The 135727-nt window shown below is 47.7% G+C and overlaps 1 protein-coding gene, 1 long non-coding RNA gene and 1 pseudogene across 3 annotated transcripts; 2 read left to right on the forward strand and 1 right to left on the reverse strand.

The window, feature by feature from the left end:
- Nucleotides 1–2060: 2060 nt before the first annotated feature.
- Nucleotides 2061–95970, forward strand: SLCO2A1 (solute carrier organic anion transporter family member 2A1). 2 transcript variants are annotated; one of them, NM_001038021.1, is given in 18 exon segments: nt 2061–2156; nt 47653–47790; nt 54509–54671; nt 71967–72194; nt 73217–73315; nt 75150–75286; nt 77443–77518; nt 78030–78194; nt 79930–80119; nt 81735–81900; nt 84400–84528; nt 84531–84543; nt 84545–84563; nt 90499–90509; nt 90511–90517; nt 90520–90563; nt 92974–93097; nt 93997–94749. In NM_001038021.1, coding segments are annotated over 18 exon segments (1926 nt in total). In that variant the 3' UTR covers nt 94118–94749.
- Nucleotides 4812–18900, forward strand: LOC114110271 (KAT8 regulatory NSL complex subunit 2-like; annotated as a pseudogene).
- LOC121817363 (uncharacterized) lies at nt 28739–33828 on the reverse strand. The gene is made up of 3 exons (XR_006057219.2): nt 32485–33828; nt 30724–30928; nt 28739–28985 (listed from the first exon to the last, which is right to left on the reverse strand). It is a non-coding gene; the product is annotated as an uncharacterized LOC121817363 (long non-coding RNA).
- Nucleotides 95971–135727: the final 39757 nt, after the last annotated feature.

Below are 135727 nucleotides of genomic sequence, written 5' to 3' on the forward strand. Positions count from 1 at the left end.
AATGGAGGAGGACAAGGTGGGGTTGGAGAGGCTGACCCTGCCTGGGATTCTATCAGAGGACCACAGCAAGGCCTCACTCAATGTGTGAGGAAGCTGCTCTAGTGATGCGGCCCTAACATGACCATAACCTTGACCTGGGCCTTCTCTGCTAACTGCTTGGTCTCACTTGTGAAATGAGGCTGTTAGAATAGATAACTTTTCAAAGGTATAGTGCTATAAGTCTGGGCTTTGGAGTCAGGAAAGCTAGGTCCATCTTCATGGCTTACTAGCTATATGACTTCCAGGCACTCTTTTTGGTTGACCTCATCATCATCTGTAAAATCCAGATTATAACAGTGCTAATAACTGTTGGGCTAATGCTGGGGTTCTGTGGCATCGCATCTGGGAGTGCTAGCAGAATGCCATGTGGAGTCCACCATGGCTGCTAAAGCCCAGTGCCCAGCACATGGTGAGTGCTCTGTAGGGGGCCATTTTTGTGTTTCAAATTCTCCAAGCTGGCTTACTAACCAACGTGGTTTCATGCTTCCTCTGGATCTGGGCCTGCTGCAGGGCTCCCGAAAGCCTCTCTAGTTTACCCTTGATCTGTGGGTGAGCCAACTGTCCCAAAGCCGCCTACAGTCCAGTGGCTTTTCCTCCAGCACTATGTGCTGCTGTGTCCAGGGTCCTGGGGCCGCAGGTGGAAAGGAGAAGCCCCTGGACACAGACAGCCCAGACCAGGCCCAGGAAGGCATCAATCAAGCCTTGGGTAGAAATAGGAGACCTACGTGGTCCATCTGTCCTGTGGCTCCTGTCTTAGCCAAATCTTCCTGGTAATTGAGGAGCATCTTTTCCTGGGAATAGTTGGGAGCGGGGATGTGTGTGTGTGGAGGGGGTGGTGGCTTGAGAACGTTGGCTCTTCAAGAATGACGGGAATTAGGGAACTGGAAAAACACCTCCAGAATTAGATTTCTTAGTGCAGCTGCTTTGGGCAGAACCTTCTTATCCTTCCCTTGGAAGTCTCCCCTTCTTTCTCTTTCCAGCACTATGTATCTTGGTGGAAAAATCTTGGGGAAAAAAAACTAAGCGTCTGTTCTATTCCAGCCCTGAAAAGGAGATCAGTGGGGGTACCCCGTTTGTCCACGGCCCCACTCTCACCGCTCCTCCCCACTCCCACCCTCCTGGCAACACTCCAGGCCAGAGCGAGCCATGCTGACACTCGACAGCACCTCCAGTTTACCTTGGCTCGGGTCCAGCCCGGGGCGGCCCCCGCTTCTCCACCTTTGTTACCCGGCCCCTCTCTAGTGCAAAGAGCAGTTTAAATATAAATCAGTCCTCGACACAAACAGAGCCTCAGCGAGTCTCAGAGCCATCACCGGAACTGAGAGCCCAGGTTTTCGGCGAGTGCAAACAAGCAGAGACCGGCTCTGTAAATCTCCCAGATCGCATCGGGAGGGGCGCGGAAGCTCCCCCTCCCTTCACAAACGTCGGCTCCCCTCCAACCACCCTGGCTCCCGTTGGTTCCCTCAGCTCCCCTCGCCCCCGCCTCCTGTCTTGCACCTCCGTGGCCCTGCCGATCCCTTCTCTGGCCCCCTCGAGTCTGCGGGCCCGCGGCGCCCACCCTGCCACGCCAGCGCCCCGGGTGCCCCCACGCTCTGCAGCCGGCCGCTCCCCCTGCAGACCTCCGTCTCCCCGGCCCGCCACCCCCCGCCCCCACCCTCCGGCGGGCGGGCCCTTCTCCCGGGGCGGTCGAGCCTTGCGGGTCCCAGCCCAGCTGCGGACGCAGAGACAACTTCGGCCGGAAAGAGGTCAAGCGCCGCCGGCCGCCGCGCCACACCTGTCTGAGGGGGCGGCGGCGGCGGGGCGGGGGCTCGCAGCGCCTTTGACACCGAAGGGAAAGAGGGAGGAGGGAGCGCGCGTTTCATCATCGGCGGCGGCGGCCACTTATAAAACTTCTAGGCGCGCACCCTCGCGCTCACTCTCCTCCGGCCAGCGACACGGCGCCCGCCACCCGCTGGCCGCCCGCCGCAGCCCAGGCGCCCCGGCCCCGCTCGCCCGGCCTCCCGCCCCGTGCTGCCGCCTCCATGGGGCTCCTGTCCAAGCCCGGCGCGCGCCAGGGTAGCGCCGCCTCTGCGGGCCGAGCCGGCTGCAATCCCCGCTCTATCTTCAGCAACATTAAGGTGAGCGGAGAAGCGGGGCCGTCGAGCCCGAGCCGCACAGGGCGCACCGTCGGCGCGGTCCCGGCGTCGGTGCTGCAGGCGCCTGGGAGCCGCTGAGGGTGCGGGCGCCCACCCTCGCAGTCCCTCGGTCGGTGCTGCGCTCCCCAGCGCATCTCCGCGGACCCCGCACCGCGGGCAAGGGGGCGCCCTGCCAGGCAAGCCGGTGCTGGTCGTGGGTGCGTGTGCGCGTGTGTGTGCATGCGTGTGTGTGCATGTGTGTGTGCAGGCGTGCGTGTGCGTGTGTATGTGTGCGCGTGCGCTTACTCACACGCCCTCCTCGGGGTAGGAAACAGCGATGAAAGTTACCTGCTTATTGGGCCAACTCTATTCAGGTAGTCTTGGCACTAGGGAAGGGAATTGCCCAGTTCTTTGAACAAGAACATCTCCGGGACACGGTTTTGGGCTCCTGTGGGAGTTACTTTGTTAAGGGCGTGGGCTTGGAAGTGCCTGGTCTGGCGCCTTGTAGGGGACAGGCTGTGGTCCCTCTGAGATGAAGATCAGAGCCTGTCTCAGCTTGAGTGGGTGGCAGAAGAGCCATTCTCCACTATGCTTTCCTCGTCCCTGAGGGCGGCAGCCAGCGCGTGGGCTCTGCTACCTGATGGGTCTGCTGCCTGCAATGTTAAGAATTCCCCCGAGGCTGGCAACCTACACTGCAGCTCTTGGACCAGCTTTCCAGGTCCGGAACTAGCCCCCGGAAAGCAGCGGCTTTTGGTCTATGCAATAAAGTCTAGGCAGGTGCCTGGCAAGTTACCGGGAGTGGGTGAAGAAAAGCTGGGTGTAGGCAGTTGTGTGGTGAGGTTGCTTTCCTCCACTCACAGGTCCAAGAGGACTGGAAGGGTGGAATGCACACTCAGGCTTTTTTGCCTCTTCTGGGAGGGCAAAATGCACCTCCTGTGGTGAGGATGTGGGAGGTGGTGGAGCCCAGGTCAGGTTTCCTTGGAGTCAGGGCAGATGGTGCAGACAGGCTGTTTATGGCAGTCACGCAGTCAGATTTGGGGCGGTAAAGCCTCCAGTGGTACAATTAAGGGGAACCCGGAACACACGAAGGGAGGATAAAGGTCTCCCTGGGCTGGTTTTGTGTCCAAAAGAAAGGGATCTGGAGGTCACAGTGGAACCCATCTGTGTACTTACACATATTGTTAGCAATAGAGCTGGGCTCCCCACTCCTGCTTCTGTTCTTTCCCCATACCACACTAGGCTGAATTGATTCCATGGTTGGATGTAAGTAAGACAGAAATTTTGAGAGAGTTTAAAATAATCCTCCAATATCTTCACCTTTGGCCAGACCCTGATGAGAACACTGTGGTTTTGGTCCCATCATTTTAAGAAAGTTTAGAAAGGTTTCAGCAGAGAATTGTGGAAAATTTGGTGTTTATAAATTAGCAATTGGGAGGAAAGGGCCAGAGTAATCATCAGGTGGTCTGAAAAGAAAGAGGCCCAGGAGGGAGCCAGACTGAGGCTAAGTCCTCTATTTTCACCACTCTTAGTGTTGGGAGCAGGAGGGACAGCTCATAGCCAGGGTAACCCCAAATGAGATTGATCTGTTTAGACTCGCCCTGAGTCTCTAAAATAAATGAGTTTACGGCAGCAGTTTCTTTGAAGATCTATAAATATAAGATAATTTATCACATGCTGATGATTTAGTCACACGTGCCTGAGGCTTGGGCCCAGGCCAATTGGCCTCCTTAAGACTCATACCAGTTAAAAGTTTTTCTGCACTCTGAAAACCAGAATTTTTTCAATCATTTCTTCCCTTAATCCATAATAATTCTAAGGCCAGAGTTAGGAGCAACTTTCACTTAGCTTCACTTACCAGCTTGAAAACAGGTAGGAAATTTGATATCTCAAGGCAAATCTGGGGGCTGGAATTCCATAAGTTAAACTCCCTGAAGCCTTTTCTTCCAGGGGACATTGCTGACATTTGGGGGCTTTGCTATTTGATAAGAGATTTCCTCCTCCCAATAAGAAGGTTGGTGGCTGCCCTGCACCTTCCCAGGGGGTGTGGACTGCACATGTTTTGTGACATGTGTGATAAGGGAGGAACAAGGGACACCCAGCCTGAGGACCCATCGTTTTTCCAGGTTCCTCCTTGTTGGGACAGATTGACCAATAGGCTTTACAGTCGCTCAGTTATGTCCAACTCTTGCAACCACGTAGACTCTAGCCCGCCAGGCTCTTCTGTCCATGGGATTTCCAGGCAAGAATGCTGGCATGGGTTGCTATTTCCTCCTTCAGGGGAACTTCCTGACCCAGGGATCAAATCCTCCTGCACTGGCAGACAGATTCCTTACCACTGAACCACATGGGAAGCCCAATAAGCTTTATGACATTCTTGCAATACCCCACATACCATATGGTTTGGGAAAAGGCATGAAATAAGGGGACTAAGACTCAAGCCTCATGCCATCCCCTTTCTTAACTAGGTGATACAGGAAAGCATTCCTGAGCCTCAGAGTCCTTAAGTGAAAAAAACTGGGTAATATGAACAATGCCTAACCCACCCACCCACCCACCCCCCCCAGGGCTGGTGGGGGAGGGCTTCCTAAGGATTATGTGGAAAGAGGCAGAGGAAATAGCTTTGTAAATCATGCTGGGCTTTCTGGTATTGGCATCATTGTGAGGTCAGTTCTTGCCTCAGCAAACAAGACTTAGCATACAAACGTCATTTCGAATCTATTATTCCACCAATTATACCTCATTCTGTGAGACACAGTTAATAGTTAAGAGAAACTGCAGTTTATAATAATAATATCCCAAAAATAACAATAGTAGCTAACAGCAACGGATCTGTCTGAATGTACTTGAACTATGGACATAGTTTACCCATATGCAATCCTCATTACAGCTCTATCAACTTTACACTGTTACTGTTCCCATTAATGATGAGGAAAACAAGGCTTTGCGAGGCTGGTCTCTTGGGTGTGGATACATAGAAAGGGTGGTGTGTAGAGGAACCAGGAATGTGAGCCTCTGAAGTCAGAGCCCCAAACCCTAACCCCTGTGTGCCTGGCCCTGTCTATTGCACAGTGCTGGATAGCTCTGTATAAGCACGTGGAGATACCTTGGGTGTACTTATTCTGAGCAGTCAAGGGTTTCTCCAGACTCTGGTGACACACCCCAGTTGTGACCAGTGGCTGCAGCTCAGATGTGTATAGGCACTAACAAGTTCAGATCTTTTTTTCTTCCTGGTCTCATTTCAAGAGCCTGGTGACTCTCAGGCATGGGGTGACTCTCAGGCATTGGTACCTCCTTCTGCAGGAGTCAGTACAATTGTTATTTACTCTGGAGAGTCACTATTGCTTCTGACTTGTGTGCATGCCTGCATAATTACTCAGTTGTGTCCGACTCTTTTGTGACCCCGTGGACCGCAGCCCACAGTGTTGGGGAACAAAATCTTGGCTTTCTCTGCCCACTGAAGCCGGATAAAAATTACAGAGACAGAGTCTGGAGGATATAAAAAGGTGGCTTTAATCCTTAGCTGGCGGAGAGGGCAACATAGTAGGCTCATGCCTCAAGAACTGTGCCGCCCCTCCTGAGGAGGGGCTTAGGGGTTTATGTAGGATGAGCGCTTGCGGTTAAGGGTCAGTGATGAGGAGCAAAGGTGTTAGGATCTGGTCTTCTTCCTCCTGCATTGTTTCAAAAATAGCCACGGGCTGGCTTCAGGTAGCCTCTGGCAGTCTGGTGGCCCAGTAGTTGGGTCCATTGTGTATTTTTACTTGGGCCTTCTTTCTGATAAGAGAAAAACTTCTGCGGGTTGATCTGCCAAGAGAGTGCTATAAAGGTGAACACCAAATACAGGATGTAATTGGCATAGAACCAGCAGATAATAGGTGCAAAATGTAGCTTATGCAGAATTAGGGGGCAGAAAACCAAACTTATTTACAGACATGCAGAGTTAGGGGGCAAAAAAGCAAGCTTAGTTACAGAGTACAGATTCAGTTCAGTTCAGTTCAGTTCAGTCGCTCAGTCGTGTCCGACTCTTTGCGACCTCATGAATCGCAGCATGCCAGGCCTCCCTGTCCATCACCAACTCCTGGAGTTCACTCAGGCTCAACGTCCATCGAGTCAGTGATGCCATCCAGCCATCTCATCCTCGGTCGTCCCCTTCTCCTCCTGCCCCCAATCCCTCCCAGCATCAGAGTCTTTTCCAATGAGTCAATTCTTCCCATGAGGTGGCCAAAGTACTGGAGTTTCAGCTTCAGCATCATTCCTTCCAAAGAAATCCCAGGGCTGATCTCCTTCAGAATGGACTGGTTGGATCTCCTTGCAGTCCAAGGCTCTCAACAGTCTTCTCCAACACCACAGTTCAAAAGCATCAATTCTTTGGCGCTCAGCCTTCACAGTCCAACTCTCACATCCATACATGACTACTGGAAAAACCATAGCCTTGACTAGACGGACCTTAGTTGGCAAAGTAATGTCTCTGCTTTTGAATATGCTATCTAGGTTGATCATAACTTTTCTTCCAAGGAGTAAGCGTCTTTTGATTTCATGGCTGCAGTCCAGATTAGGAACAGTTAAAAGTAAAAACTAGGAAAGTTCGGGACTGTTCACTGTTCTCTTTATCTTCTTTGTTCTCAGGAAAGGGAAAGAAAAACTCATTCCTCAGTTTTCCTTTTCACTGCAATACCAGGCTCCTCTGTCCGTGGAATTTTCCAGGCAAGAATACTGGAGTGTGTTGCCTTTCCCTCCTCCAGGGGATCTTCCCAACCCAGGAATCGAACCCAGGTCTCCTGCACTGGCAGACAGATGCTTTAGCACTGAGCCACCTTGCTTACAGCATTCTTTTTTTTTTTTTTAACATGTAATGCTTTTTAGTAACATAAGGCTAATTAGAATGTTATTGAATACAAATTATAAACACACGTTCTTAGAAATAATTGCTGTGTGTATTGTATTTTTTTTAACTCCTTTTCTTATTAAATAATTTTTAAATTAAGAAATAGAGGACCTGCTCTGGAGAAGGCAATGGCACCCCACTCCAGTACTCTTGCCTGGAAAATCCCATGGATGGAGGAGCCTGGTAGGCTGCAGTCCATGGGGTGGTGAAGAGTCGGACACGACTGAGCGACTTCACTTTCACTTTTCATTTTCATGCCTTGGAGACAGAAATGGCAACCCACTCCAGGGTTCTTGCCTGGAGAATCCCAGGGACGGGGGGAGCCTGGTGGGCTGCCATCTATGGGGTCGCACAGAGTCGGACACAACTGAAGCGACAGCAGCAGCAGCAGCAGAATACTCGCTCACCAGCTGTTGTCAGGGGGAGCAGTTCAGCATTCAGAACTCCTAAGCTCCAAATTAAGAACAGGTTCATTCAATGTTTATGGGGCGCGAGTCAGAGAGGTAAGGGGGAAACCTTGGTGGCTAACATATCCTAGCAACCTCAAAGAGATCTGTTTCTTCTTAAAATGAAACTTTTGGGGTTATCTTATAGAAGGAGTGGTTGATTGGTAATTGCTGCCCACGTTTTGGGAACTTTCACACCTAGGGTCCCAGCCTAGCGAAATAATGGCTGTCCTGTCAGTGGGGGTGGAAGGTGGGGGAAGAACAGTGGGAAGAAGGAGATTTCACAGCTGGGCCTGAGTGACTCTGGTGACCCCCCAAGTGAGGGAGGGGTGCTTTGTTCTGGCCTTTGTCCACAATGTCCAGAGGCTTCTGACCCCCAGCCGTGGGGCAGCAGCTTGGGCTTAACTTCTCAGTTTTCAGAGGAAAGTGCTACATCCCCACAACCTACAATCCACGCCTCGGGAGACACTGAAGAGAATCCCCTGGGCCAGAGAATGCCCGCATCCGCCTATGAGCTGACATGCTCTTTCCTTCCTGGGCTGTTTCTCTGACACAAGGGACAGCTTATGTTATGCTCTCTAGGGTGTCTGTCCCCTGAGAGGCCCACCCTGCTCTGCTTATGGGTGTTAGGGGTCGAGGAGGGAGAATTATGGGACTGGGTGGGGTGGAGGTCAAATGTTATTCACATCCTTTCCTCCTGTGACTGTGCCTCAAGCCCTTTCCTGGTTTTCATTTTGTCTCCTGGTGATGAATTTAACAAGTGGAAAGTGAAAGTGAAAGCCACTTGGTCGTGTCCAACTCTTTGCGACCCCATAGAGTATACAGTCCATGGAATTGTCCAGGCCAGAATACTAGAGTGGACAGTCTTTCCCTTCTCCAGCGGATCTTCCCAACCCAGGTATCGAACCCAGGTCTCCCACATTGCAGGCAGATTCTTTACCAGCTGAGCCACAAGGGAAGCCCAAGAATACTGGAGTGGGTAGCCTATCCCTTCTCCAGCAGATCTTCCCGATCTAGGAATCAACCCGGGGTCTCCTGCATTGCAGGCAGATTCTTTACCAACTGAGCTATCAGGAAGGCAAGTGGAAGAAGGATTTATTTTGAAATAATTACAGATTCATAGGAAAAATGGTGCTGAGAGGACCTATGTACTTTTTACCTGGTTCCTTCCAAGGGTTTCACCTTACATAGCTGCAAATGTAAGACCAAAAACAGGGGAGTGACATTGCAGTAATGTGTGAGTATAGTTCTAGGCCATTCGATCACGTGTACAGATTCAGGGAACTGCCATCCCTCTGCTTTAAGACTATCCCATTGCCACCAAGATCTCCTTCTGACGACGCTAATATGTTCTCTAGCACTGTAACTTAGTCATTTTGAGAACATGATATAAATGAAATCATGAAAAAAGTGTGTGACCTTTTGAGATTGCTTTTTTCATTCCGCATAATGCCCTTGAGATCATTCCAAGTTGTTCCATGTATCAGTAGTTTGTTCCTCTTTATTGCTGAATACTGTTCCATGGCATGGATGTTATCATGATTTGTCCAGCCATTCACCTTCTGAAGGACGTGTGGGTTGTTCCAGTTTGGGGCTATTACAGATAAAGCTGCTATGAACAATCACGTATAGGTTTTTGTGTGGGCATAAATTCTCATTTTGCTGGGGTAAAAACCCTAATTCTGGGAAAGATTGAAGGTAGGAGGAAAAGGGGATGACAGAGGATGAGATGGTTGGATGGCATCACTGACTCGATGGACATGAGTTTGAGCCAGCTCCGGGAGTTGGAAATGGACAGGGAAACTTGGAGTGCTGCAGTCCCTGGGGCCGTGGAGTCGGACACGACTGGTCGACTGAACTGAAATGAAAAGCCCAGGAGTGCATTTTCTGGGTCGCATGGTGGTTTCTTGTTGATTTTTTTTTCTTAAAGAAACTGCCAAACTATTTTCCAGAGTGGGTATAACATTTTACATTTGCACTAGCAAGGTTTGAGAAATTCAGTTCCTCTACTGAACTGATGTTGTTACTGTTTTTTATTTTAGCTATCCTTTTTTTTTTTTGAAAGAATTCCTCTCCTACAGAAGGGCACTGCCACTGGTGAAAATAAACTGGAAGACCCCATTTTTATACAACAATAGAATGTCAAAACTGGCCAGAACCTCCTCCAAATGAAAAATGGACCCAGAGAGGGGTGGTGACCCCTGCAAGGTCTCAGGGAACTAGGAGTATTTTAGTTGTTTGGATTGGTGTGTAGTGAGATCTCAGTGTGGTCTTGATTTGCATTTCCCAATTGGCTGGCGCTATTGAACATCTCTTCATGTGCTCATTTGCCAGATGTATACCCTCTTCAGGCTTCCCTGCTGGCTCAGTTGGTAAAGAACCCGCCCGCAATGCAGGAGCCTGAGGTTTGATCCCTGGGTTAGGAAGATCCCGTGGAGAAGAAAATTGCAACCCACTCCACTGTTCATGCCTGGAGAATCCCATAGTAGACAGAGGAGCCTGGCAGGCCACACTCCACGGGGTTGCAAGGAGTCAGACACGACTGAGTGACTAACCAGCAACAGCAGCAATACTGTCTTCACTGAAATATGTGTTCATGTATTTTGTTCCTTTTCTTAATTGTATTTTTGAATTATTGTTTTGAGATTTTTTTCTTTTGCATATATGAGATACAAGTCCTTCATTGGGCATACTGTTTGCAAACATTTTCTCCCAGTCTGTAGCTTTTCATCCTCTCAGCAGAATCTTTCACAGAGAAAAAGGTTTTGGTTCCAATAAAGTCTATGGCTCAGAGGTTAAAGTGTCTGCCTGGAATGCGGGAGACCCGGGTTCGATCCCTGGGTCAGGAATATCCCCTGGAGAAGGAAATGGCAACCCACTCCAGTTCTCTTGCTTAGAGAATCCCATGGAGGGAGGAGCCTGGTAGGCTACAGTCCATGGGGTCGCAAAGAGTCGGACACGACTGAGCGACTTCACTTCACTTAACACTTAACTTAAAGTCTAATTTATCCATTTTTAAACTTATGGATCCTGCTTTTATTGTTGTCTAAAAACTCTTCACCAAATCCTAACTCATAAAAGAGAAATCCTGTGTTTCTTCTAAAAGTTTTATGTATTTTTTTTTACATTTCAATCTGTGACTCATTTTGAGTTAATTTTTTGTATAAGTGTGAGGTTTAAGTCAAGGTTTCATTGTTTTGCCTGTGGTTAGGGACAAATAAATGGTTCCTGCACCGTTTGTTGACAAGACTGTCTGTACTCTATTAGACTGCCTCTGGGTCTTTGTCGAAGATCAGTCGGCCATACTTGTGTGGGTGCATTCAGGGTTTTCTATCATGCTTCATTGATATGTGTTTATCTCTCTGCCCCCATGTGTTGATTACTGTAGCTAAACAGCAAGTCTCGCTATCAGGTAAAATTTGACTTTCATCCTGCAATGGTATGATTGCCAAATCTTATCACCCACTCAGTTTCCCTTCTCCTTTGCCTTTTAGGAAGAGTTAAGAGCAGATTTAAAGCTTGCTTTTAGTAACTGGATGGAATTTTATGTATTTACATGCTCCAGCTTTTCTTCTGGCTTGAGCTAAATGGTTGTCTTTTCCCTTGAATTTGACTTTTCAGTATACGTTTCTAAACTTTTTCTATTCATAATAACAGCCCTGCAAAGGAGGTATAAGCATTTCCATTTCATACTGGAAATCTAGGTTCATCCAAGGCCACATATCCAGTCAGTGGCAAAGCAGGAATTCCCGCAGGTGTCAGCTCACTCCCAACCCCCTCCTTCCCATGGCCACAGAATGCCTCTCAGTTCCAGATTCTCTTGTCCATGAACATTTGGGTCTGAGCTTAGTGATCTCTGAGGTCCTTTTAGGTTCTCAGATTCCCATCTCATGCTAACAAGTTGCTGATTGAGATGAGACCAGGAGTAGGGCCAGTTGGATCTGAGCTTTGCTGGGAGACCTGCTCTGAGTTCAGTTCAGTTCAGTTGCTCAGTTGTGTCCAACTCTTTGCGACCCCATGAATCGCAGCACGCCAGGCCTCCCTGTCCATCACCAACTCCTGGAGTACACTCAAACTCATGTCCATCGAGTCGGTGATGCCATCCAGCCATCTCATCCTCAGTCGTCCCATTCTCCTCCTGCCCCCAAGTCCTCCCACCATCAGAGTCTTTTCCAATGAGTCACCTCTTCGCATGAGGTGGCCAAAGTATTGGAGTTTCAGCTTTAGAATCAGTCCTTCCAAAGAACACCCAGTGCTGATCTCCTTTAGAATCGACTGGTTGGATCTCCTTGCAGTCCAAGGGACTCTCAAGAGTCTTCTCCAACACCACAGTTCAGAAGCATCAATTCTTTGGCACTCAGCTTTCTTCACAGTCCAACTCTCACATCCATACATGACCACTGGAAAACCATAGCCTTGACTAGACGGACCCTTGTTGGCAAAGTAACGTCTCTGCTTTCGAATATGCTATCTAGGTTGGTCATAACTTTCCTTCCAAGGAGTAAGCGTCTTTTAATTTCCTGGCTGCAGTCACCATCTGTGGTGATTTTGGAGCCCCCCAAAATAAAGTCTGACACTGTTTCCACTGTTTCCCCATCTATTTGCCATGAAGTGATGGGACCGGATGCCATGATATTGGTTTTCTGAATGTTGAGCTTTAAGCCAACTTTTTCACTCTCCTCTTTTACTTTCATCAAGAGGCTTTTTAGTTCCTCTTCACTTTCTGCCATAAGGGTGCTGTCATCTGCATATCTGAGGTTACTGATATTTCTCCCTGCAATCTTGATTCCAGCTTGTGCTTCTTCCAGCCCAGCGTTTCTCATGATATACTCTGCATATAAGTTAAATAAGCAGGGTGACAATATACAGCCTTGACGCACTCCTTTTCCTATTTGGAACCAGTCTGTTGTTCCATGTCCAGTTCTAACTGTTGCTTCCTGACCAGCACATAAGTTTCTCAAGAGGCAGGTCAGGTGGTCTGGTATTCCCATCTCTTTCAGAATTTTCCACAGTTTATTGTGATCCACACAGTCAAAGGCTTTGGCATAGTCAATGAAGCAGAAATAGATGTTTTTCTGGAACTCTCTTGCTTTTTCCATGATCCAGCGGATGTTGGCAATTTGATCTCTGGTTCCTCTGCCTTTTCTAAAAGCAGCTTGAACATCTGGAAGTTCATGGTTCACGTACTGCTGAAGCCAGCTTGGAGAATTTTGAGCATTACTTTACTAGCATGTGAGATGAGTGCAATTGTGCGGTAGTTTGAGCATTCTTTTGCATTGCCTTTCTTTGGGATTAGAATGAAAACTGACCTTTTCCAGTCCTGTGGCCACTGCTGAGTTTTCCAAACTTGCTGGCATATTGAGTGCAGCACTTTCACAGCATCATCTTTCAGGATTTGAAATAGCTCAACTGGAATTCCATCACCTCCACTAGCTTTGTTTGTAGTGATGCTTTCTAAGGCCCACTTGACTTCACAATCCAGGATGTCTGGCTCTAGGTGAGTGATCACACCATTGTGATTATCTTAGTCGTAAAGATCTTTTTTGTACAGTTCTTCTGTGTATTCTTGCCACCTCTTCTTAATATCTTCTGCTTCTGTTAGGCCCATACCATTTCTGTCCTTTATTGAGCCCATCTTTGCATGAAATGTTCCCTTGGTATCTCTAATTTTCTTGAAGAGATCTCTAGTCTTTCCCATTCTGTTCTTTTCCTCCATTTCTTTGCACTGATTGCTGAGGAAGCCTTTCTTATCTCTTCTTGCTATTCTCTGGAACTCTGCATTCAGATGCTTATATCTTTCCTTTTCTCCTTTGCTTTTCACTTCTCTTCTTTTCACAGCTATTTGTAAGGCCTACCCAGACAGCCATTTTGCTTTTTTGCCTTTCTTTTCCATGGGGATGGTCTTGATCCCTGTCTCCTATACAATGTCATGAACCTCATTCCATAGTTCATCAGGTACTCTTATCAGATCTAGTCCCTTAAATCTATTTCTCACTTTCACTGTATGATCATAAGGGATTTTATTTAGGTCATACCTGAATGGGCTAGTGGTTTTCCCTACTGTCTTCAATTTAAGTCTGAATTTGGCAATAAGGAGTTCATGATCTGAGCCACAGTCAGTTCTCGGTCTTGTTTTTGCTGACTGTATAAAGCTTCTCCATCTTTGGCTGCAAAGACTATAATCAATCTGATTTCGGTGTTGACCATCTGGTGATGTCCATGTGTAGAGTCTTCTCTTGTGTTGTTGGAAGAGGGTGTTTGCTATGACCAGTGCGTTCTCTTGGCAAAACTCTATTAGCCTTTGCCCTGCTTCATTCTGTATTCCAAGGCCAAATTTGCCTGTTACTGCAGGTGTTTCTTGACTTCCTACTTTTGCATTCCAGTCCCCTATAATGAAAAGGACATCTTTTTTGGGTGTTAGTTCTAAAAGATCTTGTAGGTCTTCATAGAACTGTTCAACTTCAGCTTCTTCAGCGTTACTGGTTGGGGCATAAGCTTGGATCACCGTGATAGTGAATGGTTTGCCTTGGAAATGAACAGATATCTTTCTGTCATTTTTGAGGTTGCATCCAAGTACTGCATTCTGGACTCTTTTGTTGACCATAATGGCTACTCCATTTCTTCTGAGGGATTCCTGCCCACAGTAGTAGATATAATGGTCATCTGAGTTAAATTCACCCATTCCAGTCCATTTTAGCTTGCTGATTCCTAGAATGTTGACGTTCACTCTTGCCATGTCCTGTTTGACCACTTCCAATTTGCCTTGATTCATGGACCTGACATTCCAGGTTCCTATGCAATATTGCCCTTAACAGCATCGGACCTTGCTTCTATCACCAGTCACATCCACAGCTGGATATTGTTTTTGCTTTGGCTCCATCCCTTCATTCTTTCTGGAGTTATTTCTCCACTGATCTCCAGTAGCATATTGGGCACCTAATGACCTGGGGAGTTCCTCTTTGATATCCTATCATTTTGCCTTTTCATACTGTTCATGGGGTTCTCAAGGCAAGAATACTGAAGTGGCTTGCCATTCCCTTCTCCAGTGACGACATTCTGTCAGACCTCTCTGCCATGACCCACCCGTCTTGGGTGGTCCCACATGGCATGGCTTAGTTTCATTGAGTTAGACAAGGCTGTTGTCCGTGTGATTAGATTGACTAGTTTTCTGTGAGTATGGTTTCAGTGTGTCTGCCCTCTGATGCCCTCTCGCAGCACCTACCATCTTACTTGGGTTTCTCTTGCTTTGGACGTGGGGTATTTCTTCACGGCTGCTCCCGCAAAGCACAGCCATGGCTCCTTACCTTGGATGAGGGGTATCTCCTCACCGCTGCCCCTCCTGACCTTGAACGTGGAGTAGCTCCTCTTGGCCCTCCTGCACCCGTGCAGCCACCGCTCCTTGGATGTGGGGTTGCTCTTCTCGGCCGCCACCTTGCTCTGAAACCTGGCAAAAGAGGAGGGTATGGGCTGGCTGGGTTGTCTGCAATTAATCTCAGCTCTCTTTATTTAGAGGACCTTGATTCCCTGGAATGGATTAAATTTGATCAGAAGCGATGGATGAAACCAAGGCCCAGAGACTCAGACTACACTGCAGGCTGGATGGCTGGGATGATGCTGTGCAGTGATCAGCCCTCTCAACATCTCCCCAGCCTCGTCACCTTGTTGGGTGGAAATATCACAGAGGCTGTGGGTTGAGCAGAGAGCCGCAGTTGGGGCAGTAACCCCAGGACTTGTGACCTGTGGGACACTCAGTCTGGTCAGCATCGGCACTGACCCCTACAGGGTTGACTTCTGCCTCTAGAAATGTGGGAACACTAACCCTTTCTTTAAGATTTAGTGTGTACCCATTCCAGTACTGTTGCCTGGAAAATCGCATGGACAGAGGAGCCTGGTGGGCTGCAGTCCATAGGGTTGCGAAGAGTCGAACATGACTGAGCGACTTCACTTTCACTTTTCACTTTCATGCATTGGAGAAGGAAATGGCAACCCACTCCAGTGTTCTTGCCTGGAGAATCCCGGGGACGGGGGAGCCTGGTGGGCTGCTGTCTCTGGGGTCGCACAGAGTTGGACACGACTGAAGCAACTTAGCAGCAGCAGCAGCAGCAGCAGCAAGTCCTTTAGGACCCCGAGAGTCCCAGTGATGAGTTTTGTTTACCCAAACATCAGCCTTAACTCTATATGTTCTGAAGTGTGTCCCATCCAACGCCCTTGGGAGATGTGCCCTGGAGCACAGAAGGCCTCAGTTAAAATGCAGGTGGTACCAGTAAGCTTCAGTAAGCTAGTGACTGGCCCTGAATTCTAAAGGAGTGACCAGATGTCCACACTGGAGGAGGACAAGGGGATGAAGATGGGCTCTGGAGATGTGGTTTAACTAACAGTGATTATTGCATTTCTGTGGTAGTTGACATTTTATCCTAGAATCCAGTGAATTTTATATTTTTCTCCCACGATATATCTGTGTGCTTCCAAATATGTTGTGTCTACCCCCAAATGTTGTAGTAACACTGATGCTCCAAGAAGCCACACCATGTTTGGCTCAGGTCTTCCAGGTGTGACCCCAGGTAGAGTTTGGGAAATGACACCACAGGCCTCAAGTTAGAACTAGTTTATGTGATTAACTCACCCAGCCAGCTTGTTGGGCATGGAGGGAACAATACCTAGGAAATGTCAGTGGGATAGGTATGGGATGTGGGTGCAGGCCATGCCTGGGCTGAGCCCCTGGGACACCCCAGGAGACGAGCTGGCTAGAGGATGCAGTGAGGCCCCTGTGGGCTTGGGGAGAGGGGGTGCCTGGTTGGGGGCAGACAGCAGGCGGCAAGGGCCACACTGGTCCTGCCCTACTGGCTGCCTGAGAGACTGCAGGATGGATTAAACTGGTTTTAGAAGCCCTTCCTGCCGTGTTCAGGCCCTGATGAGATTGTCCTGCTTTGCCTTTTATTCACAGTGCATTTGAGGGAAGTGGGGGGAGCTAAGCATCTTTCGCTCACAAGCCTGTACTGCATGTCTACTGTGGAGGCACTTCCCAGTCGTCACTGGTTGCACTCAGCTCCCAAAGAGGCCCCCATGTTTCCAAGAAACAAGGATCTGTAGCGCCCTGCCTCTCAGCGTGACCCACGGCCTCAGTATGTGTAGGACCGAGGGGATTCCCAGGATGTAGACTTTCAGGGTAGTTTTTTTTTTTTGATATAAATTTATTTATTTTAATTGGAGGCTAATTACTTTACAATATTGTATTGGTTTTGCCGTACATCAATATGAACCCACCATGGGTGTACACGTGTTCCCCATCCTTCAGTTTTAAAACTGAAGATGTTCTGGGCAGATGGGGATAAGTTGGTCACCCCACTGCCTCCCTTGCTGTGACATTTTATAAGAATGGACTTCCAGCCCCTGACTATAGGGTGGGAGAGGAGACTATGGCAAGTCAAGGACGGTACCCAGGATGGAAATAAACCTCACGGCAGGAAGGAATTGAAGGCTTCCAGGAGAAGACGGGTGGCAGGGCCCACTTCTCCCTCTTGTTTGTATGTGAAAGTCCTCCCATCTGGCCCTGCCTTCATTGCCCATTATGACTTGTACAACATTTTTAACCTACTGTGTAGAATCCACACAAGTAATGATAAAACTGAGCTATAGAAACAGCGCTGGAGTGGAGCGGCGCAGCGGCAGAGGTTTCAGTATGACCAGGATGTAGGTCCACATCTTGCTAACCAATCGAGTGAGGATCACCCTAGTGCCCAGGTCTCAAGAGGCCCTGTGCTGTTCACTCATTCATCGCCCATGCTCGCAACCTTGTCTGGTGGGGCAGGGTTGTGCTCAGCATATCCTCGAAGACAAGAATGTGCCTTGCAAGAGGCGAAAAATGGAAAAAGATGTCCCAGTGCTGCCCCAAAGCCTGTGGTGCCCTTCTGTGCTGGACATGCCCGTGGAAATGCCCTGGTATTTCATGCTCAAGCGAAGGAGACCAGTCCAGGGCTTTTGGGTGAAGCATTCTTGTGCCAGCTGAGCTCACATGGTGGGACAGAGCTGGGTCTTAGACTCCAAAATGTAGCCGCAGTGAAGCCAGCCAAATTTCGAACATGCTGGCATCTACATAGCTGAAGAAGTGGCCTTGATTATGCATGAGAAGCTTATTCGTTTGAAGTTTTTGTGCACTGACCAGCTTAAATGACTTCAGCATCTGCTCAAAGAGAAGCAGCAATGTTGCTTACATAATTACAAAGCGGAACATGAAGCTCTAGGTAGTAGTCTCCTGAGTGGCCCGGAGAGACTTTTGGCCAAAGAACGAGAGAAATTAAAGCATCTAAAATGTCTTCAGTGGTATCATCAGCACTATGGAGTGGAAGCCTTACTACACAGGCAAGCTGTAGGAGCGCAGAAAGCTGGCCACACACGGTACTGCCTAAGTCTCATACCACTCTTTTCACTCAGAGGTGCTTGGTCTTTGTCGATTCCAGTGACCAGACTCCTGTTTGTGAGGACACAGATCGGGCTGTCTTCAGTGCTGCCAGGGGCGTGAACAGGTGCCCTGCAACAAACCAGTTCCTGTCAACCATTCTGAAGCTCCTTTCTGCTGCCCACTGCATTTCAAGTTGCCTCAGACGTATAAGCCCGAGCTGTGGGTGATGGTATGCAGTGCCCTCCTTCACCCTTGCTTTTTGACCCTTCACTGACCCTTGAAGATCATCTGGTCAGAGAAATTGCTGAAGGTCCAGTGGACGTTTTGGACCACACGCAGATTGCTGGAGATGGGTGCTGATCACAGGGATCTCAAAATTCTGAGAAAGCCTCCACAACCATTGCCTCAGAGTGGAGTGGCTGCTGCACACGGGAAGCCAGAACCCACCCATGTCAGCTGATAGTTGTTTTGGAAACTAGTTGACCTTGGAGGATTTGTATTTCCCATTCTCTAAGGAACTATTTCTGACTGTCTCTCACTAAAGGACAACCCAGGCTACCTTGTTTTTCGTCTGGATTATTGAATGCTATATAGTCTAATCTAATGATGGGGGCAGGGACCAATAATGTCTTTAAATTGTAATGTGTTTTTTTTTTTTTTTCAATTGTGATGTTTTCCCACTCTAGGCAAAGAAGAGAGTAGGTGATTCCCATCATAGCTGCTGAGATTGGGGCTGTGCCTAAGGGGAGAGAGATTTTTGTAATGCTCTTTCCCAAGCCTTGGGATAGCGATAATCCCAGTGGCTCATTATCTCTGTCCAGCAGCCTATATTTTAGCCTTTCTCACCTCTTCCCTAATTGAGTCATCTGAAGCTCCTCTCCTCAGTGGTCTCTGACCTATAGCCTCTGAGAAAATAGCCCACAGGACTGGGCCCTTCTTAACCATCCATCTTGCTTCTGAACTATGTTAAGTTTCTGTAGTGGCTATCTTATGTAAGATCCAATAAAAAATATTATATATGGTTTTTATTAAATGTTAAATATATATAAATATATATATATAATATATATATATATATATATATATATAAAAGAAACACAATGCCCTTTACACTTTTCAGAATTACTGAATTAACTGAAATTCAGTGATGCAAAAGCTCATGTATTCAAAGAGGCTGGAATCTTCTTGGCAGTGTCCTTGCACAGCAGTGATGGGGACCTCACCACATCACCAGGCAGGCCCGACAGCTGTGGCCCCACAGGCAGTAGGCAGCTCTCTCCCATGTGGGGTCCTGTCTGCCCTTCTGTGTCTATCCCCTGGAGCCGATCCAGCAGAGCCCCTCTTCCTGGTCACTTTCCTCACTGTGTCTGATAGAAGGGCAGTCTTCCTTCTCCCACAGGTCCCTCTAACTGGGTTGACACAGAAAGCCCCAGGGGCCTGGGCTACCCTCTTTAAAAGCCTGTTTGGCCCTGAAGGTAGGTCTTGCTGAGGGGCAGATGTGGCCCCCAACTGCTCTTGTCCCGGATCACAGAGCTGTGACCAGAACCTCACTGGTTCTGGTCATCACTCACAATGGGGTCTCAGGCCCTGTGGAGGCTGGTGGGCCTGGATTTCCTGGAACCAGCAAAAATCTTCCTATGATGGGCATCCTCACCCCATCAGGCCCTGCCAGTTTGTTATGCCCTTAGGAGCCCAAGGCCTACTCAAACGCTGCCTTCTCTCCACCATCTTCTCTCATTTCTCCCTGACTTGGGAGCTCTTACTGAGAATCCTTGCCAAGCGTGGAAGAGCCCTGGATAGGTTGTTGGGTCCATTCTCCAGGCTCCAGCTGGGCAACATCTCTCTGGAGCAAGCAGACATGGGGCTTGCTGGGACCACACTCCCTGACTTTATCACCAGGGAGTGGGACGGAGATCCTTACAGAGGGCATCTGCCCTAATGCCAATGGGGACACTTCTGTGGATCCCTGCCTGTACCCTAGACCACACCCCCCACATCCCACCCACCCATGGCCAAGCCAAAGTGATGTAGAACTGGCCTTGCTAGTGGGCCATCTGCAGCCCTGGACCCTGTCACTGACTTGGACAAGTGAGCCTCGGGGCCGTGGCTGCCTCTTCACTTTCAGACTGCTGCTGCTCTTGGGACGCTGCCCTGCTGGGCTTGCTGCTGCTCCAGCCTCCCTGTCCCGGGAAAGCTTGGGTCCCGTGAATCAACTTGTAAGTTTAATACACAAACATGTGCATATAGTTCACAAGGAGTGGGGACAAGTGTTAGTCAGGCCTGATTTGGTTTACCTTAAAGTCACAAGTATTTAGAATTCCCACCCTCAGCACCAACACATTTTTAGGAGCAATTATGACTTTCTGAGCTATCACCACAAAATGCAATGCATTTTATTAGGACGCATCTGTGTGATAAAACATGGGGCATATGGGTATATAGCTGTGAATGCCAGCGCATTGGGGGGCACCTGTATGTGCCAAATTTAGGGACAAAACAAGGTCAGGTCTTTTCAGCAATGCTCTCTGTGCTGTGGGGCGCATGATGTCCACGTTGTAGAGTGGAGAAACTTGATGGGCAGTTCGAGGGAACTGCCGCATCACACAGTGATAGAGCTGGGGTTCAGGGACACTGTCTTAAGAGCCAGTTTGTGTCCCACCCCAAACCCCGACCAGCCAAGCCAGGCCTTTGCTACTTCAGTCTCCAGACCGACAGACACAGCAGGCTGCTTACTTATATTTATTGCTTTATTTTCCCAAGCCAAACTTAATACTGGTGGCCCCCAAATTCCTTGTTCCTCAGTTTTCCTCCCTTGCTGCACCTTCCCTCACCCACAGCAAATACGCATTGACAACAGGCCCTGGCATGGGGTGGGGGCAGCAATCAAGAGGCTTAGAAACCCTTCCTGAATGAATAAATGGAAACCCAGTCCACTGAACAATGCGTAATCATGTAATTCATCTGTTCAGAAACGTACAGTGAGGAAACGACTTGTGTATCTAGCATTTGGCAAGACAGTAAATAAATCCTGGGACATCCGCCTATGAAATATTTACAAGTCAGGTTTTAAAGATTTATTGTGAACAGTTTTGGCTTGGGGGAAGAGTTCTTTCCATAAATTTAAGTAGAGGTGGCAGGATGGACATCCGTGTGAAGAGATGGTCCGGATCCACAAGACTTGAAGAGGATATGCCTGAACAGAGGTCGTTCTCTGAGTGGGAAGCCTATAAACGGTTTTGTTCTTCCTCTTTGTGACATTCTGTGTTTTTCATGTTTTTATAATCAACGTGTCCCGCATTTATAATTAGAAGAAACTACCAATTAAAAGCCCTGAAGTTTGTGATGATACCCCACCCCCCCCCCACACACACACACCTTTGCCTGGTGCAGCGAGGTCTGTCATTGTGGTCTGTGAAATGAGATGTGAGGTGGGAGGAGGCTGGTCTCCAGGTCCCTGAGGATGGACCAAGGATGCGGCCAGGAGGGCAGCCAGGGGGCGGGATTGTCTGCAAGGACCATTCCTATGCCAGTCACTGTTCCTGCTGCCTTTTTTTTTTTTTTTTTGGTTGCACTGGGTCTTCGTTGTTGCATGCAGGTTTTCTCTGGTTTCGGTGCACAGGCTTCTCATTGTCGTGACTTCTCTTGTTGCAGAGCACAGGCTCTAGGCGCGCAGGCTTCAGTGGCTGTGGCTTTCAGGCTCAGTAGTTGTGGCGCATGGGCTGAGTTGCCCCCTGGCATGTGGAATCTACCCAGACCAGGGGTGGAACCTGTGTCCCCTTCATTGGCAGACAGATTCTTAACCACTAGACCACCAGGGAAGTCTTCCCACTGCATTTTTTTTTTTTTTTTAGTTTTATGGCTCCTCAGTGATGGAGATGAAGTAAGATAATAATACCTTAGTTCTTAAAGAGAGGCAAACCTATGGAACATTTTTTTTTCTGGGAAGATTGAGAAGTGTTTCTGTCCAGGAGGCCTCTCTGCTGTTCTGGTGCCCACTCCCAAAGGCTGGCTTAGAGCTTGGGAATCCAGTCCTAAGGGTTGGCCAAACATCTTAGGGAAGTGAGTGTACCTGATGGGCTCTGTGCCATTTAGGAAGAGTGGGCCTGAGTGGTGAGGACGGAGGCCAGGAAGGACAGCATCTGCTCAGGGGTGCTTGGGATCCAGTGCCGAGTCTGGAGTTTATACCTGGTAGAGTGTGGCAGCATCCCTAGGTGGGCTTTCATGCAATCGCTTTGGTCAGCCGTGAGTCATTTGGTGACCACTGTTTGCAAGTTGGCACTCTGCTAATGTCATAGACAGCAGGGGTTTCAGAACTCTGAGGCCAGGAATGGTGTCAGGATGGCTGCCTGAAATGCAGTCATTCATTCATTTATTCATTGTTGTTCAGTAATTCAGTCATGTCTGACTCTTTGAGACGCTATGGACTGCAGCATGCCAGGCTTCCTTGCCCTTCACTGTCTCCCAGAGTGTACTCAAACTCATGTCCATTGAGTCAGTGATGCCACCCAACCATCTCATCCTCTGTCGTCCCCTTCTCCTCCTGCCCTCAATCTGTCCCAGCATCAGGGGCTTTTCCAATGAATTAGCTCTTCACACCAGGTGGCCAAAGTATTGGAGCTTCAGCTTCAGCATCAGTCCTTTCAATGAATATTCAGGGTTGATTTCCTTTAGGATTGACTGTTTTGATATCCTTGCTGTCCAAGGGATTCTCAAGAGCCTTCTCCAGCATCACAGTTTGAAAGCATCAATTCTTTGGCACTCAGCCTTCTTTATGATCCAACTCTCACATCCATATGTGACTACTGGAAAAACCATAGCTTTGACTAGATGGACCTTTTTCAGCAAAGTGATGTCTCTGCTTCATGCAGTACGTAGTTATTGATCACCTAGTCTCAACCATTGGAGGTACAATGATGAACAAAACAGAGTGGACCAAGCCCTCCTGAGCGACATAAACAGCGGGCAGATGCACAGATAGATGCAAAGTTGTGTGTCAAATAAGAGGGGAAAGAATTGGGTTTTGTGAGGGTGGAGGAGGTAGAAACAGAGCTGAATTCTGCTCAATACATCTGGGGTCATGTACTCTGAACTCTCACATGCCACCTCATGCTTCTGCTATTTAACCTCTGCATGGGGAACACAACTGTGAATCAGAAGGTGCCTGTCTTCCAAAGGCGCTTTTTTTAAATTTTTTTCTGTTTACAGGTTTATTCAACATAAAACAACCCCCTTCTAAAGGCTCTTGTTAGTTGCAGTAAGATGAGAGAACTATAGTGAATTGTGGTTTTCATCAATATGACAGGTTTACATAACATGGGACCCTCCTATTACAAATACTTAGAGTTTTTGGATAAAATAGAATACCATCAAATATTTGAATACAGAGCTGAACTTGTAAGAAAGGAAGTGAAATCTTCAGGGGCAGGAAGTGATGAACAGTGTATCTGCTGACTCTGTAGCAAGGATTGAGGGGAAACTGTGTATAGAGACTCTAAAGAAACTCGTGATGGAGATTGGGTATTAGTAATCTCACAGGCACCAAATATGACATAGGGTGTTCGCACACAGACTCATGCATGAAATTGGGTCCTTGGTGAGAAAATAACCAGAAAAACTCTGCCCACCACCTGGTTAGAGGTAAGAGGCATATCTCTAACTAGACCTTTAGGTGAAATAATTCTGAGAAATCAAAACCTCATGTCTGAGCCATGTGAACTTGGAAGCAGAATGTATACTATCCACACAGTATGGGGATCTCTAATCAAATAAATTAGCATAAGAAATTGCTTCTGGACTGGTGCTAACTCTTTGCTGTCTGGTAGACACAGAGGAAAACCACTCTGGAGGGATACTTCTGCAATCCAGGCCAAAAGTATCCCAAGAGAAGGCTGTGCTCATGGAAGAGGAGCTTCCACTAAACAGTCACACAGGAAACGACCCCCCATAAGCCACAGACAGCACATATATCATTGAGGAAGACTAGCACCTCAAGATTTTGAGATAATGGTATACTTTGAAAGAGACTATAAAATTGTATTGAGGGCTTCCCTGGTAGTTCTGTGGTTAAGAATCCACCATGCAATGCAGGGGACACTGGTCTGATCCCTGGTCTGAGAAGATTCCACATGCTGAGGGGCAACGAAGCCCATGCAACATGACAACTGAGCCTGAGCTCTAAGGGCCGGGAGCCACAGTTACTGAGCAATGGGCAGCGACCGCGGAAGCCCATGTGCCCTGGAGCCCACACTCCACAAGAGAAGCCACCACGAAGAGCAGCCCGAACACCGTGCCTAGAAGTAGCCCCACTCCTGGCAGCTAGAGAAAGCCCACGCGCAGCAGCGAAGACCAGTGGAGCCAGTGAATACATATAAATATATACTGACACGTTTAAAGAAGTGTACGAAGAAATAGAAAACACCAGGGGAGAACAAAGGAACAAGCAGATTTGAGAAACACATAGAAATTCCATAGCTATAGAAAGTAAAAAGTGAATGGTTAGGTAGTAGGTTAGATGCAATGACTGGTTAATTAACAGATTAGATAAGTTCCCAATTTGAAGTCCTTAACTTAATGACATCTGCACTAAATGATAGTAAGTGGAAGATAGGGTTGAAGAGTCACCTGAATGCAGCGTAGAGGAATAAAGAAGTGGAAACTGTGACACTTCCAGAGGAGAAACCTGGCAAGCACAGCCTTGGCCACGTGACCAAGTTTAGCATCACCAGTGATAAGTTATCTTGAAAATATATACCCTTTAACTAATAGGGTGAGAAGAGCGTTTCACCTCTGTGGTCTTCCTCCCTGAAATATATAACCCCTGTCTAACCTCGAGAAAATCATCAACAAACCCAATCTGAAGAGCATTTTACAAAATATCTGATTAATACTCCTCCAAACTAGGGATGTCTGAATGTCTTGTCACAGTCAAGAGGAGCCTAAGGAGACCAGACAGCCAAATGTGGTGTGGTGTCCTGGCTGGGATTCTGGGACAGAAAAAGGACATGAGAAAACCTAGTGAGATCTGAATAAAGTATAGTTTCATGAGTTAGAAGAAAAAAGAAGTGAAAACTATAAAAGGCAGTTTAAGAGACATGGAAACAGTAAAAATAAAGTCCAATATAAGTCTGAAAAGAGTCCAAAGAAGAGAACAGAATGAATAGGTGAAATAGAACTGAAAACATGACAAAAAAATCTCCAGAATTAATAAGACATATAGTACCTCAATGGAGAAGGCAATGGCACCCCACGCCAATACTCTTGCCTGGAAAATCCCATGGATGGAGGAACCTGGTGGGCTACAGTCCATGGGGTCCCACAGAGTCGGACACGACTGAGCAACTTCACTTTCACTTTCATGCACTGGAGAAGGAAATGGCAACCCACTCCAGTGTTCTTGCCTGGAGAATCCCAGGGACGGGGGAGCCTGGTGGGCTGCTGTCTATGGGGTCGCACAAAGTCGGACACGACTGAAGTGATTTAGCAGTAGCAGCATAGTACCTCAAAATTAAAAAAAAAAAAGGCACAGTAATGTCTAACAGGAATTTACAAAAAGAAAGTATCCCTATACGTATCATGTATACTTTCCTGCACCAGCTTCCCTGGTGGCTCAGTGGTAAAGAGTCTGCCTGCAATGCAGGAGACCCTAGTGCGATCCCTTATTTGGGAAGATCCCCTGGAAAAGGGAATGGCTACCTACACCAGTATTCTTGCCTGGAGAATTCCATGGACAGAAGAACCTGGAGGGCCCTAGTCCATGAGGTCTCAAAGAGTCAGACACAACGGAGCGACTAACAGGCTGATTTGACTTGGGTCCCTTACTTCTGTCTCCTACCCAGACTCAAGAAAAGGAAAGTAGCTCACTTCTGGGCTCTTTTCTCCAGCATCATCTGTTCTCTGATCTACAGTTATAATTTCCCCCCTGGAGAAAGGAATGGCCACCCACTCCAGTATTCTTGCCTCGAGAATCCCATGGACAGAGGAGCCTGGTGGGTTACAGTCCATGGGGTTGCAAAGAGTCAGACGTGACTGAAAAACTAAGCACGGTGTCAGTATATAGGGGTTGGGGGGCCATTATTTTGCCTACTGCAGGGTTTAATCACACCAGAGCCAGTAGATACAAACACACATATGTATGTATTGATGTATGCGTTGAGATTTATTTCAAGGAATTGGCCTATACAATTGTGGGGGCTGAATAAGCAAACCCAGAATTCACAGGGCAAGCAGTCAGGAAAGGATGATCACAGGCATTGGGCCAAAGCTCCTGTTGAGGGGAGTCAATCTCTCTCTTTTTCCACTGTGCTTTTAATGTCTTCTGATTATTTAAACCAGGCCCACCCAGGTTATCTAAGATAATCTTCCTGAAAGTCAACTCATTATATATTTTAATTACAGCTGCAAACTTGCTTCACAGCCAACACCTAGATTAATGTTTGATTGAATAACTGGAGACTGTAGTGTAGCCAAATGGACACATCAAAAGTGCTGTCACAGGGTCAAAGGGCAGTGACATTCAGGACAAGTATGGAACAGAATGTGGCAGCAGGGAGGAGAGGTGAGCACCCCTGGGCAATAGGCCTGCAAAAGGAGAGATTTACAGAGGGGCTTTGCTGACATCACTGATGGGAGGAATGGGTACATAGGGGTGAGCTTCTGCAAGGGAGCCTGAAATGGGGCATGGAATATTCTCCTTCCCACAGTGAAAATCCCATCATCAGTCTGTGCTTCTCTCCCCTCCACAGAGCAGACCCCCAGTGTATCACCAACATCTACTCTGCCCACTGGTGTTCGTCTCTGACCTGCTGCTGTGGTCATAGCCCCCTGGGCTGCAGACATGAGTTGGTCATGATACTGGAAAGGGGGTGAGCTCACGTCTGCCGCCCCCAAGGCTGCAGCTTGTAGGTGTCAAGTATTCACTTAGCTAATCTTTCCCCATCTACAGACACTTATTGATGATTTCATTCAGGAGTCTTGAAACCTGCTGGGAGAGAGCACAGCCAAACAGACCAGGTGTGGATGATGAAACCACATTGCCTTGCACTTGCCATTAAGCGCTCCAGGCAAGGCAGCGAGGATGTTCCAAGGAGCTGAGAGGCCAGTGGAGGTGCACAGTCAGAGCTAGCTGTGGGGTGCTCCTGGCTGCTCCCATGACAGCGCTGATAGAGCCTTAGCATGCAAACAGACCCCACACCCAGAGGGGCAGATGGCCAAGGGGAGGGCAGAGGAATCAAGGGTGTGCCTCTCAGTTTTAGCCTCATTCCTTTAATGGGTTTACAGTGGTTAGGCCCTATCTCCAGGAAGGAAATGCTGGAAAGAAGGATTTGGGTTAGAGTTCAGGGGGCCTTACTTGAATCTGAGGCGATGGTTCCCGAAGTGTGGCCCCTGTACCAGCAGCATTGGCATCACATGGGAGCTGGTTAGAAATGCGAGTTCTTGTGCCCTATTGCAGATCTACTGAATCCAAAGCTGGTGGTGGGGCACACCACTTTAACAAACCCGCTAGGCCACTCTACTGTGCCCTGAAGTTCAAGAACTTCTGCTCCGAGGCAAAGCACACATCAGAGCACTGATTCCTAAGCAGAGGTCACTGAGGCGGCTATGATAGTCTTGTCCCCACAGTATTCGTTAAAGTGACTGATGTGAAGTAACCGTATTAAACGGAAATGTTTGCCAGGGAATGTGAGTATCTAATGTGGAGTCGTAATTGATGGGAAGAACGTTGGGAAGCATTCCAGGCAGGCCAGTGGAGGCCTCCCAGGGCACACCGTGGAGAAAGGAGGTTGGGGAGGGGAGGGGGTGGACAGAGCCTTCTTGGGCTTGACGAACATGGTGGCCACGTGTTGAAATTGGGAGAATCTCCAGGGCAGCTTGGGCACACAGGCATGCTGTGCGAGGCTGAGTTCCGTTTTAACCTCTTTTTTCCAACAGGTGGTTTGGAAATGGCAAATTTTCTCAGAAGTCAAGATCAGGGGTATTCTAACTAGTGATATTTATAGCTTAAAGTTTACTGTAGGTGAACAGGGAATTTGAGAAATTGGCTTGCTTTTCCCCTTACTCTCGCTTCTGCCCTCATTTCCTGTGTTTAGACTGGACATTTCACGTCATAGAAAAGACCTTGATACCCTGGACGACCCCTCCGGGCCACAGGGCAACAGTGGAGGTCCCTGTGGCCCACTCCCCTGGGCACTCCCTGGGGCCCTGAGTGGCAGAGGTGGGAGGAAGCGGCCAAGGATGCGGGTATCAGGGAAGGATGTTCGATTGCTTTTATCTAATGTACTTTTTGATGGGAAGGAGGCTAGCATGCCTTGCTTGGCCTCCTGCCTTGACCTTTCCCGTAAGAGTTTCCTTTCCTCTCTCAGTCCAACTTAACACCCGAGGAAATTTTCCAAGAAAGGTTTTGAGCATTTTCTGCAGTGCTGATGGTCCTCTCCTATCAGCTGAAGGCTGGATCCCACCCAGTGTCTTCTACCTTGCCCTCTCCAGACTCTGCAAGTGTTTCTGCCTTTCCCCTGCTCTTTGCTGACCTGAAGAGTGGAGTGGGGAGGAAGGCAGACAAAGCGGAGGTCAAGGGGAGGCACATAGGAGTCCAAGAGGTGAGGCTGTGGAAGGGGTGGCCCTCAGTCCAGAAAGGGCCAGAGATAAATGGAAGTGGTGGAGAGAGGGGAACTGGAATAGAGGCTCCTTTTGGGGCAGAGATATCCTGGGCCACTGTGCTGGCCAGGGGTGAGCAAAGAAGACCAAGCAGATGTGCTGACCACTGCATTTGGATGTAGCCTTCGGTGACAGAGCTGCCCACCCCTGGAGCAGGGGCCAGACGAACAGACTCTTACCCATTTAAAGACTAGACACAAGACTGGACTTGGACCAAATCATATATATTGTTAGAAATCAGGTCACCTCTGTCAGGCACCAGATCCTTTATCTTTCAAGTCAGAATTCCCATGTCCCAGAGAGCCCCATCAAAGGCCGGTTTTTCCTCCAGATTCTTCTGCAAATTTAGCTAGTGACGTTCTGTTAGGAGAGATCCCTGGGGCTCCACTGCAGGCAAACCTTCCATCCATAGATGGTGTCGTGCATCTGTGTGACGTCTAACAAGGCATGAGGTTCTGCCCTCGTGGAACAAAAGGTAACAGAGATAATCAGACAAGACATCTTCCCACAGCTGCCTTCTTGCTCAAAGATTGTCAACATAAAGCCCTAAGGGGATTGATTTCAAGACCCCAAATAGTGATTACTGAGTCACCATTTTAATTTAGTGATTAGTCCCTGGATTCTATATGGTCCTGAAGGGATCTTCTTTCTTCCTGGGTGTGGGGTTAAATAGCTGTCAGAAGTGAGGCTCTTTTTCCCTAGGGGCACCTGCCAGCTCGCCTGAAACCAGGGATGGCTCCATTAATGTCCCCTTGGGTCTTTCCCTGCCCCGCAGCCCAGTTCTGCCTCCCACCACTTACCCTGCTCCCCATTGTCTTTGGAGCCTCCTGCTTCCCTTTCCTTGGTCTTCAGATGCTCACCACCCCCACCTCTCCTTAGTCATGACCTTCTCCCTTGCTAATGTCCCCTGGTCTACTGACACACCCTGATTGGAGGCTTCTTCAGTCTTGTCCCCAAATCCTCCTTTGGCCTCCCTGCCTCTACTCTGCTACAGGTTGTTGTTTTCCAGTCGCTCAGTGATGTCTGACTTTTTGTGACTCCATGAGCTGCAGCACACCAGGCTTCCCTGTCCTTCACCATCTCCTAGAGTTTGCTCAAACTCATATCCATTGAGTCGATGTTGCCATCCAACCATCTCATCCTCTGCTGCCCCCTTCTCCTCCTGCCTTCAGTCTTTCCCAGCAAAAGGGTTTTTCCAGTGAGTCGGCTCTTTGCATCAGGTGGCCAAAGTATTGGAGCTTCAGCATCAGTACTTTCAACGAATATTCAGGGTTGATTTCCTTTAGGATTGACTGGTTTGATCTTCTTGCTGTCCAAGGGATTCTCAAGAGTCTTCTGCAACACCACAGTTTGAAAGCATCAGTTCTTCAGTGCTCAGCCTTCTATATGGTCCATCTCTCACATTTGTATATGACTACTGGAAAACCCATAGCTTTGACTATATGGACTTTTGTCAGCAGCTTTACTTCCAAGGAGGAAGCATCTTTTAATTTCATGGCTGCCATCACCATCCACAATGATGTTGGAGCCCAAGAAAATAAAATCTGTCACTGCTTCTACTTTTCCCCTATTTGCCATGAAGTGATGGGACCAGATGCCATGATCTTAGTTTTTTTTTTTCCAATGTTGAGTTTCAAGCCAGGTTTTTCACTCTCCTCTTTCACCCTCTTCAAGAGGCTCTTTAGTTCCTCCTCATTTTCTGCCATTAGAGTAATATCATCTACGCATCTCAGTTTGTTGATAGTTTTCCTGGCGATCTTGATTCCAGCTTGTGATTCATCCAGCCCAGCATTTTGCATAATGTACTCTGCATATAAGTTAAATAAGCAGGGTGACAGTATACAGCCTTGTCACACTCCTTTCCCAATTTTAAACCTGTCAGTTGTTCCATGTCTGATACTAAATTTTGCTTCTTGACATGCCTACAGATTTCTCAGGAAACATGTAAGGTGTTGTGTGTGGGGTGGTGTATGTGTGTACACATACCTCATCGTATTTACAAACTGCTCCAGAGGGGTTGAGCCCTGCTTAACCCATAATGATATTCAATAAACATTTGCTTATCACATTACTTCAAGTGTTCCTTCTAGGAGAAATTAGCAATGATGTACCCCTGTATCCCCTGCCCCCTCTATCCCCCCCTAAGATTTGTTAAAGCAAATAGACCAAGGGAATTGTAGACTGTGTCTGCACCTTTGCCAGAGGGAGGCACCATTTCAGTCTTCATAAGGAGACGCAGCATCCCGTGAAGGTTAAGTCTTGACTTGTGTGTTTTTTGAACTAAGGAAGGTCTTTCTGATCCGCTGGATAACCATGATGGCCCTGGGATCCCAATTGTGATGGTGTCAGAGAGAAAGGTCCACAGGTTCCTAAGGGGATGTGTCAGCAGGGGAGTAGCCTAAATAAAGGAAGCGATGTTCAAACAGAGCTTGACAAGGGGAATCAGGCCAGCAAGGAGGCAAGGGAAGGGGTGGGAGAATGTTCTAGGCATAGGGAAGCATACACAAGGACTCTGAACCTGGATGAAAAAGGCCACATTTAAAGAGTAGATACAAGTTCAGTGTGTTGGGGTTGCTGAGCCAGGAGACCTCTTAAAGGTTTGCAGGCTGCAGGCTTTGGTTTAGAGCAAGCCTAGAAAAGCCAATCAGGGAACTTCCCCGGGGGTCCATGCTCACAAGGCAGGGAGCCTGGGTTCAGTCCCTGGTTGGGGAACTAGAAACCACATGCTGCAACCAACTCCCAGTGCAGTCGAATAAATAAATAAATAGATAAATAAATAAAAAAAGAAAAGCCAATCAGTCTGGAGTTCAGTCTTTCATAAGGTCCAGACAGATTGGTGGGGAGACGTTTCTGGCCTGTGGAGAAATGCCTGGAGACTGACCCTGCTACCTGTGAGAATTTGCCCTCTGCTAAGATGGCAGGGCACCCTACAGGACAGCTTCGAAAGGCAGGAGGGGAGGCGGTTTCACTTTGTGGAGACAAGGAAGGCCCCTCCATTCCACATGGGCTTCCTGTAACTACTTGGCTCCCACAGAGGAGAGGTCCACACGTTTAGGGAAAATTCTCATGGAACGTGAGTCAGGTCCCTCCAGGAATGGAGAGAATGTGGGAGAGCCTGGGGATAAGAAGGAGGCACCCAGGTCAGGGGAGCCCAGAGGCAATCAAATCAAGGGTGGGAGGGGCAGAGGCATAGGAGGCCTTGGCTGTCCTGGTGTTTGTCCACAGAGGACAACCATGAGCAATAGAAGAATTAGGAAAACAGCTGGGTGGATTGGGAGGGACATGAACAGCTAAGAAAGCAACCAGCTTTCTCAGTCGCCTGAAGAGGGGGTGAGTGCAGAGTCTCTGAAGCTGGAGGAGGAAATGTAGTGGGCCCGGGAGAGGTAAAGATGGTTTCTAGCAGGGTCAGCTGAGGACGTCTGGGCCAGAGGGACAGGATTCTGTCATTGAACAGAATGAAGAGGACCAAGGGAGTTGCAGGCATGCTTCCTGTGATTGCCAGAAATCCTTGGCTTGTAGCCACATCACTCCAGTGTCTTCTGCCTCCAGTGTCCTGTGTCTCTGGATCCAAATTTGCTCTTGTACGGGCGCCTGTCATTGGATTAAGGCTCACCCTACTCCAGGATGACCTCACCATAACTTGATTATATTTGCAAAGACCCTATTTCCAATAATGTCACATTCACAAGCACCAGGGGTTAGGCCTTTGACATATCTCTTTGGAGACACAATTCAGCCCATAATATCCAGCAAGGAGGCTGGGGACAGCACAGGTCATAGAAAGTGTCCCTAGCAGAGGCAGAGGGTGGAGACAGGTAAGATCAGTCATGAGGATCATAACAAAGATGCTGGGGGACCCCCTGGGGTCTGCAGGGGAGAGGGGCTTGTGAGGAGGGGAAGGGGGCCTACGGGGCATGATGGCAACAGATATTCTGAGTTCCCTGCCAGAGTTACCTGCAGGTAGCGTGGTTCCTTTGGGTTCATATCCTTGATATTCTGACTGTCATCAATCAGTAGGGAATGGAGACCACCAGCTTCCACGTCCCTCTGGGGATCTCCAGGAGGTCAAGGGTGGGTCTCGGCATTTAGAAAGGACACGTCATCCTCCTCATGCATCTGACACAGCCTTTCCTCCTGCCGTGCTCCTGCTAGCGGTCAGGAAAGCAGAAGGAAGTCACGCCACGAAGTGTGGCAATTGTGCTGTGTTGGGGCATCTGCCCTGAATATCTTGTCCGCTGGCAGGGGCCGGCTGGAGTTTCCAGGGAGCTGCTGTCACTTTCAGATTGATGGGGTCTTGAGGAAGCAGGCATGCCTTAGGATCACTGTGGTTGGGAATGGGCAGGGGAATGCTGGAGTGAGCAGGATGGGGCGTGAAGATGCCTCTGTGCAGGAGAATGTTGCTGCTAGGGGCGGCCTGTCGCAGGGGAGCACGCCTTTCTGCTGCTTGTGCACTGCTCTGGAACACTACAGCCTCAGGAGGCACTCTGACATCAGGTCGGCCAGCGAGGTGGACAGTGACAATGAGCAGACCCAGAGTCTTGGCGTCCGTGCACGCCCATGTCCTGGCCTGTCCTGGTGGGCAGCCGGCCCACCCTTTGTCTCAGGCGTGTCTGCTGTCTTTGACTCTATTACAGGTTCTTCAAGCTTGGTTCTCAGATTTCCAGGGACTTTGATTGGGCTGGGTGTGCTGTGGTTTATCAGGAACTCGGCGGCCTCTGAGAGGGTGAGCACAGGCTTCCAGGCAGAGCTTCCCTGGGCGAGGGTTACTTCCTCATCCTGCTGGGGCACCTACCGTTCCCTATAGAACCTCAAACTCTACATGGGGCAGCCTTGGGGGGACACCCAGACCTGCCCCCCTTCACTGCTCAGTGTGACTCCAGTCTTTCTGTTAAAAAGCCTGGCAGGGCCAAGAGGTGAACATGAGTCCAGGATTTCATTTTTCCAAATGGAGATGTTTGGGAGCTCTGATGTGCACCTGGCCCTGGGTGTCACCCTGCTGACAGTGAAAGAATTAACAAGGATTTGCTATGTAATTGATTTATCTCCTTGGGAGATAAATGGGCACAATAGAAGGAAAAAAGGGAAAAACCCCTATATCTTCAAGGAATTCACAATCTGCTTTAATAATTTTACATCTTCCTACTCGTGGCTTACAGGTGCTGATGTAACCAGTGGTTACATTCCCTGAATTTCATTCTTGCCCTTTGATTTATCGTCGGATATTTGCCGAGCAGATCACCTCTTCCTCATAAAGTAGTAGCCGGCCGTTCTTTGCGGTCATCTCCCTCCTCCGCCCGCTGGCTGGCGACGGCTCTGTGCTGGATGCCAGGATTGCCGCAGGGCCCCAAACACTCAAGGTAGCTGTAATTGCAGTCTGGGCTCAGGGCCATGAAGGAACAATGGAGGATGTGTGACAGGAGGGACGTTCTTCACCATCATATAGATACGTGAGTAGAAGCTAAACAAGGGAGGGGGTGGGAATGAAGAGCCCCCCGCCCCAGACCCTGGTAGACAGAATGGGCCCCACCCCCAGAAGCTCTAAGGTAATACGTCATCTCACACAGGTGATGAGTTTTCCAGCCAGCTACGGATTTTACTGCCTGTTATCCCAGACCGTAGCTAGGGTAGTACCCAAGGAGAGGCCGTGGTGGCGGGAAGCTCAGCGAGGCCAGAGGTGGACGCGAGCTGGAACAGGGAGGCCCTGCAGGCTGGGGCGCTCTGCTCGATCTTGATCTGAGCTGGTGGAATTCCGCTGGAGGGATTTTTCATGGGTCATGAGAGGCTCTGATCTCCATCTTCAGAAGATCACGCTGACACACCATGTGATTGTATTTCTGTAAAGTCCCAAACCGGCGAACTTTGTGAGCTGCTAGAGGAGAGGAGATCACTACCTTGGAGGGGAGGGGGACTGAGAGGGTGCCCGAGGCTGCCTGGGAAGCTAGAAATGTTCGGTTTCTCGCTCTGCGTGCTGTCCCTCTGGCACTTTATCAAGCTGACTTGTGCCTTTTTGTGGCGAATGTTATCCATTCTTCAAAGATCACTCTGGCTGCTGGCTAGAGAACAGATTGGAAGGAGGAAGGAGTGGGCTCCAGGAAAGGATAGACACACCTGAGCTGCAGTGGCCAGGTGGGCCTGCCAGCCTCTGGATGGAAGGCGGCTGTGGAGGCGGAGACACAGCGTAGCTTAGAGCCCTGGTTTGGAGGTGAAAGTACAGGGAGAGAACTGGAATCTGAAGGAGGCAGTGCAGGGTCACCTGGTTGTTTGAGGTATGAATTTCAGATTCTGGTTGTTGGGAGTAAAGTCGAGCTGTGTGGGAAGAAGGGGGTGGAGGTGGGAGGGCTGCAGTCTAGCATGGACTAGAGGCTTTGGCGTGCCACGAGGGTGAGCTCTGTGGTGGACGAGCAGGATGCCCGTGGGGTGTGTGTGCGCAGAGAGACAGACAAGGGGGCTGAGGATGGAACAGAAGGAGCTCCCACAGGAATTTCTAAGGAGGAACACTTACAGAGACTGCGCAAGCTCGGGAAGCGATGGCATCAGAGATGGCGAGGGGAGCAAGAGGGTCAGGTGCTGCAGGACTTAGGGAAGCCTGCCATCGGATTTGGCACTGGGTTTGGCAGTTAGGTAACCAGCTATCTTGGTGAAGACAGCTTCAGTGGTGTCTTCTTTGCCCAAACTCTCATGCGATCAGGGTGCTGGGTGGAGCAGAATGATGGTGTCTCTTGGCGTACCTTGGGTGCTACCATTTACCAACTGTATGATAAGAGAATTTTATAAGCTTAACTGAACCTCAGTTTCCTTGTCCTTAAATCAGCAGAATCGTATTTGCCTCTCAGGGGTATGAGGATTCACTGTATGCAACAGGTATTTATTAAACATCTATTATGTGCCAGATGGAGAAGGCAATGGCACCCCACTCCAGCACTCTTGTCTGGAAAATCCCATGGACGGAGGAGCCTGGTGGGCTGCAGTCCATAGGGTCGCGAAGAGTCGGACATGACTGAGCGACTTCACTTTCACTTTTCACTTTCATGCACTGGAGAAGAAAATGGCAACCCACTCCAGTGTTCTTGCCTGGAGAATCCCTGGGACAGGGGAGCCTGGTGGGCTGCCGTCTATGGGGTCACACAGAGTTGGACATGACTGAAGCGACTTAGCAGCAGCAGCAGCAGCAGCAGCAGCATGTGCCAGATACTCAGCCAAATGCAGAAGATACAGACCAAAAAACAAGCAGACAAACTAATCATTACACAGACAAGGTGATGTGAGGAAAACTGCCCTTCAGTGCTTCCCTATGGCCATGAACCAGCCTTCTGGGGCAGAGGGGTTCCTCCTTCCTGGCCAGCTTCCCAGGATCCTGGGCTCTTCCAATACATGCTTCCACACCCTACTTTCTCTCTGAAAAACTCACTTCCCCTTCCTTGAGAGCAGGAAGGGAAGGGCTTAATCTGCACACCCTTCAGGGAGGTGAGGGAAAATATTAACGTCCCATCTTGTTTTACAAAAATAGGAAGAATATAAAATAGGCGAAGTTTCTATATTAATACAGTATGAGTGGTGTTTTCCTGCCACAAATGGAGTCAAAGTTTCCCGAATGGCGCCTTATTTCACCTAACAAATCACTCTTGTGCCAACTTCCAAAAAAAAAGACAAATGGTACTTGTTTTCCGAGAAGGAAAGCTTTTCTGACTTAAAAAATAAAAGTGACTTTGGAAATTTCTAAAGAATTTGGACACATACTTACATAAATGTCAATGATAATTTTGTTTCAAAGTTTTTATTTTTCTGGGAACCCTTGAGCACCATGCTTCTAGCTAATCTGATAAATTCATTTGGTCTGTATGCTCATGTTTCATCTCTTCCAGAATGTTTTTAAATCTGCGATTCCTAAAGCCCACGCCACATGTCCTGGTCACCTTGGGCCATCTCTCACCCTTTGCTCTTTCATCCTCCTTCAGAAATGCCACCAGGAGAGTCTAGACATCTGACTTCCTCATGGCTGGGGCTGAGCTTCAGACAGTTACCAGCAGGGAAAAGCCAAAGGGAAACAACGGCAGCCAAAAGCGTTTGAAGATTTCTGGTATCACTGCAGTGGCCCTTCCGCTGCCACGGAAATCCACATGTTTCTTTACAGATAGGGCTGATTTTTACACATCCAAGGGCCCTCAGGACTCAGTCTTAACAAAGGCCTCTCCTAGTCACAATAACAACAAAAACTACAGAATTATGTGGCTTGGGGCTTGTCGTGTCCTGTTCAATTTTCTCTCACCTAGAGGCCTTTAGGTGAGATTTTTTTTTTCGAAGCGAGTGGGAAAATCCTGGTCTGACCCAATTCCTTGGAGACCTGGATTGGAGAGGTCCTTGGCCCACCCCCCACCCCCACCAAGCAGTGTGACCCGTGGGGGAAACCGCTAAAGTGCTGTGGCCCTCTGGGCTTGCTGTGGCTTCTGCTGGACTCCCGGCCTCCACTGAGGCTCCAGTCCTCCGTGGAGCCGCTCCTGCAGACCTCCGATGACGTGCCAGACAGTAAGGTCACGGTGTGGAGAGCAAAAGCTAGTGAGAGGATGCCGGGCAGAGACACGTAGGGGCCTCCCCAGTGGGCAGAATCAGAGTCCCAGCTCTCCAGACTGGCCACTGCCCTCTTAGGGAACAAGGAAGCTGTGAGGGGAATCTGTGTTGTTCTGTTTAGATTGTTCTGATTTCCATACTTCCCAGGACACCCAGGACCGTGTCTTATCAAACGCTTTGTCTAGTTTATGATAATACAAAAGACACTACTACAGGTACCTTCTGTGACTACCACCCACTTGGACCCTGGGCTGGCTATTTTGAATCTCTGAGCTTTATCTTGTTCAGGCTTTCTTCCCATGTGGGAATGTACCTGATTTCCTGAATCACTTCTTAAAAGACATATTCCCCTTTGGGGCCACTGAACCGTGGTTTGGATCCAAAGTCACACCCTGCTGAAGGTACAGGAGGGTAAGCAGGCCGATGGGGCTGAAGGAGGCCTTCACTCCAGGACACATCTTTGCTTTGCTTCCTCTCTTGGCAGGACAGGGGCAAGATTCCCCTCTCCCCTCAAGCTCAGAGGAGCCTCAGAGGACCCAACACACAGACCTCCTTTCCTTTCAGATGCTGCCTCTTTGAGGTCATTGGGAAACAGCCAGAAATCACCTTTTCTGAGTTTCCTTCTTTGTCCCTGTTGCATTAGGACCTCTTGAGCCTGGAGTCTCACCTCCCAGATCTTACCCATTGGGTGAACTTCCAACCAGGACTGAGAATGGGCTATGAGAGTAAAGACACTTAAAAAATAGAAATATTTAAGTGGAGATGGAGAGACACCCTAAGCCAGCACCACTCTCCAGCCATGTGACTTCTGTTGGAGATAGACTGACCACTTTGGAAAATCCTAGTCAACTGAATGAGGTGTCAGGATGCATGAGTGTCCTAGGGGGTGAGGGAGGGAAGGTTGTGGAGAAGAGCCTGGGTACACTTCTTCGCTTGACTACTTAGGCCCCTGACAAGTACATACACCTTTTTTTTTTTTTTCCTTTGAAAAAGTGGGGACAGAATTATTAATTTTTTTATTGGATTTAGCATCAGGAGGTGGATTCGGTTCTCAATTCAAGATGGCAGGCTCAGCATGTGTTTGTCTCCCTTCATCTCTAATACCCTCGTTAGGGTAAGAGCAATGAATTTAAAAAAATATGAAAACTAATAACAGAATAAAGAAAAGTACAGGAATTATGAGTGGATGAAATATCCCAAGAATTTCAGCAAGATGGAGGGTGGTTGGAAAGTGTCGATAGATGAGGCAAAGTGGAGGAGAGTGGACTCTGAAGGGCATGTGTGGGGCTGACGGTAGGGGAGCCCCTGGGCTTGGAACTTGGCACAGTCATGGAGAGCTGCAGGTTCAGAGTGCGTGGGGATGGAAGAAGGCAGAGGTGACAGACAGGTGGAGCTGGACCTGAGGGGTTAATACAGCTCGGCCCTTTACCTTGGGCTTCTCTCCATGCCTTGAGGGACGTCAGCTGGTGTGGGTGGGCACCCAGGGGGTAAGCCCCACTGCTGGCTCCAGGCTTGCTTGCCACAAAGTGAAGTGATCCAATGAGGATACAAATACTGATAGAACTATTACAAGTTGGGGAGAAGAGGGAGAGAGAGGGGACCTGAATAAGTGAGCTAAATCCTCTTCTATCGTGGCACACAGTCAAAAGTGATAAATCAAGAAATTGCAAAACAAGAATATAATGTTGAGATATGTGGATGTAATCGACAGAAACACTAAAAAGAGTATGTCCCTGGACTGTAGTACTTGAGGTAGGCTACAGCTGAGCGTAGGGCTGGCCTTGTCATTCTTAGTCCTTCCATATGACAATTTTTTAAAAAAACATGTGCGTGTGATACATTGAATTCAAAATAAAAGAAAAAAGTGAAAATAAATGGAAGTGGATTTGTGGTTAAGTGGGAGGGATCCCGGCTGACCATGAAAAGGGGCTTCTGAATGGCAGTGTGGCACAAACCCAGCTGGGTTGTCACCGTGGCTGGGCAGCTCTGGTGCTGCCCAAGAGACGTGCGAACCTCTGGCTCTTCCTGCCTCCCTGCCCCAGTCCACTTCAGCCTGGTGAGGAGGAACAACAAGGATTCTGGGGCCAGATCTTGACCCACACAGGCTGGAGGGACGAAAGCAAGTGGCACCTCTGAGACTCCTCTCACTTAGAACTGCTGCTCTGCTGGGCAGGGCAAGATTAAGGTTTCCCTGAGCTCTTCTTGACTCTTCACTCTTCCTCCTTCCTTCTTTCCTTCCTTCCAGATAGCTCCATTTAGACTACTGACATCTGCTGTTTAAGGATGGGAACATTGATCTAAACTGTGAGGTCACAGCCAGTGTCCCAGTCCCGCCCCACCTCCTGCTCCTGAATGGCTTTCTTCCCACTCCTGGTTCCCATAAGTGTGTTAAACCATCTCAGAGACATCACATCCTGGTGAGCCTAAGGCATCGGCTGAATTTTCTAGAGTTTTGCCTTCATCGGGATGCGTGTGGACAAAATCAGAGTTGGTTGACAGCAGAGTCAGTGATTAGATGGGTAGTAATCCTGCGAGGACCACATTTCAGAGATTCTTCTAGCGTCCCTATAATTCTAATTAGGTGCTTCAGATCATAGTTCTCTGCTTAGTTCAGAAAGAAGGCCATGAACCTGCATAGCAGAAGAAACTATGGCTGGGCTGGACTTTGGCCCTTTCTTGTTCATCCCGAGCATAAGGGTTTCACTCTTTGTCCTAACGGTTTACCCTTATAGTCTGATGATTTACTTACGTAGAGCTCTGAAGTTTGGCTGGGGCCTGGGGTTCCACTCTGAACCTTCACTTGGTGTCTCAGCATCTTTCAGCCGTTCTTAGCTCTTTGGCAAAGGTGGTGAAAAGAGTCATCTCTATTAGAAGAAAGATCTTCATGACCACTCCAATCTCTCTGCTTCCTTCCTGTCTGAATTTCCTCTCCATGTTTGTTAAGATTGGAAAAAGAATAGAGCTGTGAACGTGAACAGTTAGATGTTTTAGAGCTTCCCGTCCACCACACCCTGCAAGAATGTTCCCTTGCATTAATTTTCCCTTCGCACTTCCTTCTGCAAGATGTGCCTGAAGACTTGTATAGTTTTAACACACACAATGCGAAAAGCTAGATGTTTACATTAACACACACACTTAAATATCTACTTGGATTTTGATGGTTTCAAAGTGAACTCTAACAGATTTATTCCAATGACACCGCCAACGTTCATAGTTTTAAAAAAAAAAAACAACTGTTTGTGGAATTCCCTTCAAAGCCTCAGAAGATTATTTTGAATACCTTGGTGGTTGCAAATCAATTTGAAGTCAAATTTTCCTTAAATCAACTTTATTGAGGTATAGTTTACGTATTATACGGCTTCCTTGGTGGCTCAGATGGTGAAGAATCTGCCTGCAGTGCAGGAGACCTGGGTTTGATCCCTGGATTGAGAAGATCCCCTGGAGAAGGGAATGGCAACCCACTCCAGTATTACTGCCTGGAGAATTCCATGGACAGAGGAACCTGGTGGGCTACAATCCATGAGGTCACAAAGAGTCACACACGACTGAGCAACTAACACTTCATTTCACTTTACGTATAATAAAGTGCACAGATTTTAAATGATTGATGAGTTGCTTGTAGACTGATTAAAAGCAATGCTGAAGGGGAAATTTATAATGATTGAGGACAGACCCTTGGAACAAACCTGCAGCTTCCCAAATGGCTCCTCTGATGGACATATGTTCTGGGAGAGAGTTCATCAGTTAGACTATTTAAAGACCTATTCATTCACTTGACAATGAATGAGCCCCAATTAAGGACTAGGCATTGTTCCAGACAAGAGGACATGGCATCTTAAAAAACATACATCATTTTTCCTCTGTGAATTCTGGATTTTGGTGGGGGTGATGACCATAAGTGATAAATGTGTGATGTAATTTTAGGAAGCAATTCAGTTCACTTCAGTTGCTCAGACATGTCTGACACTTTGTGACCTCATGGACTGCAGCACACCAGGGTTACCTGTCCATCATTAACTCCCGGAGCTTGCTCAAACTCATGTCCATTGAGTCAGTGATGCCATCCAACCATCTCTATTGTTCCATCCTCTATTGTTCCCTTTTTTTCCTGCTTTCAATATTTTCCAGCATCAGGGTCTTTTCTAATGAGCCAGTTCTTCACATCAGGTGGCCAGAAGTATTGGAACTTCAGCTTCAGCATCAGTCCTTCCAATGAACATTCAGGGTTGATTTCCTTTAGCATTGATTGGTTTGATCTCCTTGCCATCCAAGGGACTCTCAAGAGTCTTCTCCAACACCAAAGTTCAAAAGCATCAATTCTTCGGCACTCAGCCTTCTTTATGGTCCAACTCACATTTATACATCACTACTGGAAAAACCATAGCTTTGACTAGATAGATTTTTGTTGGCAAAGTAATGTCTCTGCTTTTTAATATGCTGTCAAGGTTTATCATAGCTTTTCTTCCAAGGAGCAAGTGTCTTTCAATTTCATGGCTGCAGTCACCCTCTGCATTGATTTAGGAGCCCAAGAAAATAAAGCCTGTCACTGTTTCTATTGTTTCCCCATCTATTTGCCATGAAGTGATGGGGCTAGATGGCATGACCTTAGTTTTTGAATGTTGAGTTTTAAACCAGCTTTTTCACTCTCCTAGGAAGCAATAACTGCTATGAAAAGGAAAAAAGTGGAGTGAGGAGACAGAAAATGCTGGTGGGCTATTTTTAAAAAGATAATACAGCCATGTAATATATCTTTATTTTCTTTTCCTTTTGTGAAGAAATCTCAAGACCCAGATTCTCCATAAGCTACTTTTAAAAGGGACATGGAATCCTTCCATAAACTCTATTCTGCAGAATGCTAGAGTCTATAGACGTTTCATTTATATACAGGGGGTCATATGGCTAAAGAAGCCATGGAGAAAGTTGGATAAAACAAAGCTAAAAGCCAGTCTTTACTGAAGGTTTTCTTAGAGACTTTAATATTCTAATACGAACTGTAAATATTCACAAGGAAGGATGGTAGCATGCAAAGTTTTCCAAACTTTTTTCTCCCGGGAATTCTTTCAACTCGGAGCATCTCAAACAAGTGGTGACCTGCCTAACACACTGTGGGAAATTCTGTCCTAGAGTTTTCATGCCACAGGAGATGGGAAAGCAACAGAGAGGTTCAATTATTTGGGCAGGAGGAGGAGAGGTGGGAGCCTGGGCTTATTAGCTATCTCTCCAGAATGTGGAGCACCCGCTGTGGGTCAAGCAGGTCTCTAGGGCTTTAAACACAGACCCTTTTATGCAAGCCTACCAAGGCAGCGGGAACAGGTATTGTCAAAGCTCCTGTTTGCTAGTGGGGAAACTGCTATCAGAGGGTCAAATACATAGTCAGAGGTCACACCATTCATTACAGAGTCAGGATGGGAGCTTCGGCTTGTTTGAGTCCCAAACCCCAGCTATCAAATCCCACAACACCATGTTGTCTAAATGGTGGGGAGGATGGGTTGCAACCCAATGAGCAAACCTGTCCTTTTCCCACCAGTCCATCTCCTTATGCTCATAAGCCCCACAGTCTCACAAGGGATGGATTTCCATCTGCCCTGCATGGGGTCAAGTGTTTGCTGCTCCATGTCACGCTGGCCATGGAACAGGTACTTGATAACTTCCAGTAGCCTGAGTCCCGTCCATGTAAGCTCAGTAGTGAAACCAGACGGCTGTGACCTTGAGCAGCTCTGGACAGAAATCTACTGGAATCTTCTCTCCACTTCTACCTCTTTACCCAGCATCTTCTCCTCACCTTTCCTTCCCCTGAAGCCACAGATCTCATTCCTCTTCATCTGCTGAATCCACTGGAACCTGGGGTCTCATATACACACCAGCCCTTCTGCTGGGGTGCCTGTAAGGGACCCCAACCTGATAGGGCTGCAGTGGCTGAAAGCTGGCAGTGCAGTAGGCTTTGCTGGGATGTGAGGTGAGAAAGGCGCCCCCTAGCTCTAAGTGGAGTCTTCCACGTCGTGTCTGCAGGGATTTTTGTATTTACTGGAAAGAGCAAAGACATCTTTCAGGAAAAGATCTGAGACAGATGTTTTTCCCTACCATCCTGACCTCTCTCTCCTCAGACTGCTAGGGAACCAAGTAGAGACTGTGTGAGCTTAGTCCCTCAGTCAGGTCCGGCTCTGTGACCCCATGGACTGTAGCCCACCAGGCTCCCCTGACCATGGGGGTTTGCCAGCCAAGAATACTGGAGTGGGTTGCCATGCCCTCTTCCAGGGGATCTTCCTAACCCAAAGACTGAACCCAGTTCTTCTGCATTGCAGGCAGATTCTTTACCATCTGTCTGAGCCACCAACCAGCTGCTCGAGTAGAGATCAATCACTCCTGTTGATTCATTACTGATTTGGTTAGAGGGAGACTGGTATTTTTGAACTTTATATGCAGTAACTTGGGTGTTCCAAACCTAAACTCCTGTCCTCTCTCTCCATCTGGACTCTTCCTCCTGGGCCTCCATCTGACGCACAGCCTTGACCCCTTCCTGGCCTTCAAGTTGGAAACTCTGCCCCTTTTCTTCCACCTCAAATCAAGGACAAGAGCCTTATCAACTTAACCTCTGCAGGAGCCTCTAAGCTGCCACTCCCTGCCTCCCCACTGCCTTGGACATTGGCCCAGCCCTCTGTCCCTCCCAGGCTGCTCTGACACCCCTCAGCCCTCTGCTGGATGCCACCCTGAATGCCAGTCACATGCCAAGCCATCCGGAGGCCTCTGCGCAGAAGTCAGCATCAGGTGCCAGGACTTTAGGAAGCTACTTTGAATTGGACACATAGCTGAGCCCTGTGCTGGGCAAGGGAACCATTGAAGGGTTATCCAGACAGAGATGGGAAAGATGATTTCGTGAAGACTGAGCAAAGATGCAGATAGTGAGTGTGCGCTGTGGGGTAGTGTGTGACCTTGATGAAGTTTGAAGGACAAGAGGTTCTAGCTCCTGTTCTACATAACAAAGCAGCCCTAAACGTAGTGCTTAAAACAATGGCAACATTTAGGTTGCTCATGGATCCGCCCTCTGTGGAAGGCTTGGTAGGCATAGCTCACCTTTCATTGAAGGCTGGAATCCTAAGCTGGCTACAGGCTGAAACTTTAACTGGATTTATCGGCTGGAACATCACCATGTGGATCCCCCATGAGTAGGGAAGAGGGGCTTCCTTACAATGTGATGTCTGGGGTCTAAGTTCCCATGAAAGAGCTGGGGGATTCACTATTAACTTTCAAGACTTAGCCATAGAGGTCACAGAGCACCACTTCTGCTTCCTTCTCTTTTTTAGAAGCAAATAGGTAAGACTGACCCATATTGAAAGGAAGAGAACGCAGATCCCACATCTTGATGGATGAATGTCATGTCACATTGTAAGGGGTGTATGTGGGACAGGAGACATTGGTGTAGCTGTCTTTGTAAAACATGATCCACCTAGAAGACTATGGAAAAGAGGCAGGCAGAGTCCAGGACCTGTAGCGTCAGGGATGACACTCCAAAGGGCATTGGTTTTCATCTTGTGAAAAGTGGGGAGCCAGTGAGAGTTATTAATCTGGGTGTAACTGGCTCACATTGATGTTTGATAAAGCTCTTCCTGGAGTGATGAGATGGAAGACTGGAAGGCGGCAGACAGGAGATCTGTGAGAGGCTGTTGAAGGAATCTGGCAGAGATAAGAGAGGGAGGGCCTGAAGCCAGACATAATCTGGAGGTGAAGGCAGGTCAAATGCAAGAGGCGCCAGATGAAATCACAGTGGCACCAAATGTCAGAGGTGAGGACCATGCATCCAGGAGGATTTCCGGTTTCTGGCTTAGGGCACTGAGCGAACATGATAGGGAATTAAGGAAAAACCAGAGAGGTTTGTGGGGGGAGGATACTGGGCCCTATTTAGGAAGCGATTAGTCTGGGGGAGGGGTCTGAGAATGTCTGTAATGACATGTCCAGCACAACCTGTGATGCCCTTGAGTGTAAAAACCCTGGGGGACATTCTGGAGCATAGTCTGAGATGTGGGCACCACAAACGGGGTTTCCAGTGCACATGCGCAGAAAGGGCACCGTGTCCAGGGATGGTGACTACAGACAATTTGAGTGGGGCAGGTTGGGGGGCATTAACCTTCGGGGGTGATCAGGAGAAGATAATCTGGTAAGGTGTCCAAGACTAAATTGCCTGTATCCTGGACGTAGCAGGTGCTGTGGGCTTAGCAGGTGCTGGGCTCTCCAGGTGCCTGGCATGCCCAGTTTGGGGCCTGCCTCTCGCACAATGGAGTAGCCACGGCAGGTTCTTGCCCTCGTGAGCCCTTGGTCTCCCCAGCTCTGAGGTGCTAGGATCCACCCCCTCTCTCCCTCTCTGGACTTCTGTTTCACCATCTGTAAGAGAGGCTGGATCATTTTCTAGACTACCTTTATCACAAAATGTTGAGAATTCCAGTACACGAAAAGAAGCAGAGCTGAGCCTCCCTGGGGAGGCAGGGGTGGCGAGTGAACAGGCTTCCTCCTGCCACCCATGAGGCAGATGGCTGTGACCTTGAGCAGTTCTACACAGAAATCCACTGAAACCTTCTATCTACTTCAGTCTCTTTACCCGGCATCTTCTGCCCACCTTTCCTTCTCCTGAAGCCACAGGTCTCATTCCTCTTCATCTGCTGAGTCCACTGGAACCTGGGGTCTCAGATACACACCAGCCCTTCTGCTGGGGCGCCTGTAAGGGACCCCAACCTGACAGGGCTGCAGTGGCTGAAAGCTGGCCGTGCAGTAGGCTCTGCTGGGGTATGAAGTGAGAAAGGTGCCCCCTAGCTCTAGGTGGAGTCTTCCATGTCATGTCTGCAGGGATTTTTGTATTTACTGGAAAGAGCAAAGACATCTTTCAGGAAAAGATCTGAGACAGATGTTTTTCCCTACCATCCTGACCTCTCTCTCCTCAGACTGCTAGGGAACCAAGTAGAGACTGTGTGAGCTTAGTCCCTCAGTCAGGTCTGACTCTGCGACCCCATGGACTGTAGCCCACCAGGCTCCTCTGTCCATGGGTGTTCACTAGGCAAGAATACTGGAGTGGGTTGCCATGCCCTCCTCCAGGGGATCTTCCCAACCCAGGGACTGAACCCAGTTCTTCCCGCATTGCAGGCAGATTCTTTACCAGCTGAGCCACCAACACAGCTTCTGCCCTCTCTCCCTGGCTTACAGTGTCTCCTAGCTGATCCTGGCTTCTGACCTCTCAGCCCATCCTTCTTCCCTCTAACTTTGATTTGCATCACTGAGGGACAGTGTAAATTCCACGAGGCCCACTGTTCTGGGGTGGAGGCCACAGCCTCCCCTTCCCGGGAGCCCAGGGACAGTTAGATCTTCCCTTGACTTAGTGAAATGCAGGCCGACACAGGGAGCTTCTGAGATGGGTTGAAAAGAAGGCAGGCTCAGGAGGGGGGTGGCAGTGTTTGGACAAGTGTCTGCTTTTGTGTGTGTTGGCCACCTTGATTTGGATGTATGAGCAGGCAGCTTGGGCTGCACCCTGGGCTTCCAGAGGCTTTACACTGGCAGGTTGGAGGATGTCAGTTCTGACCCCAAAGCCTAGAGCGGGGCCCCTGTGGATGGCTGGCTTGGCTTAACAAGGAAATAGAAATGAGGGTGGATCCCTGTTGCTTTCCTGAGATGCCAGCCCTTCCAGTGAGGGAAGAGCTTTGGCAGACTAGGAGACAGACTGGCACCCCGCCCTTCCCTGAAGGAGAAGTGCTGTCCTCAGAAGGGGCACTTCCAGGGGGTTTGGGGCTCCGAGCCTGCTCTCAACCCAACAGCCAAGAGCCCAGGAGCACTGAGCGTGCAGCCAACTCCAGATGCCACGACCCCTCTCCACCTGTGCCACTGTGTATCTGTCCCGGTCAACCACGGAAAGCAGATTTGCTCGTCACATTTACTCACATCCACAGGACAAGGCCTATGGGACAGGGTGGGATGCCTTTCCCAGGCCTTTATCTTCATCCAGAGGAGGAGCCAGCATCAGCACAAATACCTCGTATAAGAAGAGGTGGTAACAAGCTGGGCTGGTGTGTTCACTGAAACGGCCTGGGTGAGAGCCCATCCTGCAGCCTCATTGGGGTATGAGAAGGGAGTCTAGGGGGATGGGTGTCGATGGGGAAGGGGAATGGAGGCCCGATCAAGAGGTGTGGAGCAGTGTGACACCCCTGCTTGTTTGTGACATGAATGGGCTGGGAAGGGGACCCTCAACCTTCATGGGACCCAGGAGGGAGGGCAGAGCTATCAGAGAAAAATCTGATGAGTCAGACCTTTAAGGATGCTTCTCCAACCCTGAGGTTTTCCTGCCATGTGACAAGAATGGCTGAAATGATGGGAATGGCTGCCATGCCTTGACCAAGGTTGGGGTGAAACGGGTCTGAGGATGATGGCATTTCACCCTGGGACCACCTGATGGGGAACGTGTTCCCAACGAACAAGGGAGGCAATGGGCCAGGCTGCTGGGCCTCTGTGCCCCAGAGTGGAGGGCAGAAGTGGGCAGCAGGGCTCCCTGTCCAGCAACCTCACTGCCCAGTCTCCTCGCAGGTGTTTGTGCTGTGCCATGGCCTCCTGCAGCTCTGCCAGCTCCTGTATAGTGCCTACTTTAAGAGCAGCCTCACCACCATCGAGAAGCGGTTTGGCCTCTCCAGTTCTTCCTCAGGTTTCATCTCCAGCTTGAATGAGGTAAGCAAGATGCTCTAGTCCATTGGAACCCACCCAAGCATTACCGTGCTCACAGGGTCCAGGAGGGGGCTCTGGAGGAGCAGATCGGGGAGGGGGCACATGGGGGATGGAGACAGCCAGATACACTTCCCCTGGCACCAGGCACTGAGCTGAGAGCCTCCGGAGTTTCCTGACCTCCTCACCACTCCCCTGCAAGCGGATGCTGCACTTCCTCCAACAGGTGAGGGCACCGGGGTTCAACAAGGTCAGTGGCTTGCCCGAGGTGTGCAGGCCTGCTGACTCCAAACTCCGTGCCACTGGTTGAGTTCTGTGACCACCTACCAGTTTACGTGCCCTCCGTCCATCCCCATCCAGAGGAAGATGAGCCGCAGGCACGCAGGTAGGGAAGCAGCTCCCAGAGGCCAACTCAGTGGCCTTGACTCCCAGACAAGGTCACAGGTCTATGACTTCCTGTCTTTTCTTTCCACGAGGCCCACTGTTCTGGGGTGGAGGCCATAGCCTCCCCCTCGCGGGAGCCCAGGTGCAGTTAGATCTTCTGTTGACTTAGTGAAATTCAGGCCAACACAGGGGCTCTCACGGGCAGCTTCTGAGGTGAGAGGAAAAGAAGGCGGGAGGTCTCCCAGCGGCCCCCAACCACCACCTTCCAGCCAGCTCATCCCCCAGCCAGCTCCCCACTGGAAACGCCCCTTTACCCTTCAGTCCTGTGTCCCCTCAGGCCCACACAGGAGTGCCCCTCAGGAACCCTCCCCACCACGCCAGGGCAGATCCCCCTGCAGTCCTCCCAGGACTGTTTTCACAGTGGTCATGTCTGTTAGGCAGAAAGCCTACCTGATCCTGGTGGCCACACCAGATCAGAGCCCAGGTCTGTCTGACGGCCACCACCACAAAGCCCCTCTTCTACAACCCCCGCCCTGTTCTTTGTCCACCAGCCCTGCTCTGCCCAAAAGCTAGCCCCCGGGCACACTGCTGGAATCTCTACTGCTGCCTCTCTTGACACGCGCTCCACCTCCATGGACTTCCTCCACTGTGATGGACACACCCTTGCACACGTGCAGCCCTAGGACCCATCAGTCATGCCTGCTGGCCTCATGGGCCTCAGACCCTCCTCTGAGCTCCCAGGCCCACGTGATATTTTCAGTTTTCTGGATGTCTGCTTTCTCTTTCCCAAACTCAGATGAGTTTTTCAACAATCAGGTTTTAGACATCCCTATGGGCATGCTGCTGCTGCTGCTGCTAAGTCGCTTCAGTTGTGTCCGACTCTGTGCGACCCTATAGACGGCAGCCCACCAGGCTCCCCCATCCCTGGGATTCTCAAGGCAAGAACACTGGAGTGGGTTGTCATTTCCTTCTCCAGTGCATGAAAGTGAAAAGTGAAAGTGAAGTCACTCAGTCGTGTCCGACTCTTCGCAACCCCGTGGACTGCAGCCTACCAGGCTCCTCCATCCATGGGATTTTCCAGGCAAGAGTACTGGAGTGCGGTGCCATTGCCTTCTCCGTCCCTATGGGCATAATCTGAGGCAAATATAAGAAAGTTAATTCCTTGAATCTAACAATCCTGTGTGTGTGCTTTGTAAGAAAATGTGCATCTCTCTGGGTGTATATCTGTTTCTACCTGTGTGTGAGTCTTTGTGTGTGTCTGTGTGTATGACTGCGTGTGTCTGTGATCTGTGTGTATATTCGTGTATCTGTCTGTGTGTATCTGTGTATCTGTGTGTGTCTGGATGTGTATCTGTGTGTGTTGAAGGGAAGTGAATGGGTGAATGTGTGGAGTACAATCCCATTGATTCATTTTTTTAAAATTTTTGAAAATTTTATCATTTATTTATTTGGCTGCACCCTATCTTGGTTGTGGCATGTGGAATCTTTGATCTTCATTGCCGCATAAGGGATCTTTAGTTGTGGCATGCGGATTCTAGTTCCCTGATCAGTGATCAAACCTGGGCCCCCTGCATTGGGAGTATATGGAGTCTTAGCCACTGGACCACCAGGGAGGTCCCAATCCTATTGATTCTGACCCCAGCATTTAAAAACAGACTAGGAAAGTAGGGGTCTTACTGGGAAAGCAGAGAGCAGCCAAATAAGAGGGAGCTTCATGGTCAAGCTCGAGGCTCCCAGCTTTTAGGGTGGGCAGTAAGGAACTGGCCTGGCTTCTTGAACAGAGTCAGGGCTGGGTGTATAGTCAATGAAGATGAGCCCTCTGGAGAGGAGCCTGGGAGACACCTGAGGTAGAGGACGGTGCATCCTGAAGTCAGATGGCTAGGAGGCCTTCACTAAGCCTGGCTTGAGCAGCTGGGGGAGAAGAAGGTCCTGGTGATCCTGCAAAGGAAAGAAAGACAGGATTTGGTAGCTGCTTGAGCCAGGACCGAAGGCTAAGTGAAGCGAAAGTTGCTGAGCTGTGTCCGTCTCTTTGCAACATCATGGACTGCCCAGTCCATGGAATTCTCCAGGCCAGAACACTGGAGCGGGTAGCCTTTCCCTTCTCCAGGGGACCTTCCCAACCCAGGGATTGAACCCAGGTCTCCCACATTGCAGGCAGATTCTTTACCAGCTGAGCCACAAGGGGATTGGAGGCACCACAGACCAAAAGGCAGCTGCCTGTCAGAAGCATGAGGGGTGTGAGAAAGAACAGGCCTGGTGGAGGGGAAGGCAAACTCATCTGATCGCCTGGAGTGTGCAGCCAGCCAGAGATGGGAGCCTGCACGCTGCAGGCCAGTCTCCAAGCCAGTGGGGCCCAGCGGTGAGGGGAAGAGGAGACAAGGTTGGTCGGATCCGGCCGGCAGCAGGAGGAGGGGCTTGGCTGGCAGGGAAGATGTCAGCATCTGCCAGTGAAGCACCAGCTTCACCTACAGTAGCCCTTAATGCCCGCTGTGGTTTGCCCTGGGTCCCTTTGTTTTGAGACATTAATGGGCAGGGATGTTTACAAACGCTCTGACAGGAAGTCCACAGAGCTGTCTGGGGCCAGGTCAGGGCTGAGGGGATGTGGCCTGGGCTGCAGAGCCCCTCCTCTCCTCAGCTAGAATAGCTGCTGCTGCGATTAAGGAAAATAATTGTTTTCAAAGGAGCTCCACTGCTAAAGGAAAGATTGGGAACCAAGGGCTTAAGCCAGTCATAAGAGCCATAGGGGCCCAGTTCCCTCCAATAACCCAGCCCAGTTTGCTCCCAGTGCTTGGGGCTGGGCGTCCCCAAGTCCTTTCTGAGCCTCTCTTTGGGGCCCTCCCCCATTCCTCTCCAAAACCTTGCAAGTCAGCCTCAGTTAGCTTAGCTGATACGGTCTGACATTTACAATTACTTCCTGAAAAATGATAGGGAAACAAGAAGGGAATAAAATCTAAGAAGCATAACAAAGCTTTGTTTCCAGGTACTGGTTACAGAATGTCCTAGAACCACATCTGGCCAGGAACTGGCGCAACTTCTCAGTCAGGCTAGGCATCCTCACCCACCTTCATATTCCCTTTCTCTGTGTGTCATAAACCATTCTTTTTCTTGGCTACACAGGAGGGGTCTCCTGGGTAATCCTTCCTCTTCTTGAAAAAGCCTACCGTTTACTCCTTCACCCATTCATTTCTTCAACAAACATTTCATGAGCACCAACTGTGTGTCAAACACCATTCTAGGTGCTGGGGAGACAAGAATGAACAGAAAAAAAAAATCTCTGCTCACATATCATTCTAAAGATAAGTATGACATTTACTTATAGAGATGTGCTTTTAACCACCCATGAGGGGATTAGAAGCACATGCAGAGCAAGGAAAGCCGTGGACTGGCTGAGCTCCCAAGACAAGAGCTGAGGTGCAGAGCCTGAGCTCTGAGAGCTGAGAGATCAGGGAGACAAGAAGGAACCAGCCAAGGAGACTGAGAAGGGGCAGCCAGGGGTAGCAAACTAGGAGACGGTGGTGTCATGGAAACTCAGTGAAAGGAGGGTTTTAGAAAGAGAGCAATGGTCAACTGAATCAAAAGGTGCTGAGAGATCAAGTGAGAAGAGGATTAGCCAGTGGCCTTGGCAATGAGGAAGTCACTGATGATCATGAGAAGAGCCACATACCAAGCTTCTGGTCCCTATTTCCTGAGACAGGGGAACCTGCTTTAATAGCTGGAAGGAGACTGTGGCTTGGTCAGGGCAGGGGCTATGCGTGCTAACATCCAGGGCTCCTCTGGCTCGGGTGAACTTACTTCCTGGGGTAGATGACCATCTTGGAGTCAAGGTCAGAAGATCTGCCAGCCCCTCTTTTACCACTGAAGAGCCTGCTCCCTAAGATGGGGCCTTTGATTCCCCTCTTTGGTGGGGCTCAGAGAGCAGGCCTTCCAGGAAGCACCAGGAGCTTGAGTTACTGGTGTTTCCAGTTGGGAAGGGACTTGGGGCACTTTAATCCTCATCCCTCATCATTTCATGCAAAGATGGGCTCGATAAAGGACAGAAATGTCATGGACCTAACAGAAGCAGAAGATATTAAGAAGAGGTGGCAAGAATACACGGAAGAACTGTACAAAAAGATCTTCATGACCCAGATAATCATGATGATGTGATCACTAATCTAGAGCCAGATATCTTGGAATGTGAAGTCAAGTGGGCCTTAGAAAGCATCACTATGAACAAAGCTAGTGGAGGTGATGGAATTCCAGTTGAGCTGTTTCAAATCCTGAAAGATGATGCTGTGAAAGTGCTGCACTCAAGATGCCAGCAAATTTGGAAAACTCAGCAGTGGCTACAGGACTGGAAAAGGTCAGTTTTCATTCTAATACCAAAGAAAGGCAATGCCAAAGAATGCTCAAACTACTGCACAATTGCACTCATCTCACACGCTAGTAAAGTAATGCTCAAAATTCTCCAAGCCAGACTTCAGCAATACATGAACCGTGAACTCCCTAATGTTCAAGCTGGTTTTAGAAAAGGCAGAGGAACCAGAGATCAAATCGCCAACATCTGCTGGACGATGGAAAAAGCAAGAGAGTTCCAGAAAAACATCTATTTCTGCTTTATTGACTATGCCAAAACCTTTGACTGTGTGGATCACAATAAACTGGAAAATTCTGAAAGAGATGGGAATACCAGACCACCTAACCTGCCTCTTGAGAAATCTGTATGCAGGTCAGGAAGCAACAGTTAGAACTGGACATGGAACAACAGACTGGTTCCAAATAGGAAAAGGAGTACGTCAAGGCTATATATTGTCACCCTGCTTATTTAACTTATATGCAGAGTACATCATGAGAAACGCTGGGCTGGAAGAGGCACAAGCTGGAATCAAGATTGCCGGGAGAAATATCAATAAGCTCAGATATGCAGATGACACCACCCTTATGGCAGAAAGGGAAGAGGAGCTAAAAAGCCTCTTGATGAAAGTGAAAGAGGAGAGTGAAAGAGTTGGCTTAAAGCTCAACATTCAGAAAACGAAGATCATGGCATCCGGTCCCATCACTTCATGGGAAATAAGATGGGGAAACAGAAACAGTGTCAGACTTTATTTTGGGGGGCTCCAAAATCACTGCAGATGGTGACTGCAGCCATGAAATTAAAAGACGCTTACTCCTTGGAGGAAAAGTTATGACCAACCTAGATAGCATGTTCAAAAGCAGAGACATTACTTTGTCGACTAAGGTCTGTCTAGTCAAGGCTATGGTTTTTCCTGTGGTCATGTATGGGTGTGAGAGTTGGACTGTGAAGAAGGCTGAGTGCCAAAGAATTGATGCTTTTGAACTGTGGTGTTGGAGAAGACTCTTGAGAGTCCCTTGGACTGCAAGGAGATCCAACCAGTCGATTCTAAAGGAGATCAGCCCTGGGATTTCTTTGGAAGGAATGATGCTAAAGCTGAAACTCCAATACTTTGGCCACCTCATGCAAAGAGTTGACTCATTGGAAAAGACCCTGATGCTGGGAGGGATTGGGGACAGGAGGAGAAGGGGATGACAGAGGATGTGATGGCTGGATGGCATCACGGACTCGATGGACGTGAGTCTGAGTGAACTCCGGGAGTTGGTGATGGACAGGGAGGCCTGGCATGCTGCGATTCATGGGGTCGCAGAGTCGGACACGACTGAGCGACTGAACTGAACTGACTGAATCCTCATCCCTCATTCACAGAAGTGGAAACCAACCCAGGGAGAGCCAGGGCTGATTAGGAGCAGAGCTTCTAAGGCAGAAACCCACTTCTGCAAGGGGCAGTAGACCAGCGCACTTAAGACAGGGCACTTTAAACTCAGGTTGTCCTGGTTTGAGCCACCTCCTGACCTCATGGGCACAGCAAGTTACTTAATATACTGAGTCCCAATTGTGCCACCTGCAAAATGTCTTGCTGCGTGCTGAAATGAGGTAGTGCATGTTGCTTGGTGGTTATTCTGACTATGAAATCAGAGTCTATAGGGATTTTGGTTAGAGAAAATGCACGTTTCTAGGAGCCAGCCAGATTAGGAGGCTTTCTTGAATTTGGCCCCAAAAGGTTTGGCCCTAAGATGGTTGAACTTCCCATAGTCTCTAGATACTTCCTTTGGTCTGGCCTAGAAGGCCGAGGCTGGGAAGGGTTTCTGACAACAGGGGAAAGCTGAAACTGCATGCTTGGCCCCCTGTAAGAATCTCTGGGCAGAGTTGGCACCACAGCTCTCTGCTTGAGCCCTTAGGTCACAACAGGCAGCGTCTTGCCTCTCTTTTTTGATGGTCAGGTCCACTATGGCTGGGTGAGGACATAGCCTGTGGTCTCACTTGGCTCCTCTGCTCTCTCTGCAGATTAGCAACGCCATCCTCATCATCTTCGTCAGCTACTTTGGCAGCCGGGTGCACCGTCCAAGGCTGATTGGCATTGGGGGTCTTCTGCTAGCTTTGGGGGCCTTTGTCCTCACCCTCCCACACTTCCTCTCAGAGCCTTACCAATACACCAAGACCATCATGGGTAAGTGGCCTCCCATTACTGCTTCAAGGGAATGAGGGTCAACATAATTCTGTATGTTTTGACTGTCAGATACACTCTGGGGAGAAAAGCCAAGGAGACTTTCTGGTGGGATAGGACGGCAGAGTTCAGGTATCCAGAAGCCCCCCTGCCAACTTTGTGAGACATCCCCTCAGTCCTCCTGTGCTTCTGGTGCACATTTAAGCATTTTTTGCTACATTCCAGTCAGGAAAAACTTCTACCATGTGTTTTTATAAGTTTCATAGTTTCACATTTACATTCTGAGTTAGTTTTTTATAAGATTCTTTTTCGTCTTTTCGCATATGGATGTTAAGTCCTTTAAGCATTGTTTGTCAAAAAGACTTTCTTTATTCCATTATTTTTTGCATCATTATAAAAAATCAGTTGGAATTTTTTTTTTAATAAAATAAGTGACACATTTTAAATTTATTTTTCGCTGTGCCGGGTCTTCCTTGTTACATGGGCTTTCTCTAGTTGCAGTGAGCGGCGGGGGCACTCTCTAGTTGCGGTGTGCAGGCTTCTCATTGCCGTAGCTTTTCTTGTTGCAGAGCATGGGCTTTGGGGTGTGCAGGCTTCAGCAGCTGTGGCATGGAGGCTCAGCAGCCGTGGCTTCCAAGCTCTAGAGCGCAGGCGTAATAGTTGTGGCGCGTCGGCTTAGTTGTTCCATGGCGTGCGGGATCTTCCTGGACTAGGGTTCAGACTCTCGTCTCCTGCGCTGGGAGGCAGATTCTTTACCACTGAGCCACCAGGGAAGCCCTCAGTTGGACATATTTGTAAGGGTCTATTTCCAGACTCTGTCTTCTCTTCCGCTAGTCTGTGTGTTCCTTTGTCACTGCCACGCTCTTGATTACTGTAGTTTTACAAAGAAGTCTGAAAGTTGGGTAGTGTGATTCCCCCAACACTATTCTTTTTCAGAACTGCTTCATCTGTTCTTATTCATTTGTCATTCCATGTAAATTTTATAAGCAGCTTGCCTATATGTTTAAAAAAAGAACCTTCTGGAAGTTTGATTAGACTTGTATTAAATTTGTAGGTCACTTTGGGGATAGTTGACATTGAGTCTGCCAGTCTATGAACACAGTATGCATTGCTGTTCAATTCAGTTCAGTTCAGTTGCTCAGTCGTGTCTGACTCTTTGTGACCCCATGAACTGCAGCACGCCAAGCCTCCCTGTCCATCACCAACTCCCAGAGTTCACCCAAACTCACGTCCATTGAGTCGGTGATGCCATCCAGCCATCTCATCCTGTTGTCCCCTTCTCCTCCCGCCCCCAATCCCTCCCAGCATCAGGGTCTTTTCCAATGAGTCAGCTCTTCACATGAGGTGGCCAAAGTATTGGAGTTTCAGCTTTAGCATCAGTCCTTCCAAAGAACACCCAGGACTGATCTCCTTTAGAATGGACAGGTTGGATCTCCTTGCAGTCCAAGGGACTCTCAAAAGTCTTCTCCAACACCACAATTCAAAAGCATCAATTCTCCGGCACTCAGCTTTCTTCACATCCATACATGACTACTAGAAAAACCATAGCCTTGACTAGACAGACCTTTGTTGGCAAAGTAATGTCTCTGCTTTTGAATATGCTATCTAGGTTGGTCATAACTTTCTTTCCAAGGAGTAAGCGTCTTAATTTCCTGGCTGCAATCACCATCTGCAGTGATTTTGGAGCCCCCCAAAATAAAGTCTGACATTGTTTCCACTGTTTCCCCATCTTATTTGCCATGAAGTGATGGGACCTGATGCCATGATCTTCGTTTTCTGAATGTTGAGCTTTAAGCCAACTTTTTCACTCTCCTCTTTCACTTATCAAGAGGCTTTTTAGTTCCTCTTCACTTTCTGCCATAAGGGTGGTGTCATCTGCATATCTGAGCTTATTGGTATTTCTCCTGGCAATCTTGATTCCAGCTTGTGCTTCCTCCAGCCCAGAGTTTCTCATGATGTACTCTGCATAGAAGTTAAATAAGCAGGATGACAATATACAGCCTTGACGTACTCCTTTTCCTATTTGGAACTAATCTGTTGTTCCATGTCCAGTTCTCACTGTTGCTTCCTGACCTGCACATAGGTTTCTCAAGAGGCAGGTCAGGTGGTCTAATATTCCCATCTCTTTCAGAATTTTCCACAGTTTATTGTGATCCACACAGTCAAAGGCTTTGGCATAGTCAATGAAGCAGAAATAGATGTTTTCTGGAACTCTCTTGCTTTTTCGATGATCCAGCGGATGTTGACAATTTGATCCCTGGTTCCTCTGCCTTTTCTAAAACCAGCTTGAACATCTGGAAGTTCACGGTTCATGTATTGCTGAAGCCTGGCTTGGAGAATTTTGAGTATTACTTTACTAGCGTGTGAGATGAGTGCAGTTGGGCCATAGTTTGAGCATTCTTTGGCATTGCCTTTCTTTGCTATTGGAATGAAAACTGACCTTTTCCAGTCCTGTGGCCACTACTGAGTTTTCCAAATTTGCTGGCATATTGAGTGCATCACTGTTACCCTTACATTTAAACAATGAACCATGATTTAGCAAACTCTACAGCTGATGAATGAGCTTTCCAGGTGGCTCAGTGGTAAAGAATCTGCCTGCCAAGGCAGGAGACATGAGTTTGATTCCTGGGTCAAGAAGATCCCCTGGAGAAGGAAATGGCAACCCGCTCCAGTGTTCTTGCCTGGAAAATCCCATGCACAGAGGAACCTGATGGGCTATAGTCCATGGGGTCGCAAAGAGTCGGACATGACTTAGCAACTGAACAACAATAAAAACAGCTGATGAATATCTCTATTCTCCAACAGAACAAAATAAGGGTCCTGTAATGTTTGGATGCCTACCATCCTCTGCCATCTTCCATGTTATTGTTGACTAAGATTTTAGTTTTCCTGTCTTTAACTCCCTCCCAGTGGCCATTATTGCTATAGTTGTTGTTTATGAATAATTCAGTACTTATTTCTATTTACCCACAAGCTTTCTGGTTTATTTGCTCACCATTGCTTCTCACACTTCACCCACCCTTATGGATTTAACTTTGTTTTTCCTGAAGTACATTCTCTAGTATAACTTTCAAATAGTTTTCCAAATTACCTGCCCTGTTTTCATGGTTTCTTGATAATCCCTTATGATTTATATTTTCATTTTAGTTTCATCAGTTATTTTAAGTGTATTTATTTCTATAATCCCTTTCTGATTGTTTTATTAGCACAGATTTTTAGAATGCTAATCCTCCCACATTCTGTGTCTGCTTGTTCTTATTCATGGTGGAGTGTTTCCTTTCTGTTATATAATGTTTCATGGCGGGGTCATTGATAGTGGGAATTCTTCCCCCTGTGGACATTTTTTGTGGTCTAGGTAGGAAATTGCCCCAAGAATGGCTTTATATTTGCATTTACTTGGTATCCTGGGAATGCCACTGCTTTGGAGCTAACTGTGTGATAATGTACTGGCTTGGGATAAATTTGCACTTGTTTTAAGGGATGTGGCACATGGCAATGGTTTTGTGAGGAGCAGCCAGTGAGAGGCCCAGTCCCTAGGTGCTCATCCTTGGTCCAGATGGGCCACTGAGGGGTGCGCTGAAGGGATAACTGATTGCTGTTCGCTTAAATACCAGGCTTATTGTTAGTCATATGTGCAGATCGGGTCCAAGAGATGAATCACTCTCCATGCCAGGAGGGAATCCCTTGTAGACTGTGAGACCTACAGTAGGGAGGTCGACGGTGAGACCTGCAGTGGGGAGGTAGGCTGTGAGATCTGCAGTGGGGAGGCAGAGAGCTGGAATGGAAAAAACGTAAAACAGGAGCAGCCACGTCTAATGATGAAATGTTAGTTGAGTTCTGGCCGTGGGACTCTTTCCCCCACCTCCAGGGTAGTCACCAGTGAACTAATTGTTTCTTATACATTCATTGTGGCCTTGGATCTGTTTGGACTGTTTAAGCCTGAGTCTTGCTTCAAGTAGGCCCAAGAGGAAGACAGACCCAAGCCTAGGGGTCTAAGCTCTTTCCCCCTCCTTGATCTAGACAAAGGATCTGAGGCCAGCTCTGAAGGAGAATCAGGATTTGCTGGCCACTTCGGAAAGCCTTGTGCCATGCCCACTCCAATGCAAGGTCCCAGCCCTTCCCCATCAGCAAGAAGAGTTGGGTAATGAAATCAGCAGGGGAGCCCCAGGCGCTGGGGCCTGGCTGCGGGGACGGCATCCTGCCAGGCGCCACATGGTGGCCTGCCTAGCCTAGGGCGGGCTCCCCTGGCCTCCCCTAGCCTGGGCCACATACCAAGGGCATTGACTCTGCACAGAACAGCCACCAGCAAGGGTGGGTGGAGACAGGCGGGGCTCTGAAAGCAGCCCCTCTGCCCCTTGTTAGGGATGGTCGGGTGGCTTGGGTCCTTTCCACCACCATCCTCCCTGCTCCTAGGCAAACACTCCAGCTTTTAGCTCACCTCCAGGGAGAGAGGAAAGAACAAGACTTGCCTCTCAGCCCGCAGAAAGCAACTGCTGGCCAAGATAGTGAGGGCCTTGTGTTTTTGTTTGTGTCGGTTCTGTTTGCAACAATAGGACACAGTCCCCCTCATGCTGGCTGGGATCAGAGCAGCAGCTGGAAGTGCTCAGGGCTGGGCTACCTTCAGGGCGTCTTCATGTTGCCAGAGGCTCGGGCTAAGGAGGACTCAGGCCCAGGAGCCACACTGTGGAGCCTAGCTGAGGCTGTGGGTGCCAGTGCAGCGAGGGCATGTACTCTGCTAATATGTGCAAACAAAAATATTTATAAAGTTTCACTTCATGGGAAAAATTTGAAGTATGATTCTTCAAATGTATTCCTATGGGAACTTCAGTTTTGAACTATGCGAGTCATCAACAACAAATGAATTTCATTACATGCACCACCCTGAAGGGTGACATGCATCTGGACAATCCTGTGTCCAAAGCTGGGCTTTGAGACCCCTTAACAGCATGGCCGTGGGCCACTTCCTTCACAGCTGAGTCTCAGTACCTCCCTGTATAAAATGGAGCCTCCCTTGCCCGGCTGCAAGGACTGAAGGATGTGTGCTCTAAGTTTAGCCCAGTGCAGCAACCATTCAGTGGTGGCGTTTATAACCACCGGTGGTGGGGACAACACATGTATTATGCTGGGTAAACCAGGGTTCCAAATGAGGAAGCGCCTGCTTTCTATGGAGTGTCTGACAGCTCCTAGCCAACAGGCTGGGCATCGTTGGGATATCTGACTGCAGCTTCTCCCTGGTCCTCACCATGCCATCTGTCCTCTGCTCTAGCTGGAGCACGGCCCTGCCTGGGCATAGTCCTTGCCACACCTTCACATGTGAGGCCGTAAGATTTCTCTTTACTGAAGCTTAGGCCGTTGTTCTGATTCGTTCCTAGACCCTTAAGTTGGAGGAACCTGGTAATGGGGAGAGAGAACAGAGACTTTTAAATCCCAGCTAAGCCATGTGGGTGCTAAGTCTCCTCAAGCGAGCTGCTGTTCACCTTTCTGAGCCTCAGTTTCTTAATCTGTAAAGTGGGAACAATAATTTCTCCACTTTTCAGCATGTTCTAAGGGCAAAAGTAAAATTAAATTGTGTAGGCAAAGTGCTTGGCCCACAGTAGCTGTTTAGCACATTTCGCTTTGCCTGCCCTTGATGTGGTATTTGAAATCTCTTACTCATCAGCAGTGACCCCTGGACCTGTTATCATGTGTTGCCTGCTGATTCTTTCCCTTTGGAGCAGAGCTGCTCCAGAAATGGACATGGGAAATGAAAAGTGTTTTAGGAAAAACAAATTAGAGACGGAGCCATTGTGGGAATCACAGAGACCTTTAACAACTAATTGCTAATTCTAAAAAGGCCATGCAGACGTTTTTGAGTGTTTAGATTTTCTAAATGTCAGTGGGGTCCGGAAATATGCCTGGCGCCTTTAGAGAAAAGACTAGCCACCGAGCCAAAGCCTCTAAGACCACTTCTGGAATGCGTGGAGAAGTGGGATAGGTGGGAGACAGGCCAACAGGAGACCATTTCCCCTGGGAGACAGAAGAAGGGTCTTCGGAAACCAGTGTCTGGGAGGAGTAGGTGGAACCTGGGAGAGGTCCTGAGCCAAGGCCAGAGGGAAGTCAGCTCCTCGCAGACAATGGATGCACACGGGAGGAGCTTTCCTGTGGGAACAGTGGGGTCGGGGGAGTCCATGGTATTTTTGGAGCGGTCAAGAAAAGAAAGGGAAGAGTTGCTTTCTAATGCTCTATCTGTGAAGTTGCCAGCCCTTCACCCACGCTTGTTCATCAAAAGTGGCAGGAGGGTGGTGAGAAGGCCTGGGGACGGGAGCCTCAGGCCCCTGAGTGACTGAGCCCCTTCTTCGCTGGAGAATGCTCAGCCCCAGAGCAGATCCCGTGGCACTGAACCCCAGAGCCATGCAGGGTCCTTGCACCGAGGGAACTGCTTAGGGACCTGAGCTCAGGGCTGCTGCAGGGACAGCGTCTGCCGCGGGGTGAGAGGGACACAGTGGGTTAGGAATCTGTGTTGGGGGTGTATGGGAGTGTGTGTGAGGGAGGCCGTTCTCTGTGGTGGTGAGGTGGCTGTACGTGGAGGAGGTGGGTGCGTGAGGGAAGAAGTGCGTGTGTGTATGGGGGGCTGTGTGGGTGTGTACCAGAGGTGTGAAGAGGGTGGGGTTCTTGTGAGTGTGGAGGTGCAGACAGGGATGGACGTGAGGGAGCAGCCCAGCAGGAGTTGGGGTCCTACACTTACAGAAATGTCAGTGTGTGTGATGCAGGGGTGAGTGGTGTATGGTTGCACAGCCTGGCCAGTTGGACCTATTTACCCTGAAAAGGAAGAGAAAACAACGAGGGGAAAGGGGGGAAGTCACAAAACACATGAGTGTTATTAAGTCAACTGAGAGGAAAATATTCCTGAACAGATGAGCACAGCGAAGCTAATGAGACTTGATGTGGAACACATTTTCAATACACAGTATAGGAAGGACGAGAAATGTGTGTGGAGACACGACAGAAAACACCAGGCTGCTGTGTTGCCTGTCAGGGGATGGCCAGGAAAAGAGCTGGGGCCACAGAGAATGGGCCTCTCCGAGACATAGCCCTGGCAGCTGGCCTGAGAGTGCTCGCCTCTGCTGTGTGGCAGAGTCATAACCCTTGTTCTCTGGGTCTCCAGTGCAGGCCCCAGTAGAGACCTGAGTGTCACTCTGCCTCCCCTGGAGGTTTGTTCATCACTTTCCTTGCTTAGGAATGAGGCTGGGGGTGTAGGCCTGCTTGGGTCTGGAGGGGAGGGGAGGGGAGGCATGCCTATGAACCAGGCTGCACCCTGCGTCCTGGCTCCTCTGGGAAGAGGGCCTCTTGGGGACCCGCTGTGGACTGTCTTGGGCCCACCCAAGGCAGGGAGGTGGGTTTCCTGAGGACAGTCCACACTCAGACTGGAAAGCAAGACTGGTTACTCTTCCAGAGGCTGTGGTCACCCCAGGAAAACTGTCAGGGGGATGGCCCCACAGAAGCAGGGTGCCAGCCTCTGTCCTGCAAAGCACTATGGTTTGAAGAAACCATCGAGGCCGCCTCTGAGGACCCCCCAGGGGACACAGGGAGGAGCTCCTGCTCTTTCTCTAAGGGAACAAAAGGACTGCAGGACCCAGAGCTTGGATTGGCCTCCGCCAGGGGATGTAAGTAAGGCTCAGAGATCCAAAGGGGGAAGCAGCCAAGGGCAGTCAGGTATTTGGAAGCAGAGAGCTCATGGAGGTGGAGCCCCCTGGTGGGGTCCATGCCTCTGTGGAAGAGGCTAGAGAGCTGGCTGGCTCTTTCAGCCCTGTGAGGATGCAACAGAAAGTCAGCAGTCCAGCTCCCATCAGAACCCCAGCATGCTGGCACCCTGATTTTGGGCTTGCTGCATCTAGAACTGTGAGAAACCATTCTGCTGTTTGTAAGCTGCCCATGTGACCCTTTGGTATAGCAGCCCCCATGGACTAACTTAGATTCAGTCCCTTTGGTTGGAGGCCCTCCTCATAACCTTGGTCTTAATTTGGAATGTTCAACCTTTGGACTGTCTTATTAAACAATGATACCAGCCTCAGGCCATTCACATCGTTCACAAATATGTCAGCTGTTCTCAGCCGTGCCCAGGGCTGAGTTGCATGATGGACCCAAGAGCCACCGTCTTCCAGGTCACCCTGGCCCATCGGCGCCTGCGCAGAGCACACTTTGAGATGTTCTCCCCAGAGGATGCTCAGCCACGCGTTTGCATCTGGTCTGGATATCAGTCAGGATATCATGACTGGCTTTGTCAAAAGGCTTCCTCCAGTCAAGTAACACTGTTACGGCTTCCTGCCGGTCTGGAAGCCCCATTAACAAAGGAAATGAGGTTGGTTTGGCATGACTGGCTCTTGATGAACTCATGTTGGCTCAGCTAATCCCATTTTTTCCCCCTTCAAATTGCTCCTCATCAGCCTGTTAATAAATCTGTGAACAATAATTCAACTTCACTCCCAATTGGGAGTGTGCAAATTAAGCGTGCATTCTCTTTGAATACTAAAATTAAATGGCTCTGAGCCTCCCTCCTATTCTTTCAGGTGTGTCTTTTTTCCTTCCTATCCACTAAGAAACAGTTTTGATGACAAGATGAGCCAGGCAGTTCCTCTTTCCTTGGTCTGGTGGCAGTTCCTCAGGAGCACGTGGGGGTGCAGGGGCGGGGGTGGCAGGCTGGAGGCACGCCTTTTGTCTGCAGCATTACCCTGTACATAGTGGACTGGCCCTCTCACACCGACCTCGCTGGTCACATGACCTTCTCAGTACAAGCAGGCATTCCCCCATGGTCCCTTTAGTACTGGAAAGCTATGTGGAAAAGGGTGTCCCGCCTCCGTCTCAGCCTTGGAAACCCAGTCTTGAGAACAGAGCAAAGGAACCCTCTTCTTCCACTCCCCTAAGCTCACTCTTTTCCTGCATGGATGTGAATCCTTGCAAGCAACCCACTTGCCCTCAACTCCTTTATTATATCCATTCATTTTTAGTAACCAGCACTGATCTTACTTGTTTCTGGACCCAGTTCCCAAGTCTTAAAACCCCAGGCAACAATGCCTGTCTCAAGAGTCCTGACATCTCTCTCATCTGTCTGAATTTCTCAAAGTTTCTGGCTTGAAACTCTGAATGAAAATTGATGTTATTGTGTAATCACCGTATCCCAGGTTTTGTTAACTGTTGTTAGTTTTAATCTGAATAAGACTATTACAAAGTTGATGTTAGTATCTATATCTGTTTCAGAGATGAAGAGACTAAGGTTCTGAGAATTCCCATTTGAACCTGGTCTGTCTGATTTCAAAATGTGATTCCTTACACTGCTCAGGCATGCGACTCTGGCTGTCAACCCCAACTCTGTTTGTTTCCGCTGGTGCAGAAGAACATGTTCTCTTAGATTCCCAAAATGAAAGTCAGAAGGCAGGTGCCCATAGGAATTGTTGTCTAAAGGGGAGGCTTAGTCTAGTTGGAAAAGAACACGTGTTGTCACAGGGGCATGATGGATTGACAAGGAACCCAACCACTTCTGCCCTGCAAATAGGTCGCTTTATAGATGACTTGGAGATCTCCATCATGAGTTTGGGACAGCCTGTTCCAGGCCTCCTGGTGGGTGTTGCCAGAGTTTCAAGAAGAACTGTTGAGTAGCTGAATTTAGGAGGATGAGGAAATAGGTCCTTCAGAGTGGAACATTCTGAATGAGGTTCCAGGAGCTTGCTGATAGCCCAACGAGGCTTGGCACATTGGGTGTGCTTCCAGGAAACTCTCCGGAAGCACCACTGCCTTTCTCTGTTGTACTCTTATGGGCTGCTTCTGAGGTCTTGCTAACCTCCTCCTCCTTTGGCCCTACTCACCCACCAGCAGTGCCTCCTTCTGAATGGGGAGGTAATGGGTAGCTCTCAAGGTGCTGCCCTCCTATTTCCTGGCAAGAATTCTCTCTTTTCTCTACTAGAATGACAAGAAAGATTAGTCAAAGGAAAGCCCACTGCTGCCACGGCCTTCCTGTGTTGCTCAAACCTTCTAGCATCCTCTCATAGCCCCAGTGCTGGATTTTTGTGCAGAGATCCTTATTTAGACCCTTGATAGCCTACTGCCTCAGCCTGGCCACACTTGGACTGTGTGTCCTTGACCAGTGAAGAGGTCAGACCTTGGTCTGTCCAGATCTGCCCATCTCTGTGAGTCCTGCTCCAGGAAGGTAGCCCTTCCTGTTACTACATCCCTTCTTTCCAAACTGGAGGAGCCGTTCAGAAATTAGAGCTGAAATTCTATGTATGTAAATTGTGGGATGAGTCAGGGGGTTGACTGGCACGCAGCTGGGCTGGTACGGGGATGGCTGAAGGCGGGGAGAGGTCCCGGCCTGTTTCTAGTTAGCGTCTCTCAGCCCTGTGATAACTGGCACAGCTAGATCTCTGGTATTTTATGGGAAGAAGAATGTGCTCTGATAAGCTTGAGCCTTCCAGAAGTGGGCCTCAGGGAAGATGGGAAATAGACTGACAGTCAGCTAATGAACACACCTCCCTCCTTCCCTTTCCCAGGCCCCTCAAGGCGGAGGCAGGCAGCCCCTGAGACTGTGGCTGGAATTGGTGGGCTTTTCTCTGACCTTATCACAGGATCTGATGGTGGGCAGGTCTGAGGAGGAGGAGGGCAATGAGGTTCTGTAAGTCAGTGGAGAGGACTGGGTGCCTGGCCTTTGCTGGAATGCTCGAGAAACAGAGAGAGGCTGCTCTTTCTTCTTCACATGGGCTGAGCTCCTGAATTCGCTCCAGGGAGGAGGAGGGGATGGGCTGCAGAAAGTTGAGGCTCCCATTTCTGCCAAAGGATCCTGGTACAAGGTCTTTCACTCCATCACTGTCTTGTTTTTAAGAGAAGAGCCTAATGTTTTAACTTCTAGAAGACTGTCCTCACCAGAGTGAGCTGGCCATGGCTGCCCACTGTAGGGAGGCCCAGACATGGGTTCTTGGAAGGCCCATATTCTGTCTTTGATGCAAACACCTTCTCCACAATAAGTCAGGAAGCAGTGGTCTCACCCGTCACCACACCCTACTCTACCTGGGTCCAGGGCACCCTGCCCTCAGGACAGACAGCTGCCACTTCCCTTCCTGAGGGTGGTGCTTCCAGGTGGAGGAACTTCTCGTTCCCTTTCACCTGTGTCAGAGCCTGGTCAGGGTGGGGTGGCCCCATTTAGGGCTGGCATAAGGAAAAGAAAGTTTGTTGGGAGACCTTGAATCAATTTGGAGTGCAGAATAGTCCAAGAGGAACTCAGTAGAGTTGGATTTCACTGGGGCCAATTGATTATTTTTGAAAATGAGCATGTTTAATAAAGGCAGTTTCTGACAGATAATCTAACATTCTAAAAATTAATGTAAAACAGTTAAAAGATCCCCAGAGAATTTTGCCCCCTGGACACTTCATTAGGTGAAATTTCATGAGGATTTTTGTGGCCTTGGTGCACCGTGCAACATGCTATGTAAAGGCTTAATAAGCCAGTCAACATTTTTTTGAGCTTTGATCACTGTTAAATGGCTCACAGAAAAATAATTCTGCCAGCAACAATGTTCTAATGAATGTGACTTTAGTCAAATAATAAGAATCAGCAAAATTAAGAACAAGAACTCTCAAAAGAAACACTTTTTCTCTGGCCCTTTGTTTCTCAGGCTTCTGCTCCCATACAGCCAGCCTGGCCTTGTGTATCTGCTGCACACCCGCCCTGGGCTGAGCAATCCTGTGCTCACAGCTGTGGATTGGACCAGCAACCCCTGCCTGCCTCTCACGTAGCACACAGCCTCACCTGTTTTACCATTCAAGTAGCTCTTGGCTGGGTCGATTCCTCTATTTACATATGAGTCTTGAACATTGGTTAATCTCCCCTTCATGATCAAGACCCTCTGGGTTCTCATTAGGATGTAATCCAGGCCCCTTCATGGGACACAGCAGCCCTCCAGGGCTGGCCAGGCCTCACCGTAGTGGTGTTTGCACACTGACCCCACTAAACCTCTGCGCTCTTCCCTTCTGTCTGTTCCTATTGAGTCTTCTCAGTGCAGAACCCATGGCCTCCAGGAATCCTTCCCAAATCCTCTCCCCAGAGAGCCTGGGTTTGGCGCCTCCCCCACATGCTCGCTGGTACACTTTCCTTTCTAAGTCAGTGCGTGTGAGTGTGCACGCTAGTTGCCTCAGTTGTGTCCGACTCTTTGTGACCCCATGGACTGTAGCCCACCAGGCTCCTCTGTCCCTGGGATTCTTCAGGCAAGAATACTGGAGTGGGTTGCTGTGCCCTCCTCCAGGGAATATTCCCGACCCAGGGATCCTACCCACATCTCTTACGTCTCCTGCATTGGCAGGTGGGTTCTTTACTGCTAGTGCTACCTGGCAGCCCAACTCAGTGGATACCAGGCTGTATTTTTTTATTTTGGTTAACTATACATAACACTGGAGAAGGCAATGGACACGGCTGACGCGGACACGGCTGACGCGACTTAGCAGCAGCAGCAGCATACATAACATAAAATTTGCCATTTTAATGTGTCCAGTTCGGGGCATTAAACACTTTCATGCTGTTGTACAACCATTCTTACCATCCAACTCCAGAACGTTTGCATCTTTTCCAATGGAAACTGTGCTCCTTAAACACGAACTCCCTCTTCCTCCTCCTCCCAGCCCCTGTCTGGCAGCCACCATTCTGCTTTCTGTCTCTATGAATTTATCTATTCTAGGGCCCTCATGTAAATGGAATTATGCAATATTTGTAGTTTTGTGTCAGGCTTCTTCAAGGGTCATTCATTTTGTAATGGAGCATGTGTATAAGGCTCAGTATTATTCCATTGTATGTGTGTGTTACATAATGTTTATCCATTCATCCATTGATGGACATTTGCATTGTTTCCCCCTTTTGGCTATTGTGGATAATCTTGCTATGAACACGGGTGTGCAAATATCTGTTCAAGTCCCAGCTTTGATTTCTTTGGGGCAAATACCCAGAGTGGTATTTGGGTGAAATACTATTTACCCAAAGTGTAAATGCTGGATAATATGGTAGTTCAATTTTTAACTTTTTGAAGAACTATACTATTTGCCACAGTGACTACACTATTTTGCATTCTCACCAGCAATGCCCAGCATTTGTTTTCTGTTTTTTTGCAGGGCAGCAAGTGGTATTTCAATGGGATTTTTATTTGTCCAATATTTTGATGATATTGTGGTTGCTTCTTTGATGATGAGTGTCCGTCAGCAGTCAGAGGCTTTGGAATGGCAGCTCCTGGGCTTGTCTCAGTCACCCCAGCAGAGGGCCTGCCCCCAGTCACTCTTGACCAGGAAACTGAACAGCCAAGCATGAGGCAGGCATCGTCCACTGAGGCTGACAGGCCTGGGCGTGGTCCCTCAGTGGCTGCACTGGGGGTAGGGGCCGTGCTTCCCTAGGTGGTCATTTGCCACCTAGCGCAAAAGGGAAGCCTGGTCCTGCCACCCCATAGCTGATGAGACAACACCGAGAGGGAGCTTTTGTCACACCTAGACAGGGACAGGCAGCTTAGCCAAGCATATTTGCAAGTGACAACAGCGCATGGTTTTAGGGAACTCCAAACTTTGCTCATTTCCTCATACAAAATCTACTTGAAATTCGTTTGAATCTTCTGAGAACAAATGCCCATTTGAGAACTTGGCGGCAGCTTTTTTCATTTATCAGTCCTTTAGGCATGCGTCAGCTCAAAATTGGCAGAGGGCGGTGAGCAGGGCGTGTGTGCTGGCTGAGTGGCCACGGAGCTGCACCTGGCCAGCTGGGTTAGCAGGCGGCCCAGGTCAGGCGGCCTGCTCTGGCCTCATTCCTGAACCTGTCCAAATGGTCTTGAGAAGGGTAGTGGGGTCTTTTTTTGAAGACTAGCACAGCCCACCATGTGTAAATGCTCATCAGCTGGGGTGTCCCAGTGGCTGCCACATTGAGGACCCAGAGTGAGCTGTGAGCTCACCAGCAACCACCCACCCTCTGCAGTGCGTGGCCCCTTCCCTGGAATCCTCTGAGGTCTTTCAAAGTCAAGGTCACAGATGTAGGGAGTCAGATTCAGGACTAGGACCTAGGTCCCAGGCCCCCAATCCTGCCATTCCAACATCTATGGGTCTTGCCTGCCCATGGCCAGCTGGGTCTCCTCCTGGGGGTGGGCATGAGTCTGCCAGCACCGCACCTCTGGTTCTGAGTGCTGGACATGGGGCAGTGTTGGTGACAGGGTTCCTGAGTGCAGTGAAGGGCTTTCCTCCTTCTCAGCAGGAGCATTTCACAGTTTTGTGCTTCCAGACTAAAGTGAGAGTCAGGCCTTGTAGCACCGCTGGGTCATACCAGCCTTCTTACAAGGGGGCCACCACAGCCGTCAGCCATGCCGATTGACCAGCAGGTCTGACTTTTCATGTCTGCTCCCTTCTGGAACTATTGCCTTCTAGCCCTTTAGTGACCCACAGGAGCTGTCCCTATCTAGTCACATTATGGTCTCTGCCTAAAGGGAAATTGAAGCTCAGAGAGGGTCAGAAACTTGCTTATGATCACACAGCTACCTAGGGCTAAAATCAATTTTTCTTTCTTTAAAAAAATGCCTTTATTGAGATGTGATTGACACGTAAAATGCTGTACATATCAATATATAAAACTTAATGAGTTTAAGTATACACCCATGAAATTGTCATCACCGTCAAAGCATATCCATCATGTCCCCAAGTTTCCTTTAATAATCATAATTATTATTGTGTGTGTGTGTTAAGAACACTTAAGATCTACCCTGTAAGGAAATGTTGAGTCTGCAACGTGGTATTGTTATCTATAGGCACCATGCCACCTAGCAGATCTCTAGAACTTCTCTGACAGAACTGAAACTTCTTCTTCTTCACCATCGCCTCCCCTTTCCCCTTCCCCTGGTCCCTGGCAACCACCATTCTCCTCTCTGCTTCTATGTATTTGACTAGTTTTGATTCCATGTATAGTGAGATCATACAGTATTTGTCTTTCTGTGTTTGGCTAATTTCACCAAAACCAATTTCTTCACTCCTTATACTCTGCTTCTTTTGTCTCTTTGTCTCGGATTTCAGCAGAACTCCCAGCAGCCAGCCCTTCCCAGGATACCTCTCTCTGGGAGGAGGTTCCCAGCCACCTACAGAGATCAGAGGGCTCATGTGTTTGCATGTAACTAGGGAGGAGCAGAGGAATCACCCCAGACCTGCCTTCCCCCTCCCTGCAAAACCTGTGTTGGATCTTTTCAGAGCTGCCATTTCAGACTTGATTTCATTAAGGACTTTGAATCAGGCACACATGGGTTCAGATGCCAGCTCTGCCCCAAAGCAGCCACTTGGATGGGCCAGTAACCTCTAAGCAGGACACAAAGTACGTCACAGCCTTGGCAGTCTCTGCTTGTTCAGTAAATGAAAGTTTAAAAACTCTGGTGCTGGAATTTGGGTCTCTACAGTAGAGCATGTAAGTCAGAGAGAAGCCCAGCGCTCCACCAAGGAGAGGCCTCGGGGAAGATGGGTGTCAGAGAAACTTGGCCATGGTGTGACGCATACCTCTGCAGGCCCAGGGCAACAGCTCTGGAACCAAGAAATAAGAAGTGGGAACAATTGTTAAATTTTGGCTATATATTTTTTATGCAAAATATTTTTAATTGAAAAGTTTTTACTGTTGCTTTATTCCAAAAGCATCATGTGTTCCTTATAGAAAAATTAGAAAGTACACCGAGGCAAACACACACACATGCAAAGATGCCACAATCTCGTCACCCTGGGACAGCCATGGTCTTCCAGTTTTTTCTGTGCATATTCAATCAGATCACATACTTTTTATAAATTAGGGATCATATTCTTCTCCAAACTACTAGGTATTTCTTGAATCTACAAGATGTTATAGCTTCCTTCCCATGTTAGCAAAACTACATCCCTCTAAGAGTCTGTCTCCCACTTACCCTCGTGGTTGGACCACTCTACCCGAACCCCATACCCTGCACTGAAAGGCGGGATAATGGGTGGATGGAGGGACACTAACCAAAGGGGCTGGGCGCTGGCCTGGGTGCACAGAGCTTCCTTGCACGCAGCTACTGTTAGGCCTGGATGACCTTGACCAGACGACTTCTTGGCCCCCTTCGCTTTTACTGAGCAGGCCTCGCTGATTGATGAGGGGACCCCCAAGCCAGCAGTTTTCACACGTGTTCAACACAAACTCCAGTGAAGAGGAAGGGAGATGGGGAGGCCTGGCTGGATGAAGCATGTGTGTCTGGTGAAGAGGAGGGGAGACGAGATGAGGAGGGCAGACCCCTCCCCAGCCCCACTGCCCAGAGCAGCCCTGAGCTCAACAGCACCGGGCAGAGTCGAGGAGGATGGACAGATCTTGTCCACAGCCCTCAAGTTTCCTCTCCACGGGACTCTGAGGTCCACCCAGCTCAGAGCTCTGTCCTCTCTGAAAGGAGCAGAAATGAGAGTGAAACTGAACCCCATGGAGCAGGATCAGGGATGTTAGTGGTTTCCATTGGCCTCTTCAAGGCTGGGAAAGAAGGCATCTCATGGAAAGGAGCCCTCAAGGCCTTGGAGAGCTGGCAGTGCTGTCTGTTTAGTGTGGGCCAAATTGGAAACAGCAGCATGGGAACAGCAGGCCAGCCTGGCCAGGTCCCCAAAGCCATGGGCACTGGTGGCCGCAGGCCACACTGGGGCCTGTGGGGCCCTCACAGTAGGTGCAGCCTCATCCCCTATCTGGAACAGGAGGTTTGAACCAGTGGGTGTCAAAGTCCCTTTAGCATCCCAAATTCTTGATCCTTGGCCAGACTGGATAGCACGTTCAAGGCCTTTGGCAATAGGGCTCCCTACTGTGACCCAATGTGTAGCTTATCCAAGAGGGAGAATTCTGGGAGTCATGACCCCTGGGAACCTTCCAGGCTGGAGGTGACACTGTCTTCTGGGGGATAGAATGACTTCTGTCCTGCTAAAGAGAAAACACACCTTGGGGGCCTGAGCCTGAGGCTGCCCACAGGGGCACCGAAGGCCCACAAGCCTGGATGTTGATCTTGGCTCCCCATTTCCCCGCTGGATGGCCTTGCCTCCAGGGCAGAAGATTCGTGTTACTAACACCACCCTCCTGCCAGTACCCAGAGAGGGGAAAGAATGGTCCCCCAGAAGAGGAAGATGCCTCTCCCACCCAATGAGGGCTAGGTCCCCTTAGAGCAGGGAGCCCGCCTCTCCCCTCCTCTCACTGTTGTTTCTAGAGCCACTCCAAGAAGGCCTGGGAGAAAGGCCGGGTTTAGAGGCTGCAGCAGGACACCAGGGTGGCGGTGACGGGTGTGTGCTCTCTCATTGCAGGGAACAGCAGCCACCTCCAGACCGAGCTCTGTCAGAAAGCCTGGCAGGGCCTGCCCCCCAGCAAGTGCCACAGCAGCCCCCAAGACTCTCGGAAGGAGACCAGCAGCATGTGGGGCCTGATGGTGATCGCCCAGCTACTGGCAGGCATCGGCACGGTGCCCATCCAGCCATTTGGGATCTCCTACGTGGATGACTTCTCGGAGCCCAACAACTCGCCCCTGTACATCTGTGAGTCAGGCTTGAAGAGGGCTTGGGGTTGGGGGGGGGGGGTCCTCACATGGCACAGCCAAGGCATACAGAGGTCTGGGGACCTGATGCACCTTGTTTGAGTCCCAGCCCAGGCCCCAGCTTTTCACCAACAGGACGGGGCCCATGGTCTCTGTGCGCTGGGGCCGTGGGAGTCCCCGAGAAGATCTGCATGACCCCTTGGTCCCAGGCCAGGAACAGGGCAGCTCCTTGACCAGCAGTACGTGGTCAAGTATCTGGTCAAGGTACTGGTCAAGAGCAGTACCACTGCTTTCCAGACCAGGCACCGGCCAGCACACGTGTCTTCTGAGCCATCCACAGGACAAGTTGGCCTCATAGAAAAACATGCAAAATAGATAAAGTGAAAGTGACATCGCTCAGTCGTGTCCGACTCTGCGACCCCATGGACTGTAGCCCACCAGGCTCCTCCATCCATGGGATTTTTCAGGCAAGAGTACTGGAGCGGGCTGCCATTTCCTTCTCCAGGGGATCTTCCCAACCCAGGGATCGAACCCAGGTCTCCTACATTGCAGACAGACGCTTTACCGTCTGAGCCACCAGGGAAGTCCAAAATAGATAGCTGATGACCAAATTCTTCCCTTAGAACAAGCCACACTAAGCATCCTCAGGGCCCAGACCAGACAGGCTGCATCCAGAGGCTCTGTCGCCCACAAGCTCCCACCATGGCTGACACATCATACCTGCAAGGAGCCTTGCCCCCAGCCCACGCCTGGGTCTTCATCTGTAAATGCCCGGGAGGCCGCTTCTATCCCAGCAAGCAGATCGCTCTGGAATCTAGCCAGAGGAGAAGCAGCTTGGGTTCTGCACATTCCAGGGTCTCGAGTGGCTCTGGCATTGTCTGTGGGAAATGCTACAGGTGTGGACTTGTCAGGGCCAGAGGACAGACTGGGGAATGTCCCGGGAACCCCTCAGTGAGGGAAAGAGCCGGTGCCCCGCTCAGTCCTCTGAGCCCCCTCAGCATCCTTTCTCTTTCCCCTCTCCAGCCATCCTGTTTGCCATCGCCGTGTTTGGACCAGCTTTCGGGTACCTGCTGGGCTCGGTCATGCTGCAGATCTTTGTAGACTATGGCAGGGTGGACACAGGTGAGTGTGTGCCAGGACCACAGCCCCCAGCCAGTCAGGGCAAGGATGAAGCTGAACTTTAAATGCTTATGGCTCCCTCGCCTCCCATTCCCTCCCTCCCACCTGCAGTCATCAGCCAGCCTCAGATGGTGGAGAGCAGATAGCATGTACCTCCTCTCTCCAGGGCCAGGCTGAATGACGGAGCAGGGGTTGCCACTGAAGAAAACACACTTTCTTCCCTAAGAAAACATACTTTCTGCAGTGGAAAACCTTGAGACCTGGGCAGGGCCTCAGCTGTTGCCATCACAGCTGCCTTTTGAGGTCGTGGTGTTAAAAATAACTCTATAATTCTTTGATTCTAAGATGGTTTTGATTGTTTAAAATTTTTTGAGACTTCTTTAAGGGAAAGGAAGAAGCAGTATGTGAAATATACACATGGATTATGACTCCCACCCAGAAGAGTGTAACAGTTTAACCATGTGGACACAGATAGCAGGGACCCTGTGTCTAATCCCGGTTCCACCTCTACTAGCTGAATTCTACCACCTCTACTGATCTTGGGCACAAACCTTCATCTTCCTATGCCTCAGTTCCTCATCTGTAAAATGGGGCTAATGATAGTGAAATAAAATTGCTGTGAGCTATTAACAATGTGACATGGATTAAGCCTTTCTATCTCAGGATGAGAAAATACAATCCACAGACAAGAGCTCATATACTGAGTTAACCATTCAGGGAGCCGACCCCAGGATGAATCCTACAAGGGCATGTGGCTGTTGTAAGCCTGCCCGACACCCCCTAGCCTCCTGCAAGGCAGAGAGGGCCAGCACAGTAACAGAGGGACAGGCAAAGTGCTTTGGCAGTTCCAAGGCCAGCAAAGCGCTTCTGCGTGAGGTGATGAGGGAGGGCCTCCCAGGGAAGTGATGCATGTCAGCATCCCATGTGAGTGGAAATTCCACAGTTGGTGGTGGCTGGTGGCAGAGGCCTTCCGAGGTGGAGGAAATCACCTGGACAAAGTCAAGACGGGGAATGCATGGGGAGTGTGTGGGTGGTAGGTAAATTCCCGCAGGCCTGATGTGGCTGGAAGGCAGGTCTGCCAGACCCTCAGAAATAACATCCCCACCCCAGTGCCCAGCACTCAGATCAGAGCCTGCCTGTCTCTCAAAGAATGTGGGCAATCATGCTGCCAGACACCACAGACTGCTGACCTTGGGACTGTCAGACCACAATGTCATCTGCTCAGTGTCATCCACCTGTACTTAAATCAAAGGGCAAAGCTGGAGGAGCTGTCTGCTCAGGGTCAAGCCATGCTTGCCCTTCACTGGCACTTCCTGAGCTGGGTCCTAGCTCTTCATTACCCAAAGAGACTGGCACCTGAGCTCCCAGTCCACCAGGGACAGTGCCCAGCACAGTGTTCTCCCTCTTTTCCCTCCCTGCATGCCCGTGTAGCTTCTTTACTTACAAAGAGAAACACAACAGCAGACCCTTGGACATGGATGGGAGGCTGCACAGGAGAAAGCATCTGCTTACCCAAGACCCTACTCTGTTCATGGTGGGTTTTTGAGTTTCTAAGGATTGCGAGGCTTCCTTTTTTTAGGGGTTAACGAAAGTGGGAGGCAGAGCACTCAGTTATTAAGAGTGCAGGTTTGGAAACCATGAATAGACATGGGTTTGAAACTGGCCAATGAAATGGTGCTTGCAGGGCAAGGTTAACCTCACTGATCCTCCCACAGGCCTCTGTTCTCTGGGAAGAGAGAGAGGATGTTGTCTTGACCAAGGTGCTAGTTCCCTTGATGAGTAAAGTGAGATCATGCATTCATCCAACAAATACTTGTGTCCTGTGCTTTCTCTTCAGCTTCTGTTAACTTGAGCCCTGGAGACCCCCGATGGATAGGAGCCTGGTGGTTGGGCCTGCTCATTTCCTCGGCCTGCTTGGTTGTCACCTCTTTTCCCTTCTTTTTCTTTCCTCGAGCAATACCCACAGGAATAGAGGTAAGCTTCTGAGAACCCACAGCTCCACCTATTATAAGAGTTTCCTAAAAGGAGGTACTGTGTCAGTCATTTAGTCCTGTCCGACTCTTTGCAACCCCATGGACTACAGCCTGCCAGGCTCCTCTGTCCTTGGAATTTTCCAGGCAAGAATGCTGGAGTGGTTTGCCATTTCCTTCTCCAGGGGATCTTCCTGACTAAGGGATCGAACCTGGGTCTCCCACATTGCAGGTAGATTCTTTACCATCTGAGCCACCAGGAGGTATGGAGGGGTAGATAATAAAGCTGAGACGTTTCAGCAAGTTAATTCTGGGTGAAATCTAATCAAGTTTCTTGATGCAGGACTTCTCAGAGGCTTTGAAAGGTGAGTGTGCTTGTGAATTTCCGAAAGGTGTGATCTCATCAGTGTTCCCTCACCATGGTAGCAGCTCAGGGATTAGGAGGGCTCAGGAGAATATAGTCTGGGGAAAGTTCTGAGTTATCTAGAGTGAGATAAAGGATTAAGAGTCAATAAAAACTGAATATGTGACCTGGAGCAGTTGACTTTTGCATGTAGTAGGGCTGGTCATGTCTAATCCTAAAGGACTGAGTAAAAAAAGACATTGCTAGTGCTGAAGAGTGTGCGATTGGGCTGAGAGTGGAGCATATTTTGAGCAGACTGACCTGCATGCATCTTCCAGTCATATCTATTGGGGAAAGAAATGAGGGAAGGATGAGATAGGAAAACAGTGGGGAGAAGTCTGAGTGGGGGCCTTAACGTTAGCCTGAAGGATCTAAAACTTGTTCTGATCTCATGAAGTTCTAAGTGACTGGCGCCCACTTGGGTGACAACTACATGAGGTTGTGGTTGGGGAGTCGGGAAGGAATGAAGGCTGGAGATGTGATGAGGCCAGTGGAGAGATGATACAGCTGAGGACCAGGGCCATGGCTCCCGGGTGCCTGAGACAGGGCAGTATAGATGTCCTCGGACTTAGCCGTGAGCGGCTAAAGTTTGTGCCAAGGCTTAGAGCCAGAGGCTGAGCTGGACGTTCTGCAATAAGGTGTGTGAGACTGGGTGAAATCTAGGCCCGGCCAGTGGGGAGGGCCAGGGATAGACGGCCTCAACTTGTTTTGAAGAAGAATTTCAAAGTGTGGCCGCACACCACCGTGATGCTGGAGTCGGACAAACCTGAGTCTGAATCCAGCTCTGCTACTTCTAAACTAGCTGAGAGATCTAGGCAAGTTTTCTTAAAGTTTCCTCTACTTTAAAGAACTGGAGATGGAGACGTCCTTGGTGGTCCCATGGCTAAGAATCTGTGCTCTCAATGATTCCTGGTCTGGGAACTAAGATTCAACATGCTGCAATTAAGACCTGGCACAGCCAAATAAGTAAATAAAAGTAAATATTAAAGTACTGGAGATAAGAGCACCTGTCTCAGGAGGAGGCTGTGAGGAACGGGACAATGTATGCAGAATGCTGGGCACAGGGCCCACCGTGGAGGAAGCATGAAATAAATGGGAGCGCCTGCGCCTGGTGACGAGTCTGCTGGGGGCTCCTAACAGTGTCTGAGCTCGGGGGCCTTGCATCTGTTTAGTGGTTCAGAGCTGGGCCTCGGGCTGCAGCTGACAAGTTCAGAAGTGGAAGGTGAGTTCACTGAGGGGGGTTGCACAGAAAGTGCCGGAAAGTGCACAGAAAGAGCCAGGTCAGAGCCCTGGACAGGATCCAACTTTGGGCCCAGAAGAAAGAAGGGACTCCACAGAGGAGACTGAAAGAGAGAGCTGGGAACGAGGTCATTATAGACCAGAGTGTGGCCCATAGCTCCTGGAACCTGAGGACAAGGAAGAAGTATAGCCGTGACAGACAGACAAAGGCTGATGTTCACTCAGATGCCTCTTGGCATCAGCCAACACTTAGATATAAAATAATATGCGCAGGTATGAAATCATATCTGGGAGGCCCTAGCGTGGATGCATTCTGGCCAGTGGCCAAAGCACCAGGCTCACTGACATGCATGTGGTGACTGCTTTGGACACCCTTCCACACACTTCCAGGGTGGCTGAGCACCACCCTGCCGTGAGCCACTGAGACCAGAAGGATCAAGGGCCTGGGGAAGATGACTGTAAGGAACCTGTTAACATTCAAGAAAGCCGTTAATACTCACTCCCTTTGCTGCCTTCAGAGGACTCATCCCATGATGGATGAAGCAAGGAAGATGGAAGAGGCCAAGTCAAGATCCCTGGTGGATTTCATTAAAAGTAACTGAGTGACCCGGCAGTCCTGGGTGGGCTGGCTTGGGGTGGGGGTGGTCTAGGGTCCCCTGGCCCATGTGGGGTTGGGTGTGGTGAGGGGCAGTAAAAGCAACGCTGGCCCATCCCTTCATGAGAGGTTCTGCCAGCAGCCCTGCTGACTGCTGCTTTGCAGAGATCAGGAGACCCAGAATCAGGCAGAGGCAGCCCCACCCTCACAGTCTGGCCCGCGTTCTCCTCTCTCTTCCTTTCACATGGATGCGGCTGTCCTGTGTAATCACCTGCTACCTGCTTTCTTCCAGGCCCCTCCTCATTTTATTTAGCCCATGAGCATGTTGAGTGGATCCTGAGTGGCTGTGTGCCCCCAGCTGGCCTCTGAGCAGCTTGGGGCCTGGGTTTCTGTCCAGAGGAAGAGAGGGGAGCTGCTGGGGGGCGGGGGAGCAGGAAGGGCAGCAGTCAGGCTTGTGGACCCCGGGGACCACTGCCTGGAGGCGCAGCCCTGACAGCAGTCTGTCCACAGGGTTCCCCCGCATCTTCCTGAGGCTCCTGATGAACCCACTCTTCATGCTGGTGGTCCTGGCCCAGTGCACCTTTTCCTCCGTCATTGCCGGCCTCTCTACCTTCCTCAACAAGTTCCTGGAGAAGCAGTACGGCGCCTCCGCAGCCTATGCCAACTTCCTCATCGGTGAGTCCCGAGGGCTGCCGCAGCCGGGCCTTCCGCCTGTTCATCCAGGGAGGTGCACCGCCAGACCAGACAAGGGCAGGAGCCAGAGGGTTCTTGCCTAGGAGAAAGGATTTTAAGGACATTTTTCCTGGTTGGCAATCCAGAATGTTCTTGGCCGATATCTTGGGCCCCTATCATTCCGGGCAGGAGTGGGTGGAGGTTGGGGGCTGCTTCCTCCCTGTCAGAGGGGCTGAAAGCCTGACCGTCTCCCAAAGGCCCTGACATCATCAGGGACAGGAGAGGAAAGAGTACGGATTGAGCTGGGGGCTAGGCAAGATGCTGCTGGGTGTTTTTCTTCTCCAAGGGCTTGAAGACATTCACCTGGATAAGGACTGGGGGGCCCAGTGATTCTCAAGCCCTTATACTTTAGGCTCCCCAGGAGAGCTTTAAGAAACACAGATGTCCAGACCCCACCCTCGAGCAGTTAAAGCAGAGTCTTTGGCAGGGAGTGCCAGCATCCAGCACCTGTGTTTTTGGCAGCTGAGGTTTCAAAATACTGATGCAGTCCCACCAAGTACCCTAGGGAATGACAGGGGCCAATTCACTGGTGAACTTCAGGGCATGACCCCTGACCTCCTGTGTAGCTTTTGGCTGTGACTTCACCCTTCTAGCCTTTGGCCTCTGACCAGCACATCAAACAGGAAGCGCCACCAGTGCCTTGCTAACCCCATGTGGTTACAGTGCAATAAAGGGCCAGGTAATGAAAGGCTTAATAAGGCTTCCCAGGTGGCTCAGTGGGTAAAGAATCTGCCTGCAATGCAGGAGGTGCAGGAGACTTGGGTTCAATTCCTGGGTCCAGAAGACCCCCTGGAGGAGGGCATGGCAACCCACTCCAGTATTATTGCCTGGAGAATACTGTGGACAGAGGAGCCTGCCTACAGTCCACGGGATCACAAAGAATTGGATGCAGCTATGTACGCACAGAGGAGAAGGCAATGGCAACCCACTCCAGTACTCTTGCCTGGAAAATGCCATGGACGGAGGAGCCTGGTAGGCTGAAGTCCATGGGGTCACTAAGAGTCAGCACGACTAAGCAGCTTCACTTTCACTTTTCACTTTCATGCATTGGAGAAGGAAATGGCAACCCACTCCAGTGTTCTTGCCTGGAGAATCCCAGGGACGGGGAGCCTGGTGGGCTGCCGTCTATGGGGTCACACAGAGTCGGACACGACTGAAGCGACTTAGCAGCAGCAGCAGCAGCATGCACGCACAGAGTTATTTGGGCTTCCCTGGTGATTCAGACTATAAAGAATATGCCTGCAATGCAGGAGACCCGGCTTCTATCCCTGGGTAAGGAAGATCCACTGGAGAAGGGAATGGCTACCCACTCCAGTATTCTTGCCTGGAGAATCCCATGGACAGAGGAGCCTAGTAGGCTACAGTCCATGGGGTCACAAAGAGTTGGACACGACTGAGGAACTAACACTTGACTTTCTAATAAATGCACATTCAACCCACATCTCTCTGGTTGTAAGGGTCCCACTTCTTTCTTTATTGTTTGCACAGGCAGGGCAATCCTCCATGTCAAGATAACTCTGTCAGTATGCCTGGCAAACAGTAAATGCTCAACTAATGTCATCTATTACTGTTGCAATTAAACATATCAAATGTCCCTTCAGGAAGCCATGCCCACTTCTCGGTGGTCCACATAGCACTCCAAGGCCTTGCACCCAGACCAGCTTCTCTCTGTCTGTAGGTGCTGTGAACCTCCCTGCTGCGGCCTTAGGGATGCTGCTTGGAGGGATCCTCATGAAGCGCTGTGTTTTCTCTCTGCAAACCATTCCCCGTGTAGCCGCCACCATCATCATCGTCTCCATGGTGCTCTGTGCCCCTCTGTTCTTCATGGGCTGCTCCACCCCGCTCGTGTCGGAGGTCTACCCCCCAAGGTAAGGGGAGCGAGGGTGAGGAAACACTGTTTGCTGAGTCCAGAACCTGGAGGTGGCTGCCACATCTTCCTTCTGCTTCAGCTGTCCTCTCTCCTTTTCCGTTGTTGATCTGATCTCGTATGTGGCAACTGAGAAAGCCAGGTCTTCGTGTGCTCAATTATGAGAAGAAATCAGAGGGTGCTAGTGGGCCACTAGCAATCAGGATTAGGGTTCTGTGTTTTAAGGAGCACCAGAAACTAATTTGTTCAGTTTCAAGATGAATCTGTAGTGCTGTGAGCCTCAGGAACCAGGAAATAGCTATGTTTAGCATCTGCTCTCTACCAGCTAGAATTACAGAGTCTTATTGAGCTGCTGAGGAAAGATGAGAGACGGACACTTGAAAAGGTTTGGAGAAGAACAATGAAAGTGATGGCAGACTTAAAAAATTAGGGCAGGTGAGGAAGAGGGCAGGTAAAGGATACCTGTCAGCTTGCATAAAGCGACATGGTTTTAAGTTCTAAGTTTGGCTTCATGTTCAGGAAGGGCTTTGAAGCCAAGGAGGGGATGTGCTTTTTTGCTTTTTTCCTCAGAGCCACCTTTCTACACCTCTTCTTTTAGATTTTGCCCAGTGAGGTTGCAATGCTGGAAGATAGCATACTTTTCAGTTTTGGTGCTTTATCTTTCTCTGTGCAAGGACCTCTCCTGTCTCCAGAGGGTATGAAGGAGGGGCATGTTATTCAGGATGGAACTGCCCCTCCCCCGACTCTGGCCCACTCCCAGTCTGCACTGGTCTTCTGGCTGTGGTTGACAGAGGTCAAGAATGCTTTCACTGGGTGTTTAGCACAGGGCTTTGTCATCAGACCAGGTCCTAGGTCTGGCACTGCTCTTTCCTAGTTGGGGAAATTTACTTCAGGTTTCTCATCCACAAAGGGAGCATCATTAGAACATTTACTGTGATGTCAGTGCATGAAAAGCCCTAAGGCACAGTGCCTGGAGCATGAGAGATGCCCCATTACTGTTAACCAGTACTAGAATAATTATTTTAGCAAAGTTCTGAACTGTGGTTTATCAGCCCCTAACCCCCACCCTTCCCAGAGGAGATCATGAATATTGGACACAGAGGGCGGAGAGATTGGTGCGATCAGCCAGTGAAACCCCTGGGTTAAAGCTCAGGGGGATGCAGTAACCTGGGCGATGGCTACATAGACCCAGAGACAGGAGCCACTGAGACCCTAGATGACCTCAAGGGGCCTCAGCCCAAGCCCAGATGAAAGAGAAAGGAAGGGAAATAGCACCTGTGACTTTCCCATAGCATCTGCCTTCTCTCTCATCAGAGTCCTGGCAGGTTGTTCATCTCGACCCCTTCTGCAGTGGGGGATTTGCCAACCAAACATTCCCAATGACTAGTTGGTAGGTTTGGGCTCCTACTAGCAGAAGAAGCAGAGGTGCCATGAACACCGGCCAAGTTGACCCTTGGCTCCAGTAGACATGATTCAGATCTCTGGGTGGCCCTGGCCCAAGACAAACAGAGAGGCGCAAGCACGCTAACCAGGCAGGGAAGTCACGCTGGGCTGGAGTGGCGAGGTTTTCCTTTGGTCTTGCTTTGTTTGATTCCCATTTCCTGTTTTGCTGGCAGCACATCAAGTTCTATACGTCCACAGCCTCCCGCCTGCCGCCAGGACTGCTCGTGCCCAGATTCTGTCTTCCACCCTGTCTGTGGAGACAATGGGGTGGAATACCTCTCCCCTTGCCACGCTGGCTGCAGTGAAGTCAACTTCAGCTCTATAGCTCTCAAGAAACCGGTAAGGGCCGGAGGGGCCCCTGGTCTCTGCTGAGTGTGTGTCTGACAGCCTGCTCCTCCATTTGGGAGAGGCAGGGCTCCACACCACTCATTCCCAGCATCCTGGCCTCTGGGCCACCCCCACATTTTCTCCACCTCCCGTTCCCTAGGGTCATGATCAGATGCTTACAGCCCAAAGTCAATTAAAGACTGGCCAATGTCCAGTGAATTCACATTCCTGAAGCCTAACAATGCTCAAAGCAGAAACAAGCCAGAGCACTCCTTCTGCTGAAGCCTGCCAGTCTCACCCTGATGGGTCCTTATTGGGCACACCAGCGTCCTGCAACCTGGTTGTGTTGCAAAGCCATATGGACAGGCCCACATAGATCGAGGGCAGAGGGCCTCTGTGATGTGGACCTGGAAGGTTAGAGCCGGAAGTGGTGACAGAGGCCCTTTGGTTCAACCCTTCTGAGCACTCTCAGCTATGGCCACACAACTGGCTTGAAGGCTGAAGCTATTCAGGGGCAGATCTGGGACTAGAACCCAGGGTGCTGCCTCAGCGCAGGGCACATCTGTGCAAGATCAGGTGTCTCCCAGCCACAGCCTCCCACTCACACAGATCACATTCAAGATGCTCACTTGGCAAGGTCCTGGCCAGCCCTCAGAGTGCTCCCTGCCTCCCCAGATCAGAGCAGCAAACCAACTCTAGTTGTCTGTGCGGTTATTCAACAAACACCTAGTGAACACCAGACACATACATGGGAGCTGAGGATTCAGTGGGGAACCCATCAGCCCATGTCCCTGCCTTCATGAAGGGAGTGTTTTTAGAAGGTAACCCATGCCACGAAGAGACTTAATGAGACAGAGAATATCTGGGGACCTCCCAGAGGAGGTGACATTAGAACTGAACCACCAGAGGAAGAAAACGCTATGAAGACCTGGGAGTGAAGCAAATGCAAGAGCAAGACCCAAGGGCGTGAATGATCTGGCAAATGGGAAGAGTGAGAAGGCTAGGGCGGGCACAGAGTGTGGAGGAGGGTCATACCCAGCTAGGCCTGGGAGCAGGCAGGGCTCTGGCTTCAGACTTGGATGTTCTTTATCCCAAGAACACTAGGAAGTCTATGCAGCTCCCTAAGGAGAGGATGCAGCCTGTTCCTTTAAACCTGTGTGGAGGGCATGGGCAAGGCTAGCCATCTTCCCTGAGAGGACAGGCAAGGCTGCTTCCATGGCAACCTCTGCTGGCAGAGGAGCATGGTTCTCAGGAGTTGCAAGGACCAAGAGCTTGGGCAAGATGCTTTCTCAGTTGCCTTCTTGTTGGAGGAGCCTGTGGTGGCTTCTGTGGTTTTCTTATCTTTATTTACTTAACCTCTGACTTGTCTACCTCCAGAAATAATCTTGACAAGTTTCCAATAACAGCACAAGCACATCAAGACCAAGATCCATTAGCATAATATCAAGAAAAAAATATAGCAAATTATAAGGGAAAGTATGTGTAAAAAATCCAGACTGAGGAAGGTAGCAGCAACATTGTATACAACTTAATTATGAGCGTCCCAGCAGCCCAAGTAAAGAAGGTCCATAGTTCCAATCTTTGGTAGAAGGAAGCATACCAATTATTAGTTCCAGTCTCTGCCCTCTAATGGCTTTGACACTTAAAGGAGTTGGACCATAGGCTGGTCCATCAGATGATGTGAGAGGGAAGATGAAGCCACCTGACACAGAGGGTCCACTAAGGTGAGTTGTACAACAATGTTGAGCTGTATGGATTTATAGACTTGAGACAGAGACCTTTAGAGGCAGGAGGAATTTATCTCAGGCAGAAAGTTCAGTGGATTTCACTGTGTTTCCACTGGTGCTGTGCTGCCCTGGGGTTAGTCACTCAGTTGTGTCTGGCTCTGTGCGACTTCATGAGCTGTAGCCTGCCAGGCTTCTCTGTCCATGGGGATTCTCCAGGCAAGAATACTGAGTGAGTTGTCATGACCTCCTCCAGGGGATCTTCCCAACCTAGGGATTGAACCCAGGTCTCCCAAACTGCAGGCAGATTCTTTACCAGCTGAGCTACCTGAGAAGCCCATTTCCAGTGGTATCTCCTTCTATGTTTTCTTCCTTTAGTGTCCCTGCAATAAACACACAAACAGCAAAAACAAAAACCCAGAAAACCACTACTGCTGGGCAGCAGGTGGCCTGGCCCAGAGGAAGACCCTCCCAAACCCAGGTCCGCAACTGGTGGACCGTACCTGGCAGTGGATTCCTGCAGATCCCCTCGCGGTGTAACTGCAGGAGGAGTCCAGCGCACACTGGATGACTGGTTTTGGTGAAACAAACACTGTTGCCCAGTGATCAGAAGCGAGATCCCCAGGGTGCCTGAAATCCCCACCTCGTCTCCTCTCCAGCCTCTGCATCTAGCATTACCAGGTTCCCAGGGAGGGCAGAGGGGTGACCGTTGGAGCAGGCATTTAAAGTGTGTGGAGTCGAAATAATAACGGCAGGTTTCCCCTGTTCCCCTCCGTCTCCTTCCAAGATCTACTTGAACTGCAGCTGCGTCAGCGGGGGATCTGCTTCAGCGAAGACAGGCCCGTGTCCCGTCTCCTGCGCCCACTTCCTGCTCCCGACCACCTTCCTCATCTCCTTCGTGGCGCTCATAGCCTGCGTCTCGCACAACCCCCTCTACATGATGGTGCTGCGGTGAGTGCGCCTCTCCTTCCCAACGCTCCCCTCACTTAACGGCCAGCTGCGCCCTTCCAGAGGGTGAGGTGAATGGAGGGTCATTCATGTCAACACCTCAGGGGCAGCTTGGTGTCACTGTAACAGGACACCTGCCTTGGCCTGCCGCCTGTCCTCCCTTCTGACCTGGCTCCTAGGACACGGGGGCTTTTCTCATTGTCATCCTTTCCACAGTCCTTATTCTGTCTCTGGAACTTTCCTCGTTTTCCTTCTCTGATTTTATGCCTCCAGCTGAATTCTCCTCCCTCCTCTCTGTTCTTTTGAGAGTTAAAGACAGGTGAATCTACGGGTGTGGAGTCAGCGTGGAGCCTGGCAGACTGGAGGGGTCACGTGGCTCAGCCGGCAGGCTCCGCCTCCCCTCCAGGCTCCACCTCTTCCCCAGGCTTCGCCTCCTCTCCAGGCTTCGCCCTCCTCATACAGGATGGAGAGGCAAGGACACCCACCAAGGGAGGAGAAAATACGGTTTCAACCAAGTTGGCATAACTTACCCCCTGCCTCCCTCCCTCCTGTCCTTATCAGTCTGGCAACAGATGGAAAAACAGGATTTGGAAGACTCGGTCCAGGGTCAAAGGCCTATCTCTACCATAAACTGGCTAAATGTCGTTTGGTGTTGCCAAGTTCACCAAGTCTCAATCTCCTCATGTATGTGTGTGCTTATTCACTCAGTCGTGTCCAGCTCTGTGACCCCATGGACATAGTTCTCCTGCCTCTCCTGGTCCGCTGAGTCCTCGGACACGAGATGTTCTTGAGGTGGTACAGGGAGATAATACTAGTGCACCAATGCCAGGGCTTTGGTGCCAGCCTGTGCGGAGTCCCACGCTGCAGCCTCACTTGGTGGGTGTCCCCGCCTCTCCATCCTGTATGAGGAGGGCGGAGCCTGGAGGGGAGGCGGAGCCTGGAGAGGAGGTGGAGCCTGCTGGCTGAGCCACGTGACCCCTCCAGTCTGCCAGGCTCTACTCTTGACTCCACATCTGTAGATTCACCTATCTTTAACTCTCAAAAGAACAGGAGGGAGGAGAATTCAGTTGGAGGCATAAAATCAGAGAAGGAAAATGAGGAAAGTTCCAGAGACAGAATAAGGACTGTGGAAAGGATGACAATGAGAAAAGCCCCCGTGTCCTAGGAGCCAGGTCAGAAGGCAGGGCAGGACAGGTGGCAGGCCAAGGCAGGTGTCCTGTTACAGTGACACCAAGCTGCCCCTGAGGTGTTGACGTCAAATGACCCTCCATTCACCTCACCCTCTGGAAAGGAGAAAATACGGTTTCAACCAAGTTGGCATAACTTACCCCCTGCCTACCTCCCTCCTGTCCTTATCAGTCTGGCAACAGAGATGGAAAAACAGGATTTGGAAGACCCGGTCCAGGGTCAAAGGCCTAGCTCTACCATAAACTGGCTAAATGTCGTTTGGTGTTGCCAAGTTCACCAAGTCTCAATTTCCTCATGTATGCGTGTGCTTAGTCACTCAGTCATGTCCAGCTCTGTGACCCCATGGACATAGCCTGCCAGGTTCTTCTGTCCACGGAATTTTCCAGGCAAGAATCTGAAGTGGGTTGCCATTTCCTACTCCAGGGGATCTTCCCCACTCAAGGATCAAACCCACATCTCTGTGTCTCCTGCATTGGCAGGCAGATTCCTTACCACTGTATCACCTAAGAAGCCCTTCCTCATGAATGAAAGGGCATTAATGATATTGACCTCAAAGGATTCATGTGGGAATTGTATGGTAAATTGCTTTGCTTTGCTTTGCTCTGCATAATGGTTCATTATCTCTATTTACCAAAGTATTCAGTTCAGTTCGGTTGCTCAGTTGTGTTCGACTCTTTGCACTCCCATGGACTGTAGCACACCAGGCCTCCCTGTCCATCACCAACTACCAGAGTTTACTCAAACTCATGTCCATTGAGTCAGTGATGCCATCCAACCATTTCAACCTCTGTCATCCCCTTCTCCTCCTGCCTTCAGTCTTTCCCAGCATCAGGGTCTTTTCCAATGAGTCAGTTCTTCACGTCATATGGCCAAAGTATTGGAGTTTCAGCTTCAGCATCAGTCCTTCCAATGAATATTCAGGGCTGATTTCCTTTAGGATGGACTGGTTGGATCTCCTTGCTGCACAAGGGACCCTCAATTGTCTTCTCCAACATCACATTTCAAAAGCATCAATTCTTCAGCACTCAGCTTTCTTTATAGTCCAACTCACACATCCATACGTGACTACTAGAAAAATTATTACCACCAAATTATTATTACTATTCTTATCAATAGCTAGTTTCCCCAGAAGACTAGGAGTTGAGGGGTCTGGGATTTTATCCTATTTACAAGTTAGCACGCAAACTACTGAGCTCCTGTTTCTGTTACTATTTCACAAGGATGCTGGCAGAAGCCGGAAGGCTCCTAGGTCAAAGGGAACGGACTTTGTTGTTCACAGGATAGGAAGCTCATGTTGCATCATTATTTGTGACCCCATGTCCTACTGGGTGACGTGGAGGGCTTCAGGTGTATGTGTCACCTGCAGTGGGTGTAGGTCACAGCTGAGGAGCACTGAGCTTGGGAGAGCCACTGCTTTTATAGACCAAGCCTGCAGCTGGTCTAGCAAATTTTACCTCATGCCTTAGGTCTGTTCATGGCAACCACAGCCTTGGGAAATGACCCAGGAAGCACACAGTCAGGCCCTTGCATTCTTAGCATACTCTGCGAGTATGTGTAGAGGTGCTCAGAGCAGGTTGCTCGTCTCAACACCGTCATCACCCTCTCCTCTACCATTCTGCATCTGTGCATTCCAGTACCCATGCTTTCCCTCAAGGCCCCTGAGTGTGGTTCCCTTCTTGCACTCCGGGTCAGATGGACCACAGTGGGCCCAGTAATCCTGAGAAAGGTATGTGGGTGGCCATGATGAGGAGAGGGAATAGAATAAGGAAATTTCACAGGGAAGCCCCCAAACATTGGAGAAGGGCATTGCTGTCAGATTGCCTCCCAGGGGACTGCCAAGCTTCAGGGATAAGGAAGTAGTGGAGGGAAAGCACCATTTGAACCCTGCCGGGGTCCTGCCCCGGTGGATCCAGGGAATTCGAAGGCGAGACGGCATAGGCGAGGAAAACTTATTTATTTAGAAGTATAAAAGAAAGTAAGAAGAAATAGTATAGTAGGAAAATTTAGTGGAGAAAAGAGGCTGAATAACTTGGTTTACAGGGAAAGCCAATAAAACTTCAGGACAAGAAGTTTGCACCATCTACGTTAGGCCACTGGTGCTCGTTTGAATAGCGGAGGCTGCCCCACCTTGGGCTCCCTCTCTCATGGGACTTAAAAGCCAGGGCAAGTAAGTAGACGTGGTGAGCCTCCCCGCTCCGGGTGGGAATTCAGCCAGAAAATAGAGTAAGAAAAGACACAGAGGAAACCAATCCTTCCAGTGACTGGCCCATCTTCTATTGTTGTAAAGGCTTTTTATACCTTTTTTTGTATGTGGTGATCAATGGATAATATAAAATTATGCAGCGTCAGCAGCCCTGACTCTTATCGAGACCAGGCTTTCTCTCTGCATACCTAGTTGTACACACAAGTCTTAGGTGATTTACATCATCTTCTGGCCAGAAGGCCAATTAACATTTTACAGCCCTTTTCTGATAAGGGTTTGTCAACCAAAAGATTTATTTGCCTTAAAAATGTTGTTCTTCCCAAAGTTTGGTGCCACTCTCAGAAAGCACTAAATAAAGTTACATTCTTACATAGCAAGGACACAACAATTTATAACAATGAAAGAAGTACAGTGATTTATAACAAAGAGAAAAGCAATTAACTTAAAAGTCTAGTGTTGCTAACATCAAAACTACTATATTCCCTTTTCTATATCCCAATTACATTGATTAATATCCTCCAGGTGCCTAAAAGATAAAGAACATGGGGGCCTGGCAGCAGTCATTGACTCAACAGTGAAACCTGTCACCAATATAATTTTTTGCTTTTTAGAAAAGGCTCTGTATCTTTAAGATGCTTTAAGCTTTGTGCCTCTCGCGGTTGGGGGCTATAAACAGTTCACAAGTTCTAGAAGTCCGGGCAGACCAGACCAGTTATACTTTTGCAGGAGACTGTTAAGCCCTGAGTTAACTTTTTCCATAGAATGTCAGAAGAGTGGAGAGCACAGTATAATAAAGCAGGCAGACTCTGGTTTGGGGGGTAGATGTTCAGGAAAACCCAGGGGAACCCCTGAAGCCTAACTTGCCTTGCCCGTCAGGCCTCTCCACATGACCTTGTCATGGGTAGGATCTCCCGTGCTGGCTCCCGGCAGAACCCCAGGGTGGGCTTTTTAAGAAAATCTCTCCCTTCCAAGTTTGGTCAGGAGCTGGAGTGAAATTGAAGAAGAGGCCCCAGTATCCCCAAATAATTTAAAGATAAATTCCCCTGGAAAGATGAAAGAATGGATGATAAGTAGTGCAAAGAAGGTGAGGTTTAAAGCCAATGTTGTAGGTGACCCAGACCTTATTTGTATCACTCATGGCCCTCAACCAGGCATGGAAATACAGGCTGGGAGTGAAGATGTGCCAATAATGTATCACAAGACAGAGGTCAGAGAGCCAGTGCTAATTCAGGGCTGAAGGGGCAGAGATCACAAAGAACTCAAACTCTCTGTTAAAAGCCAGTTTGGGGTTCCCAAGTCCCATTTAGTTGAGAAACCAAGGGAGTCTGTCCAGAGATAAGGACCAAAACATGGAAGCAAAGGACCAAAACAAATCCATCTATTGTGGATTGGCCCATTGAAGGGACCTATTTCAATAAAGGGAGTGTCCATTAGATTGAGATTTGAAGCACTTTCCACTGGGGTCTCCCAATGGGTGCCTCTCCCCTACTTCACCCCAGCAGGGATTCTGAGAAGCTGAAAGAGTCCCTTTCCAGTTTGCTATCAGAACTGCGGAAATAAAACAAAATGTATGTGGAGATCTGAGTTCCCTTCAGCTCCGAATGCTTTCCCCTAACCAGCTGCCGCTCAAGAGTGTGTGCGCAGGGCACAGGGAAGCCTGGTGCCCTGGCTGGCCCACTCCTGACTCCCCATGTCGCGGATGGGGGCCTTCCTCTCTGCTCCATGCCTAGCTGGCATGGCAGGGGCCCAGCAATACCTCCTCTAGACAGCCTCCCTCTCCTCTCTCAGTCTCCTTCCTCAGGCAAGTGCTTTCCTCCTCTAGAGGGAAGAAGGGCGGGGGCAGGACTGGCTGCATAATTTGCAGGACCCAGTGCAAAATGGAAATGCAAGGCTCCTGGTTCCAAAATTATCAAGAATTTCAAGCCAGCCACAGCAGAGCATTAAAGCAAACATGGGACCTTTCTGAGTGTGGAGCCTGGCAAGGCCACACAGGTCACATGCCCACCATGCCAGCCCAAAGTAGAGGATTCTGTTAGCTGCTCAAAGGAGCCCTCAGCCCAGGGGCTCTGGCTACACTTTGCATCAGGGCTGTCTTCTATTGCTGTAAAACACCACCAGAGCTATTCAGACCTGTTGCCATATACACAGCCTTCAGTATCCTCTGGTTCCCAGCTGCTCTGTCCTCTGCCTCTTGAAGGGAGCTCTGGGCAGCCCTGAAAATCACAGAGACCAGTGGTTCTCAAACCTGAGTGTGCACAGAATCTCCTGGAGGACTTCTTACAATACAGAGGGCATCTGCTTCTTCATCTGAGGTGCAGCCTGAGAATCTGCATTTCTAGCAAGTTCCCAGGGGATGCTGATGATGCTATTGGTGCAATGATCACACTGTGAGATCCACTGAGAGGAACAATAGGAGCACAGGGCCCAGGTGAACCCAGGGGGCGCCTCGCGAGGGCAGGTCTGATGCACCCTAAGGCTGACTGCACCACCAGAGGGAAGGCTCAGCCCTGAGTCCTCCCCTTGCTGATTTCCTGTTTGCCTTTTCAGTGTGGTGAACCAGGAGGAAAAGTCCTTCGCCATCGGAGTACAGTTCTTGCTGATGCGTCTGCTGGGTAAGTATCAGAGATGCCCCCTTCCTGGTGGCCCCAGATTAAGGGAAATCAGAAGGCTGTGGGGTGCGGGGTGGGGAGGGGAAAAGCCCTATCTCATCTCTGTCATAAGAAGCTGTACATAATAAGCACAACAGCAAATGCCAAATCCCATATGGACTGTTTCCGCATCACTTGAGGTTAGGAAAGTTTCCATCTATGGCATTAATTCCAAACGAAACTGTGTAAGAAGGAAAAGTGGACACAGCTGCGAATGCCTAACAGAACGCTGAGTGTAGGTATTTTTTCATCTCTCTCCAAGAATTCACTGTAGGAACAAAACCTCGCGTTCCTGCCGCAGCCAGAACAGCAGCAGAGCCCGGCCCTGGCTTCCCTTCCATTTTACAAAATCCATTCCTCCTACCTCTATTCAGCAAAGGGGGGCCCTCTGCTGGCAAACCCTGCCAAAGCAGTCAGAGCCCAAGGAGGCAGGGCGCTGTGCACAGGGATCAGGACTCGCTGTGGCTGTGAATGCGCTGCCTGTAGGCATCTGCAAACACCCAGCTCGCCCCAGGTGTGGGGACACTGGAGGTCCTTTTCCAGACTGCTCATGCTGGACTGTCCCCTCTGGATGCCTAAGGCACTGGATTAAACACAAGGCACTCGTATGGAGACTCTTGCAGTGACAGGTACAGGAAGTAAAGGGACTGATTGAGGAGGGGTTTATTAAGGACCCCGGGGGTGCCCACTGCAGTGGGGAATATGCTGACTTCAGTGGAGAGACTTCAGTTGGCATCAAAGTGCACTTTCTGACCTTAAATGCCGAAATCCCTGCAGAGCCTGTGCTGCATTATTATTCGGGAGTCTGGCTGCACTTCATTCTGTAGCAACTCCCATGATCACTCTGGGGTGTGTGGGTGATGTCTCTCCTGGGCCTAACCAGCGGGGACCCTCTCCTACCAAAGTTGGGTGAGTGTGGGATAAGGAGGAGTGAACCAGTTTTTTCAGTGGAATTTCTTGGTCTCTGGCTCCTAAAGCCCCCCTCTTCAGACTCTGCTCCTCTGGCCTATATTACACAGAGGACACAAAGCACCAGGGTCTGTCCTGTCCTGATGGCAGAGGCACAGTTGGCACCACAGTGCCTTTCCATTTATAACTTATCATTTATAACTTGCTCTGAAACCTCCACTGGGAAGAAAACCTTACATTCTGCCCAGCTCAACAGCAGCTAGGATAGGCTCTGCAGCACCTTGCCCTGCTTCTTCCCACCACTGTGAAAACAGCCCCTCCTGTGCTCAAAGCTCCCGCTGCCTTTGTTTTTTTCATTTGAGCTCAGATAACTCAATGTGAGATCACAGATAGAAATCGCAGGCTGGAGGGATCCATTCATCACCCAAGAATGCAATTCCACCCTGGGTAGAGAAAAGGACTTGGCCAGCTTCAAATTACCCACTGGAACTTAGTTGAAAATTTTTCTGGACTTCATTTCTATTCAGGGAGCATCATTTAGGGAGGTCATTCCTTGTGGCCAACTTCCCTCCCTCATTCGCCTGGAGATTTGGGAGCGAGCAGGTCTGATACAGAGGCTGATTCTTAAAGGTCCCCACTTCAGAGCACAGCCACAAGCAGAAGATTGCCTGTTTCCTTCCCCCAGAAGCAGCTTCTCACAGGGCCCTAAACAGAGTCGGGAGGCTATTTTCAGTGGGTCTGAGAATGGGATGGCCTGACCCGGGTGTGGATCTGGCCAAGCCTGCCCCTGTCTAGACCTGTAGCTAAGGATGCAGGACTGACCTGAATATTCAGCAGCCATAGGGCACAGCCCCTGCTGCACCAGTCCTCAGCACTCAGCTTTGGGACTGAGGCTCTGAACAGCCAGGGTGTTGGGGGCCTGGAGGTGGTGCTTGCTGTCTAAGGGCAGCTTGCCATTGTGGAAGAATGTGGGGTTCGAACCTCCAAGAACTAGAGTTCCTAGTCCAGCCCTGACCATGCTTGGCTATGCAAAGGTGAGCCAGCCGAGCCCACCTTCCTCCCCTTTAAAATGAGGGCACCTGCCTGCCTCCGGGCTGCCCTGAGGGCCTGAGGAGTCGGTGTCCTCAAGAGTCTCCCGCCACCCGGTGAGCCCAGCAATCCCAAGCGTGGGAACTCTGGTACCTGTCTGAGCTGGTACAAGGGGACGCCTGTAGCTCGCTGTCCTGGAAGGATGGCTCAGGTCCCTCTTCTCTTCTGAGCCTCCGGTGAAAGAGCAATTCAGGCTTCACGGAAAGCTAGTCTGCTTTCCAAAGTCACTGTGGTTCCCAGGGGTGGGGCAGAGCTGTTCTCATGCCTGTGAGCTGTATAGGGACCCTGGGCACCTGGCTCCCCACCCTGCCCTGGCGCCTCTGCTGACAGCTCCCAGTGACCTGAGCTCTCTGCACTCTCTTCCCGCTGATGCTAGCTTGGCTGCCGGCTCCAGCTCTCTATGGCCTCACCATTGACTACTCCTGTATCCTGTGGAGCACGAAGTGCTCGGGGAGGAGAGGGGCCTGTGCCTACTACGACAACAACGCTCTCCGGAACAGGTGAGAGCCTGCACGATGCACCAGGCCCCAGGCCCAAGCAAAGGGCCGTCATCACTCCGGTGGCAATTGTGAGGCTCTCAGGCCTGCGAGGGAGAGCTGGAGGGGAACTTGCCATGGGCAGGAGTGGGGGCCGCCACTGACCAGCAAGTCAAGGCTCACAGAGAGCCATCCAAGTAACAAGACCTGGAGGCTGCTCTGATGTGTCCTGGCCCCCGTCTTCAGGCCCCGCTGGCCCTTGAGAGGGATAGCATCACAAAGAGGGTTGTTATAGGAAGAGGTCACGGCTGTGGAACGATGATGCCAGGCCAGCCTCCTATTGCTCAGAAAGAGGTGGCCCACCATAGCTCCTGGTAGAGGCCAAGGGCAGGTGGGACCAAGCCCAGCTGCAGCACCACTGAGCTCTGCACCCCTTCAGCCACCTCACCTGCTGCTGCGTCACAAGCAAAGTGGGGGCAGTGGGCTTCCGGGGACTGGACGGGGTCTGGAAATGCTGTGGGAGGGGCATAGAAGTCCAGGAGGAGGGCAGACCAAGAGGGCAGGGAGAAGGCACCCTTCCTGGCTGTGCTGAGACACAGCACCCTCCCAGATGGCTGGTGCTGCAGTGTTTCACTGGCCCTGTGTGTAGGGGGTGGGGGGGGGGGGGGGGGCGGCGCCAGGGAAGGTGGCAACAAGGAGCACTGGACTGGGAGTCCCATGTAGCTCCCACGTCCTGTAAGCCTCTCCAGGCTTGTGGACAAAAGGAATGAGGAAGGTGGCTCCCACTCAGGTGGGGACGGATCCTTACCTGAGTGGTGATGACACATGACCCCAGGGCCCCTGTGACAATGATTCTGCTCTGCTCAGTGGCCCTGGTCACAGAGCCTCCATACCCCTCACGTGTCCTGCCTCCCGCCCCACAGGTATCTGGGCCTGCAGGTGGCCTACAAGGCCCTGGGCGCGGTGCTGCTTATCTTCATCAGCTGGCGGGTGAAGAAGAACAAGGAGTACAACGTGCAGGAGAAGGCTGCCAGCCTCATCTGACCCTCGGCCTCAGCTGCTGCCCTGCTCCTGAGAGCGGACCTGCCCCCACACCTGCCCATATTTACTAACGTTAACACGGCGCCCCCTTTCTGTTTCGTAAATGAGAAAGAAAACCCCATCGCCATTTGCTTTCCCTGTCCCCTCCTCCCAGAGCCCCCCCAGGGTGCCCAGGGGCCCGGTGGGCACAGAGCTGGAGGGCTGGGTCTCTCCTGGCCCCTTGGGCGAGGCCCCCACAGGCCCAGTCTCATCCTGCGCAATGGGCATGCTCACTGAGGCAGCCCCGCCGGTCCCTCACCAGCTCTGTGGTTTCTCTGTGGGGAGACCTCTGGGTATCTGCCCAGAGGAAGGAGGGAGGGGGCTGGGTTATTACTGACCAGAGCCAGGCTAGGGGAGGGGGAGGCTGGCTGCAGTCCCTTTTGTATCTGGGTTCAACACCAGCACAGAGCCTAGGAGGACCAACTTGCTTCCCCTCCGATCCTCGCTTCCTGCCCAAGAGGCTGCTTTGGAAGCTCTCATGTTGGGAAGTATGGCCAGTTGATCCTCTCAGTTACCCATGCTCAGGACCAGAGCTCAGACTAACACCTGAAGACAGGCCATCCAAATGGTATTCATGTTAACTGTAGACTCTTCTGTACCTGGCCCTGTGTAGGTTTATCTCCGTCTTTCCAGGAGTATATCTCACACTAAGAAAGCCACACGGTGGTGAAGACCTGCAGCTGGCTGTGGATAGCCACGACACCTGGCCCCCACCCCACAGTGGGGAGACAGGACTCCTCATCTCAGAGTGATGGAAAGACCACCTTCCCCTAAGCTGACTCGGGTGCAGATGAGGCGGCTTTACACGGGCTTCCCCGTCTGGACTTTAGCCTGTGGGTCATGGAGGAAAGAGAGGCTGTCGGGGATGTCAGCAATCAGGTTAGGAAGTCCAGCGAATGTCAAAAGCCGTCAAGCTGTCTGGCCTCCTGTAGCCCACAGAGTAGAGGCCCTAGAGGTTGAGTTTCCTGGTTTTGAACATGCTTGTGCTTATTAGCATTTTCTCAGCCTCTTCTCACTGCCTCCAGAGAGGTGGGTGCCTTCCCTGGGCTTGGGCTGAGAGGTGCTGCTGCCCTGGGTGGAGGTTCAGAGTCAGAAGCCAACAAAGGACTCCTTTCATTCACAAATGTTTATTGGAGACCAACTTTGTGCAAGGCAGCACTGGGGCATGGTTCTCCCTGGAGCTTCCCTGCCCTCCGTCTACACTAAGGCCGCCTCCCAGAGCAGGCTCACTGGGCAGGGTGGGGGACACAGAGCAAGAACCTGGAGATTATCAACAGAACCTTGACCGTCAATATGCCTCAGCATATTGAGTCTGCTCCTGGCCTTTACCGTATAGGGAGCTGACTTACCGTGTCCTCTGGAGTTGCTGGACATCAGTCATGGTCACGTGCAGATCTCTTGAGAGCCACTGCTCTTAGAAGACCCTTCCAGAAGCCACCTCCGGAAAGGCCTCATGATGGAACGGCAGTGGCCACAGTGCTATTGTCTGAAGTCTTTGTGAAAGCCACTGTCACAGTGACAGAGACAGCCTGGTTCCAAAGCCACCAGCTCTATTTCCACAGATCTCACTCAGGAAGGGAAGCTCCATGCAACCTCAGAAGCCAGTTTCAGCCCTTTCAGTGGTCATGCTTGGAAAATGATTCTCTGCAACTAACCCTGGTTCTTCTCTCTGCAGTTTAACCAAATTCTGAAGGCACTGCCTTTAGCCGAGCTCATGAACAATGAATGCCAGCCTTCAGATTCTAGAAGATGGTTGCTATTCCAAGCCTTTTTTCTATTTTGGTATTTCTATTAATATAATGTAACTTGGTCATGAATTTTTACTGTCATGTATATTTGCTAGAGAGCAGACATAACCTATATGTTCTGGCAGAGACTGTCCCTTGCCCAATCCTTGGGGGCCTAAGGCCATGGGGATGGGAGGTGATGCTACTCCCAACTTATCATGCTGGTACAGAGAAGCAGCAGGTGCCTCTTGTCCTTTCAGTGAAGTCCCTTCAGTCAAGACCCCACAGTGCTGGGCTCTCAGAATCTCTGATCCCTGCCCTTGAGTTTATATGCAGAAGTGGGGTAGGACACTCCATGATATGAAGTGGAACTAATATAATCATCGCTGGTCACTCGGTCACAGCCAGCACAACCACCCTACAGCAAATCTGCCTGCAGGACCTGTAATGATGTCACCTTCATTTCCCTTCAGGTGCAAGGCTTAACAAGCTTCCTTGAGCGTTGGACTCTCATAGAGCGTGTTGTTAAAATGCAGATCTCTGGGACTTCCCTGGTGGTCCAATGGCTAAGACCCTGCGCTCCCAATGCAGGGGTTTGGGTTCAATCCCTGATCAGAGAACTAGATCCCACGTGTCGCAACTAAGACCCAGCACAGTCAAATAAATATTTTTTAAGAAAGAAATAAAGTGTAGATTCCCAACCTTCTCCACCCTGCCCCAGGGGCTATTTATATGAGGCTGAAGGGAAACCAGGAGTGGCCTTTTTAACAGGTCCTTTGTGTGAGGCTGATGCGGGTGGTGGGAGTTATCAGAGCCTTAGGGATGCCCACTTATGCTTGGACCACTGAGAAACTGACAATAGGCCTTTGGTCCACTCAAAGGTGAGTGGAGGAGGACAAGGTGGCTCTGATTTCTTGGGTGGCTCCATGGAAAGCAATGGACAAGCATGGAAAGCAATGCAAGAGCCCACATTTATATTAGGTCCTATCAGTCCTGAGAGTGGCATTCTCCCTCTACAAGACTGAAAGTGCAGAATGCATCACAGTCATTTCCTTAGATTGGTTGTGTCTGACTTCAGGTCTTCGTGGTGCTGTCTGGCTGGAAATTCAACATCAGGCAGCCTTGGTTTGGCTCTCAGAGCCATCCACATGTCCTTGGGTCCTCCCGCTGTGGGTCTTTGGTCCCTTCCTGGTCTGAGGCCCTTAGCAGCCCAGTTTCTCCCCTGAGCCTGGAAACTCTGCAGAGGCTGGATCCCAAGACTAGGGTCCTGTGATGCCCCTCCACCCCCATCCAGTCTAGGAAACCCACTCCCCTGCCAGCCCTTCAGGGGCTGAATGAAAAAGCCAGAAAAGGAAGGGTCTGCAGGAACCTTTTTGTCTCATCCTTCTTTGAGCCTTCTTGGCACAGGAGAGGGAAAATGCAGTAGAATTAAATGCCAGATCTCCATAAATTATCTTTTGGCCCAAAGCCCTTTTGGGTGATCTTTGCCATAGCCCCATGTTGGAGGCCAGATTGGTCTTAAGGCTCCATTTGAAGATGAGGAATCTGAAATTAAGGAAGTAACCATGTGATCAACTTTATGCAAATAACAACTGGTTGGGCCTGGACTCCAATCAGGCTGTCCAGCCCTCTCTGCTCCAGCTCCCCTACTGTCAGTTCCCATGGAGGTCCACTGGACCACAAGACAGAGGTGGGAGAATCTACTGAGGGCCAAGTAAAGTTGTTAATGGAGGTGGAGAGAACAGCTAATATTTCACTTACCCACCTTCTATTCAAGTAACAAGAACATTATAGCTGTTCATTAAGCACAACCACGTCAGCCCTACAGCACCACGAGTTTAGAGAGTCACAGAGAAAAGGGACAAAGAGGAAAAGGCTTTCAAGAGAAAAAGCCTTGGAAGAGCTACAGGCAGACAGACCTTCAAGGAGACACCCCCACTTGGTGACAAGTCAGCAGGGTTTTGCTTAGGAATCAAAGCCACATTGTGATTTTCCCCAGCTGCTTTCAAAGATGGAGAGATACAGTTAATCTGGGGGCTGAATCCAGTCCGTATCAAACTGTTATTAAAATATTATATTACGATTCCCAGAGATTGACAGGGGCTCTGTGTGTGTGTGAGAGAGAGAGAAAGAGAAAGAAAACAAACAAACAAAAAAACCCCTGTGAATCCAACAGAGAAACACTATCTTTTTACAACCATAAGAACTAAATACCTGGGAGAAATGTCCATCTCCTGCCAACAGCCCAGAATTCATTATAACCTTTTATCAGAGATTAAATATGTATACAGGTGTGGGCAAGCCCTTGGCAAATTATAAGTGAGAGAAAGTTTTTCTCCCACGACACACCCTGCCCACTCATCCACTGTGATCCACCCCCACCCTGCCGTGTTGTTGCCACACCACACGGGGTCACCGCAGTTTGATGAAGTCCCTGCCCCGCAGCCACCTGCTGCAGCTTGATGACAGTGACGAAAATGTGCAAAGGTCTTTACAGCTCACAACACCATCCACTCATTTAACAAACTCCTTTAACTGGGAACTCGGGATAGGCTTGGCTGTGCTGGGAAACAAACAAACCTCACCAACTGTCACGTGACGGACAGGAGTTCGCGTCTTGCTCGCCGTCAGTCTGGGCGACTCAGGGAGGTGGCTCAGCACCGCCTTTACATAACACACCGCCACGACGGATGAGGCAGTAGCAGGGAGTCCCGGAAGGTCTTGCACCGCTAAGCAAGCTTCTGGCCCAGAAGCTACACGCTTCACCTCCGCTTCCAGCCCCTTGGCCAGAACTAGTCGCTGTTGCTGCCTAACCGCCACAGAGATGGGGAAAGATAATCCTTCTGTGAGCTCAGAAGAGACAGAGAGCAGATATGATGGACAAGCTCTAGGCTCCACCACCACTGGGGCAAACCTAGATGGAGACAGGTGCGCACTGCAACACGTAAGCAAAGTTTGCCAGGCGCTGGGGGAGGGGCACAGCCAGAAGAAAGTTTTCTGAAGGCGGCGACATGAACACTGGATGATTTTGAGGCAAGGCTGAACCTCCAGGCAGTTTGCAGAAAAAACGAGGCAATGAGGAGGGCGGCTGGCTCAGAGGAAGCGGATGCTGTAGTGGCGGAGGGAGATGTGGGGCTGGGGGCGGGGTCTCCTGGAGTGAGACTTGCTGGGGCAAAGGGTCAAAGACTCAGAGAGGCTGAGGAGCCGGGCAAAGGCCCTAAGGAGGAAGAGAGGGTGAGTTGATCCTCAGTGGAGGACTCTCAGCCAGAGCTTCCACCAGCCCTGAAAGGCCAGTATGACTAGTCCTGTCCTACAAATGGAGAAAACAAGACCCCTCCCAGCTGTCACTTGTGCCTTTATTTATTCACTTAGTCCCTGATGTAGATGAGGACAAAAGATGATGCACATATGGTCCCTAACCTCCAAGGTCACATAATTAGAAGCAAGAATTAGGTGCAAGGACTGAGAGCGCATTCACCCGAGAGATCAGAAAAGGGGCTTGATCCATCCTTACAAGATGGACTAGATTTCAAGAAACCGCAAGGTACAAGAGAAGACATTCCAGGAGTTCTGAGAATTCACTGGACATAGGGTGCATGAAGGAGAGTTGGGGTCACCTCTGGCTCCTGGGGCAGTGTCCAGGACCCCTTTTCCCACTTGGGCCTGACAGAGGGCCTCTGAGCCTCAGCCAACACATCCTAACTCAGGCCCCCTCCTGGACTCTATCTACACTGGGAAGGGGCTCCTGAGTGGGCCTTTCCATCTTTCCAGGAGTAGTCCTCTTGACACCCTATCCACACCTGCCTGCCCACCAGTTCCCAGGAAGTCCCAACTCTAGAGCTTGGAGGAACTGCCCATTTGCAGTCCGCTTCTTGGCCAGAGTTCCAAGGCTGCCCCAGCCCAGGGTGGGGTAGAAGCTTCTCTATGCCCTCTCGTCCCCTCTTGTCTCCTCTCTCTTCCCATCCAAGCCCTGGAAACTCAAGCTTGGAGCTGGGAGTCACAAAGGAACATCCATCCGGTCCCCAGCGTGTTGCTACCCGCTTCTCCTTTTTGTGGCTCATGCATGTGCAATAGGACAGGAATCCCCTTCTACAGACACCAGATCCATAACGTGACCTTAGAGATTGCAGACAGGGCCCAACATTTGTTTAAACCTTGGCCCTCATTACACTTTACTGACATTAGCTTACAGAAGAGGGAGCAGTGACTCCAGAAGAGGCAGAAGCTCTCCCCTGGGTCCCCACTGGGTAAGTCTGAGGTGGGTTTCACACTCTTCTCATCTGGCTCCTTGACCTCAGCTTCCTCTCTATTCACTCTGAGATTCCAGAAGGGCTCCTGCAGCCCCGCATTCAGCAGTTCAGGGTGTTGAGCACCCAGACTCTGCCCTAAGAGCTTCACATAAGTTTGCACCTTTATTCATCACCAAAGAGATGCAATTATCATGCCATTTCCCATGAGGAACCTGAGGCATAGCCAACTGTGGTCAGTTCAGTTCAGTCACTCAGTCGTATCTGACTCTTTGCAACCCAATGGACTGCAACAAGCCAGGCTTCCCTGTCCATCACCAGCTCCCGAAGCTTGCTCAAATTCATGTCCGTTGAGTCGGTGATGCCATGCAACCATCTCAACCTGTCATCCCCTTCTCCTCCTGCCTTCAATCTTTCCCAGCATCAGGGTCTTTTCCAAAGAGTCAGTCCTTCATATCAGGTAGCCAAAGTACTGGAGTTTTTTTGGCTTCAGCATCAATCCTTCCCATGAATATTTAGGACTAATCTCCTTTAGGATTGACTGATTTGATCTCCTTGCAGTTCAAGGGACTCTCAAGAGTCTTTTCCAACACCACAGTTCAAAAGCATCAATTCTTCGGCGGTCAGCCTTCTTCACAGTCCAACTCTTACATCCATACATGACCAGTGGAAAGAGCATAGCTTTGACTAGACGGACCTTTGTTGGTAAAGTAATGTCTCTGATTTTTAATACGATGGCTAGGTTGGGCATAGCTTTTCTTCCAAGGAGCAAGTGTCTTTTAATTTCATGGCTGCAGTCACCATATGTAGTGATTTTGGAGCCCAAGAAAATAAAGTCTCTCACTGTTTCCCTTGTTTCCCCATCTATTTGCCATGAAGTGATGGGACCGGATGCCATGATCTTCGTATTCTGAATGTCTAGTTTTAAGCCAACTGTTTCACTCTCCTGTTTCACTTTCATCAAGAGGCTCTTTGGTTCTTTTTCACTTTCTGCCATAAGGGTGGGGTCATCTGAGTATCTGAACGACTGTGGTCAGAGCCTCCTGTCTCTCCTTTCCTCCGAAGGCGGCAGGGGCAGGCACTGGGGTCTGCAGAACTGCACCTCGTGTGCGCCACCAGGGGGCGCCACCCGCCACGCCGGGCCCTGCAAAGGGGCGCGAGGGAGACCGGATTCGCATCCCCACTGCGCGCGCCCGCAGCGCCCCCCCGCCTCCGCTTCCTGACCCCGCCGCCACCTAGCCCCGCTTCCAGCGGCCCAGCGTACCCGCCCTGGCGTCCACTCGCTCACCCCCCACCGCAGCGTGCATCCGCCGATCCGCAGTCTGAGCCCGCCTGCGCCAGTCTTGCGTGTCCTTGAGAAGATGTCCCGCCCCCGCCGCGCGATAAAGCACCGTTTGGTCTATTTGTATTTTTAGTACGAGAGTGTAATAAACACATTCAAGAACAAGGAAGATAGAGAAAAAAGTACCAGGAAGCCCGAGAGGGTCCGGGAGCGGACACGGCTTCCCGACGCCCTCCAAAGTGCCATGGGCGGGGGAGGGGGAGTGGAGGGTGGCAGAGCCTGCCCGAGGAGCCGCCGCCTGGGAACCACCGTTCTGTGGCTGCAGGGCGCTCAGTTATCCTCCCATCCCTCCTTCCTCCGGCTGGCTCCCGGAGCACCTCGTGAAACCTGGCCCTGAAACAGAAGCGGGCATCAGAGAGAAACCTGTGTGCAGATCCAGGCCCTGTCCATCTCAAGGAGTGCCGATTGCCCATCCTGTCGCAGACTCCAGCATCGGGCAGGTGCTGGGGAGGGTGGGGGTGGGGGGCGGCGGGAGGCAGTGAACAAGACAAATAGAACCCATTCCCTGGGGGAATTTACAGTTGGGGAAGGAAGACATAACCAAGACAACCAAGAAGGCACACCAGTTGTGTGGTTGAGATTGGCTAATAATTCCAGATGCAACAGTGCCATGGAGGAGAGAGGCAGACAGATGCCTGCATCAGAACGCAAGGGGGAGAGGTGTGTGTGGTGATATCACAAAGGTGATAGAGGCCAGTTCGCTAGTGCAGTAAGGATCAGGAGTAGGGAGGTGAACTCCAGCTGCATCATGAAAGATGGCAGCAAGTTTATGGTGCAGGGGCCTTAGAATGAAGGTGTCCTGGGCAGAGGCAACTTCAGGCTTGGAGACTCAGGTGAGATGCTTGAGGTGTGTTTGCCTGGAGGGCAGCAGGAAGGAAGCACAGTTACAAATGGCTGGAGGTGGAGTGTAGTGGGAGGCAAGCTCTAGAGGGAGGGTTACTGTGTATACACCTCCTTTAGTGGCTGGATGCTGCTATGGATAATGGGGAGCCACCAATAGGTTTTTAAAAGGCAAGATGCCACCCGGTTTCTGAGTTTCAAAAGCCACTAGGGCTGCTTCGTACTTGGGAAAGGGAGCCTGGCTGGCACAGGTAGGTTCTTAGGAAGATGGCCTCCTTCTTATCTTTGTGGCTGCTGGGGAGCTCAGGCACAGGAGGAGATCTGAGCCAAGGGGCTCCGACAGGTCAGAGCAGAGGGCAGGACCAGTGAGCAGCAGGAGCCTCCCAGGCGCCTCCCTGGAGCCAGGCCAACCTGCCCAGAGTACTGGGAGTTAGTGTGAGACGTGCTGGAGTAGATTGTTGCACCAGAATGTGCCTTGTTAAAGACTAGATGTTGGGAACTGTGGGTCCAACATGTGAAGTCTAATTGGCCCACTTGACGCTTATGTTTTTAAATTATCCTCAAACATTGAGAGAGTTTGAATCTTGGGATTTTTTCTTTGAAAAAACTTGGACCAGCACTCAAGTCTTACAACAAGGCACTGCAGCTGAATGGAGATCACCTTGTGAGGTGGTCCCTGTATTCTCAGAGTTACTGAGGCTCCCCACATCACCTGCTCAGCCTCTTTGGGTATTTAAGTTTCCACACACACCCACACCCTTAAAGAGTCAAGCTAAGCCACAGAAATCGGGGTGAATGCTGGAAAGGGCCAGTCCAGAAGCAAAAGGTTGTGTTTCAGAAATAATAGCTGGATAAATAACTGTTTGGAAGAAACTGTGAGGGACAAGTGACTGCAGGTGCCTGATTGGGCCCACTGGAGAATGAAGTCCAAACAGAACACCCATATTTCTCCCCAGACATCCTTTCACTGACTTTCCCCTCTCACTAAATGGCACTCAGTTCAGTTCAGTTGTTCAGTCGTGTCCGACTCTTCACGACCCCATGAACCGCAGCACGCCAGGCCTCCCTGTCCATCACCAACTCCCGGAGTCCACCCAAATCCATGTCCATCGAGTTGGTAATGCCACCAAACCATCGCATCCTCTGTCATCCCCTTCTCCTCCTGCCCTCAATCTTTACCAGCATCAGAGTCTTTTCAAATGAGTCAGCTCTTCACATCAGGTGGCCAAGGTATTGGAGTTTCAGCTTCAACAACAGTCCTTCCAATGAACACCCAGGACTGATCTCCTTTAGGATGGACTGGTTGGATCTCCTTGCAGTACAAGGGACTCTCAAGAGTATTCTCCAACGCCACAGTTCAAAAGCATCAATTCTTCAGTGCTCAGCCTTCTTCACAGTCCAACTCTCACATCCATACATGACCACTGGAAAAACCATAGCCTTGACTAGACAGACCTTTGTTGGCAAAGTAATGTCTCTGCTTTTTAATACGCTATCTAGGTTGGTCATAACTTTCCTTCCAAGGAGTAAGCGTCTTTTAATTTCATGGCGGCAATCACCATCTGCAGTGATTTTGGAGCCCCCCAAAATAAAGTCTGACACTGTTTCCACTGTTTCCCCATCTATTTCCTATGAAGTGATGAGATCAGATGCCGTGATCTTCGTTTTCTGAATGTTGAGCTTTAAGCCAACATTTTCGCTCTCCTCTTTTACTTTCATCAAGAGGCTCTTCAGTTCCTCTTCACTTTGTGCCATAAGGGTAGTGTCATTTGCATATCTGAGGTTATTGATATTTCTCCTGGCAATCTTGATTCCAGCTTGTGCTTCTTCCAGTCCAACGTTTCTCATGATGTACTCTGCATAGAAGTTAAATAGGCAGGGTGACAATATACAGCCTTGATGTACTCCTTTTCCTATTTGGAACCAGTCTGTTGTTCCAGGTCCAGTTCTAACTGTTGCTTCCTGAGCTGCATATAGGTTTGTCAAGAGGCAGGTCAGGTGGTCTGGTATTCCCATCTCTTTCAGAATTTTCCACAGTTTATTGTGATCCACACAGTCAAAGGCTTTCAATTGGATCATAGTTAAAACAAGGGAATTCCAGAAAAACAACGACTTCTGCTTCACTGACTTTGCTAAAGCCTTTGACTGTGTGGATCACAACACACTAGAAAATTCTTAAGGAGACGGGTATACCTGACCACCTGACCTGCCTCCTGAGAAGCCTGTGTGCATGTGAAGAAGCAGCAGTTAGAATGAGACATGAAACCACGTGCATGTGTGCCAAGTCTCTTCAGTCGTGTCCAGCTCTTTGTGACCCCAGGGACTATAGCCCGCTAGACTCCTCTGTCTGTGGGATTCACCAGGCGAGAGTACTGGAGTGGGTTACCATTTCCTTCTCCAGGGGATCTTCCTGAGCCAGGGATCAACCTATGTTTCTTATCTTCAGTATTGGCAGGCAGGTTCTTTGCCACTAGCGCCACCTGGGAAGCCTGGACTAGGTCAAAAACGGGAAAGGAGTAGGCCAAGCCTGTATATTCTCACCATGCTTATTTAACTTATATGCAGAGTATATCATGCGAAATGCCAGGCTGGATGAATCACAAGCGGGAATCAAGACTGCTAGGAGAAATATCAACAACCTCAGATACACAGATGATACCACTCTAATGGCAGCAAGAAAAGAGGAACTAAAGAGTCTCATGATGAGGCTGAAAGAGGAGAGTGAAAAAGCTAGCTTCAAACTCAACATTCAAAAAATTAAGATCATGGTATCTAGTTCCATCAGTTCATGGCAAAAAGAATGGGGAAAAGTGGAAGCAGTGACAGATTCATTTTCTTGGGCTCCAAAATCACTGTGGACAGTGATGGCAGCCTTGAAATTAAAAGATGTTTGCTCCTTGGAAGGAAAGCTATGACAAACCTAGGAGGAGGAGGAAATGAAAGTTGTTCAGTCGTGTCTGATTCTTTGCAACCCCACGGACTATACAGTCTATGGAATTCTCCAGGCCAGAGTGCTAGAGTGGGTAGCCTTTCCCTTCTCTAGGGGATCTTCCCAACCCAGAGATCGAATCCAAGTCTCCCACTTTGCAGGCGGATTCTTTACCAACTGAGCCACAAGGGAAGCTATAGAATAGTGGAGGGTGTAGATTTTCCCTTCTCCAGTGGATCTTCCCAACCCGCGAAATGAACCGGGGTCTCCTGCATTGCACGTGGATTCTTTACCAACTGAGCTATCAAGGAAGCCCATGACAAACTTAAACAGCATATTAAAAAGCAGAGACATTATTTTTCTGACAAAGGTGCATAGAGTCAAGCTGTGGTTTCTCCATTAGTCACGTACTGATGTGAGAGTTGGACTGTAAAGAAACCTGAGCACTGAAGAACTGATGCTTTTGAATTGTGGTGCTGGAGAAGATCTTTGAGAGTCCCTAGGACTGCAAGGAGATCAAACCAGTCAATCCTAAAGGAAATCAACACTGAATATTCATTGGAAGGACTGATACTGGAGCTGAAGCTCCAATACTCTGATGCCTGATGCAAAAAGCTGACTCATTGGAAAAGACTTTGATGCTGGGAAAGATTGAAGGCAAAAGGAGAAAGGGGGCTGCAGAGGATGAGATGATTAGACAGCATCACCAACTCAATGGATATGAGTTTGAGCAAACTCCAGGAGATAGTGAAGGACAAGGGAAGCCTTGGTGCACTGCTGTGCATGGAATGGCCAAGAGTTGGACATGACTTAGTGACCCAACAAGAATAACATGAGCAAAAGTGTTATGAATATTTGTGCACACATCTTTTTATGGATCTATGTTTTCATTTCTTTTGGGGAAAAAACCGAGGAGTAAATATTGCTAGATCAAAGGGTATGTTTATGCATAACTTCATAAGAAACTATTAATACCTGTTTCCAAAGTTGAAATGGAAGCAGAAAAACACAGTAATGATCTCTTACATAGAATACAAGTATCACTAACCATAAAAGAAGATTGATAAATTGAACTACATGAAAATTCAATACTTTCTTTTATCAAAAACACCATTAAAAGAGTAAAACAACAAGCCACAGAGAAAAGAGATTTCCAATTTAGATAAAACACTATATCCAGATTCTATACAGAAAATAAGAAAAAGATACACCCAACAGAGAAATGGGCAAAGTACTTGTACACATACTTCTCAAAAAAGAATATCCGAGTGCCAACAAATACATTAAAATGTACTTAATATCATTAGTCATGAACAGCGTGAAAAGGCAAAAATATTTGACACTGAAAGATGAACTCCACAGGTCAGTAGGTGCCCAATATCCTACCAGAGAAGAGTAGAGAAAAAACTCCAGAAACAATGAAGAGATGGAGCCAAAGCAAAAACACCACCCAGTTGTGGATGTGACTGGTGATAGAAGCAAGATCCGATGCTGTAAAGAGCAATATTGCATAGGAAGCTGGAATGTCAGGTCCATGAATCAAGGCAAATTGGAAGTGGTCAAACAGGAGATGGCAAGAGTGAACATTGACATTTTAGAAATCAGTGAATTAAAATGGACTGAAACAGGTGAATTTAATTTAGATGACCATTATATATACTCCTGTGGAATCCCTTAAGAATCCGTTTAAGAATTTCTTAAACGAATTGAGTAGCCCTCAGAGTCAACAAAAGTCTGAAATGCAATACTTGGGTGCAATTTCAAAAATGACAGAATGATCTCTGTTCGGTTCCAAGGCAAACCATTCAGTATCACAGTAATCCAAGTCTATGCCCTCAACCACTAATGCCAAAGAAGCTGAAGTTCTGTGATGACCTACAAGACCTTCTAGAACTAACACCAAAAAAAGATGTCCTTTTCATCACAGGGGACTGGAATGCAAAAATAGGAAGTCAAGAGATACCTGGAGTAACAGGCAAGTTTGGTCTTGGAGTACAAAAAGAAGTAGCACAAAGGCTAACAGAGTTTTGCCAAAAGAACACACTGGTCATAGAAAACACGCTTTTCCAACAACACGAGAGAAAACTCTGCACATGGACATCACCAGATGGTCAACACCGAAATTAGATTGATTATATTCTTTGCAGTTGAAGATGGAGAAAATATATATTCAGCAAAAACAAGACTGGGAGCTGACTGTGGCTCAGATCATGAACTCCCTATTGCCAAATTCAGACTTAAATTGGAGAAAGTGGGGAAAACCACTAGACCATTCAGGTATGACCTAAATCAAATCCCTTATGATTATACAGTGGAAATGACAAATAGATTCAAGGGATTCGATCTGATAGAGTGCCTGAAGAACTATGGGCAGAGGCTTGTCACATTGTACAGGAGGCAGTGATCAAGACCATCCCCAAGAAAAAGAAATGCAAAAATGTCTGAGGACGCCTTGAAAGAGCTGAGAAAAGAAGACAGCAAAAGGCAAAGGAAAAAAGGAAAGATATACCCATTTGAATGCAGAGTTCCAAAGAAGAGCAAGGAGAGATAAGAAAGCCTTCCTCAGTGATCAGTGCAAAGAAATAGAGGAAAACAATAGAATGGAAAAGACTAGAGATCTCTTCAAGAAAATTAGAGATACCAAGGGAATATTTCGTGCAAAGATGGTCAAAATAAAGGACAGAAATGGTATGGACCTAACAGAAGCAGAAGATATTAAGAAGAGGTGGCAAGAATATACAGAAGAACTGTACAAAAAGATCTTCAGGACCCAGATAACCAGAGCCAGACATCCTGGAATGTGAAGTCAAGTGGACCTTAGGAAGCATCACTTCAAACAAAGCTAGTGGAGGGGATGGAATTCCAGCTGAGCTATTTCAAATCCTAAAAGATGATGCTGTGAAAGTGCTGCACTCAATATGCCAGTAAATTTGGAAAACTCAGCAGTGGCCACAGGACTGGAAAAGGTCAGTTTTCATTCCAATCCCAAAGAAAGGCAATGCCAAATAATGTTCAAACTACCACACAATTGCACTCCTCTCAAATGTGAGCAAAGTAATGCTCAAAATTCTCCAAGTCAGGCTTCAACAGTACATGAACTGAGAATTTCCAGATGTTCAAGCTGGTTTTAGAAAAGGCAGAGAAACCAGAGATCAAATTGCCAACATCCATTTTATCATAGAAAAAGCAAGAGAGTTCCAGAAAAACATCTACTTTTGCTTTATTGACTATGCCAAAGCCTTTGACTGTGTGGATCACAACAAACTGTGGAAAATTTTTCAGAGATGGGAATACCAATACCAGAACACTTTACCTGTCTCCTGAGAAATCTGTAATGTAGGTCAAGAACCAACAGTTACAACTGGACATCACAGCAACTGGATCACAGCATCCGGGTCCATCACTTCTTAGCAAATAGATGGGGAAACATCTATTTGAAACATCTATGAGAGACTTTATTTTCTTGGGCTCCAAAATTACTGCAGATGGTGACGGCAGTCTTGAAATTAAAAGACGCTTGCTCCTTGGAAGAAAAGCTATGACCAACCTAGACAGCATATTAAAAAGCAGAGACACTACTTTGCCGACAAAGGTCTGCCTAGTCAAAGCTATGGTTTTTCCAGTAGTCATGTATAAATGTGAGAGTTGGACCATAAAGAAGGCTGAGTGCCAAAGAATTGATGCTTTTGAACTGTGGTGTTGGAGAAGACTCTTGAGAGTCCCTTGGACTGCAAGGAGATCCAAACAGTCAATCCTAAAGGAAACCAGTCCTTGAATATTCATTGGAAGGTCTGATGCTGAAGATGAAACTCCAATATTTTGGCCACCTGATGTGAAGAACTGACCCATTGGAAAAGACCCTGATGCTGGGGAAGATTGAAGGCAGGAGGAGAAGGGATGACAGAGAATGGGATAGTTGGATGGCATCACTGACTCAATGGACATGAGTTTGAGCAAGGTCTAGGTGTTCGTGATGGACAGGTAAGCCTGGCATGCTGCAGTCCATGGGGTTGCAAAGAGTCAGACATGACTGAGCAGCTAAACTGAGCTGAATATCATTAGTCATTTCAGGAAATAAAAAGTAAAACTCCAACATGATTTTACTTCATCTCCACCAGGATGGCTATAGTCAAACAGACTAATGATACTAAGTGTTAGTTCAGTTCAGTCTCTCAATCATGTCTGACTCTTCACGACCCCATGAACCACAGCACGCCAGGCTTCCCTGTCCATTCCAACTCCAGGAGTCTACCCAAACCCATGTCCAATGAGTCTGTGATGCCATCCAACCATTTCATCCTCTATTGTCCCCTTCTCCTGCCTTCAATCCTTCCCAGCATCAGGGTCTTTTCAAACGAGTCAGCTCTTCGCATCAGGTGGCCAAGGTATTAGAGTTTCAGCTTCAACATCAGTCCTTCCAATGAACACCCAGGACTGATCACCTTTAGGATGGACTGGTTGGATCTCCTTGCAGTCCAAGGGACTCTCAAGAGTCTTCTCCAACACCACAGTTCAAAAGCATCAATTCTAAAGTGCTCAGCCATTTTTATAGTCCAACTCTCACATCCATACATGACTACTGGGAAAAAAAACCATAGCCTTGACTAGACAGACCTTTGTTGGCAAAGTAATGTCTCTGCTTTTTAATACGCTATCTAGGTTGGTCATAACTTTCCTTCCAAAGAGTAAGCGTCTTTTAATTTCATGGCGGCAATCACCATCTGCAGTGATTTCGGAGCCCAGAAAAATAAAGTCAGCCACTGTTTCCCTGTTTCCCCATCTATTTCCCATGAAGTGATGGGACCGGATGCCATGATCTGTTTTCTCAATGTTGAACTTTGAGCCAATTTTTTCACTCTCTTCTTTCACTTTCATCAAGAGGCTCTTTAGTTTTCTCCACTTTCTGCCATAAGGGTGGTGTCATCTGCATATCTGAGGTTATTGATATTTCTCCCGGCAATCTTGATTCCAGCTTGTGCTTCCTCCAGTCCAGCATTTCTCATAATGTACTCTGCATATATGTTAAATAAGCAGGGTGACAATATACAGACTTGATGGACTCCTTTTCCTATTTGGAACCAGTCTGTTGTTCCATGTCCAGTTCTCACTGTTGCTTCCTGACCTGCATACAGGTTTCTCAAGAGGCAGGTCAGGTGGTCTGGTATTCCCATCTCTTTCAGAATTTCCCACAGTTTATTGTGATCCACACAGTCAAAGGCTTTGGCATAGTCAATAAAGCAGAAATAGATGTTTTCTGGAGCTCTCTTGCTTTTCAATGATCCAGTGGATGTTGGCAATTTGAACTCTGGTTCCTCTGCCTTTTCTAAAACCAGCTTGCACATCTGGAAGTTCACGGTTCGTGTATTGCTAAAGCCTGGCTTGGAGAATTTTGAGCATATCTTTACTAGCATGTGAGATGAGTGTGATTGTGCGGTAGTTAGAGCATTCTTTGACATTGCCTTTCTTTGGGATTGATAAGAATAGGAATTCTCATATGTTGCTGCTGGGGGTGTAAATTGGTATGATCGTTTTGAAAGCATTTTGGCATTTTCCACTGAGGTTGAACACATGCATATCATCTGACCCAGAAGCCCCACTCCTAGGTATATACCCACAGAAATGCACCACCTTTGTGCAGGAGACACAGGCAAGCTGTTTCATAATAAAATCATTCATAATAACCCCGCCATATATATAACAGCACATACCTATACAACACATACAGCAACTAATAGAGCTCATGGATGAATTTACAAGCATTTAACTGAGTGAAAAACTGAGACACAAAAGAATTCACACACAGGGCTTCCAGAACTACTCGAATGAAAGTGCCTGTTGTAAGTCAGAAGAGCATTTATGTTTGGGAGGAAAGGAAGGCTTAGTAACTGGGAAAGGAGTGAGGAAAACTGCCATGATTGTAGCAATGTTCTACTTCTTGAATGCCTGGTGGGTATATTCTTTTGTGATAATTCTCGAGCCATACAGTTATGCTTCTTGTGCATCTGTGTATCATCATTCACAGTATAAAGTGTCAAAATGGCAGGCATGCGTCTCTGTTGGGATCCATCATAACTGTACTGCTGATCCAGAGATGAGACACAGAATCATCCTTGGGATAAAACTCATACCTAAGATTTTATTTTCCAAAGGTTTATTTAATTATGGCCTTTTGGTAAATTTTGTATTAAAATCAACACTCATGGTTTTGTTATACAGCAACATGTTACTGAAACTCCAATACTTTGGCCACCTGATGTGAAGAACTGACTTATTTGAAAAGACCCTGATGCTGGGAAAGATTGAAGGTAGGAGGAGAAGGGGACGACAAAGGATGAGATGGTTGGATGGCATCACCGACTCAATGGACGTGGGTTCGAGTAGACTCTGGGAGTTGGTGATGGACAGGGAGGCCTGGTGTGCTGCAGTCCATGGCACTGCAAAGAGTTGGACACGACTGAGCGACTGAACTGAACTGAACATGTTACTATCTTTTTAAATAGATAGTCTTTGTATTGATGTGCTTCAAATGGAAAGCATTTCCAACCGTAAAAGTTTCACCAATTTACCTTTGTATTTATGATTTTTTTAAATGAAGGCCAGTATTATCATGTTACACAGCACCAACTGCTCTGTAACTTATTTTAGACAGAGAAGGTTTCAAGCCAAAAGTCTGCTATTTTTTTGTAACTTAAAAAGATGAAGAAAATAAGTGCTTTTTTATTCCCTGCTTTCTCAGTCTGTACTGTCTGACTGGGGAGAAAACAAATTAGGTGGGAAAAAAATTGAATTATCAGTTTTAACATTCAGCATGAATTATAATAAATTTTAATCTTTATTGTTCAAACTTCATCTGGCAGTTATGATGTTCTAATTAATTAATAGCTTTTTACCCTAAAATATATGCATACATTTGTTCTCTCTTTCAGAGCACAATACTTACTTGTTAGATTGTTTAACAATTTAAATTGTTAATAATTAACTAATAGCTTTTTACAAGTTAGTAAGGGATCTTAATTGTTAATACATCGTTTAATTTTATTCTCAAAATCTACCTTTGTCAAGAACAAAGTTTTTATTTTATAAAGTTCAGTTCTCTAACCATGAATTTTCTTAACTCATTTAATATGCTTCAACACAGTTTAGAATTTGAAAATCACGCTCTTCCACTGGCCTTTGTATGAGACTGCAAAGGAGGGCAAGGGGGAGGGCAGGGGGACCGAACAGAACGTTTCACTGATCCTTAAGGCAACGAGTCAGGTATCTACCAGTCAGGGTACTGTCTGTCTGAATACCCCTTGAATCCTATTCCATGTCTTTGGTTGGGTAACCTCATAGGACCATGATGATATGTGCTGAGCAAGGATCCATGGAGACGCGCCTTCCTCTCTCCCCCCACCTCCCTGTGCTGGGACGTTCATGGCACAAATGATTCACACCTAAAAAAGGAACAGAGCTATAACTGTGGTACAGGCAGAGAGCACCAGGAGACCCTCCCAACCAGCATGGTGCTGCTGGGACTTCGTCAAGGTTGGGTATTTTGTGGGGTGCAAAGCAGAGGACACACATCCAGAGAGACGCTACACATCCTGAGACACACACAGCAAGCGTCCCCTTTTCACTGTGGGCCCAATTGTTTCCGTGTGAATGATGCTGCCCCAGAATACCCCGGGGCAGTTTGGGAAAGGAAAGAGACACCCGCGTGGTCAGAACGGACTCCTGTGGAGACAAGCCCTAGGGTGGCCATTTCTGGATCAATACACCGCTTTCTGCCTTCCTGTCCTCACCCAGGGTCCCGAAGAGCAAACACCCAGACCACCAGCATAGGCGTCTTCTCCGAGTGAGGGTTTATCCTCTTGCACAGAGAAACTTCAGGGAAGAGAGGCCAGTGGGTGCCAGGGGAGCGCTGAGGAGAGCCAGGCCTCTGCCTTGGTCCAGGGCAGAGATGGAAACCTACCAGGTGGGGGTTTCACAATTCAGATCAGAGTAAATTCACACATTCACAGCTTTCAGATGGAGACCTTAATTTATACAGTGTCAGAAGAGAAAAAACTTTGCTGTTTCTCCATCTTAGGCCGTGTGGAATGCTAAATGGACCCACACATCCTCGTCCTAATCCCGAGCCTGTGAAGGTTACTTTATATGGCAAAGTCTTTGCATCTGTAATTAAGGATCTTAACACCGGGAGATTATCCTGGATTACCTGGGTGGACCCTAATGCAATCACAAGTGTCCTTTTAAGAGAGGAGAAGAGAAGATTACACACAGAAAAGGAGAAGGCAGTGGAACATGGAGGTAGAGACGGTGATGCAGAGGCCACAAGTCAGGGGATGCAGGCAGCCAGCAGCAGCTGGAAGATGCAGGGAGAGAATTCTCCCCTCAGCCTCTGGGAGCACTGCCCCATGCAACTCCCTCTTTAAACCCCAACCGGGGCTACCCCAGCCCAGTTCTTAGTTTCAGCCCAGTTCTGGCCTCTAGAACTGTCAGAATAAATTTCTCTTACTCTTTGTTGGTTATATAAAAATTCTGACCAAAGTTGTGTCATTTGTTATAGCAGCCAAAGAGAGTGAGTATACCACATCTCAGCCAGAACCCTAAATTCTTAAAGAAAACTTCCTCTTGACAGTTTCGAAAATGTTGGTTCTCAACCCATTTAGCTGGCAGGCATTTCCTTTCTATACATGACGTAGTGGTTATAAAACATAATGAGCCACCTCTTAGCCTTGAGCTGGTTAGGGGTTTTGCTGTGCACCCAGACCTGATGGAGCCCCAGGCTGGGGAGCTGGCGCCATTTACCCCCACTCCCCATGAATCCATGATTGTCTAAAACAGAGTCTATGTTTTATTTAAAAGTGAATATGCATATGTATTTTTAGAAGAGAAAGCTTACCATTAAATTTCTTTTTTTTTTTTTTTTTACCATTAAATTTCTTATTCTCCATAGACTCTACTTAGTTTATATACTCTCAGGTTAATTGTGACAGGGTCAGAGGAGACACAGTCAATGATTATTTTTCAAGGATTGTGAGCAAATTTATTTTCCTACCACAAATACAGTTTGCAATATTTTTTATAATATTTTAATAACACTTTTCCCTAACAAACATATAAAGTAAAGTCAGCATAGCATTTCTGCATCCTGAGATTAAAGGTTATATTCCAAAGAGAATTAACAGTAAGCCTAGAGTTAGAAGGTTGCAGGGTGTGCCTACAAATAAACTGCTTAAGGTAATGATGAAACGATTTGAATAAGCAGAGAATTAATTTTTTAAAAATTTTCTCTTTTATATGAAGGAAAACCAGTATGAGTTTTGTAGAAAGAATGCATATTATAAATTATTCAATCACTGCATAGAGGTTAAAAAAATTAAATGCCACTACTCATAAATAATTAGTATTTACATTAGGAGGGTATCATTCTAGACATCATTCCATGTACGTTCAAGAAAAGCTAAATAGATATACTGAAATATTTTATTGTTTCTCAACCTTTTGGCTAAGATCAAATGTAGATATATTGAAGTATTTTGATAAACACGTGATTTTTTAAATAGGTTTTTGTAATGTTATTGCATTTGAATTCATTTGTAGTTAAAACTTGAAAAATAAATAAAAATGAACATGAAAGAATGATAAAATTCCAAATAAGTGTTTATTCACTTCAGGAGAATTCGGTAGGGACTTCTCTGGTGGTCCAGTGGTTAAGAATTCACCTGGCAATGCAAGGTTTGATCCTAGTCTGGGAGGATCCCACAGGCTGGGTGCCACACCCCCTCAGCCAGAGCTCCAGAGCCTGTGAACTGCACCTACTGAGAATGCATGCCTCAACTGCTGAAGCCCACGTGCCTAGACCCATGCTCTGCAACAAGAGAAGCCACTGTAATGAAAAGCCCACGCACTGCAAGGAAGACCAACGCAGCCAAAAAATTAAATAAATAAAAAAAATAAAAAGAGTTTTGCAAAAGTACAAGATGCTTCTGTAATTACAAAAATAGATTTTGGAGGAAAAAAACATAATATTGATATGAGGGTAATCATTTTTACAATCCATACTTCAATGTAGGCATCATCATTGGACTCTCTGATGTGAAAGACGAGGTCATCTGATCCAGAGCCTTTTCTCCCCCATGTTGTAATATTAATATTATATGATTATATAAATAGTATTTATATTTTAGTTGTGGGTTTTCCAGGTGGTGCTAGTGGATATTTTAGTTTGTAACTATAATTTGTAAAATGTTTTATACTACTATTATTTCATACTTAAATGTTTCCAAATCTTAGCACAGTTTCTTCACTCATGAAACCATTTTGATTTATAGACATTTAACTTCAAATACGACCTTAATCCCTCCCTGATATTTATTTCTTGAATGGTTTTATTCTCAACAGTATTTTATTTTCAATAATACTTCCCCTTAAATGTTTCACTTGTGATTTATTTTTTCTTGAATATTTAAAAATTTCCCAAGGCTTACACAAACTTTTCACCTAGTGTCACACAACTACAGTGCAAAGTCAAGATGCAAATACAGGCCTAATTTTAAACCTCACCATTTTGTCATCTATCCATTATCTGCTGCCCTCATCCACTTATACACTTGCTCATTATCATCATTCCCAGCTATGTAGCTCTGTTCTGTTATTCCCATCCATCCATCAAACACCCATCTATCTACTTCTTCATCACTCCATTCACACACAACTTATATGCATATATATGTAACATATACGATTCAAACTTACATGCATATATATGTAGCCATTTATCTAACCCTCTGTTTTCTCTGTCAGTTTACCCACCATCCTTCCGTTCATCTATCTATCCATTTATCTACATTTATTTACTCCAACATCCATCCAAGTACATAGATTCATACATAGTTATATCTACTCTTTCAGACATTCATCTATTAACCCACAAAGCCACTCACTCAAAAATCAGTCCATTCTACCTCTCATGGATCTGCTCATCCTTTTTATTAATTCAAATACTCATCCAACCAGGGTGTCAATTTATCCAGTCACAGATAGCTCTGTAACCCATACCTTCCACAGAACAGGGAGTAGTATCCTAAAATTCTCTTGTGATCTCATTCCGTTTTCCCATTGTCAAGAGAAGACCACAGCATTCCATGAGAGCAATAAAGAGGTCAGTGAGCTCATACTCTGTCTCTCAGCCATATGAAAATTCCAACAATAGCTACTGTGGATCTTAAAATATACCCTACTAAGCATGGGGCCCCCTGCTAACAATCTCCCCAATAACTGAACCTTCTAAACTTACAGATCTCAGAACCAGATCTCTTCTTTATTGGTGAATCATCACAAAGATTATAGCCACAGACCACGAGGCAGAAATTTTGCCCATATTTGGACTGTTTTAGACCTCCTCTGACATTGGCCTGATATTTTTATTGTGAGCAAACCTTTCATAAATCCTCCCACTGCCTAACTCTCTTTCTTTATAGTCCAAGTCTCACATCCATACATGACTACCGGAAAAACCATAGCTTTGACTTAGATGGACCTTTGCTGGCAAAGTAATGTCTCTGCTTTTTAATATGCTGTTTAGGTTTGTCATAGCCTTTCTTTCAAGGAGCAGGCATCTTTTAATTTCATGGCTGCACTCACCATCTGCAGTGATTTTGGAGCCCAAGAAAATAAAGTCTCTCACTGTTTCCATTGTTTATCCATCTATTTGCCATGAGGTGACGGGACCAGATGGCATAATCTTAGTTTTTTGAATGTTGAGTTTTAAGCCAGAGGAAATTATACATGTGCATTTGGCACATATAGTCATCAAAAAACACATCTAAGAATTTTCATAACACTGATACATGTAATAACTAACCATTGGAAACAATGGAAATGTCCCTTTACAATAGATGGATAGATAAATTGATATATTCACACCCTGGAACACTACACAACCTAGCAAATGAAACAACTGCTACTACATGCAGCACCATGGGTGACCCTCCAAAGCCCAACATTTAATGAAAGAAGCCAGAGATGCAGGAGTACATATGGGGTCCACTTCTCCAGTTTACATATGGGCAAAACCAATCTTTGCTGAAATATCTGATTAGTTCTTTCCTTTGTGGGAGCAAAATAATGCCTGGAAGGGGCATTACAGAAATCTCGCAGATTCCTTTCTTTTTTTTTTTTGATTGAAGTATAGTTAATTGACAATTTTGGGTTACTTTAAGTGTACAGCAAAGTGATTCAGTTACATATACATACATATATATGTAATATTCCTTTTCTTCATCTGAGTGGTGGTTTGGAAGGTATGTTCACTCTTCAAAAATTTGTTAAGCTGTACACTTGTGAAGAGCAATATTACATAGGAACCTGGAATGTCAGGTCCATGAATCAAGGCAAATTGGAAGTGGTCAAACAAGAGATGGCAAGGGTGAACGTCGACATTCTAGGAATCAGCGAACTAAAATGGACTGGAATGGGTGAATTTAACTCAGATGACCATTATATCTACTACTGCAGGCAGGAATCCCTCAGAAGAAATGGAGTAGCCATCATGGTCAACAAAATAGTCTGAAATGCAGTACTTGGATGCAATCTCAAAAACGACAGAATGATCTCTGTTTGTCTTCAAGGCAAACCATTCAATATCACAGTTATCCAAGTATATGCCCCAACCAGTAATGCTGAAAAAACTGAAGTTGAACGGTTTTATGAAGACCTATAAGACCTTTTAGAACTAACACCCCAAAAAGATGTCCTTTTCATTATAGGGGACTGGAATGCAAACGTAGGAAGTCAAGAAACACCTGCAGTAACAGGCAAATTTGGCCTTGGAATACAGAATGAAGCAGGGCAAAGACTAATAGAGTTTTGCCAAGAAAATGCACTGGACATAGCAAACACCCTCTTCCAACAACACAAGAGAAGACTCTACACATGGACATCACCAGATGGTCAACACCGAAATCAGATTGATTATATCAATCAAAGATGGAGAAGCTCTATACAGTCAACAAAAACAAGACCAGGAGCTGACTGTGGCTCAGATCATGAACTCCTTATTACCAAATTCAGACTCAAATTGAAGAAAACAGGGAAAACCGCTAGACCATTCAGGTATGACTTAAATCAAATCCCTTATGATTATACAGTGGAAGTGAGAAACAGATTTAAGGGCCTAGATCTGATAGATAGAGTGCCTGATGAAATATGGAATGAGGTTCGTGACATTGTACAGGAGACAGGGGTCAAGACCATCCCCATGGAAAAGAAATGCAAAAAAGCAAAATGGCTGTCTGGGGAGGCCTTACAAATGGCTGTGAAAAGAAGAGAGGCAAAAAGCAAAGGAGAAAAGGAAAGATATAAGCATCTGAATGCAGAGTTCCAAAGAATAGCAAGAAGAGATAAGAAAGCCTTCTTCAGCGATCAATGTAAAGAAATAGAGGAAAAGAACAGAATGGGAAAGACTAGAGATCTCTTCAAGAAAATTAGAGAGACCAAGGGAACATTTCATGTGAAGATGGGCTCGATAAAGGACAGAAAAGGTATGGACCTAACAGAAGCAGAAGATATTAAGAAGAGGTGGCAAGAATACACGGAAGAACTGTACAAAAAAGATCTTCTTGACCCAGATAATCATGATGATGTGATCACTAATCTAGAGCCAGACATCCTGGAATGTGAAGTCAAGTGGGCCTTAGAAAGCATCACTATGAACAAAGCTAGTGGAGGTGATGGAATTCCAGTTGAGCTGTTTCAAATCCTGAAAGATGATGCTGTGAAAGTGCTGCACTCAATATGCCAGCAAATTTGGAAAACTCAGCAGTGGCCACAGGACTGGAAAAGGTCAGTTTTCATTCCAATCCCAAACAAAGGCAATGCCAAAGAATGCTCAAACTACTGCACAATTGCACTCATCTCACATGCTAGTAAAGTAATGCTCAAAATTCTCCAAGCCAGGCTTCAGCAATACGTGAACCGTGAACTCCCTGATGTTCAAGGTGGTTTTAGAAAAGGCAGAGGAACCAGGGACAAATTGCCAACATCCGCTGGATCATGGAAAAAGTAAGAGAGTTCCAGAAAAACATCTACGTTTGCTTTATCGACTATGCCAAAGCCTCTGACTGTGTGGATCACAATAAACTGTGGAAAATTCTTCAAGAGATGGGAATACCAGACCACCTGACCTGCCTCTTGAGAAATCTGTATGCAGGTCAAGAAGCAACAGTTAGAACTGGACATGGAACAACAGACTGGTTCCAAATAGGAAAAGGAGTACTTCAAGGCTGTATATTGTCACCCTGCTTATTTAACATATATGCAGAGTACATCATGAGAAACGCTGGACTTGAAGAAGCACAAGCTGAAATCAAGATTGCTGGGAGAAGTATCAATAACCTCAGATATGCAGATGACACCACTCTGATGGCAGAAAGTGAAGGGGAGCTAAAAATCCTCTTGATGAAAGTGAAAGAGGAGAGTGAAAAAGTTGGCTTAAAGCTCAACACTCAGAAAACGAAGATCATGGCATCCGGTCCCATCACTTCATGGGAAATAGATGGGAAACAGTAGAAACAGTGTCAGACTTTATTTTTGGGGCTCCAAAATCACTGCAGATGGTGACTGCAGCCATGAAATTAAAAGATGCTTACTCCTTGGAAGAAAAGCTATGACCAACCTAGATAGCATATTCAAAAGCAGAGACATTACTTTGCCGACTAAGGTCCGTCTAGTCAAGGCTGTGGTTTTTCCTGTGGTCATGTATGGATGTGAGAGTTGGACTGTGAAGAAGGCTGAGCGCCGGGGCAACATAACAAATCTGGAGATACAGTGATATCTAAAACTTGAAAACTCCAGTCTAGAATACCATGGTTCCCATACCCAGAACAGAAAAGCACTTCACCTCTATTGACATTGAGGAAATTCTTGCTATGTTGAATTTTACCACATGTAAATTATAGTTCAATAAATTTGGTTTCAAGATAAGGAGAAAATATGACCTATATTGTTGCAGTCAGAGTTGCAGATCTTCCTAGATTGCCTCCTTGAACCAGAACATGATTTTTTTATTACTCTGTACTTTAAGCAAACAATATCTAGTAAACTTTTTTTTATAATAAGTGACAGGTCTCTATATTGTTCCTCAATATTTCTTTTATTTATAGAGTTAGTTAAAGTCATCAGAATTGATGCTTTTGAACTGTGGTGTTGGAGAAGACTCTTGAGAGTCCCTTGGATTGCAAGGAGATCCAACCAGTCCATTCAGAAGGAGATCAACCCTGGGATTTCTTTGGAAGGAATGATGCTAAAGCTGAAGCTCCAGTACTTTGGCCACCTCATGCGAAGAGTTGACTCATTGGAAAAGACTCTGATGCTGGGAGGGATTGGGGGCAGGAGGAGAAGGGGACGACCGAGGATGAGATGGCTGGATGGCATCACGGACTCGATGGACATGAGTTTGAGTGAACTCCGGGAGTTGGTGATGGACAGGGAGGCCTGGCGTGCTGCAAGACATGGGGTCACAAAGTGTTGGACACGACTGAGCGACTGAACTGAACTGAGAGGCTATCCAGCCTAGAAGATTATTCATCACCATGCAGCCAGTACGCCATGAACGAATGAATGGCATACTGTCATGAAAGTACAAAAGATTAAAAATGGATAATCATGCTGCCAGGAGATCCAACCAGTCCATTCTGAAGGAGATCAGCCCTGGGATTTCTTTGGAAGGAATGATGCTAAACCTGAAACTCCAGTACTTTGGCCACCTCATGCGAAGAGTTGACTCACTGGAAAAGACTCTGATGCTGGGAGGGATTGGGGGCAGAAGGAGAAGGGGACGACCGAGGATGAGATGGCTCAATGGCATTACTGACTCGATGGACATGAGTCTGAGTGAACTCCAGGAGTTGGTGATGGATAGGGAGGCCTGGCGTGCTGCAATTCATGGGGTTGCAAAGAGTCAGCCATGACTGAGCGACCTTACTGAACTGATGCATGCACGATATATTTCAACAAACTTTACATTAAAATGTGTTTCTAGAAAGATGGAGTAAATGTAATTTTCCATATTCCTTCTTCTAAATACACTAGATAATTACAATTGAATACACTAGATAATTACAAAACACCCAAACATAAGAAAACTGTAAAAGGTAGAAGAAGACAGACAAGCTTTGGGCCTTGGAACCTGAGGAAGACACAGTGATGCGTTCCCTGGGCTTTCTTGTTATTGCCTATGTCCTGAATTTGCAGCTGAAGAAACTAGTGACTCAGAAATGCCACTGAGCACAGACAAAAATAAAATCCCAACCAAAGTCAGCTCTCTCGTCAATAAAGTAGGAAAGGAGCAGCCTAGTAATATAGAAAACTTGTAGTTAAACACTGCAGAGAAAACTGTGAGGTCCTCTGACTTCCAGCTACCAGCCCCAGCAAAGTCCAAGTGGTGAGTATAGACTTCTGTCATCGCTAAGCTAGACTGAGGTGTTCAAGGCCAAGGTGGGAGCTGGGCTAGTTGTCCCCCCTAGGGGTGGGATGGGGGGAGTACCTCCTGCCTGCAATCTCAGTGAAGACCATGTGGGGAGTCCAGATGTTCACCCCTTCTCCCACAGTTTCAAAGCCCAACTGATCTTTGACAACGGCAAAGTGAAAGTCACTCAGTCATGACCAACTCTTTGTGACCCAATGGACTATACAGTCCATAGAATTCTCCACGCCAGAATACTGGAGAGGATAGCCTTTCCCCTCTCCAGGGGATCTTCCCAACCCAGGGATTGAACCCAGGTCTCCCACATTGCTGGTGGATTCTTTACCAGCTGAGCCACAAGGGAAGGCCAAGAACACTGGAGTGGGTAGCCTGTTCCTTCTCCAGAGGATCTTCCGGACCCAGGAATTGAACTGGGGTCTCCTGCATTGCAGGTGGATTTTTTTTACCAACTGAAGTCCGATCTTTGAAAAAGGGACAAAAATTTCAGTAGAGGAACTACAAAGGTACTGAATCAGCTGGACATCATAGATTTAAAAAATCCCCCAAATAAGCCTCCAACCTAAGTCTCATGTGCTCAGGCATTCAGTCGTGACCAACTCTTTGAGACCTCATGGACTGTAGCCTGTGAGACTACTTTGTCCGTGGGATTCTCCCAGGCAAGAATACTGGAGTGTGTTGCCATTTCCTTTTCATAGTTTACACAAATTTAACTCAAACTGAATCATGGACTGAAATGTAAAACATAAACCTATTTTTAAACTTAAAATTTTTTAAATTCATTTTATTTTATTTGACTGCATTGGGTGTTAGCTGTGGCATGTGGGATCTTTAGTTACAGCATTGAACTCTTCACTGGGGCATGTAGGAACTAGTTCCCAGACCAGGGATTGAATCTCAACCCCTGCATTGGGAGCCCAGAGTCTTAACCACTGAACTACCAGAGAAGTCTCTATTTTTAAATTTGTAGAAGAAAACATAGAAAATCTTTGGGACTCTGAGCTTAGTGAAGAGTTCTTAGTCATGATGGCTAGAGCACAGTTCTTAGAAGGAAAAAACCAATAAGGTGGGCTTCATCAAAATTGAAAATGTTTACTCTGCAAAACATCCTGTTAAGAGGATGAAAAGACAAGCTTCAGACTGGGAGAAAAATACTTGCAGATCATATATCTGACAGAGGACTAATATCCAGAATATATGGAGAACTCTCAAAATGCAACAGTAAAAAACAAACAATCCAATTTTAAAATGGGGAAAAGACAAGAACAGTTATTTCAGAGGATATACAGATGGCAAATAAGCACATGAAAGGATGTTCAACACTACTAACCATTAAGGAAAAGCAGACTAAAACCACAGTGAGGGCTTCTGGCTGAGTAGAAGGATGTGCACTCATCTCCTCCTACAAGAGCAGCAAAATCACAACCAGCTGTTGAATAACCATTGACGGGAGAATGCTGGAACCTATCAAAAAAAAAAAAAGATACCCCATGTCCAAAGACACAGAAGAAGCCTCAGCAAGATGGCAAGAGGGGCACAATCATGATAAAATCAAGTCCCATACCCTCCAGGTGAGTGACCCACAAACTGGAGAACCAGAATACCAAGGCCAAACTTGCGTGTTACCCCAATTATCTCTTGACTTTCTACTTTTGCATTCCAATCCTCAATGATAAATAGCATATCTTTTTTTGGTGTTAATTCTAGGAGGTCTTCTAGGTCTTCATAAAACTGATCAACTTCAGCTTCTTTGGGATTGGTGGAAGAGGCATAGACTTGAATTACTATGATGTTGAATGGCTTGCCTTGGAAACAAATAGATCATTTTTGTACCCAGGTACTGCATCCAGCCCCATTACTTCATGGCAGATAGAAGGGGGAAAGGTGGAAGCAGTCACAGATTCCTCTTCTTGGTCTCTAAAATCACTGTGATGGTGACTGCAGCCATGAAATCAGAGGATGATTGCTTCTTGGCAGGAGTTAGTTCAGTCGCTCAGTTGTTTCCGAATCTTTGGGACCCCACACGCTGCAGCATGCCAGGATTCCCTGTCCATCACCAACTCCCAAATCTTGCTCAAACTCATGTCCATCTAGTCGGTGATGCCATCCAACCATCTCATCCTCTATCATCTCCTTATCCTCCTTCCTTCAATCTTTCCCGGCATCAGAGTCTTTTCAAATGAGCCAGCTCTTTGAATCAGGTGGCCAAAGTATTGGAGCTTCAGCTTCAGCATCAGTCCTTCCAATGAATATTCAGGACTGATTTCCTTTAGGATGGACTGGTTGGATCTCCTTGCTGTCCAAGGGACTCTCAAGAGTCTTCTCCAGCACCACAGTTCAAAAGCATCAATCTTTGGTGCTCAGCTTTCTTTATGTTCCAATTATCACATCAATGACGACTGGAAAAACCATAGCTTTGATTAGACGGACCTTTGTCAGCAAAATAATGTCTCTGCTTTTTAATATGCTGTCTAGGTTGGTCATAACTTTCCTTCCAAGGAGCAAGCGTTTTTTAGTTTCATGGCTGCAGTCACCATCTGCAGTGATTTTGGAGCCCCCAAAATAACGTCTCTCACTGTTTGCATTGTTTCCCCATCTATTTGCCATGAAGTGATGGGACCAGATGCCATGATCTTGTTTTACTGAATGCTGAGTTTTAAGCCAACTTTTTCACTCTCCTCTTTCACTTTCATCAAGAGGCTCTTTAGTTCTTCCTCACTTTCTGCCATAATGGTGGTGTTATCTGCATATCTGAGGTTTTTGATATTTCTCCTGGGCATCTTGATTCCAGCTTGTGCTTCACCCAGCCCGGCATTTTGCATGCATATAAGTTAAACAAGCAGGGTGACAGTATACAGCCTTGATGTACTCCTTTCCCAATTTGGAACCAGTCTGTTGTTCCACGTCCAGTTCTAACTGTGGCTTCTTGACCTGCATACAGATTTCTCAGGAGGCAGATAGATGATCTGGCATTCCCATATCTTAAAGAATTTTCCACAGTTTATTGTGATCCACACAGTCAAAGGCTTTGGCATAGTCAATAAAGCAGAAATAGATGTTTTTCTGGAACTTTTCCATGATCCAGCGGATGTTGGCAATTTGATCTCTGGTCCCTCTGCCTTTTCTAAAACCAGCTTGAACATCTGGAAGTTCATGGCTCACATGCTGTTGAAGACTGGCTTGGAGGATTTTGAGCATTACTTTGCTAGCGTGTGAGATGAGTGCAATTGTGGGGTAGTTTGAACATTCTTTGGCATTGCCTTTCTTTGGGATTGGAATGAAAACTGACCTTTTCCAGTCCTGTGGCCACTGCTGAGTTTTCCAAATTTGCTGGCATATTGAGTGCAGCACTTAGACAGCATCATCTTTTAGGATTTGAAATAGCTCAACTGGAATTCCATCACTTCCACTAGCTTTGTTTGAAGTGATGCTTCCTAAGGCCCACTTGACTTCACATTCCAGGATGTCTGGCTCTAGGTGAATGATCACACGATCAAGGTTATCTGGGTCATCTGGGTTATCTGAAGATTTTTTTTGTATAGTTCCTCTGTGTATTCTTTCCATCTCTTCTGAATATCTTCTGCTTCTGTTAGGTCCATACCATTTCTGTCCTTTATTGTGCCCATCTTTGCATGAAATGTTTCCTTGGTATGTCTAATTTTTGAAGAAAGCTGTAACAAACCTAGACAGTGTGTTGAGAAGCAGAGATATTACTCTGCTGACAAAGGTCCATATAATCAAGGCTACGGTATTTCTAGTGTTCACATACAGTTGTGAGAGCTGGACTGTAAAGAAGGTAGAACACCAAAGAACTGATGCCTTCAAACAGTGGTGCTGGAGAAGATTCCTGAAAGCCCTTTGGACAGCATGATCAAATCAGTCAATCTTAAAGGAAATCAACCCTGAATACTCATTGGAAGGACTGAAGTTGAAGCTGCAGCTCCAGGATTTTGGTCATCTGATTTGAACAGCCAACTCAGTAGACAAGTCCCTGATGCTGGGAAGGATTGAGGGCAGAAGGAGAAGAGGGCATCAGAGGATGAGATGGCTGGATGGCATCACCAATGCAATGGACGTGAACTTGGGCAAACTTTGGGAGATGGTGAAGGACAGGGAGGCCTGGTATGTGGCAGTCCCTGGGGCAGCAGGGAGTCAGACACGACTGGGTGACTGAACAACAACAAGAATACTCTACCCAGCAAGACTCTCCTTCAGATTTGATGGCGAAATCAAAAGCTTTCCAGATAAGCAGAAGTTAACAGAATTCAGCATCATCAAACCAGCTTTACAACAAATGCTAAAGGAACTTCGCTAGGCAGGAAAGAGAAGGAAAAGACCTACCTGTGGAAAAATAAGCCCAAAACAATTGAAACAGTAAAAGGATCATACATACAATAATTATCTTAAATATAAATGGCTTAAATGCACCAACTAAAAGACATAGACTGGTTGAGCAGATGAAAACATGTGCGTGCATATACTTCCACTTACCACATGACTCTGCTTGACCCCCTTAAACTGTGTGTAATCATTTTATATTGTTAGGTTAATCATGTCCCCATTATGGCTTGCAATTGTAATTACCATTTTTTTGGCCGGGGGGGGGGGGCTGGCTATTGATTGTGAAAACTGGTAAACATCTTTCACTACTGTGATTATGTAACTGTTACTGACTTAATACCATTGTATCATGACTGGTCAACAGGTAAATAACAGAATTCTATATCACCAAAACTATCATTTGATAGAAAAACCTATAATCACTTTTTAAAATCCAGATGCATATCAGAATTATCTTGGAACTTTTCGGAAAATACAATTGCCCAGGTGTTACTTTTTTTTTGCCAGAGCTTTGGATATGTTTCTAAAGAGTAGCCATGTTTAAAAACAACTGGACTATATGAGATTCTTTTATTTTCATCTAGTTTATTTCACTTTTTCTATTTCATATTCAGTGCTCCCATTTCATTTAGTTTATGGTTTCCAATTTCTCCATCTCTTCTTCTTTTTTTTTTTGGATTTTTTTTCTCAAGCCTTTATCAAGTGTAGTAGAAAAGCTCTTGTATACATGCTGCTGCTGCTGCTAAGTTGCTTCAGTTGTGTCCAACTCTGTGCAACCACATAGATGGCCTCCAACCAGGCTCCTCTGTCCCTGGGAAGAACACTTGTCTCCAGGCAAGAACACTGGAGTGGGTTGCCATTTCCTTCTCCAATGCATGAAAGTGAAAAGTGAAAGTGAAGTCGTGTCCGACTCTTAGCGACCTCATGGACTGCAGCCTACCAGGCACCTCCGTCCATGGGATTTTCCAGGCAAGAGTACTGGAGTGGGGTGCCATTGCCTTGTACACATATATACATATAAATAATATGTATAATATATAATTTGGAAAACTTATGAACTTTTGCCTAACTAAAAAATTTGACATTTGTTTCCCCTTGTTTGACATAGTATGAATAGAATGCTAGATTTCTAATTTAAAAAAATAGATATGCAACAAGCAATAAAGATTTACTATATAGCACAGGGAACTATAGTCAGTATCTTATAATAATTTATAATGGAAACTTTCAAAAACAATGTATGTGTATATGTATAACAATCACAAAAATAAAAAGAATTATCCTTTTGAAATTTAGTAATGCTTATCTTTTTGTCAGCTTTTCTAAATGTCCTATGGACATCTAATAACAATGTATGAGATACAAAATGTCAGACACGACTGAGCAACTATAAGCTAGATAGATAGATAGGATATTAGATTAATATAAATGAATATCAATAGAAATCTATTATATTTAAATTATTATGACATCATTCAAGATGCTTCTATTAGGGGATATGTATATACCTACGGCTTTTTCATGTTGAGATTTGACAGAAAACAACAAAATTCTGTAAAGCAATTATCCTTCAATTAAAAATAAATACATTAAAAAAACATAATTAATTCACATAAAAATATTTTTCTTTTATTACCTAAAAATATATTTATAAAGATTATTTTATATAAGAATCTCCAAATGAATATTTTAGTGAATGAATAAAGCCATTCTTTTAATTTTAAAAAAGATGCTTTTATTCTTAATTTTTCTGCACTTGATAAAATATTCTCAAAGAAATATTACTATGTCTCACTATGATTATATATTTTTTCTTCTCCCTTATATATCTTCTGATTTTTGCTTTATGTATCTTTATTTCTTTGTTGTTAGGTGTCTAATGGTTTATGATGTCTATCTTCTTTGTGAATTGTACCTTTTATCATTAAAAATATTCATCTGTGTTTCATTGTTAAAAATATATTTAACAAACGCATGGAGATTAAAAATAAAAAATACTCAAATGAGGGGACATTCCTGGTGGTCCAGTAGTTAAGAATCCACTTTTCAATGCAGAAGACGTGGGTTCAATCCTTAGTCAGGAACTAAGATCCCCCATGCCAAAATGAAAATCCCAGGTGCCGCAACTAAAATTCAATGTTGCCAAAAATAAATATGTTTTTAAAACATAGCGAGATGTCTCTACACATCTCACAGAATAGCTTAAAAAATAGTGATAAAACCAAACGTTGGTAAGGATGTGAAGAGACCTGATCCCTCACGTGATGCTGGTAAGAATCTAAAGACGTACCGATCAGAAAACAATGTGGCTGTTCCTTTAAAAGAAAAAAAAACTAAACATGAAGCTACCCTATGACCCAGCAATGACACTCCTTGGTATTTATCCCAAAGAAATAGAAACTTACATTCACACAAAAACAAGTAAATGGGAAGAAGAAAGAAAAAACCTATACAGGAATGCTGATAACAGCTCTATCTGTGATGGCCCCAAACTGGAAATAACCCAGATGCCCTTACATGGATGAGCAGTTAAATGAATGGTGGTAATCCCTACTATGGAGTACTAGACAGCAGCGGAAGGCAACCAACTGTTGATATACACAACATGGGTGAATCTCCACGGAATGATGGTGAGAGAAAAACCCCAATCCCAAAAGTTTACATACTGTATAATTTCACTTATATAGCATAAACTGACAAAATTATTGAGACAAAGAACAGTTTAGCAGTTGCCAGAGACTAGGAAAGGGGTGGGCAGGAGAAAGTGAGTGCGGCTACAAAAGGACCTCAAGAAGAATCCTTGTGGGGATGAAAATCTTTTGCACCTTGACTGGACCAAGGTCGAAATCTTGGTTGTGATATGATGCTATAGATTTGCAAAATGTTACCACTGAGGGAATCTGGATAAATCAGACACAGGATCTGTCTTATTTCTTACTACTGTTGTGAATCTATAATGATCTCAAAATTAAAATTTTAATTTAAAGCACATATAATAATATGCATAACTGAATCACTTTGCTGTACAACTGAAACACTGTAAATCAACCAAAATTCAAATTTTAAAAAGATTTTTTAAATTGCATATAATAGAAAAGAGCTGAGAATGAGAATAGTCCAGACTATTCTGGAAAAAATGAAAAATATAGATGAAGGTATAGAGCTATATGAGCTGAGGACTATCACTGGAAAGCCTAAGTCTTTGTGTGCATCACAACAAACTGTGGAAAATTCTGAAAGAGATGGGAATAGCAGACCACTTGATCTGCCTCTTGAGAAATCTGTACGCAGGTCAGGAAGCAACAGTTAGAACTGGACATGGAACAACAGACTGGTTCCAAATTGGGATAGGAGTACATCAAGACTGTATATTGTCCCCCTGCTTATTTAACTTATATGCAGAGTACATCATGAGACATGCTGGGCTGGATGAAGCACAAGCTGGAATCAAGATGGCCGGGAGAAATATCGATAACCTCAGATATGCAGATGACACCACCCTTATGGCAGAAAGCGAAGAACAACTGAAGAACCTCTTGATGAAAGTGAAAGAGGAGAGTGAAAAAGTTGGCTTAAAACTCAACATTCAGAAGACTAAGATCATGACATCTGGTCCCATCACTTCATGGCAAATAGATGGGGAAACAATGGAAATAATGAGAGATTTTATTTTGGTGGGGGGGGGGCTCCAAAATTACTGCAGATGGTGAGTGCAGCCATGAAATTAAAAGATGCTGCTCCTTAGGAGAAAAGTTATGATTGACCTAGACAGCATATTAAAAAGCAGAGACATTATTTTGCCAACAAAGGTCCATGTAGTCAAAGCTATGGTTTTTCCAGTAGTCATGTATGGATGTGAGAGTTGGACTATAAAGAAAACTGAGCACCAAAGAATTGATACTTTTGAAACTGTGGTGTTGGAGAAGACTCTTGAGAGTCCCTTGAACTGAAAGGAGAGTCCATCCTAAAGGAAATCAGTCCTGAATATTTATTGGAAGGACTGATGCTGAAGCTGAAACTCCAATCCTTTGACTGCCTGATGTGAAGAACTGACTCATTTGAAAAGACCCTGATGCTGGTAAAGATTGAAGGTGGGAGGAGAAGGGGACAACAGAGGATGAGATGGATGGCATTACCGACTCAATGGACATGAGTTTGAGTAGACTCTGGGAGTTGGTAATGGACAGGGAGGCCTGGCGTGCTGCAGTCCATGGGATTGCCAAGAGTTGGACATGACTGAGAGACTGAACTGACTGTTGAAAAATAGTTTTGCATAGGGTTAAATACATACTTGGTTCTATACCTCAGTTTATCTACTCAGTACACAGCTCAGAAAAACTCACAGGTGTACCGATAGACACATGAAGAATGTTCACAGCAGCATTATCTGTAGTAGCAGAAGGAAAATTGGGTGTACCTTTCACTGTTAATTTCCTGGTTTTATTAATGTACTAATGTACTATGGCTATGTAGGGCTTCCCTGGTGGCTCAGAGGTTAAAGTGTCTGCCTGCAGTGCGGGAAACCTGGGTTCGATCCCTGGGTCAGGAAGATCCCCTGCAGAAGGAAATGGCAACCCACTCCAGTATTCTTGCCTGGAGAATCCCATGGACGGAGGAGCCTGGAGGGCTACAGTCCACGGGATCGCAAAGAGTCCGACACGACTGAGCGACTTCACTTTCACTATGGCTATGTAAGATGTTATTGTGAATCTGAAAGAAGTTCACATTTTAAACTAGACACATTTTACTGAAAATGATTTTAAAATTAGAGCATACAGTGAAACACAAAATCACAGTGAAAATGAAAGGACTTCTGCGATACCTATCACAGACAAATCGTAGGAACATAATGTAAGAAAAATGCAAGTCATAGGAGAAAGCATGTCATTTGATACCTTAGAAAAAGTTCAAAAGATGCAAATGAAAGAAAATATTCCTGAAGGGCACATCAAAGTGTGATAAAACTAAAAGAAAAGCCAGCTGGGGCTCTGTATTTCTGTGTAGGGGAAGGAGGAAGAGACCGGAGTGCAGTGGAGGGAAACAGAGATTGAAGGTGGGAGGAGAAGGGACAACAGAAGATGAGATGGTTGGATGGCATCACCGACTGGATGGACATGAGTTTGAGTAAGCTCTGGGAGTTGGTGATGGGCAGGGAAGCCTGGCGTGCTGCAGTCCATGGGGTCGCAAAGAGTCGGACACGACTGAGAGACTGAACTGAACTGAATGACAGGTTTTCTTCTTTCTTTTTTAACATTTTATATATTTATGATTGTGCTGGGTCTTCATTGCTTCTGCGTGTGGGCTTTCTCTAGTTATGGAGTTAGGGGCTACTCTCTAGTTGCGTTACACAGGCTCCTCATTGTGGTACCTTCCCTTGTTGCAGAGCACAGACTCTGTGCACAGCGTTCTTCGGTAGTTGTGGCACATGAGCTTAGTTGTTCTGCGGCATGTGGAATCTTCTCCGACCAGGGATCGAACCCATGCCCCCTGCACCGGCAGGCACATTTTTACCCCATGTATCACAAGGCAAGTTCGACCGGTTTTCTTTACAACTTAGATATACACTGTCAGCCTCAACAGGAAGCTTAACATAATTTTAAAAAATGGAACACAAGGATGCCATGTGGAAGAAATTTGTTTCAGTGAGATTGCCAAATTGAGTGTAACAGCAGCCACACTTCATTTTTTTTTTCTTTCTTTCTTTCTTTTTTTTTGTGCCACCTGGAAAAAGCCTGTCTGCTCCAGGGCAGGCTAAGGACAAGGCTCCAAATAAGGAGTCCCACAGCACAATGACCACAATGGCATTGTGTGAGCAACGCCACCGTCTCTTCCCGCCACCTGAGCCAGCCCGCATCACTGTGTCTGAAGTAGCTGGAGTCAGGGTTCTGTCACTTAAATTGGAAGAATTCTGACAGAGCCCCATGGTGCATCCTGGCCCACAGTCAGCCTGCTGGGGCTGGTAAGCACCTGAGCTGATGCAGAGGCCTAGAGTGCCCAGAGGGGCTGCATTCCCGGCTCCTTCCTCTACTGACACACTGACTTGTGTACGGACTGGATCGTCAGGGAAGGATGGACTTGTCCAGGCTTAACTAAAAGGGAGTACTTTTTCTGCTATACTTTATCTTGCCACAGATGATTTCCTCAGGACACAATGAGAAAGTATGGGAAGGTATGGTAAGAGAGACGTTAGGAAGAAGGTGTGGGTGGGAGGAAGGGTGCCCCTTTGGCTGCCCCTCCAATGGACTGTGGCTTGGAAGGCTCATCTCCTTCTAGAGCTTCCTTCAACCCCATCTGGATGCAGTCTCCTGAGACAGCAAAACCCCAGAGCAAGAAGTGGGGTGGGAGTTTGGAAATGACCCTTAGCCTGATGCCAGGCACCATAGAGGAGAAACCTCAGGGCCTGTATCCCAGCCTGTATGCCCTACGGTCTACCGGGCTCCAAACCAAAGGCCATTCTGAGGAGTAGAACAGTTGTTCTTTTTACCCCCCAGTGGGAAAAGAATGTATTTTTTATTTTTTAAACTTATTTTTATTTAAAACTTTTATTGAATGAAAGATTCTTTAAGTTCTATAGTGCTTTACCACTTTCAGAAGTTTCAAACAGAAGATTTCACATAATGCCATAACAACCCTTTTTTCTACGACCCCTATATCGTCCCTTTCCTTTCCCTTCCCTTTCCACTGGTAACCACAGTCTGTTCTCTATATCTGTGAATCTGCTTCTTTTTTGTTTTATTCATTAGTTTGTTCTAGTTTTTAGATGCTGCATATCAGTAACATGGTTCAGTATTTATCCTTGTTTGCCTGATGTATTTCACTTAGCCCAATGACCTCCAGCTTTATCCAAGTTGTTGCAAATGGCAAAATTTCACTCTTTTTATGGCTGAGTATTATTCCATTGTATATATACACAACATCTTTTTTATCCATTCATCTGTTGATGGACACTTAGGTTGCTTACGTACCTTGGCAATTGTAATAAATGCTGCTATGAACATTGGGGTACACGTGTCTTTCCGGATTAGCTTGTCTTTTTTTCTCAGGTATATACCCAGGAGTGGAACTGCTGTATCATACAGCAGTTCTACTTTTAGTTTTTTGATGAACCTCCATGCTGTTTTCCACAGTAGCTGCACGACTTTACACGCACAGCAAAAGTGTACAAGGGCTCCCTTTTCTCCACATCTTTGTCAAGATTTGTTATCTGTGGGTTGGTTTTCTATTTTTTTTGATGATGATAGCCATTCTGACAGGTGTAAGCAATATATCATTATGGTTTTGATTTGCATTTTCCTGATGCTTAGTGGTTGAGCATCTTTTCATAAGCCTGTTGGCCATCTGCACTTCCTCTTTGGAAAAATGTTTATTCAGTTCTTCTGCTCATTTTAAAATCAGGTTGTTTGGTGGTGTTGTTGTTTTTTGATATTGAGTTGTATGAGCTGTTTAAATATGTTGAATATTAACCCCTTATCAGTCATATCATTTGCAAATGTCTTCTTCCATACAGTAGGTTGCTCTTTCATTTTGTCAATGGTTTCCTTTGCTGTGTGAAAGTTTTTAAATTTAACTATGTCCTGTTTGTTTGTGTTTGCTTTTGCTTTAGGAAATGGACCGAAAAAAATATTGCTATGATTCATGTCAAAGAGTGTTCTGCCTATGTTTTTCTCAAGGAGTTTTATAGTATCCAGTCTAACATTTAGGTCTTTAACCCACTTTGAGTCTATTTTTGTATATGGTATTAGAAAATGTTCTAACTTCATTCTTTTACACATAGCTGGCTAGTATTCCCAGTGCCACTTATTGAAGAGAACAAGACAATGCGCACTCTTAGCACTTTTGTCCAGCATAGTTTTGGACGACCTAACCACAACAATCAGGGGGAAAAGAAATAAAAGGAATCCAAATTGGAAAGAAAGAAAGAAGTAAAACTGTCACTGTTTTCAAATGGCATGGTACCATTCATAGAAAATCCTAAAGATGCCACCAGAAAACCACTAGAGCACATCAATGAATTTGGTTAAGTTGCAGGATACAATATTAATATACGGGAAACTGCTACATTTCTATACACAAACCATGAACTATTAGAAAGAGAAATCAGGGAAACAATCCCATTTACCATCACATCAAAAGAAATAACATATCTACAAATAAGCTTACCTAAGAAGTTTAAAGACCTGTACTCAGAAAACTAAAAGATACTGAGTAAAGAAATTAGAGATGACATATAGATGGAAAGATTTACCATGTTCTCAGATTAGAAGAAGTAATGTTGTTCAAATGACCATACTATCCAAGGCAATCTACAGGTTCAATGCAATCCCTATCAAAATACCAAAGGCATTTTTTTACAGAACTAGAACAAATAATTTCAAAATTTGTATGAAAACACAAAAGACCCTGAATAGTCAAAACAATCTTGAGAAAGAACTGGAGGAATCACGCTCCCTGAGTTCAGACTATATTACAAAGCTACAGTAATCAAAACAGCATGCCACTGGCACAAAATCAGATGCATAGACCAATGGAATAGAATATAGAACCCCAAATAAACCCACACACTTACAGTCAACTTCTCTATGACAAAGAAATATACAATGTATATTGTATATATATGTATGGAAATATACAATGGAGAAAACACAGTCTCTTCAATAAGTGGAACAGTTGTACTGACTTGGGTTCTAGATATTCACCCAAACATTCAACAATTATTTCCTAAGCTCAAAGTTAAGTCTTTGGGATTCAGCAGTGGAGACTCAACTGCTGATCTGGAACTCATCCTATAGTTTTTAATAAGCAATGAGAGAAAGATTCTAAGTAATAAACCAGGGAGTCAGACAGGAAGACATTCCAAGCCAGCTATGTAAGTCAAAAAGAGCAACAAATGCCCCCTAGAAAACTCCAGAGATGAAGGTTGCTTCTCACCTTTCTCTCTGAATGAAACACACACACACACACACACACAAACTTGTTCCCTAACATCTAGGGTATAATCCCAAATGAACATTCATTGAACGGCCCTAAAAGAACAGACCACCTGCCTGCAGCACAGCAGAAGCAGCTTGGTGAAACCTCAGTTACCCAGAATGCTAGGACCCGGTTGGGAGAGCATCTAATGCCTGGCACCTGCTCCTTGTTCTCACCCACTCACAAATTATCTGTGTGCCTTAACAGGTCAGGTGAATGTAAAGGCAAATGGGAGGTCTCCCTCCTGTCCTCTGGGAGCTCATTGTCCAGATACGTCTAATTGCCAGGGCAAGGAGTGGTGGTGTCAGCCCAGAGATCCCAAGGTCCAGGGATCCAGGGATCCATCCTGGAGATGGAGGAGCTGACATTCGGGGCCTCGTTCCTCTTCTCTCCCACGGGTCATTAGGTTTAGGATAAAGTGGTGCTTAGGAGCGGTTGAAGCAGGGTGCTCCTTTTATCGGAGCTCCTCTCCAGTTGGGCATGTCTGTGGGTGGGTGGGGGGGACACCTATGACTCTACAGAGGGGCCCAAGAGGAGGGATCTGGAGAGAAGAGAGGAGGGAGGGCCAGACACACGTACAAGATGCCAGTAGAGCCGGTCTGCGCCCACACGGTCCACCACACCCTGGCTCACCGACCCTCCCCCCCGCTCCCCGCCCCCCGCCCCCCGCCCTGACTTCTTTCATTTTCACCCTCTCGGATGGCTGGGCT

Source organism: Ovis aries, chromosome 1, assembly GCF_016772045.2.
Source record: "Ovis aries strain OAR_USU_Benz2616 breed Rambouillet chromosome 1, ARS-UI_Ramb_v3.0, whole genome shotgun sequence".
Lineage (NCBI taxonomy): Eukaryota > Metazoa > Chordata > Mammalia > Artiodactyla > Bovidae > Ovis > Ovis aries.

Coding starts and splice junctions, on each gene's coding strand:
- SLCO2A1 (XM_042248475.2), top strand. CDS start 47,990: ATGCTGCACTTCCTCCAACAG. Junction 84,564..90,498: donor CTCTACATGATGGTGCTGCG/GTGAGTGCGCCT, acceptor TTGCCTTTTCAG/TGTGGTGAACCAGGAGGAAA. Junction 90,564..92,973: donor CTTGCTGATGCGTCTGCTGG/GTAAGTATCAGA, acceptor CGCTGATGCTAG/CTTGGCTGCCGGCTCCAGCT.